Here is a 144,179-nt window from a genome sequence, read left to right as displayed (position 1 = left end):
CTTTACTTTAACTTCTGCTGTACGGATCAAACCGTCAGCTCCTAGGAATGTCTTGCAGATTCTTCCGATAGGCCATGAGGCCCTTGGCAGCTGGGGATCAACTACCATCACTACAGTTCCTGATTGAAGGGGAGAAGTGTCTTTCTGCCACTTTGAACGGGTCTGCAGGGTTGGGAGATAGTGACGTATGAACTGAGTCCAAAATCGATCAGATAGCACTTGACAGGTCTTCCAATGTCGCCGTCCAAGAAGCTCTGAGTCATGGTAGATCACTTGTGGCAGAGAAGGGTCCAGCCGCCCCATCAGCAACAGGTTTGGGGTAATGGGGTCTGGGTCAGCCAGATCCGATGAAACGTAACCCAAAGGTTTTGAGTTGAGTATTCCCTCAATCTCAATCAACACAGTCTGTAGGATTTCCTCACTTACTACTTGAGAACCCAGCGAAGAGGTTAAAGCCACTTTTATGGACCTGATCTCACGCTCCCAGGATCCTCCAAAGTGAGGAGCATTCGGGGGGTTGAAGCGAAACTTTATCTGATGCTCTGCCAGCTGAGCTTGTAATGTGGGATGTAAACCATTGAATGTTTCTCGTAGCTCTCGTTCTCCGCCACGGAAATTAGTGCCCTGGTCGCACAAGATCTCAGCTGGTTTCCCACGACGAGAGACAAATCTTCTTAAAGCCATCAGGAAGGAATCTGTGTTAATGCTTGAAAGTACTTCGATATGAACAGCTCGAGTTGTCAAACATTTGAATAGCAGGCCCCACCGTTTCTCGTTCCGTCTACCAATCTTCACCTGCATTGGCCCAAAACAGTCTACACCGGTAGAGAAAAATGGTGGCTGGTTGAGTCTGAGCCGTGACAGAGGAAGGTCAGCCATTTTCGGGGTAATTGGTTGTGCTCTCCATCTTTGGCACTCGGGGCAGGAGCGCTGTTCACGCCTTACTGCTTCACGGCCCCGGAGAATCCAATATTTTCTTCTCACCTCTGCAAATAATCTCTCTGCTCCTGGATGTTTTAAATCACTGTCAGCCTGTTGAATGAGTAGTCTGGTTACAGGATGTTTTGGGTCCATGACAACTGGATGAATCACATTTTCTTCCAAATCAGGGCAACGTCTGAGTCGGCCACCTACTCTGATGAGTTGAAGTGACTCATCAAACTCTGGAGACAATGTAACCAAACGGCTGGTGGAGCTGACTGGTTTTCCAGATGTCAGACACTGAATCTCATCAGGAAAACTGTCTCTTTGTGCAGATATCAGAAGACTAAGCTCAGCCTTTTTGTAATGCTCTGTTGTGAGGTTGTCACCAGCCGCCCCGTGAAGGCACCTGGCAGTTTCTTTCACCAGTTGATCAAAACTGGTAAACTGTTGGGCATCAGGCAGAGTTTTCAGGTCAGTAGAAACAGCTAAGCAAGTTGTGGATCTTCGCTGTTCTTCTTCTGAATCTGCGCATGGCAAAAATGGATGATCTGGCCATTGATCTGAAGGCAGCTGCAAGAATGAGGGTCCACAGGCCCACCTGGACTGACTGGTGAGGTCCTGCAACCGTTTTCCTCTTGTCAGATCATCTGCTGGGTTTTCCGAAGTCGTCACATATCTCCACGACTGGCTTTCTGTCAGTTCCTGAATTTCAGCTATCCGAGTTCCCACGAATACTTTGAAGCGACAGGAGTCAGATAGAATCCACGTTAAGACAGTTGTCGAGTCTGTCCACAAAACAACTCTGGACAATGGCATAGTGAGCTCTTTAGTCAGCAGGCTGGCAAGTTGAGCTCCAGGCAGGGCCGCACATAGTTCCAGGCGTGGCATAGACAACTGCCGCTTAGGAGCCACTCTGGAGCGAGCAGTGAGAAAGGCAACTTCAATGTTTCCAGCAACATCTTGTGTTCGGAAGTATGCCACGCTGCCATATGCCTGTTGGGAGGCATCACAGAAGATGTGAAGCTCTCGCTGACTGTCTGCTTTGTCCATCTCTCCAGGAAGATCAGCTGTTTTTGAGTGGCAGGTGGTGACGGTGGCGTGGTTCCACAGCAGCAAATCATGCATCGGTGCGCCGACAATCTTACTGCGATCGATCACGACCGCCCTCTTTCCTGTCACACCTGTTTGCCTGATCAATTCCATGCAACCGTTTGGAGTGCAGGGGATGAAGCATTCACCGAGATCCCCCCGTGACAACTTCCCTGCATTAATGCTGGTCAGTCCGTCTACGTCTTTCTCTGGAGCCACAGCGTTCGTCACCTTCTCTGTGTCAATCTTGTTGATTGAATCTAAGGGCAGCTGCACGATGAGGCCATGGATGGAGGAGTTCTCGTTCACTTCTGTGATGGCATGGAGCACCTCCTCCTCTGTCGCGGTCTTCAGGAGTCTCATATGTGTTGCATTGATTCCAATCTCTGCTGCAGCTTTCAGCTTCATGCTGATGTACAGGTTCGAATCCTCCCGATCTCCAACCTGTAAAACTACCAGACCGGGTCTGAAGTTTGGATCTTTGAGTTTCATTTGCTCCACATCCTTCTTCAGCTGACCTCTCACTTGCCTGGTGAAACATCCCCTTGATATCACTGCTAATGGCGGTGGAGTGTTCTCTGAAGCGCAGCAGGACGCCAAGAAGAGATGCCCCCAGATTTGGGCCATGTGGTGAGGGATGAACCATGACTCTTTTGATGTCCTCACTTCCTCTTCTGTTACTTCTCTGACATAGCCTGCTGTTATTAACCTTGTCATCTCCGCTTGATAGACTCGTGCCTCTTCTGGATCTCTGCTGAGGCGTTTTTCTGTACTTCGCAGACTTGGCAGGACTGCTTCAGATGATACTCTGAGTGTTGGCATGTTACTGACACGAAGAAGGGGGGTAGCATACCTGTGTATTCCTGCTACATTCACTCTTATCGTCTTCTCTTCCAGCAGATTCACAGCTTCCTTTTCTTTTCGGGATCGGGTCACTGACTTCTCACTTCGGTATGGTAGAGTGTCAAGTTGCCAAAGCTTCTCAATGTGACTGAACAGTTCTGCTTGTGGAGAAACGGTTGAAAGGAAGAGACACTGCTGCGGTTGGACAGTTTGCTGGGGTGAGGGAACTGGTCCTTGTAGTGTCCAACCCAACCTAGTTTTGACTGCAGCTGGACCTCCAGGTGGGCCCAAACATACAGGTTTTATGGGCGTGACGAGGTGAGGACAGTCAGAGCCAATCAAAAGTAATGGCTTAGCATTTGTAAATGGCTCCAAGGGGAGGTTTTTCAAATGTTTAAACCTTTTCTTTAATGCTTCCACAGGGTAAGAATGTTCCGCTAACCCCAAGTCTTCTGCTGTGAAAGCACTCTCAATAGAGAAAGTTCTGTATGGTTGGCTGGCTGAAGAGACCTTGACCTTCACAGATGCTCCATGCAACGTTCTTAGTCCTTGTCTTACTGTTCGTAGGGTGAGACTCTCTGCGGTGCCTTGTAAGTGAAGCTTTCGCTTAGCCTCTGGAAGAAGGATAATTCTTTCTGATCCATCATCCAAAATGGCAAACGTCTCCAATGTATGTTTACCATTCTTCAGCAGCACTTTGCTCATCTTCAGCAGCACTTGATTGCAGCCAGCTCGACGGTCTAGATAGAGGACATCTGTAGATGACCTCTCCATCTCATTAGCTCGTTCTGTTGGTGGTTTAGGTACAGCGGCTCTGAGGTTCACCTCATGTAAGGCCTCAAGGTGTTTCCCTTGGCATATTTTACACTGCACTTTAAGTCGACACTGAGCAGCCTGATGATGCCGCCCGCACCGCCAACATAGATTATTAGATTTAATCCAAGTGGACTTCTGTTCTTTGGTCAAGATCCTGAAATTGCTGCATTGGTCTAAGAAGTGCAGTGTGTTTTTGCAATAAGGGCAGTAGGCTTTGGGCTTTTCTTGAAGTTCTGACACAGTGGTGGTTGTAGCTGAGGGCTCTTCATGAGCGCCTTTCTGTGTTGCACCATGCAGAACAGTGGTGGTCCTCTTAGCAGCTCTCTTATCTCTTTTGATGCTGTTTCTATCTCTCAGGGACTCTTCTACTCTGTCTGAATGATCTCCACCTTCTTGGATAACCAGCTCATATTCCAGCCACTCTGCAAAGTCTCTCAGTGATGGTATTCCATCTTTCTGTGGGTAGAGGTAACGGCGGAAAGCAGCACGCAGGTCTTGGGGTAGCTTACGAGCAAGCCTTGCAACATGAGACCCACATTGTAGCTCTATGTGTCCATCATCTCCAAGTTGCTCTAACATGCCCACCAAAGCACGAACTCTTAATGCAAATTTTCGGAATCCTGATGTGTCATTTGAACGAATGTTAGGTTCATCCATCAGTTCTGCTATTCTCTGTAGTGACAGCTGGTGCGGCTGACCATAGTGTTTTGTGAGAGAAGCCATAGTGTCAGAATAGGGACGAGGTGAGTTACTGTATGAGTCAGCAACGAGTAGAGCTTCCTCAAACTTAAGATGGTCACACAGCACCTGGTACTTGAATCTCTCCGTGGCATCAGTTGGGAGAATATTGTCCAGAGCAAGTTTCAATCTAGCAAACTGTCTTGGATCACCTCTGGTGAACTCTGGGATTGAGGGTAATGGTCCCCTGTAGATTTTCTCCTTTGTAGCCGTGGCCATGATGGGAGCCAACACTGCTTCTTGTGACTGCTTGCTAGGAGCTGGACTAGGTCCAGATTGAGGTTGCAATATAGGTGTGGACTGAGCTGCATGTGATTGAAATGCAGGAGCTGCAGTCGTTGCAGTTGATTTCTGTTGTATTTGTAATCCTTGTAAGTGGTGGCTGAGCTCTTGGGTAATGATTGGTGGCTGTGGAGTTTGAAACATTTGTACCTCCATGGGGTCATACAAGTCCTTTGGCAGGAACACTGGAGGTGGAGGTAACGACCATTCTTCCTCTGCATCGGTTGTGGGGGGTAAATTGGGCTGCAGTGGTTGCAGGGAGGACAACTGTGTGGGCAGACGTGTGGAGATCCAAGTTTCCTCAGTTGAAATGCCCCCCTCTGGTCGCTGTTCAAATTGCAGGCTAGTTGGTCCATTTAAAGCAGCGTTATGATCCATCTGCCTCTTCATGTCTGAAACCACCATCTGGAGTCGCCTGTTGTCCTCCTGCAGGTTCTGCACTATGTTTAAGAACTCATGTGGGACACTGGGGGAAAATGGTGCCTGCCCCACAGCTCCAGTGGGGCTAGGAGTCTGGCTGAGGGGTGTCATCTCGGCATAACCCTCTCTAGATCGATGCTGTTCCAAACCAGCAGAAGATGGGAGTGCATATGCTTGATAATCAGTCATCCATCTTGGTGGACGCACTGTCCTCTTAGGACGTGTACCTTCTTGTTGGGGATCATAATCCATCTTCTCTCTCTGTAATCAACCTATCCGGCTCGAAGGACCAGATTTTGTATTGAAGACTTCAGTCTTTACTAAGGGTTTCGGATGTGGATGATCGCAGAGAGCACACTGGTCAAGTGTGTGTATTCTCCCAAGCAATGACAGACCAGAGGATGACTTTTTCTGTTCCTGCTTTAATCTGGGTTTGGCTTTACAGTCCAGCACATGTATATTTCTGGTTTGGGTTTATGTGTGTGTGGTTCGCTCTCATGAACGCACACACGAGCTAATTAAACTGAATTGCTCTGGAAACATCGCCATTTGCTCCTCTGTTCACCTCTGCTTACAAATTATTATTATAACTAATTATTATTTATTAACTCAAAAAACGGCCGCGCCCTCTAGTGGCGAACTTCAGAACAGCGCCTTTAAGCCACTCTTCATAACAGACATTTTTAAAATAACAAATAAAAAAAATATTAATTAGGTTAATGTTACTTTTAGTAAACATTGGTAAAACACAAGTAAATTCATCATGAATCAATCAGAATATGAACCTTATATTTTAACTCTTCTAATATTTAAACAAACAAGGCGTTTTTATGCAAATAATGTGTGTGTCAGTACAGCATAAGTATTATTCTTTGTACATTACTCTCTTCCCTTTGTAAACACAAATACCAAGCTGCTGTTACAGGTGGCAATTCTGGATCTTTAGCTTCAAAAAAAGTTTTGATGTAGCTTTTGCTCAAAAGTGTAACAACCATTTACCCATATGTTTTTTGATCTATTCATCTATTAAACATGGCTATGTGTACATTTATAGTAAGATAGTCTCAGAATATTTGAATAGTATTTTTTATTCATTCATTTATTTAACTTGTCCTGTCCAACAGCTGAGCTGACAGATGGGAGCTGAAGTCCTCTTGTTTTGGACATATTTTAGTGTCACAACAGGGGTATGAATCTTCTGACACACAAGGTGTATGTTTATATAAACCCCTTTTTGTAATTTAGGCTAAACTTTATTTATATTAATAGTATTTCTGTCCTTTTTTGTTGGAGCAGACAGAAAAGAAGAGGAGAGGGATGTTGGGTGGGGGGGGGGGGTTGCAAGGGCACAAAAGAAAGGTGAAAAAAGGGGGGTAAAGGAAATTGGAGGATCATTACAGAAAGGGAGGCAGTAGACTCATAAAGAAACGAGTTGCTGGAAATTTATAATCATAACTGTCAGGTGTAAATATTAGTCTAACTCTAAAGGGTCAGGGCATGTCCACGCACACACTCAAATGTTACACAAACATACCTGTTGGCTCCAAAAATCTTCACATACAAACATTTCAACATACACACAAAACAAGTACACAATACAAGTACAGCTCAGAATGTAAGAAAAGAGAGAGAGTGCCCTTACATCCCCACACAAAGACCTTAGCCGAAGAAGCAGCAGTGGAAGCCAGGACCCTCTGATACCTGCCCGGCATAACAGATAGAGTAAAACCACCCACTAGACAATCCTGTCCACCACCCAGACCAGGGCCAGCAGGACCCCCACAAGGGCACCCAATGAGAGAGAGCAGGAGCACAGAGAGTGCAACCAGAGAGTGCAACCAGAAGAATGGCCCCCATGCTGCGCCATGGGCCGAGCACAGGGCCCAGCCTCCAGAGAGCCCCCCCCCCAGCTCCAGACATGCAGCCCAACACCACCCAGGAGTTCTGTGCATCCCACCATTGACTGCTAGTCTTAAGGCTGGGAGGCAGAGAGGGAGAAGAGTTTGGAAGGGTGACAAATGAAAACATGTTATTTAATTTTAATGTTGATTTTAATGAAGGTTAATTTAAAGTTTTTGTTATTTTAATTGTTATTTTTGCTATGCTTAAACATGCCTGTCATGATTATTTCTTAATCATTGTAAATAATACTAATATTTTCTCAAAAGATTGGGGAAATGTGTAATCTTGGGAGATGTGATCCTCATTTTTAGCCTGATTGGGGTTCACAAATTTGGTCTGTTACAGAGATATGGTGAGCATTCACACCTAGAGAGGATCATCTGAAGACAGAAACTGACTCTGGTGTGGTTTGTATGCATTAAAATTTCTTTTTGAGTCATTGAAGAGAAGCCAAAATGAGTAGAGAAGCACACACACTTTTGTCATTTAACCATGAAAATCCATGGAGAATTAATCGACAACTGTGCAGCATTAAACAAACAAGTTTTATTGTATTCTTTTTTTAGAGAAAAATGTAAAAGGTTTGAGAGGAAACAGTTCTGTGGAATCTGAAAGTTGTAGTTACCATTTAGTCTGCATGTGAGGTAAATATGTGAGTTTCTCATGTATTAAAACATGTATGCACACATTTACAGCTCTCATCTAAATCTCCATGAGAAACCCCTTTAAATTAATGTAAAATTATTTTGGAAAAAGATGTGGAATATATATGAATATTTGTACCGTTTCTGATGTTTTTCTGTTACACTCGTTTCACTACGGGTTATAATTATTTTGCCTGTGAAAAAGGATATCAACTATTTCAAAGTCAAAGACTTCATATAACCGTATAACTAAATAAAACTACTTTGTGGTATTTGGTTTTGACACATTTGGCTTCAGAATGTTGTAAAAACGTTGCATGACATGCCAGGTTTTAGAATGTGGAGTAGTGAGTTAATTGACACCATTGGCTAATATATAGCAACCGGAGTCTTGTTTATTTTATCAGCTAGGACTTTTCTTCTGTGGGGTTTGCATGTTCTTTCTGTCCATCCATGGTTTGTTTCTGAGCTTCATCTAACAGTACAAAAACAAGGTCAGCTGGAGATTATGAAGGACTCCTTTGGAGTCTGTGAGGCTGACTGTGGCTCTGAAATGAACTGGTAACTTGTCTCAGGCATAACCTGCTTTTGCCTACTTTGGATTGGCTCCTCCGATCCTTGTTATTGTTGTTGTGATAAAGCACAAACAAAGCATAAACAATGAATGAATGATAAGCTTTTGCATATGTTTTTTTTCACAAAACATATGTATAACCATTAGCACTTTTATGCTCCAATGCTACTAGAACACTCACTTGGCCACTTTATGAAGCACACCTGTCCAACTGCTTATTAATGCACATTTCTAATCAGCCAAACACATGGCAGACTGTCAGGTCGATCTGCTAGAGTTCAACCCAAGCATCAGAATGTGGAAGAAAGGTGATTGAAGTGACTTTGTACGTGGTATGGTTGTTGGTGCCAGATGGGCTGGTCTGATTATTACTGAAACTGTTGATCTAAAGGGATTTTCATGCACAACCATCTCTAGGGTTTACAGAGAATGGGCCAAAAAAGAGAAAATATCCAGTTAGCGGCAGTTCTGTGGGTGTAAATGCCTTGCTGATGGTCAGAGCAGAATGACCAGACTGGTTCCAGCTGATAGAAAGACAACAGTAACTCGCATAACCACTGGTTACAACCAAGGTCTGCAGAAGAACATCTCTGAACGCTTAACACATCCAATCATTGAGGCAGATGGGCTACAACAGCAAAAGACCACTCCAGCCAGCTAAGAACAGGACACTGAGGCTACAATCTACACAGATTCCCCAAAATTGGACAATAGAAGATTGGAAAACAGTAGCCGCGGTTACATGGGCAAAATATCTTGATCGGATCAATGGTCGGATTAGAATTCAACCGTGCACATGGGCACAGAAAACCTTTTTCTGATTAGAACAAATGTTCACATGGGTCTCACTTTCGGTTGGAATAAATCATTTGGGCATGGAGCTTCGCTTATGGGCAGCGGCAAAGTTTCAAAAGGGGGGAAAAGGGTAGAACCAAGCAGAAATTGTACATGTTTTTGTTCACATTCTCCTCTGTTTTCTACATAGACATAGTGCTCAGGATGACAAATACTAGTAAAAACACAAACATTTTGATGGTCCAGCAAGGAATACATTTACTGTTATTTCTTGCAGTTGATGTTCTGAAGTAATATGACCAGAGAAAGAACTTGTTGGTTGTCTACTGCTTTCCAGTTGCAAACAAAGACAGTTAATCCTAAAAAAGTACGTGCTTGAGAAAATACACTGAAACAATGGTCTCACAATTAGAGAAAAGGAGACTTTCCAGGGTGTTTCAAAAGACATTTGGCTTTTGATGTGTGAGTGCTTAACATTTAATTAATACGATACAATTAGTTTTTATTGTAAGTTTTATTTTTTTAACAATGCTATTTCCACATTCACCGTCTTCCTGTCACAAAGCTGTGCTGGGAGCTGTAATGGCAGCAGTGATAGGATAAAAACAAACATGCAAACAACATTGTGGCACCATTAGAAACTCTGCAGCGGCAGAACAGCATGCAAGGCTTTAATTACGATTATTGCAGACTTGAGAATATATTCTTTTTCCTCCTGATTGGAGTGATGTTTCAGAAATGTATCCACTTTTGGCATAACGCAGCTTTGCTGAATCGAGAGGGTCATTTTTGGATCTTTTATCAGCATCGTGACCAAAGTTAAAACAATTTTGGATGAATTAGCACAGCATTCTGGCCTTCAGTTAAAAATAATTTCAATTAGTAAATAAAACATTGGTTTATTTCTTGGGCAGCAATATGTACATGTAAATAAATGTGTACATATTTTTGTTTTGTTAAAAATGGAAAGGATGCTTTGCTTAGACCAATAATCAAACACCAACTAGCATATCTTTATCTGCAGATAACAATGATTTTGTTCAGTACACAAGTCGATCAGATACAGAGTGGGCACAGGCTTCCTTTCGAAGCGTCAGACAGGGATGCTCACATTTCTTGTATTATTTGATAAACAGCTCTAAAGTGCAGTCAAGTGCGATTATTTTTAAAAGCCTATGACAAGATACAAGACAGATTATACTCAGAAAAAGAGTTATCTAAAACTGTGCTTTTTTACACATTTTTACATTCCCTTTAGTACAACAGAAACTAGTGGTCATGAGTTCTAAGGATAAATAGCAAGACAAAGTTTGACTGGGCTAACAGCAACTTCTGCAAATGCTATCGGAGAGAATTTAATCTAAAACAATGACATGTTAATACCATGAGAAAATGATCAATTAAACACATAAATAAGCTTACACAATAAGCTTTTACTTTACGAGAAACTATGTTTCAACAATAGAAAATAAAAAACAAATGTTACAAAAAAGACAGAAGAAAGCAGCAGGAGCAGCAGGTAGGAGAAACTTAAACAAAAAAATTAACTGCATATGAACAATTACTGATCAATTTGCCATCTGACACCAGACTGGAAAAAGAGAAGACTTTTATAATTGTTATTATTAATTTATTGTAGGGTGAGAAGCAATGATCCAGCTACAAAATGTCCAGGCTCTGTTCCATGTAAGGCCTTTAAACTACAACATAAGACTCCCCAACATAACTGGATCTCACTCACAAAGTCGGCTATAACAAAAAGCTGTGGCTAAACTGTTGACATCAGCCATTGTTGATTGAATTGGATTTTAGTGTCGCTTATATAAAAGACAAAAGAGGAGAACATGCAATTTACCAAAACAATATTTCCTGATTTGAAAGAGTCACAACTGAAAGGCTATGAAGAGCAGTGGCGGCTCCACCAAGGAGACCTGCAGGCCTCATTTTCCAATCACTGCAGTGATGAAGATGAATGTGTACCCAGTGTGTGCATGCAGGCTCCAATGTTAGTATTTAATGAGTCGGAGTATTTGCAAGCACTATCACAATTTAATTATGTAATCGGACAAAACCAATGTGTTTCGAAATTTGTTTGCGTTCTTTGTTTAATGCAGGGCATGCAGGGACAAATGCTTGATATTTGCTGGACTTTCACTTTTAATGTTCATAAAGAAACCTTTTAAATTTGATTCTTTAAAAATAGTTTCTTTGAAAAAGCAAAATAATACAAATAAAAACTGGAAGGTGTGACAATGACGAAAAAAGGAATTTCAATTAAATCTTCTCATGCCCTACACTCCACAGATCAGTTTACCCAGTGCAGCAGTAAAATCCAATACAAATTCATTTGACTTTGATTTTAGTTCAAATAACATTTACTTTGGGTAAAAATAATACGTTTGAGACATCTGTGGAAATCTTACATGGTACTTCCCAAATGCAGAAAACACCAACAAAGACAGCCGTCTCTTTGTTTTCTTTCTGCTGATATTGTGGTTGTGAGCGGGCTTTTGTTCAAAAGCAAGGAAAAAGAAGACACAGCTCTTGCATTAATCAGTAACTGCATGAGCCACGATTGTATACATTAAATGCTGGATGTGTGATTCCATAGGAAGCATGACTTCCTGTAAGAACATATATAGTACCAATAAAGAATGACTCAGAGTGCAATAAATACAATTAAGACGGTTAGCACACAGGAAAACTGGCGCTGCCTATAGAATATCTAACAAACATAAGTAAACTCTTCATCCAATTGATGTGTCACAAAATAAGATTTAATGAATGAATAAATAGATAAAAACTAATGTGACAGTGGCTTTAAACTCCTGCAGACAAAAATTACACAGCATGTGTGCATGCTAAGAAAAATTTGCACACATAATGAATTAATGACTTGTAAAGGCTCAAAACCCCTGCTGAAGAAAAAATAACAGCTTATTAATTTGCTAGAAGGCTTCACAATGTCTTAGTGATTGTTTATTACAGATATTATCACAACCAGTTAAAAAAAAAAAAAAAGCAAGAGTAAAGACTTAAAAAAGACATCACAAAGACAAGGGTACATCCGGGAAAGAAGATTCATTGTGCAGCCGAGTTTTATCCTTCCAGTTTTCAATACTTGGTATTCATAAAGAAAATTTATGGAAAGGCTTTTTTGTAATTTATTACTAAATTAAATACGTTTCAGATAAGTGTTATGCACATGGAAAAATAAGCTCTTTTTTTTCTTCATTGCCCTGATTATAACAAAAACACTACGACCTTGAGAAAACTCTGACTTTTTTTGTAAATGACATTGCTCTGAAAGGACACATGTGTCAGGGTTCTGACTTTTTCCTTAATAAAGAGAAGAACCACACAGGAGATGAGAACTTTTGCTAGACTTCTGCAGAAGGAGAATCGGTGACAGCGCGAACTGTCACAGAGGAGTTCTGCCTTCCTGGTGCATGGACCCTCCTTTTATTGAAAACAGAAGTTTGCAGACATGAATGTGGATCATTTAATCAGAAACAACAGGAACATCATATTCTTGTATAATCAGAACTTTTTAGGTCATTGTTTTCTTACTGAAAGATAGATGTGACACAATCATATTATGGAGATTATAGCGTGTAAGCAAATGATGATTACATAACTCTAGCAACATGAAATAAGGTTAAGTTGATGTCAATATTTTCCAATGAATGACAATTTGAGTGTCTCACACTTCCTGCTTCATTTGGGTTGGTCAACTTTATATCATTTAAAGTTTACTCTATTTTATTTCCCCATATAACAACACACATTTTCCATCTCCCAAAATGTAGGAAATTTGTTATACATACTGCACTTCCGGTTCCGATAAAATTAGGATGATCAATAGCTGAATTTGATGTACTATAACAGGTTTCTGCTTACCTTTCAGTGGCGCCTTTGTACTTGACCCAGAAGCAAACTTAGATAATGGCCTAACTCTTACTTCTCCTTGACAACCTGTACGAGTACCCAAATTGTTGAGACATGATTCAACATCCTTGAACGTCGCCTAAGTTCTTTTTTAGTCAAAGGAGAAGCATAGTCCAAGAGGTTAAACCAGGGCTGCTCGTTCCTGGTCCTATAGATCTACCACAGACTGTTTTCATGATCTCCAAGCCCTGCTAGCTGCTAATTAGCTCAAACAGATGCCTCCAGATTATGATTGAATGAACACACCTGGTCCAGGTAATCATCAGCAAGCATCCCAGCGAGAGCTGGACAGAAGGGAGGATGGTAGATCCCAAGGACCAGGAATGAGCAGCCCTGGGTTAAATTAACCCATTTTATTTGAAGATGGAGAAGATCTTACATCATGTGGGGGACAATTTCTCTTCGGCCCCTTCATGTAGTTTGAGTTACTTCAAAATACAAAAACGTGAGGGACCATTAATCATTACACGCTTTTGAAATCTAGCTGAACTAAAGCTCACCTCAGGACATGAGGAAAATAATTAACCATACGGAGACCACATGTGCAGCGCTTCTGCTGAACACGAGGTTCTAGAGACATGCTGCTCGTTTGTCAGACCAAAGAGACAACCTTCTTGGCTTTTATTGGCTTATGATCGGTGAGCCAGCAATGAGTCACAAAAGCACACAGAACCCCAACTCCCACTGCAGCTCACAAAACTCATTCAATGGAGCACAGAGCATCTGTTGCAAGAAAACTTGTGATTTTCCTCAAAATCACAAAAGTTTTACTGAAGCATAGAACCACGATCAATCAGAAGCATGAAGGTTTAGATCTTCCCACTCAAACAGACCCCCACTGGCAACTGGAATCTTGGTTACAGTAACATCCATGTCTCCAGAAACAGAGGTAGTTAGTGCAGTTTGTGTGCACAGCCGCCACCACTGAGCCGGTCGAAGATTGTTTAAATAGCGCTTCAGACAGACAACAAAAAGCATCCAGTGACTCTAAAGTTATATTTTTCTCAACAACATTTCAGATCATCTTTTACACTAATTATTCTCAATAATAATGTTTTCCATCTAAACCGCGTCATTATCAACCTGCTTAGTGTGACTTTTCCAGATTTAAAATACAAAGCATTGCATGGAAAAAAGGCAAAATAAATGAATAAAAATCTGCCAGAAAATAACAAAGACAATTGAATTTTTATGAACATAATCAACTCTTGTAACTTCTGAGATGTTCTCTTCATTACACGTCTTGTCATTTCTTCATTTAGGCTTTAACGTCATTCCACTCTGATAAGTACAGCTGTTGGGAGAAGAGGCTGGGCAAAGCAATGATTTCATCTTCTCCTCTTGTGATTGTCACAGCAGCTAAGATCAGTGAGCGGATATGAACGGCAGCTCTGTTGATGTTCAGAAGTGTGTGGCTGGTATCTGCAAACAGCAGTGCTGAAGTTGCTTGCTGATTTATTCTTACATTTTCGATAAGCAAAATAGGCTGAGGCAGAGGAAAAAAAATCTCATGTAGCAAACATGTCTAATAATAACTTATTTCAAATTATTAGATAAATGAATACAACAACCATTCAAGCCTAATTAATTGTCTTCCATTGTAGTTTCACCTTAAATCAAGACTGTTTCACTTTCATGCACAAATTGCACAGGCCCACTAAATCTGCATGAATGCTTTGGCTTCACTGAAATAAAACTTAGAATAAATTAAATTTACTATTTTTTTTTAAACTGTTTAGAGAGCAGCACTGTCCTACACAGTAGTATTTACTGTGGGAATCTCTTGGGGATGTTTCCAAAGTAATGTTTTGTCCCTCTTTTAAATGCATGAATCAGTCTAAAAAACATAGCAAAAGTCTCAAACCTGTTTGATGTGTATACACTTAAAACTTAATTACTCCTAGGGTACTAGGGTTCCGGCTGCCGCTGCTGCTGCGGCAGGGGTCTTGGTGTGGGGATGGCTGGGCACTCTCCCTCCTTCTTTTCACATTCTACCATCCATTTTAGAAGAACATAAACACTCACCTGAGCACAGGTGTTAGCTCACCTTTGCACTAATAGTTTGCATGATTGATGAATAAAATATTTCACACTAGTTGGTTTAAAGGCATGAGTATGCGTGTGTGAACACTATTTTGCGTACATGTTGACACGTGGACATTTTTGCAGCTAGCAGGTGTGTTTATAACATTTGAGTGTGTGTGTGTGTGGACAGGCCCCGCCCTTTTTGTACTACATTTGAACCTTAACGTAATGATAAACAACCAGTAAACTTGTTGCTCTATGCTGCTTCATGGTCTTATCCCCCCCTCCTATTATCACCCTCTTACTCCCCCCCCCCCTTCTCTAACAGCCCTCTCTCTTCTTCCCTTCTTTCCTTTTCCGTCCGGTCCAACACCAAAGATTTTAAAACATGATTGAAATTAAAAAATGTAATTAAAAAGTTTGGCCTCAATTACAAAAGGGGTTTTATTCAGACATACCTTTGGTTTGTCTGAAGATTAACAACCCCTGTTGTTAAAGTAAAATATGTCCAACACAAGAGGCCCTCAGTTCTCATCTGCCTGCCCAGCTGTTGGACAGGACAAGTTAAAAAAAAATAAAGTAAAAAAAAAACTTAATTACTCCTTTAATCAAAAAAAATGCACCCTCCTACAATTACCACCAAAGGAAATCAACCATCAACTAGATGATTTTGCTTTTATTCTGATTTATTGCAGACTTTTTCATTTTTGGCTGAATTTGTTATTGTGTACTTTTAAAAACACAAAAAAATATTCCCGTTAATTGCTCAATTCCAAAGTTACCTACAACTACACATACTTATAATTTACTTACAAAAATGTGGGTTTTCTCCGGCTTTCTCCTACAGTCCAAATACGTGCTTCATTGGTTAATTGGTGTCTCTAAATTGCCCTCAGGTGTGCGTGTCAGTTTGTGACGCTACAAGACTGGCGACCTGTTTAGGGCTTACCTGACCTTTGCCCGATAGCAGCTGGGTTTGCGCCAGCAGCCCCATCACCTTGAAAGAGATTCAACAGGTTTTGAAATGGATGGATGAATATCATGTAGTTTTAAGGTCAACAAGTAGTTATGTTTCTTGACATTATCATTATTGTTGTGTTAGGTTGAAATGCTCACACGCATAATGTAAACGGATCAAACTTGCTCTTCTTGTGTCTCCCATGTTAATTAAAGAGCAGCTTTTCCCACCTTGTGGTTAGGTTTTTAATGACTAATAAGACAGCAATCAAACATAACCTTACACACTGGTTGCCATTTGTTAAGCAACTGGTACAACATATCACCCACAGGATTCATAGATAATAATAAACATACAGGGAATAAATAAATTCATACATATAAAATGTACCACAATATTTCTGTTTTTAATGTCCCTGCAGATGAGGAGGGCTTGTCTTTTGGACTATTTGACACACAAACACAAAAACGAGCAAACATTATGTCTCAACAGGCTCCACCATTCCTGCATTCCTGCTAACTTTCTGCTTCTTTTTCTTGATCTAAAAGACAGCAAATTACTCTTTACTTTACTACTTACTTACTTACTTACTACTTTATGCATTACAGAGGACCACCTATGATGCCGATGCCAGTGGAAATTGTTGATTGAATGTTGGATGCACCAAAGATCTTTGAAACCCTTCTTGTTTACTGTGGTGATGGACAGACTGACAGATCGTGTTAGACAGGAATCTCTGTGGATCATTTTTGCAGAGGATATTGTGATCTGTAGTTAGAGCAGAGAGCAGGCAGAGGAACATCTTGAGAGGTGAAAGTTTGCTCTTAAGAGAGTTTAAATAAGAGGAAGTCAAGTGGAATGGGGAGGTTACAGGGAGCAGAGGTGAAGAGGCTCAAGTACTATAAGTACTCAGGGTTCAACAGTTTAGAGATACTGAGGAAGAGAGGAAGAAGCATATGCAAGCAAGTAAGAATGACTGGAGGAAGCATTCGGTGTGTGACACAAAAGTGTCAGGAAGAATAAAGGAAAAAGCCTCCAAACCTGTTCTTAGACTTGCTATTTTCTGCTGGTCTCCTGTGTGTCCAGTACAGGTTTGTTCAGTCTGCAGACAGAAGCCGTATCAAGGCAGTTGTGACCAAGGCTTTACATATTGACATATGATTTACTGTGGTAGGAAACAAAAATGACGTGATGTATGTTTTAGATGTGAATTCGCCTATTAATGGGATTCGACCTATTAATAAAAATGTATAAATAAAAATGAATACATAAATAATTAGAATTACAAGTTTCTCACAAGGAAACTTAAAACACTTAGTTCAAATGGTTAAGATAAAACAGATAAAAAATATTGCGGGGAAAATCTCTGCTGATGATGTCATTTTAATTCAGAGGAACAGGCTCTAATAATACCATATTTGTTTCTGCAAAGGCTTTAAGTACATACTTGCTTTTTTGAAGAATAAAATAAACATAAGGATAAAAAAAAGGCATCCTGAGATCTGTCATTTTTTCTGGTTGTGCTTTTTAGTGAATCAATCCTTTTTTTTTACTTTTCTGTGTTTTTATTTTTTTCCAAATCTGCTTTTATCTTTCTGCTTCTCAGAAATCAGTCTGAGACGTGAAAGCCTATTTTGCACGTGTGCCTCAGACCACATTAGATAGACCTTCCACCTTTGTGCTGCTCACCTTATATCAGAGCATGGCACATGCACACATTCAACCCTGGGAAAATTCATGAAAGAACAATCTTATTGTTCCACACTAAACAGAACAACTTCATCTGTGCTTCGATGACCTCATGGGGAACAGGGAATGACACTGAGACGGCGCCTGCTGATCCTCCACTGTGATTAATAAGCATACTGTGCATCCCAGGGTTGGGGGAGAGAGGAGAGGAAGCAGGAGGATGAGAGCAGGAAAGGACGCCAATAAAAAAAGTTGTGTTTAATTAGACCCGTGCAGAGAGCTGGCCATCCTAGAACCTGCTGGCAGCCCATGAAGTGGTGTAACACTTCATAATGAACATGCTGATGCTGATGAGACAAGAAAGAGATGTTTACACACATGAAATGAACAAAACCGCTGAAAGGACATGTAAAAAAAACAGTAGTAAGCACTGGACACTGGACTGGAGGATTTACTCATAATCAATGACAATATTTTTATGAATTACAATTTGATTTAAGATGTATATTTCTAGGAAACAGTCCAGACTGTGCCAAGTAGCCTTCAGGCAGTTAGGCTTTTGCAGATAGATGTGAGTTAAAGCTGAGGCGCAGAGATATCCATGTCTAAATCTAGATCTAGTCATTTGAGAAGAGCTCACAAGAGAAATGTTTTTCTAAATCGAACGTCTCCACCAGGTTTCACTTTTAAAACTATATGGGAACTTTGAATTGTCTTCATACATTTCTAGTAAATCATAACAGAATTTGCTCACGCAACAGAAAAAAGGAATTAAGATGGTAGAGAAGAGAAATTAGCTGCATCAACGTGGAGAAGACAGACAGTCTGGCTCATTAATGACAGATTTGCTATTTGCTGCTGCAGCAGATTGGAATCACAGTCCATCACCGGTGGAGCAAGAAGCTGCCCATTAAGACAGAAAACACAAGTATGTTGCTCTGTGCACACAAACCTCCTGTACAGACAAATGCAAATAAAAATCACACTAATACACAATTATACAAAAGCAGCTCCCAAGAAGTTGCCCTTTGGAAAGAAAAACACAAGATTAGCAGAAGAGCCGCAGCGAGTGGAGAGCTGTGGGAAGCGTAGGAGATTGGGTGGTGACAGAGGACAGTTACCTTGGCAACCAGGCCTCTGGTGATGACTGCTTAATCACTGGGCAGTCAGACACACATGGTGACTCCATTGAGACACATGCTCACTTTACTTCACTTTTTGCAGAATGACAACTTAATAGAAGTAACCAAATGTATGCATAACTTTCATCAACAAAGTTTTTTTTTTTCTTGTTTTCCTCCAACCTTCTGCAGTTCGGATGGGCAGAAAAGTGGCCAAATGCAAATCTAGGAGGCAAAGTTAATTTCATCTGAGGCTACATGGATTATTGCATGCGCATTTGTACAATTTTCAAAGCTGTCATTAAATGGACCCTCATTACTTCATGGGAGATTTGATAAATTATAATAAAATGAATACAAAACCCAGGACATATAATCAATTAAAACTGTTCCACTGAATCAGTCTGTTGTCAAATGTATATCATAGAATCTGTCAATCATTGGTTCTGTTTTATTGCACTTTGAATGCACAATACAAGCCTGAAAAACATATACACATTAAAGAACGTAACTGTGTTGTCTGTTTTAGTGGAAATGCACAACTGTTATTTATTTGGAGTTTCCAAATAAAATCTGAACCAATGAGGTTCTTTATTCAAATTTAGGCCAAAAAGCCTACAGATGGGCACCTTACAATGAAAGGCATAAATAAGATGATGTCATGATTCTTCAGGCTAAGCGAACCCAGATGCTGAAACCCAGAGTAAGACAGGTAAGTGGCAGATGAGTAATCGTTTATTGATTCTCCGTGTGAGGCTGAGGGTTAGTCCCGGCGAGGTCCGAATGTGAAGATGGCTTGTGTTGTGGCGTGGCTGGAGGTGTTAACGCGGTCAGCGTACGGCGAGGGGTCTTCCGGTTCACTGGAAGGGCTTAACTGATGACCCACACTGGTGTCACTCGTAATGTGGTTTCCTGAGGCAGGAGAATAGGAATTAGGTTGGGTACGTGAGCAAAACAAGATAGAGCATAGCAAGACCAGGCGAGTCACCGTAAGGGTTAACGATCTGGCGTCGGCTTGAGGCGTTGGAGCTCCTTAAGAGCAGAAGTGATGATGAGGAGAGTGACAGCAGCTGGTGGCAATCAGGAGAAGAGTGAAACAGTGCTGGAGGGGGAGGAGTCTGCCAGAGGCACCATGACAGTACCCCCCCCTCAACAACCGCCTCCAGGCGGGCCAGGGCGCCGATCCGGGTGGGCACGATAGAAATCCCTGATGAGGGAAGGGTCCAGGATAAGGGAGCGAGAGATCCAGGAACGTTCCTCCGGACCGTAACCCTCCCAATCCACCAGGAATTGGTGGCCACGACCCTGGCGTCGGACGTCCAGGATGCGGCTGACGGTGTAGGCAGGAGCATTGTCAATGAGCCGGGCGGGTGGAGGGGATGCGGAAGGGGGGCAAAGCGCGCTGTCCTGAACAGGTTTGACCTGGGAAATATGGAAGGACGGGTGGATCTTGAGAGCAGCGGGCAGCCGGAGGCGGACACAGGAGGGATTGATGACCTTCTCAATAGTGTAAGGACCGATGTAACGGGGAGCAAGCTTACGTGACGTGGCATGGATGGGTATGTTACGTGAGGACAACCAAACCCGTTGACCAGGCAGGTATGTGGCGGCCACCCTGTGGCGGTTAGCAGAACGGCAGTTGCTCTCCTTGGTGCGGAGGAGAGCAGCCCTGGTTTGGTGCCAGATGTCTTGGCACCGCCGAAGATGGTCCTGAACCGAGGGCACTGCCAAGTCCAGCTCCTGCGAGGGAAACAGTGGTGGTGGGTACCCGAGGGCGGCCTCAAACGGGGACAATCCTGTGGCAGAGGACGGGTGAGAGTTATGTGCGTATTCGGCCCATACCAGATATTTCGACCAGTCCATGGAATTCTGAGCGGCCAGACAGCGAAGGGAGGTTTCCAGCTCCTGATTAGCTCTCTCAGCCTCTCAGCCTGCCCATTTGATTGGGGATGGTATCCGGAGGTGAGGCTAACAGAGGCGCCCAGCGCCGAGCAGAACGCTTTCCATACTTGTGAAACGAACTGGGGACCCCGATCTGAGACGATATCAGTGGGGATGCCATGGTGTCGGAAAACTTGCTGGACCAGAATTTCAGCTGTCTCTGTGGCTGTGGGCAACTGAGGAAGTGGAATGAAGTGAACAAACTTGGAGAAACGGTCAATGACAGTGAAGATTACTGAGTTGCCTTGGGAGGGGGGAAGACCGGTAACAAAATCCACAGCTATGTGTGACCATGGTCGACTGGGAGTAGGCAATGGGTGCAGTAGTCCAGATGGTGGATTATTAGAGGATTTGGAGCGTGCACACGTGGGACAGGCGGCAACGTACTCCCTGACATCCTTACCCATAGAAGGCCAGAAAAAACGTCTGCGGAGGAGGTTGAGGGTTCTGGCGACACCCCAATGGCAGGCGATGCGGGACGAGTGAGCCCAGGTAATTGTGTCCGATCTGAGGGATTGAGGAACATAGAGCGTACCATTAGGAGGATTGGGGTGGTCCGGTTCCTCACCTTGGGCCTGAAGAACTTTGGTTTCAATGTCCCAAGTGAGACTTCCAATGATGTAGGATTGCGGGATGATGTTGGCGGGGGTGCTGTCCAGTTCATCCGAGGAGCAATATTTCCGGGAGAGGGCATCCGGCTTGACATTACGACTGCCTGGTCTGTAGGTGATAGAGAAATTGAAGCGATCAAAAAACAGGCACCAGCGGGCTTGGCGGGAGTTTAGTCTTTTTGCCGAGCGTAAGTACGAGAGGTTTTTGTGGTCCGTCCATACGATGAATGGTTGGACCGCTCCCTCCAGCCAATGACGCCACTCCTCTAAAGCCAGTTTAATTGCGAGAAGTTCCCGATTCCCAACATCATAGTTCCGCTCCGCGGGGGAGAGTTTCTTAGAGAAGAAGGCACAAGGTTTTAATTTGCCGGACTTCTCTTCTCGTTGCGATAGAACAGCTCCTACCCCAGAGTCAGAAGCGTCTACCTCGACGATGAATTGTCTGGTAGGATCGGGTTGGATAAGGATGGGGGCTGAAACGAAGAGTCCTTTAAGAGTGTCGAAAGCCTTTTGGGGTACTTGGTTCCACTGGAAAGGTCTGCTGGTGGATGTGAGTTGTGTGAGGGGCGCGGCGATAGCACTGTAGTTCCTGATGAATCGTCGGTAGAAGTTAGCAAACCCGAGAAACTGCTGCAACTTTTTACGAGATGTAGGGGGATCCCACTGGGAGACAGCTTCAATTTTGGCAGGATCAGGCCGGATACTGCCTGCCTCAAAAATGTAACCCAGGAAGGGGATGACGGAGGAGTGAAACTGACATTTCTCTGCCTTCACAAATAGGTAATTTTCAGACAACCTCTGGAGCACGAGCCGAACCTTATTCATGTGTTGAGTGGGATCTTTGGAGTAAATTAGAATATCATCGAGATATACAAAGACAAATCTATTTATGAAATCTCTGAGAACGTCGTTCACCAACCGCTGAAAAACTGCAGGAGCATTGGTCAGGCCGAAGGGCATGACCAAATACTCGTAATGCCCTAAGGGTGTGTTAAAGGCAGTTTTCCATTCATCTCCCTCCTTGACCCGAACGAGGTGGTAGGCATTACGGAGGTCAAGTTTGGAAAATATACGAGCTTCCTGTATGGAATCAAAGACTGAGCTAATAAGAGGGAGAGAATATTTGTCCTTAATAGTGATTTGGTTCAGCTCGCGGTAGTCAATACAAGGCCTGAGGGTCTTGTCCTTCTTCTCTACGAAGAAGAACCCTGCACCAACGGGAGATGACGATGGACGGATGTGTCCCGAGGAAAGTGCCTCATGGATGTACTTTTCCATAGCTGCTTTCTCAGGACCAGAAAGATTAAATAATCTCCCCTTGGGAAGAGTGGCTCCATCTAGCAAATTTATGGCGCAATCGTATGGTCTGTGGGGTGGTAGAGAACTGGCTTTGGATTTACTGAACACGGCTCTTAAGTCATGATAACAGTCAGGTACGTTAGAGAGATCAATCTCCTCTGGACTAGGAGGAGAGGGGGCTGAAATAGAAGGAACAGCAGACCGAAGACAGTTAGCTAGACAAAACTCACTCCAATTAGAGATGCGGTGATGAACCCAATCACACTGTGGATTATGACGTTGAAGCCACGAATAACCTAGCACGACGGGATTCTGAGGGGTGTGGGTGACGAAAAACTGGGTAAACTCCCTATGATTTCCAGAGGTGATAAGCAGTACAGGCTTAGTGTGGTGAGTAATTAAGGAGAGATGTTGTCCTCCTAAGCCGGCAGCTTTAATAGGGGTTTCGAGTCTTTCAGTGGGTAACGAGAGACGTGAAACCAAACTATGGTCGATTAGGCTGTGTTCAGCCCCAGAATCAATTAAAGCATGAAGGTCGGTGATCTTAGACGAATGGCAGAGCTTGACAGGAACAATAAGAAAGTCTTTATGTGTAATAATGGATACACCCCCCCGCGGCCTGTCTTCTAGCGGGGGGTTCTGGAGTTTAAACGAGCAGTGCACTGGTTTACTTGGTGTCCCTGCTGTCCGCAGTAGAAACAGGCCCCCTCATCTCGCCGTCTTTGTCGTTCTTCTGCAGACAGCTTAGAATGGCCGATTTGCATGGGCTCTTCAGAAGCACTATGAAGTGTGGCAGATGGGGGGGTTAGCGGAGAGTGGTGAGTCATACCTGGGCTTTTACGAGGTTGAGTGGGCCTTTCATGTTGTCTTTCTCGTAAACGGGTGTCAGAACGGAGAGCCGCGGTGACGAGCTCCTCGAAAGAGTGAGTTTCGGGCTGCGTACATAGGTGATCTTTGATGGATTCATTCAACGATTGGTAGAATACTCCCCGTAACGCTGGATCTGACCATCCTGCTTCTACAGCCAGGATCCTGAAATCGATAACATGGTCACTAACCGATCGATTTCGCTGCTTAAGGGCTAAAAGCCTGCGGGGGGCCTCCTCTTGTTTTTTAGGTTGATCGAATACCAGTTGGAACTCCCTGATGAAATGGTCGAAAGATAGGTGGGTGATAGGATTTACAGCCAGAAATGCTTGAGCCCATTGTAGAGCTTTATTGCGTAGGGAGTTTATAATTAATGTAATTTTACTATGATCTGACTGATAGTACCTCGGGGCTTGCTGGAACAGTAGGTGGCACTGTAGGAGGAAACCGCCGCATGCTTCGACATTACCCAGGAACGGCTCAGGTTGTAGGCGGAAGTTTTCCGGGGTCATAGCGGAAGCGGAGGTGGAAGCGTTGCTGGCAGCCGGGAGCGTAGCTGTGGGTGAAGGTGTAGACATTTGACCAGTTAGATCCGTTAAAGTTTGTGTCAAACCGTCTAGACGTCGAAACAGCTCTTGTTGGGCGGATGCAATTTGGGACAACGCGTCGGCTTGACGACCCAGAGCGATGCCTTGCAGATTCACGGCGACACGGAGTCCTTCTGGGTCAGCTGGGTCCGGAGTCTGGCCAGATCGTTCTGTCATGATTCTTCAGGCTAAGCGAACCCAGATGCTGAAACCCAGAGTAAGACAGGTAAGTGGCAGATGAGTAATCGTTTATTGATTCTCCGTGTGAGGCTGAGGGTTAGTCCCGGCGAGGTCCGAATGTGAAGATGGCTTGTGTTGTGGCGTGGCTGGAGGTGTTAACGCGGTCAGCGTACGGCGAGGAGTCTTCCGGTTCACTGGAACGGCTTAACTGATGACCCACACTGGTGTCACTCGTAACGTGGTTTCCTGAGGCAGGAGAATAGGAATTAGGTTGGGTACGTGAGCAAAACAAGATAGCGCATAGCAAGACCAGGCGAGTCACCGTAAGGGTTAACGATCTGGCGTCGGCTTGAGGCGTTGGAGCTCCTTAAGAGCAGAAGTGATGATGAGGAGAGTGACAGCAGCTGGTGGCAATCAGGAGAAGAGTGAAACAGTGCTGGAGGGGGAGGAGTCTGCCAGAGGCACCATGACAGATGATTTAGATTATACTGTGGAATTATTCAAATTTTGAATGTTTATTCGTCTTGTTTGATATCAATGAGCCCTGTTCTGAGGTAGAATTTGATGTGATTTGGGGTTAGGGGATCAGCGGACAGACTCAAAAAGTAAGGCCAAACATGTTTTTCAATGTTTGTTTTTTAAAAATAACATGGGAGTAAGTGGGAAAAAATGTAAATAAAATGATTTATTTTATTTTTATGATCATTTTCACAGACAATATTTGATAACACTGATTAAAGCACCAGAATTTGAAGTTGGAAAATACCAGAAATAGTCAATGAGGGTCAAATGTGTGCTGAACACATCTGTATACTTTAATTCGTTTACAGTACATATGAATAATTTATACACAAGAAGAGTGTTCTATCCATCTATAAAATAAATATTTTCTGTTGCACAAATATTTTTTGTGTGTATTTTATAAGCTGTTAGCTGCTGTTGGATGAAAGGTGAAATATTTAGTTCTTTCATTGTAAATCTGACTCCAGAGGAGTCAGTGCCTCACCAGCCATCAACCTCACCGCACGTCACTGGGTTACAGGGAGCAGAGGTGAAGAAGGTGGACTTGAAGTACTTTGCATTCAACAGTCCAAGGTAACAGAAAGTGTAAGACAGAGGCAAACAGGTGTGTACACGCAGGTTGAAACAGGTAGACAAAGGTTTCAGAAGTGTGACAAAAGAGTTTCAGCAAGAATGAAACAAAAGGTGTAGAAGAGTGTGGTGAGATCAGCCAAGAGACAGTAACTTTGAGAAAGAGACAGGAGGCAGAACTGGAGGAAGCAAACATCAAGATGTTTAGGATCTCTTTGGGAGTGAAAAGGATGGATAAGATCCAAACTTAATACAACAGAGGAACAGCTCATGTTAGATAATTTGGAGACAAAGGCTGGGAAACAGATTGAGGTGATTTGGACACATTTAGAGGAGGGACAGTGAATTTATTGGTAAAAGGTGATGTCAGGGTTACCAGGCAAGAGGTCTGGAAAAAGATTTAAGAAGAGGTTCATGGATGTAGAAAGGGAGGGCAAAAGAGTGATTGGTGTGAGTGAGGAGAATGCAGAAGATACGATTAGGTCAAATAATTTGCAGTGGCGAGCCCTAAAGGGAGCAGCCAAAAGGCAAAAAAGCAGATCAGAACCAGATAACTACATTACAAAACTGTAGACCATCATGTTAACCTACTAAAAGCACAACCCTTCAGTGTGCCTTGCAGCAAAAATTTGATTTCTTCTGACATGTAAAAACACTTAATTGTCATTCGTAAAAAGTAAGAATGTGACTCTTCATCTGGGAATTTAAAAAAAGTTAAAACATGTTTGTTTTAATTTCTCTCCTAATTTGTTTCACACTTTAACCATATTATAAATGCAGTGGTCCCTCACTATTCATGGTTCACCTTTTACAGCCTGATTGTTTTGCAGATTTTTTTAGTGCAATTTTGCAAACTTTTCTTTTAATAACACACTCTTTTCTGTGCCCTGATTAGCGGTTGACCTTGTCATTCAATACCCTCCATGCCATGCCTCCAGTACAGAATGCACTGAGCTTGTCAAATCAACATACATCTCCAACACATCTTTGTTTTCATTCTTTAATATTGGACCTTTTTATCTATGAAGGTTTAAACTTTGAGAGTTTAAACAAGAAATAAAAATTTGAAAATGTTAATGTCTGTTTGAGAAAAGTTTATACTGTGTTCGTGTTACGGGGAGAGGATGAGGGAGTACCCAGGCGCAGAGAGGAGAGGAGGCAGGAGGTTGCAGGGAAACAGGAGCTTTAATAACTAAACTAAGGAAACCAAAAACCACTGCAAAAGCAGGCAAACCACAACTCGAAACTCGAAACACTTAACACGCAAAACTGGGGAAGAGGAGAATATGGACCAGCACAGGAGGAAGGGAAAGACAAGACTTAAATACATACAAGGGAACAAGACACAGGTGGAAACACTCAGGACTGATGGGGAAAGGTAAAACTTGAGACAACAACAAAACAGGAAATGCTACAAAATAAAACAGGAAGTAACTCAAACAGGCCCGAACATAAAACAACTAGAAGATAAAGGCAAAGAACCTAAAACCGTGACAGTTCGAGGCGTTTTACAGCCTTAAATCATTAATAATTCTACTTTGCAGATTTCACCTTTGCGGTTAATTTGTTTTATTTTTATTTTATATACGAGGAACCACTGTTTACAAAAGAATTGATATGGTTGTGTTTACCAAAAGATTTTAGGTTGAAATGTCCTTTTCTAATTGTGTCTTCCATTTCCCCCATTGAACAGTGCTGAAATTCCATGTTTTTACTTTTTTTCCTAACTCTTCCCATATACATAGCTTATTTGTTATCCACAATAGATAGAAAGATAGATAAATAAATAAGTAAGTAAGTAAATAAATAAATAAATAAATAAATAAATAAATAAATAAATAAATAAATAAATAAATAAATAAACTTTCTTAATAAACAGAAACAAGCATATTTTTTTTTCAGGAGGAGCAGAACTAAAGGCAAAATTCTCAGGATGTAAAAAAAAAAAGTAGCTTTCAAAATGAAACAAATAAAATGACAAGATTGCAACATAATTTTAATTAAAAAAGAAGACAACAGAGAAACATAGTTTGCAACAGAAAATTGTTTTTGGCAATAGAGCACAGTTTCCTGAAAATCATCGAGTCAACAAATGACATCCCAATAAAAGCATAGAGTCATGGTGAAACTGGTGTATCAGTACGGATGTATAAGATAACTTCTACAAGGTAAAAACTCCCTATTGTCACACCTTCATTGTGATTACAATTATTAAGTCATAAACCTACCATAGTGAGGAAAGAAAAAAAAAACATTTCTACAGGGAGAAAAATTAAAAACAACTGTTCCTCTGGAGAGTTTGATTAACTCAAAATACTGTGCAAACTGGACCCTAGAGGTCTTATTATAATTGCTGTGGATGGGTTTTAAGCATGGTGAGCCTGCAGCCATGGTGACCAACTCCCCTGAAACAGGGGGATTATGGGTCAAGATTCCCAATGACAGATCACTTTAATTTCTAGCTGGTGTATGCATATATGTAGAAATAGTAAACAAGGGCCAAGAAGGCCAAGTAGCGAATTCCATTTTTGTTTATAAAACACGTATTCGATGCTACTAAACAAAGTTTTACTTCATTTATTTTTATTTTTCCGATGCTTGTTGCTCTATTACTCCCTCATATTGTCCACTTTAGAATTGGTTTATACATAGATCTAATCAACAGCTGAATGTGTACACTAAATTAAAAAGGAACTGTATTTGCTACAATTTATTTAACTGAGATTACGTGGCGTGAGCAGGCAGAACGCTGAGTTAAATGCCTTTCACCTTAATGAGGTTTTTTGTTATTTGAACGGGAAATAAAATGTATAGCAGAACTCATGATAGTAAATAAAACATGTCATGGCTCAGACGTCGCCTGACCAAACAAGATCTGCGTGTGGTGCTGGGGAACCAGTTCACCCTGATGTAAAATGGGCTACTGGAACAAGATGGAAATTGACTAGATGTGAGAAAAAGGTTATGTTGAAATGCTACTACACAAGTAATCCTACTCAGAGAGGTTACATGCAGAAAATATGAGGTGAATGGATGTTTTGTAACTCACAATCAAGGGTAACTGCCACGCAAGTAGTAGCTCAATGTTCCGATATCCACAAAGGGCAACTCCAATCACAACGTGAGACTGAAGCCTAAAAGATCCAGCCAGATGCCCACATGAAGCACTGGAAACTGCCAAACAAAGACTCCTGGCCTTGAGCTGCCGCCTAAAGAGGTACACAAGAGACAATGAAACCAGACGGATAAACAAGCTGTTCACAATTTAACCTGCAAAAGAGTACGCTCAGTGGCAGGGTCAAAAAGCAGAACAGACCCACCAAGGCTAGAAACTAAACAGTAATGAAAAAAGTATATGGGAGAAAGAGACGGCACATAACAGCAATGCCCAGTGGCTGGTCTCTCTGAGAAAAGAGCATAGCAGCCTCCCTGAACAGAATGCAGTAACCATCACAGTGGCAGAAATCCAAGAAAGAATCTCAGATATGAAGAACTGGACAGCGATGGCCCCTGTCCTGATAAATGCCTACAGGCTAAAGAAACTTACTGCACTTCAAGAGCGCCAGGGAGCACAAATGAACCAGCTCCTAAGAGATGGGACTCAACCCAAATGGCTAACGGAAGGGCAAACAATTCGGATGCAGAAGGATCCCTCAAAGGGTGCAGTACCATCCAACTACCAGCCAATAACCTGTCTCTCCACAACATGGAAGCTCATGTCAGGCATCAAGATAAACACGCACATGGATTAATAAATGAGCAACGCACAGTAGCAGGGGTGGGATTATATACAGTAGCAACAGGTGTTTGTGAGTTAAACCTGTTTCATTCCATCATATTATAAAAGAGGTGAACCTACAAAGAAAAAAAAAAGTCATGTTTTTTCAAGATTGTAGTGGTTCATGAAGAATAGAGGAAAACCGTTGTGGTGGATGTGGCAGTAGCAGGCGATGGTAACATCAAGAAGAAGAAACAAGAAAAAACTGGAGAATACCAGGAATTTGGAGAAAAACTGAAGAAAGCATTGAAGGTAAAGGTGACAGTGGTGCCTGTGGTAATTGGAGCACTCGGGGCACTAACCCCCAAGCTGGAGGTGTGGTTACAACAGATACCTGGAAAGACCTCAGACCTCTCAGTCCAGAAAAGTGTAGTGCTAGGAACAGCTAAGATACCCTCAAGGTCCCAGGCCTCTGGTAGAGGACCTGAACTTGGAGGAGAAACCGCCTGTGAAGGGTGAGAGGGTTTGTTTGTTTGTAAATCTGACTGAAATAGTCTGTGCGTCATCAACCACAACCCTCACCCCACACCACTGCACTTGATCGTCATCAGATTATAATTTGATGATAATCTGATCATTATCCAAGAACAGCTACAGCTGTTTTCATTCATTTTGGATCTGTTTTATTGTTATTTTTGGTTATCACTTTTATTGCAAAACCATTGAATTAAGTTGGGTGATTTATCGCTCACAGATTTGAAATGATAATCTGAATGAATAGAAAGCCTGCAATTAAAACTATAAATGTTTCAGTCATTTTTTAAACAAATAACAAATTTATGCTTGGATGTCTTAAAAAAACACGACATTTTTACTTTCTTTGTAGGTTCACCTCTGTTAACACATCATGGACTGAAACAGGTTTAAATCACAGACACCTGTTGCCATCTCTACATTTGATAGTGAAATCTGGTTAGTCTAGCCCAGGGGTCGGCAACCCATGGCTCCGGAGCCACATGTGGCTCTTTCATCCATCTGTTGTGGCTCCCTGTGACTTTGGAAAATAATGAGTATTTTATAATAATTAAATTTTATTAGTGTGTTCATTTTTCATGGCATTTCAAAGGCGCTGATGGCTCCGTACGAAGCACGAGCCACGTAAAAAAACAGCTTCGTAATGAGCTCGTATTTATCGGGCGAGACCTGCAGAGCTGATAGCAGGAGGAGACACGCGGGGCGGCTTCAATAAACACTCCAATCTTCTGCCGGGAACTTGACGTGCTGTGGGGCAGAGACCAACTCGCTGATTACAGACTGAGAGTTCGCACCAGCGTTGCCAGATAGAGATACAGTTTTCCAGCCGAAAAGTCATCTGAAAACCGCCAGACCCAGCCAAAAACCGCCCAACACATCTTTTGTTGATGTTTTTTTTCCGTACTGGACTGATAAAATAAACGATTTTTCTAAATAAAAGATAGTTCTGACTAATAATAAAATGTGTACAATATTGAATATTTCTTCAGCGGGCCGCCTTCTTCCATTCATTTGCTTAACCCGCTCTATCCCCGCTATAACCTGCGTCCGGCTCTTTCATCCTTGTGCTGCGCTGGAGCGCCCTGACTACTATCGTATTTTGCGCTCTCTGTGTAGGACACACTGAGGAGCGCGGGGGAAACAAATCTCAGCTGCAGAGGATATGAACAGGTGAACGGGTAGAGAGGAAAAGCAGGTAAAGAGGCGGAGGAGGGGCTTTGGCTTCAAACTCTGTCAGAGAGATGAAAACACGGGCGTCAGATTGAGACGCAGCTTTCCCTGCGGGAGTTGAAGCAGAGACTTTCCCTGGGATGATTTTATGAACTCAAACATGGAAACATGATTACCAAGTAGAACTCTTCAAAACAATAAACCTGATCTCTCCACATTCTCAGTGTCTACCATGCATTGACAAACACATCGCTCCATGCAGCGATCAGACCAGAACCAGTAGCTCCTCCCACACGCGGTATCATCCTTTAAAGAACATAATGTGCATTTGCAGCGACGTATGCTTCAGACCATGTCCGATTGGCCAATCTACATGTCAATCAAGTCCCGTACTTCTCAGTGAGGACTTTGGTGGATTTTAAAGAAGTACTTTTTTTTTTTTAATCTTTTCTGGCCCGCGACACACTCATTGAAGATCGACGTAATGAGCACCTTTGAATAATATATACATGCATAATATAAATAATGATGTCAAAACGGGTTGTGGCTCCGGGTGCTTTCTTTTTTATTAGGGGCGGTCCCAAATGGCTCTTTGGGCCCCTGGTCTAGCCTAACCAAGTGAGGCTAATGAACTAGGGTTGCCCAGCTGTCAACTATTTCTCAAATATGTCAGTAAGGGCAGTACAAGCTAACAATCCAAATATTGTCATCTCTAAAACATTTTGAGCTGTGGTTCTGTAAGATGTTATTGAAGGTGGAGCCTCTTAAGCGTCAGATGCCTTGACCTTGGGACAGCATGAAGCACAACTGAGGTCATCTGTTCACGAAAAATGATTCATGGGCTGCATGAAACATACACACACAAACATACATGCTTGCCCGCTAACACAAACACACACTACTACATGCATGCATGCTAACACAAACACAAAACTGTAAATGAATGTTCAACATCAACCCCCAACACTTAATCCAGTAAAAAAAAAAAAAACTGTTAGAAAAAAGAACAAATACCTTCTAAACCCAATCAAACAAACATGATAAGACAAGTTAATAAGAGAGCTTTGGAGCTTCTGCCAAGTGTTTGTTTTATATTTGCACAAAGCCTCGCACTCTGTTTTCAAGTCGACTTAGGAAGGGCTATTTCCAAGCTGTTTCCTTTTCTTTGTGTGTGTGTGTGTGCGTGCGTGCGATCAAGTAATGATTTACACAAAGAAAAGAAAATAGCTTTAGAAGTTTTTATAAAAATGTGAACTAAAAGACATTACTCTGTATAATATGTGACAAAAAGTCAACCAGTTTCTAAAATTTTGTTACAAGCTGATTCAATTAATCACTTTTTCTTTTTAAATGCTTTAGTTCAGTTAATTAACAAAAAATACATATATGAATACTAGTTAAACCAATAAACATAGATGAGACACATTAGATTTAAAGCAACAACAATAGAAAATAGAGATAAAAAGGAAGGAAATGCTGTGGCTAAAATTTGAGGAGGGACTGTATGGATTAAAAAATGGACAGGGTAAAAACATACAGTTGATAAACCATAAAGCCATAAAATCTGCAGTTCATATTAAAGGAAATAGATTTACAGTATGTACAGAAAACCTTAAGCTACAGAAAAATATTTTTGGGGAATTTTATGGTTATCTAAATCATAATAGACAATTCACTAAATGAGTGAGGAGAAGCAGCATGGGCTTTCAGAAAAGTATATCATAAAAAATGATAACATTTTGGAACCTTATTGGGGTTATTTACAGTTTCAGAGAAAGGCTTAAGTATGTCTAAAGAAATGGTGAGAAGCATGACTATTTGAAAAATACAAGAGGCACACATAGTTTTTTTTTCAGCACTGTGCCGTCTGTTTAGCAGCCTGTGTTCATAGCACATGTTTTTGCCAACAAGCAATTACTAAGGGAGAAGGCAGCATTAGTGCATTTCAACACTGCCCTCTACAGCCCAGAGTGGGACCTTCAATCATAAAAACCAGGAACAGGAAATTAAAATCATTGATATTAATCTTGGGAAAGACACATTGAAAAATATTGTTTCTATTCATCTATTTGTCTTTTTGCAGAGTTACATAGCAATCTTACTATGTTGCTTTTATGACCAAGCGATTGGTGGTTAACCTCAACATATGAGAAAAAAGCAATTTGCTTAGATAAGGCTGAAAACCCAGCAGTAGGGAAAGAGGAGGTCATTTTTCATTGTTCCTTAGCCGCTTTGCTTCAGTTCACTCGCTCTATCAGATATTTAAGAGCCACTGAGGACAACACAATATGATGCCACTGACCCTGCAAAGAACAGTGGAAACATGTGCCGACGACAGCTGGGACCTTGGAAGCTGCATAAGTGTGTTTGAAACATTACTACGCAAAGAAAACCTGCTCCCAAAGCTGCTGTTGTGCATAAATCTAGCCCAAAACCCACTCTTTAAGTACACCAGTGAATCTGCATGAGATGTGATGTATAATATATAAAGCAGTGTTTTTCAACCTTTTCTGAGCCACGGCACACTGTAACCTTAAAAAAAATCCAGCGGCACACCAGCATCTAAAAATTTAAAAAGAAAAAAGGAGAAACTCATAGTCTGTATTGATCTACAGCCCCTCCACAATCTCACATGAATTTTTGAGATAATTGTTGCAGAAAAGCTGTAAACTGCAGCTGTTTTTTTCTAAAAGATGCAATAAAAGTTAAGTTAGAAGATTTAAAAACAGTTTGAAGTGTGTTCGTTGGTTTCAAGACGTTTAACAACAGATCTCCTTGTGCGCTGTCACTCTCACAACCCAATGCATCATGGGAGATGTAGTACATAAAACTGCCGGAGATCGGTTTTCAGAGCTTCCTTGTTTTGTTCACTTGTTCCATGGTCTGATACCGGATTCTGTGGAAAGCTACACCGCTAAAGACAAGCTTTAGCTGGTATTTTTGTTAGAACTGAGCGACTTTACGAGCTAAATCGGGACAAGGAAGTGAAGACTTTAACCTCTTCTGATTGGTCAGACTGATGACATGTGATTAAGCCCCCCAAGAATGATTGGTGGAGACAGTTAAAGGGGCGGGACTTTTCCAAAATACAGCCGAAGGTGCAGCTGAATCGCGGTACCGTCATTCTTATCAAAATGTCTTTAATAAAATAAAATCAACGCAAAGGAAAAGTATTTTATGATCTTTTATATTCCTAACTCCTCAGTGTTTTATCAGGGCCTGTTTGGATGAACAGAGAGCTGAAATCCTGGAGATGGGAAATGTTTTTAGATCAGTTAATGAGGGCAATTTCCCACGGCACACTTGACCATCTCCCACGGCACACTAGTGTGCCGCGGCACACTGGTTGAAAAACACTGATATAAAGGACTCCTTTCTTCATTTCCTTAGCTTCACTTCAGAATCAAAGCATCATAATGTTATTAATTGCAACCCTGTTAGCTCAGAGTTCAGCGGTCAGCAGATAATATGTCTGACTGAATTTTGTGGGAAGTTTGGGGAAGTTGAAAGTGTCTGCAGCAGAGGGGACAAGATGTGACTGGACTTGCTTTATAGCTGAAATGTAATGCAGGGATGCAGAAGTGAGAACCAAAGATTTGCTGATACTTTCATTCCCACAGGGTTGAGGTGACCTTCCGCTGTGGGAAAACGTTCATGTTTAGGAGATGATAAAGACACGTTAAAAGTGTTGAAATATTTTGTTGAAAAATTTTTACATTTGGAATCAGGTTTTCCTTCTCTAGCCCTTGTGCTATCCTATGCACTTTAACATTGGGAGTTGGGTCACCTAGACCCACTAAACAGTGCGCTGAACCTTTTTTCTTCACTGATTTGTGAACCTCACTGGTGTCCATGGATGAAATTGTTCCACGTTTATCATGGTGGGGAGAACACGTCAATGTAAGGGTGGGGTCATCTAAGATAGCACAAGGGTCAAGAGACCCACTGAATTCTGAGTGAGACAGTTTAGCGTTGTGTTACACTGCAATCTAGTGGACAAAAACCTCAACAGCATATCTGAGAAACGGACTATTGGGAGACTGTTTTATATCTGGATTTACATAATTTTAACAAATAGATAAAAAAAATTGAATATATTGATGCAAAAACAATATAAAGTAATTGTATGTCTTGATTGTAAAGTCAAAGCCAGCATAATGGAGCCTAATTTCACTATTGTTTCCATTACTCTTTATCAATAACATTAATTATGGTTTTCTACAGCGAAGCTGCTCGGCCGCATCCATCATCTTCCAGTCAGGCTTAATAGAAAGAACATCCACAAAACCAAAGAGACAACTAAAGGCCCTATTCTTTTGCACACTGAAGTAAATGCATTTATTCATCGTCAGGCATCGCATTAATCCTTTTATGTAACACTAATTGATTAAGTGTAACATCTTAGTTCAAAGAGCCAGCCACACAATTTTCTCAGTTGTCTGTCAGATTCAGTGACTAATGTTGATCAGTTTAGACATCTGATTGTGGAAAATGTCCTACTGAAGCCAATGAAGATATTCAAATAGTTTCAACAGAAAATGTTTATGTTTTTGCTTTCTTTTACAATTTTCATTCAAAAATTGACAGACAGCTTTCTATTGAGAGACAAACTACCAGTAAGTTAAACTGATGCAGGAAATGGAAGCCATGATTTTCTAATTATTTAGCCCCCAAAAAAACCACAAAAACAGTGAAGCACTGAAACATTGAAAATATGAGAAAGGCTGATATACACACAGATGTATAGCTGCATGTACCAATTTACATACACATTTTAAAAAATGACTGAATTTCTGAATTACAGAGAGAGAGAGAAAAAAAAACATTAATTATTTTATGTAAAATGTTTATTCACCATGACACTGTAATTAAGATGGTTTAACTCAAATCAGGAAAGTATGAATAATTTTAAAATTGGAATCAGCTGAAAGCTCAATGTAATTAATGCATGGCTCATGGCAGTTAACAAGGAGGAAACATTGTCATGATTTTGATGGATCAAAAAAGTGTGTTTAATAAAAATTATTGATGAAAAAGCCAAACAATTAAATTCATTCTTGATCCAGTAACCATTCCTGTTGTAAATATCATGCCTTTGACATATTGTTTGCTACAAAATGTTTTTCTCATTCAGACAAAATTTGAGTGACAAAAAAACTGATGGAACAAGTGCTGCTGTGAATTATTTATGTCAGCAAATGTAAAAACGTATAATTTTCATTTTGTTCATTTACGTTGAAGGTTTTATGTAAATATGAAAGCGCTGTGTAGTCTTGGTGGACACAGCCAGCAAATTGCCAGCACAGGTATGTCATAAAATGCAACGGCTGTTGTTTTATTCATTGATATGCAGATTGATAAATTTGTGGCTGCAATTAGGTGTGTAGGGTATAAAGGAATGCAACAGTGTCTGTTGGGGAAACCTCAAGTTTCTCACCTTAATCCTAATACACGAGCCCAGAGTAATGCCTGCACAAACTGACATTTAGTGTGCGACTTTAAATTGGTTTGGGGGGGGGAGCACGTAATGGTCATTGTGGAGCTGACTAATGGCAGTATTATTAAGGGAAGGAAGCCATGCTTTAGCTCCACTTAATCACCCTCTGACCATTTGAACCACGAGGAAATAAAACCTCCAGAGGAGAAAGAGGTGAATACTTAATCAGTCCATGAATCATTAAATGTACTTAAATTACATTTTTTGACTTAATATCCCTTTTCTAAAGCTGAAACTCTCTGTTTGACCACTCTGGCTAATTTATATGTATCAAATGTAGCTCCCTGACTGCTCATTTAACAGGTAATATTAATGTATTTGTTAAAATATCAGTTAAAAGTAAGCCAACCCTTGTTCCACCTAATTTCCTAACTATATTTGAAAGTGGTGCAGTAGGTGGGTTAAGCATAAGGCATGTTAGACCTACAGGTGACAGAAATGACTCATTCCAAACTTTAAAATACACCTGGGACTCTTCATCATATCTTTTCCTCCCCATTCCTCTGAGTTGCCTCTTGCTGACTACACCTCTCCTTACCTGGAAATGTCAGCACTGTGTGAGTGATAAGAGTAACATTTCATGAGGAACAGTTAGAGAATTATACACACTTCAACACAGAATCCAAAATTTGTACTATTATTTTATGTGATGACCTCAAAGACCTGCAGTGTTTTTTTCTCTTCTTTTTTTGTCATTATATCCTGTTTTATAATTGTGATACAGTTAAACCCACACATTGTTTTTTCTGTGTTTTTAACATGTTCTTGTGGCATTTTTCTCATGATGGAGGACATATATGAAGAAAAGTAGGCTTTTCTGGGTATTTCTTCATTCAAATTGTTGTGAATCAGGAGCAGACAAAAGAACACCATTGGAAAAAGCCTGGAACTGTGACATAGAAGCTACAATTAGTAGGTCACGAGCTTCCTGCTCCGCTTCATTCCGATGCATTCACTTGTAGTCAACTAGAGCTATGTAAATCTTTGATTTCCTTGTCTGAGCCTGTATCTGTCTTTAAACTGTTCGGCTGGATGATTTTGATATTGCCATTTTTGTTGCTCTGCTATGTTAATGTTAGGTTGAGGTTGTGAAGGGCTGTAAGCTAGTGGGAGAGAGTGTAAACAAATGGATGATAGGAAGGGGAGGTAGCTTACTCTAAAAAAAATGGTCCCACCCACAACTCAGAGTTGAATTTCTGATGAACTCCTGCTGCTCTGCAGAAACTATGGCATAGAAAACAACAGTTTTTTTCTCATTTTGGCTAAAAATGACTATCATAACTAAAAGACCACTGAGAACGCTTTTAAAATAGATCAAAAGAGGATAGTAGTGTTACTTTAGAGAGAATAGCTAACAAGCAGTTATCTTAATAGGTCAACGCTTGAAGTTCACTAAACTGTCTCACATAACATATTTCCTTTACTACATATAAGGTGCATCGTTGAACAATTCTGGATAGCATTGCTGCTTGAAAGTCCACACCAAAGTACTATTCATGTTAAAACAGAATGTAATACTTTTTTTTTCATAAACACTTTATAAAAAAATAGGATCTTGAATGTTTCCTGGTGGGTTTTCAAGTGTACCATTAAGTGTTATCAACTTATTGGGTAGCCTAAATATTTGTCACATACCTTCATGCAATTTAAAGTACTGTTTACTTTAAAGGCTAACAATGACAGCTTATGTGCTTATTGACACGATGCAGTAAACTCATTGTGTATACCAAGGCTTTATTTGAATCCATTAACCTTTTGTTTGTTATGTAAGTGTCAGAATATTTTGACAGGATGTTCCTGTTAAAACTCCAGTGGGAGAACACAGCAGCCTTTGTGTCACATTGAATTATTATTTTCTCATTAACTTCAGTCACAGTGATGATAACAGTGTAACAAGAAGCTTTTCAATCAAGCGCATCAGTGGGGTGGTTTGTGTTTGCCCGTTCTTGTAGAAGCAGAAATGATTGAAAAGCTGAAAGGTGGCATTTAGCTTCCCAGGGAATCATTCAAATCACTGGGAAAAAAAAGGTCACTTCACAAAAATAGGCTTTATTGATGAGCAAAATCAATTCCACTAAGGAAACAGCAATACTGAAACTAACAGAAAGATTGAATAACTGACTCCATTATTATAGCCATATCAACAGATGCCACATGTATAGCAAAATAAGGGTAAAGAAATAAGTAAAAAAAAAAAATGCAAATCAGACATGAAACTTAGAAGTGATTGTGGCTGTCTTTGGCTGATTCACTGGCCTTTGCATCTTCTGACTTGGAACTCTGTCAAAACAAAACAGATTCATAATGTAAATGATGGATATTTTGTGTAAATGTCCTTAAAAAAAACTATTTGTTAAATATAGAAACACGTGTGAAATTTAAGTGTAATAGCTCAGAATAAATACACATGCTTAAGATAAACATTCCTTTATCAGTCCCACGACTGGGAAATTGTTTGCTTAAATAGATGTTCTTGGTGATTTTGTACAGTAACCATGAGAATGTAATACAGTCTTAAATAAACAGTAAAAATATTCAGGTACGAACTCTAGTATGAGCTTTATACAGGCCGCCCTGTTCCTCTACCTTGGATTTGAAGAGCAGGTTAATGACGCCTTTTGAGCGTCTGTCTGCTGTACGATCAGAGGTCACAAAGGCCGACATGCTTTTACTGTCCCTCTGAGCTCTGGGGGAATCTGCTTCTTCTGCCCCACCAGCCACTGACAAGGCCATCCCTGCACACAAGAAGAAGCTGAATTTACTGTTTCTCTCCAAGTCATGCAATTTACAATGATGCTACTTTTTTTTTAATTCCTGCTGTCACACATTTGTTCTGAAGAAATTCTACTCTTACAGTTTCTGCTCATAAAAGAGATGGCTGTAACCATGGGTGTCAATCTGGAGTGGTGTGTTAAAACTATAGGTAGTCTGCTGCCTTGGCTTGTCTTGTTTTACCAAGATAGTGACAAAGCATCAGCGAATTAAGTTAATGTGTTGCACAACTTATAAGATTATAGCAACAACTTTTAAAAGTTTCTTTTTCACATATTTTCTGATCAAACTCCTTCTAATTAAAGACAAACTTCTTCTGAAGAAAACAGCTTTTGGAGGTCTTCTTTTCTCTCTGAATTTTTGCCACTGCAGCTCAGAGTCAGTTTCTCTTCTGCTACAGCACAGGGTGTAACTAGGTTTGTATGTCACCTGTAATGGCTGGCAGGGATCTGGAGTTGGCATTCGTCAGCAGCACATTGACATCATTTGGCTCAGACAAGTTGGTGTCGCTACGAAACTCCTGTTTCTTTGACAGCTAGAGAGAGACAGATCACACAGCACTCAGCAGCACACTCAACATTTAGAAACCTTTGCCTGTCACTTTCTCAGTTCCCTCTTCCTTTCCTTGTTCTTAACTCTTTGCTTTTGTCTTTTTTAAATATTGTTTTATTAAAACCTACACGTTTGCTAAGCAGTGTACTTGTTCCTTCTTTCTCCTCAGAGATGAAGATCATGCTGCTTCTTTTTTTCTTCTTCTTGCTTTTCCTCATTTTGACCTCGGAATCACCCACCATCACCACCTCCTCATCCACTGTGGTCATGCTCACACTGCCACTGGAACGTGGCAAGGTGGAGCTCCAGTGGTTTGGTGATTCAGGCTCCCTGAGAACAGAGAGAATGAGTTAAAGAAATTGAAGCACCTTTTCTTCATTTTTTTTCTGTTTAATCCATATAATAGTTTCCTCTTTACTTTATAGGGTAATTATAGTTCTACCACCTGTCAGCATGGGGCTTGGTTGGAGTCCCACATTCAGATCCCTGCAGTGAGGAAATTGAGATGACGGACTGTCGAAATGAGCGAAGCATGGAACGAGGACGAGTGGATTTTCTCTCATCAAGGTCCGGCTGAAGGAAGAAAGTGAAACAAGAAGCAGTGTGTTGGAAAAGCCTGGACCAAAGCAGCATTGTTAGCAGATCGATTTAAAAAAACAAACAGAGAAATGTCTTGAAGCAAAAGAAAGCAACATTTCTTATCTGTTTATGCAGACTCTTACCAATTCCCGCACTCCATACTCTTTCTCCACTTTCTTCTTCAGCTGTTTGAAACACTCCTCCATGCGTTCATGGAAAGGTCTAAGGTCATCTGTCACCCTTTTTCCATGGAGGGCTATTCCTCCACCAAGCAATGGAATCTAATGAACAAGTGCTATGAATTAACAGAGCGGCATAAAGGAAGAGATGTGCAGTATGTGTTTGCATGCTCAGTACCTGCCATGCAATGAGGTCTGTGAGGCGCAGCAGCTTGTCTCTGTCATCTGGGTGCTGCTGAGAGTACTCCTCTGTGAAGAATGCCTGGTGCATACAGGAAATGTTTAATATCCCTTTTAAAAACCTTTAATTTTAAACTTTTTAATTGTATGACATTGATGCATACAAAATTGATCAAAAAGAAAACGGACTGTAGATATTTAGAATCACCTAAATGGTCGTTACTTTTTGAAAAACCTTTGTACAGTAATCTCTTATTTTAAAGGGTTTGCAAAGCACCAAACTCTAAAGCTGTCATAAATTCAGTTCAATTGAGACTGCAGTACTCTGTCTGAAAAATGGTCATAGATCTCATGAGATGATTCAGATTTTAGAGATCATTTATAAATCATTTCGATTTTTCTGTTTATCTACAACAAAGAGTTTTAAAAAATCTTATTTGTGAATTATTTTAACTTGATCTTTATGGTGGCCGACAGGGCTCACATTACATACAAAAGAAAAAATGCAACGGCATTACCCGCAACACAACGACATAACCCCAGCAATAGTATTGACCTCAGCACAACGGAAAGGACTTTTTTTTTTATTCCTACCGGCGGAAAAAAAACAATTCAGTTTCAAACTATTCGGTGCAACAGAGTTTTAAAATTCTGAGAAAAAAGTCAGAATTTGTTATGCCCTTTTTATTTATTTCTCCATGGCCCTAATCCTCTTCCGTAAGCAAGTGTACGGAAAAAAACTTGTAATTTTACGAGATTTAAATAGAGGTGAGCATACAGAGCAGCAAGTGAATACCGCGCAGCAGCAGAGCAGACCGACTAAACTTAGTTGAATAGGTGAGCTGAATGTTTATTGAAAAGGTTATAAATGTTTGGAAGCCCATTTGTTTGATTTACGATTTATTAATGTTTTATTTATTGATGGGTGGTTTGCAGGATCTCTGCAGCCCGATGAACCTGTCGCCGACGTTGTCGGTATCCCTGCAGCTCTCCACTTCAAGCCTTTCTTCCTCCATAAAAGACAAGATCTCTACGTCTGTGTGACGCTTCCGTCTGAGAAGGAGCAGCACTTTTAGGGATTTTTTTATAGTATTATGCTAATAACGTCTAATGCTAATATAACAGACCATTTTCATTCATCTTTATTGTTTTATGTTGAAACGGGACGTTTCATCTGGAGGAGGGGGCGTATGTAACATTGTTTACTTCCGCATTGGTGTTCGGATGACAGGTTCATGACGTAATGTGACAAATGAACTTCAGGTTGTGTGAATGAAAAGGAGAATAAAGGCTGCAGCGGTCCTCTGCACCCAAACGTGTCTCTGAGCTCCATATTTTACATATGAAACTCCACTTTACCGACAGTGAACCCTGGAAAGCCGGCTCCACTGAAAATAATCTTATTTTGAGTCGCCAAAAGGTTTAGAACTTCTTTGTTTTTTAAACCTATCCGGAAATAAAGCTTCACAAAAGGCTCCACATATTTCATCTTCTAGCTTGGCTCCGATAAACGGAAAACTTTGGTGTTTTTTCCTCGTTAATCTAGGACTTTTTTCTCGTAAATTTACGAGATTTTAAGTCGTAAATTTATGAAATATAAACTTGTAAATTTACGTGTTTTTTTCTCGTAAGTTTACGACTTAAAAGTCGTAATTTAAAAAAAAAGACAAAGAGCATTAGATGCAGATGTCACTGTGTGGAGAGCTGGGCAAATTTATATTTTTAGACAAACGTATGTTTTTAAGAAATTACTTTATCTAGTAAGAAAACATCCTAATCTTGTCCAAATATCAAGTAGCTCTCAGGAGTGTCAAATAGTTTGAAACTGAATTGTTTTTTTTTCGCCAGTAGGAAAAAAAAAAGTCCTAATTTCCGTTGTGCTGAGGTTAATGCTATTGCTGTGTTTATGTCGTAGTGTTGCGGGTAATGCCGTTGTGCTTCGGGTAATGCTGTTGCGTTTTCTCTTTTGTATGTAGTGTGAGCCCTGTCGGCCACCGTATATCTTGCATATTTTTTCACACCAAAGACTAGATGAGCACATTGCCAAGGGATTAGTTGAAGAAAGTAGGAAACAGATAATCCTACTCAATCATGCAACTTTCCGGAAATGTCAAAAGCTTTCAGATAGAGCTGCATATTAGTTTTCACCTTTTCATACTTGGCGAAGCCACCCATGACAGCTGGGTCCACAATGCCATTAAGCAGCATGGAGAGGGGGTTGATGGGAAGACTCCAGTCTGCCTGGTATTGGTTAATCATGTTGAGAATTTTCTCATTGGTTGACTCCATGGTCTCTATGGCGTTTTCCAGTGGAGACAAGGTAGTCTAAAGGTGAAGGTTGATAAGAAGAGATGAAAAACAAAATTATGTAAAGAATTTGACTTCCTTTTTTTTGACATAACCGAAAATGGATTTAAACTGTGGATGTGAATAATTTGAATAATAAAGTAAAAGAATAATAAAAAAAAGGTACAGGAAACATGAACTAAAAAAGACGTTATAAGGACTCACATGTTTCAAATCTGTAGCCTCAAACCAGCGCAGAATCCCCGGCAGTTTATACACAGTGGTGAAGGTTGTGCGCTCAATCCACATTGACTGAAACAAGAAGACAAATGAATGCTGCTTGTGCCACTTACATACATTTCCAGATGCTTTACTCAAAAGTCACATTTTTAATGTAGGCTTGGTTTAGAAAAAGAAAAAAAACATTTTAAATCCAGTAGTGTAAAAATATTGAATTTTTATAATGCAAAGTAGAAACCAACAGCAAACTCATTGTCCGGATCCACAGGTCCCTTCCTCACAGGTCTGGAGTAATGAAAACGCTGCACATAGTTGGATTTGTAGAAGCTACAAATAAGAAACAAACATGGGGGGTAAAATCACTTGTGATAAGAAACCCTTTACTCAATTGGAGCTGTCATGAATGTAAATAGTTATTTTATGTCTTTATTCAACGTGACAGTACTCAGACTGAACTTACTTGATGATCTGGTCGGGCACAGGTTTGTTCTTCAAACGAGGAGGGATTTCCAGGACAGGCTGCACAGTAAAACACTGGATGTCTTTTCAGATAAATCAGGAAAGAAAAGCAGTCCAAATCCTAAAGATCTTCCCTGCTTTCTGGTTGTGAAGCTCTGTCCAGTGTCTCATAACTGAGTTTAATGTACAGATGTAGGCCTACTGTTCAATAAAAAACAAAAAAACAAAGCTAATATGTAAAGGTCTGTGTTGTGCGCTACTTTTTTGTGTTTCATTTGTGAAAAGTTGTTTATGAATAATAATGTTTGTGGATTGAGGCCAACTTATAAAAGTGCTCTCCAAATGAATCTATAAAAGAAAGGATACATTGCAGGGGGGAGTTTTTGTATTCATCCCCCGGCATGGTTGTGGTGTTGAGGCGCACAGCACTGGGAAATTGGCTCATGAGATGATTCTGAAAGTCCTCTCTGCGCTCATACTCTTTACCACGGTGGATAAACACTTTGTTCTGGAGAAAAGTACCAGAAGTTAGCAAAGATAAAATATCAGTTTTTTCAATACAAACAAAATAGTTCATTTAGAGACTTAAAAAACTATAATTGTGTCTCAGTCCCAAAAATGCAGTAGATCAACACATAAAAAAAAAACAAACTAATAAATACTACAATAGCACTTTTTATTTCCAGATTTAATATTGATATTGATTTGTTATTGGGTATTTACTGAAAATTTCCTTTATTTATTAATGCATGAGTTACTTTTTCGTTCTTTTTATTCTGAGTTTTTTTTTTTTTTTGCTGAAAGCAGGTGAGAAGATTTAAGACACAAACTCAAAGCTCTGAACGATGCCTGTTGAGTTGCAAGGTAACAGAAAAATAACTACAGGAGTGAGTTTAACAATGAATTTCAATGACAAACTCCTGATGATTCAACATTTGCGTTTATTATAATAGTGAAAACTTTGGTAAAAAATATCAGTTTCTGAGTGCAGTTACTAAATGCATTATCCAAATAAGGTCCATATCTTCGAGTTTGGTTCATTTTCAAGATAAAATAAAGATAATAAGAAATGACAAAATCCTGAAGACAAACCCTAAGGAATGGTGGGTATCCTTGTCCATAGAATCCCACTGCAAAATAGTCTGGCTTCGGCCTCAATATCTTCATGATATTCTCATAGAACTTGGCTTGTTTTTCCTGTTAAAAAAAACAGGGAGGAGGAAAGCTTGTGTTATATATGGTCAAGAGTTTCAGATCTGTGTGCAGGAATATTTTCAGGTCATGGCTATGTCCTCTGCAGAATGCTGGGCCCAAGGAGAGATGAAGAAAACAAACAAAAACAGTGTTTACCTACAAGGGCAATACCTTACCTAACCCTACATACTCCCCTCTAAATGTAGGAAGCCATAATTTGTATTGCAGTTAAAAACAAAAAGCAGCACAACAATTACTGTTATTACAGTAAGAGCAGTTTGGTGGAGAGAAAGACTAACAATGGGCAGAAATCTGGGCTCATAAGATCCTTCTGAAACACAAAAACTTCAATAATAAGAGGGCAAATATCGGATGGAGCAGAAGGGGTATATAAAAGAATGAAAATGTATAAATCAACTTAACCATGTTTGCTAGGTGCATATTTAAACAAAGACACATTTCTTATATTGTTTGGATTTCTGTAGAGTCAGCAAGCAATGAATGCACATCTGTAAACTACAAACATGCAAAGACAGTACATAAAATCTGAACAAAAATAATACCTTCAATATATTTCCAGGTATTTATTTATTAACTAAGACGAAATGAAGAAGCAAAAAAGTAAACTTCTGTTTGTCTGTTAATGCTGTGATCTTAAAAGTCAAAAGCAGTACAGAAACATTGCGACAGTTAGCCAAGTGTCAGTTTTAAAATGACGATTCATTACCAGTCTTTTGCTGAGTAACTCGTAGTCAAAGATCTCATTTTCATATTGTTCTGCCAGTTCCTTGCAAAGAGTGATGGCTTCCTCCCACATCTGAAACACACATAAACACGCACAGTGAAAGAAGGAAAAAAAAAATCTCTCATGCAATCTGCGATAAATGCATGGCAGCTGTTTTGATAGAAACTCTAAGATTTGTTTTCAGGTGTTCACAGACTGATTGGAAGGATATTTCTGCAGATGAAGTCATGCTCAGAATTCTCATAAATGTCACACCAAAACCTTATAGATACTTCAGTAAATATACTATTGAAATGACCAACAATGGTGTTCTCCCTGCAATAGTTTAGGTTAAAAAAACATCTACCAGCTAAAGTACATTAGAAGACAAGTTAATTTCACAATTACATGTGTTTTAGAGAACAATTCCAAGTGTGCCTGTCATAAATATTCTTGCGAACTATTACATTTTTGTTCAACTTCAAGAAACTCAGATCTTGTATTTTTTAAAGCATATTTTTCCTTAGCAGCTATGCTTAGTTGATTTGAAGAATATGAAATTCTGAATATGAAATTCTGAAATGCTAAATTTGGGTATTTGCTAATTGTGCTTTTTATTCCAAAAGCTCTACTTTGTTTTGATCTGTCAATTAAATGCAGTTCTATTAAGTTCTGAAGTTTGTTCAGGTAGTGTTTTGGGAATTCCTGGTAGAATTGTGTTAAGAAGCCAGTGGATTCCAGATCAGAAACTCAAAAGACCAAAGCTTTCACACCTGCTGGTTCCCAGTTCATCAAAGCAAATGGTAAGAAACATCTGGCTGCAACTCATCCAAAATCTAGTGGAAGGTTTAAGAGGCAACATCATTTTTTTCAATTTGTTTTTTTCTACTTTTCATTACCTTTTGTTAAAACAGAAGAATCACACCAAAATAAACGGAAAGTTGTTACCTCAAGACCCTCTCAGTACTAAAATTGCGATTTTTATTTCTTGAAATATTTTAACCTAAACAGTTTGAATCCAATCAACCATATTATGGAGGCAGTAGAATAGTGTGATGTTATCGGCAAATAAAGTCCACACTGACCTTGCCCTTGTCAAAGTAGTCAATGATGGTGTCGTAGAGAGTTTCTTTGAGCTGGCGCTGCGTTTGGGAGCCATGGAACTCAAACTGAGGACTGCACATGTCATCTGACCACTAAAGGAAGGAGGAGACATAGAACAACAGACGAAGACAACAAGTGATTTATTGTTAGATGTGCTTTTTTTAATGTTCTTTCTCATTATTGCTGGAACTAACAAGGACAAGTCAGATTATGGTTCTTGTCTTGACAGATCCTGTGAATGTTAGACCGAATGTGACAGAATGTGCAAACAGAATGTGTGCAATAAGCAGCAGGACAGAGCCCAGTCATCCTATCAATTAGACAAATGCACAAAAATTAATTTGAAAGCCAAACAAGAATTTGTGTAATAATCTCCCAAAATGCCTAATCTGCTTGGAATAGAGAACAAAAAGAGGGACGCATGCTATGTGCCATAGTTTGCAGTAATGTGAATGACATGAGTGACACTGCAGACAAGGAAGATAGTAAAAAAAAAAAATGTTCAGCTTCATCAATGAAATGGTGTCACTCAGAAGGAGGAGAAAAAGGGCGTTTCTCATCAGCTCAGATGAGGCCGGGGAGGTCAAACATATTCAGAGATGCACATCTGCTCACATTTAAGTACAGTCAATGTGTTCAATCACACTAGTGGTGTACCGTAGCTGCAGAGGCTGGTGCAATGTTGTAAACTAATTTTCCATCTTAAATATTAGGGGAGCAGAGATGTTGTAACCATTCATCACCTCATAATTTTTTTTTCCTTTACTGCAGGCAGGAAGGGAATTAGAAAGAGCAAAATAGAGGTCAACTTCAGTGGCCTCTATAAACACAACATCATTTGGTTTATGTGTTTGATGCGTGTCTGCCTTGCCTTGAGCAGGCGAGAGTGGAGCAGCAGGGTATATGCTGCTTCTGTGTAGTTCTCTCCTTCCAAGTGAAGGTCTCTCAGTTTGTACAGGTACCTGAAAACACACAAAAATGAAGACGAAGGAAGTAATAAGCAGCTTACAGGTTAGTCCACTAGATGCCACTGTTGGGTAGCCTGCAGACCGACAAAAACTTGGTGCACAGTTTTTGTTCTTGTTCTTGCTTATCCCTTGTGCTATCCTAGGCACTTTAACATTGGGAGTGAGGTCATCAAGACCCCACAAGACAGTGCGCTAATCGGCTTTTCTTCAATGATTTGTGATCTTCACTGGTGTCCATGGATTACATGAAATCCTCTCCACCTTTATCCACCTTTGTCATGGTAGGCATAAGATGTCAATGGTCATCTTGACCCCATAGGATAGCACAAGGGTTAAATATTTTATCTTTATATCTCTTTAAGACACACAGAAAGCAAATTGAATATATAAAACACATGAACTTTCAAGAACTTGCACAAAAAGAAGTGCGATCTATAATGCAGCTTTTTCAAAGCCTGACATTTATTTGCAGCCTAAAAAAACTGAAAAAGGGATTTCTTTCTGCAAAAATAATCATAGCAAATTGAAAGCTGGAGACTGGGAGCTTTATAGTTTAATTGCCTAAGTTTTGGTAAAGGTTTAATGGTTCCTTAAAAATGCTTTTTTTTGGGGAAGAAAAATGTATTGCTGATTTTTATAGACATTGATCTGCAGAGCTGCCAAAGTCATGACAAAATTAAAAGAAATTAAGATTGTTGAAATAGTTTTAAAATGAAAAGGAATGCATTGAGTGTTAAAGTTAAATGAAAGGTTTAATTGAATCTGCACAGGAAACTTCAGGATGCAGTGTACTTTATTCAAAGAGAAAGCATTTTCATTAGTTTAAAACTCATTCATCAGTCGGCACTGAGAAAGTGACACAGATCACCAGTTTTTGAAAATAAATAAATAAATAGAACAAGGTGCACATTAACTGTAATTTCTTTTTTTTGCAGTACCATTTTGAGTTTTGAAAACCAATGACGAAAAAGTAAATCAACAAAAAAAAAGAGGATTGTTGGAACACTGAGGTCCTTGCAGACAAACACATCTATGTTTTGTTAGCTAACTTTTGAACTTCTTGTATTGGTTTCCTGCTGTGTGGAGAGAACATTTTGGCAGCTAGCACTGGAAAGACTGCTATTTGGGCACATGTTACCAGGCAAATGGGACTGACTCACTCTGGCATTTTAGTTTTTTTAATCTGCCATCTATAACAGCTATATCTTAAATTATATTTATTTACCTTTATGGTTTCTTACTGTAATTAAAGAGTAAAAAACAAACACACACCTCAAATAGCTCTTCTAAAATTCTTTGTCATTCTACATTTTGTATTTTCATGGTTTCCACATCTCTTTCTCTAGGGCCCCCTGCCATACCTCCGCCCTCCTTTTTTTCAGCACGGTTCACTGATTTCAGAGCTGACGTTGTTTTTAGCAGCTAAATTTAGCAAGATAAAGATTTATGTTTCAACTTTTGGGCCATGGGTGCCAAAGGTTTTAGTCAACAAATAAAATCATGTTCATGAAAATGTACAGGACAAAACATGAATAAAGCAAGGGCAATCTCCAAATCATCAAAATAAAAGATTCTTTTTAAAGAAAACCAAATCATAAAGCAAACATCAATTTTAAAACTGCTGTGACTTTTGGCTTGAAATAATAGAAGCTAATTATCTGTAAAGCCTTTCAGTCAACTCAGAATTCTGTTTGTCAGTTTTCAGAGTTTGGATGAGCAGCGAAACGTCTTGGATTAACCTTTAAAATCTAGTTTCCCTGTAAAACAGAGTCCATGGGTAAATTTCAACATAACGGCAGCAACATTTGAAAACTACCGTCCCCAAATCCAACATCACATGACAGTGTTCTACATTATTTGTTATCTTTTCAAATAAACTATTAGTATTAATTGCATGTGTGAGGCACACTCTCTGTGATAGAAGCTGCTAAACTGTATGCTGATAATAAGCCAGATGGTGTCTTTGCAGCATCCATGAATTCCAAAAGCTGTTTCAGAGTCTGCTCCATCAGGCTGCAGGTCTCTCCAGTTCATTGTAAGTTTGCTCAGACTTAACACTAAAAGTATTTTTTTTTGTCTTCTTTAAACCTGTTTTTACTATTTCTACACATTAAAGTGGCTTTTCAGCAAAATGCTGTATTTTGCACAGATAGGAAAACCAATAAATGATTATAGCCATTCTGCCCTGACTTTTTGCTCAAATATTGATAGACAATTTTCAAACATCATCAGATAACATTAATATTGAGAATCCAACAGTGCATACATGTCAAGGTTATGTCAAATCTGAACAGATTATTTGCTTTGTAATTATAATTGTATAATTAAAAAAAACATGAAAAGACTGAATTGAGTCAATGAAGTGAATTAGTTTTTGTGATGATTATTAAACATTTTTTGTAATCAATAATGATAAAAATCCTTATGTATTGTTTGAATGTGCACTTATTGTGTTTGTTTTGTAAAGACAAATGATTTGCTGTTGTGAACTACTTTAGATTCACCTTGGAAGACACTTTCTTAAACTTAATATTAAAAAAATGTGCAAACGTGCATAAGACACATTTTTACAGCACCATTCTGTCTCTTTCTCTTCAGCCCCCCCCCCTCCCCTGTGCTTCTCACATCTGACTCTGTGCTCCCCTGAGTCAGACCACCAGCTGATCCTGTGGATTTTGACATTAATTCTGTGGAACTCATATAATCCCCTGTCAGATTATACAGCCCCGCAAACACACAAGTACACACATCCAGAGATGCTTATCCATGCAGCAACGTTCGACGCAGGCATACACCAACAAAGCACATTCTGTTGCAAATGTAGTGCAAATACCTGATATACATTCCTTCCCGATTGATGTCTTTGTAGAAGTTCTGCAAGAGGAGAAAGAAAGCTTGAGTTAGCATAATTTGTGTGTGGTGTGTATTGACACTGAAATACATTCATAATCACCCAGGAAGACAGAAGCAACTTGAAGTGTGCAAATTACAATAATTTGCCTTTCTGAGTGTTTGTTAGAATATTGCTGCGACTGGAAGTATTTGTGCTGCAGCATATGCTTCTGGCTGTGTGCGTCTGCTAATGTGTGGGAGCGTATGCCTGCGCCTCTGAACAGCATTTCCATTTTAATTAGGTTTAATGACATGTACAGTGAACAGAGGAGTGGAACTAACTAATGTAACCCCACCTCTCATTAGCAAGAATAAAAGCATTCACAGTAACAAACACAAACCCCTGAACATACAGACAACTGCATGAAAACGAAATACTGCTATGAGGGAGGAGGAGTCTATCTTACAAACTCTTTTTTAAGAGCTTGGTTTTGAACATTAGCTAAGTTGATATTGGTTCAGAAGGCATTCGTTGTTGTGGATCCATCGAATTGTTTTAAAAAGACTTATTGGTAACCAAGACGAAATAAATCCACCACTGAAATGTATTTGGTTCTAACGCTGAAACATTTTTTTTATGAGCCTCCTGAAGATGTTCACAGTAATTCAAAATGACTCCTGAATACATCAGAATACATTAGTAAGAGGTTATGCTTTAAAAGTATCAAGAACATTTGTTAAAAAAATAACAACATTCCATTAAAAAATTAATATGTATTTAAAAAAAAGAAAACAAGAGGAGAACCACTGAATCAGGGTATTTAAGTGATCGCAACTTTTTTTTATTTTGTTCACTGAATACAAAATTAAAGCCAAGAGACCCACAAACAAATTTTATAAAGGTCTTAAAAGATCAGCTAAAATTAAAAAAGAAAAGACAGAAATAAAACTGGTGTTCCGATTTAATCCACTGCACAAATGATCATATGGTTGGGATTCACTACTTACTCCTTCCTGGAAAGAAAATGATTGTTTCAGGTTGTGGAAAAAAAACAAAGCTGCTGCCCATTCGAAACAACAAGAAATTAATTTTATAACCGTTTATTTAGATTATGAAGTAAAATTTACTGGTTGAAAATGAACAAAAATAACTTTACATATGGTAAAGCACAGAGTTTAACATTTGAACAGTGAGTGGAAATCTATAATAAAACCCCGGGCCCATGATTTATGTTCTTTTATGACTTTTTTTTTTTGCAGCTTGAACTTTAGTAAGTGTTTTTTTTTTCTTTTGTCTCTAACACATTGCTTCTGTTGCATCTTTTAGTAGGTTTTATGAAAGCTAAATTATTTTGTTTTTAATGTCTGCTTTCAGTCTTTTAATTTAACCCTACACATTTTTTCAAGTGCAGCAGAAAGGAGATGTTTTTATGATTTAGTGAAATAACTGAAACCGTGCAATACAGGTGAAAGAAGAAAATTTAAACCGTAGTACAAAGAAAAGTTTACCTAGTGACCCAACCTTTTGATAAAGTGAGTTGACTACATTTAAAAAAAAAAGCCCACAGGAATTAAAAGAAACAAATACAAAATTTCTTAAAGCTGTTGCCTACTTCAGTAAATGAAAAGACGAAAACAATTCATACGATTTTTATAGTTAAGTTGTGACATACCAAAAGATTGACAGTGCAGCTCATGCGATTGTTGCGACTGTCATCCCCCATGACAGTGCGGTAGTCAAGGAGACGAACGAGGAGACCCTTCACCAAGGAGACAAAGTGCTGCACCTGTGGCTTCAGCATGGGCCTTTCAGCAGAGCAGTCCAGCAAGCTGACAGGGAAACATGCTCCACTTAATCATCAGTGACGTCTCAGAAGCCTATAATTCAGCGCTTAGACTTTTATATGTTAACGACCTGCTAAGAGGAAAGGTACAAAAGGCAAAATTCTAAAAGAAATGAATTAGGTTGGACAATATTCTACATTCTGGAAAATAATGACAGCTACAGATGGGAGAAACTACACATTGGATTTAGAAACTTTTCATTTCCCTTTTCATGATAAACGGCAAATTTAATCTATTGCTTGAGACGTACATGGTCTCAAGAAGCTGCATGTATTGCTCATCTCCTCCTCCACCCTCCACCTCATGGTCCAACTTCAGAATGATCTCATTCTCAAACTGCAGAGTAAAGAGGCAGAGAAATAAAACTGTGGAGATCACATTACAAAAACAATACAATATAAATGTTATACTTGGTTATTTAAATGGGACATTATTACAAGCTCTTGTTTGTTTTTCTTTAACCATTTTTAAGATGAGTTACCTTCTGGAAGTTCCCAAATTGTGTATGTTCACAGGTGATCATGTCAAAAAAGATGGGAATAGTGGCTCTTCTCAACTCTTCATCCGGAATTAAAGTCATCTCAAGGATGGGACCCACCATTCCAGGAATAAAGCAGATTTTATGACTACCTGCAAGACACCAAACAAAGTGTTACACATGGAAAATGTTTAGGCGTGTACTTCTATTTGCTGTACAACACTTTTCATAATGGCAGTCTTGATTATATGAAAAATAAAAACTAAATCTTTTTGCATGCAAAAATACAGCAATAATAGATTATTTAAAGACAATGTGACTCAATGATTTGGAGAGTTTAGCTGAAACATCCCATAACTAAACATTTTTAACTGAAGTTTTTACTAAGGTAGCTATCAGCTCTCATCTTCTTAAGCTTTTTTTGCTTTTAATCAAGTTGTGCTTTGCTGCATCTGTTGTACGTCTGGAGAATTATGAACTACTGATGTGAGGACAAAAAAAAAAAGTTGAAATGAAATGCATTCTAATTGCTTTTTTTGGGTCCCCTCCATTGTTCAAAGAGGGATTACAAAATATGGCGGGGAGGTTGGTGTCTTTCCTACTTTTTAGTTAAAACGTTTAGTTCGTTTTCATGACAGGACAAATTATATATGTTTTTTCAATTCATCAAATACACATTTCAAATTAGCATCCTTTCCATTTCATTTTGTCCAATAAATGTGTTATTACTGAAAATGACACATCAAATAAAAAAGAAATTTGGCAATGCCTGTCATGTTGCAGTGTTCTGATAGCTATGCAACATTTTGGTTACATACTAATCTTGTTTTTGCAATATGCTGTATAGTTTGGTTAATAATTTATGATTTTCCCAAGCAATGCAAGCAAACTTTCCACTCCAGTTGCTGTCGTTGAGAAACATAATAATTCCAAAATCCTTGGTGTTGTTACTCCAGAAAAGACACATTCCAACTTTTTAAAATAAAAATCCTTTTTTTTACCTAGTTTGTACCAGATGTCACGTATTGCAAAGCCAATGAGCCTTCTCATGTCACCATATCTGAAACATAGAGAGGATGAACGGTAAAATGGTCAAAACAAGAGATAGGAAGAAAATTGTATCCCTTAGCTTGTAAGCAATTAGTTAATCAATATGATAACTTTCAGTTTTAAAGAACATATTCCCGTTGGAAAAAATAAAGCTGAACCAGCTTCCCCAGCCTAATTTTAGATGTTTTTACAGCAAACACTATATTTTAATAGGTACAGTAATGAGGTTACTGCAGTTGGAGCACATATGGTGAACAGGGAATTGGTATGGCTGCTCTCTCACTTGACCAGAATCTTGTTCCTCTTGGTTGGCGAGAAGTGCTGAAGCTGCAAAGACTCCTGTGTAATAAACGCCACAGCCAAGTGGAAGTAGTTGTTCCACAGCTGGGGAGGGCGACAGAAAGGTGAAGTGAAGCTCATGTTCAAAATAAAACCAAGTCATAAAAAAATAAACAAATTATATATATATATATATATATATATATATATATATATATATATATATATATATATATATATATATATATATATATATGTATATGTGTGTGGGTGTGGGTGTGGGTGTGGGTGTGGGTGTGTGTGTGTGTGTGTGTGTGTGTGATAAGAGCTTAGAATGACTGCAAAATATTTCTACCTGGACTTCAAAGTCATCGTTATTAAGGAACTTTTGGTTCATGGTGACAGCATAAGTGTTGATGGCTCGCAGGAACACTCTAGGCAGGAGAGACACACAAAACATGCATTAATGCCAAAAAATATACCTAATTGGTCCATTCTTCAACTTGCAGCAAGAAAGTTAGTCATAATGTTAAATAATCATTTTCATTGTTTATTATCATTAAAACTAAACAAATATCACATATCAGATATTAAAATAGGCTATTTTAAAGCAAAGATAAACAACCTGGCACTAAAAACCTAAAGTGCTATGCCATATTATCAACTTCCTCACTGCTTTTTTTGCAAACTTAAGTTTAAGCAGCAGTCAGTAACTACTAATCAAGGGCCCTTTGATCAGTGAGTGTTAACATCGTTGAAGGAGAAAATAAAAGTTGTCCATGTTCCGGTTTGGTGAAATTACAAAGTGTTAATATGATGCAAAGCAGTAACCATGTCAAGCACATCAGCACGTGTCTTAGATGTTCCCTCCTAAAAGGCTTGATTGCCAACAACAATGAAATTCAAACGATTGTCAACTATCTTTCAAGTCAACTCTTTTTATCCCACTGTGCCCCCAAAAAAGCTATATCTAAAAAGACTTCACAAGTGAGCAAAATAAATTTGAAAAACGTTAAAAGAACAAATAGAGAACACTGTTAGTACCACTCTTTTGAAAAACTTTTTCCTACAAAGATTAAGGAAACAATAGTTGGGTTTGTAAATTAACATACATAGCAATAGAGACAATTTTCATTTTATGATACACAAAATAAAATGCATGTCATATGAGCCTAGATGCTTTGCACATGATTTTGGGTAAATAAGTGGGTGCTTTTTACAGTATTTTTTCTGATGTCCATTATGACACATTGATCTTATATGTACAGTATGTCAACATTAAGTAATGTAAAACTATTTGGTTTAAAAGTTTTGTTGTTTGTTTTACAGTAGTGTATATTGTGTTTCTTCAGTTTTCAGATTACAAGTATGAGGGGCACATTGTTGTTAAGCGGTACATTTAACGTTTGAGATTAAATCAAATTGGTGGTAAAAGAGGTTTAGGTGAATGTAAATCCAGATTACAAACTCTATGTGTGAGGTGGTCTTTTACTCTGTGATTTTCCATCAGTTAAAATATGACTGTCTTAATTCCATCTTGGGAACTGACTGTAATGATTTGGAGCACCAAAAACCTGCAATGCCAGTTATCCATTTGCAAACATGTTATTAGAAAATGGTTCTGAATGTGAAGCATTTCTGAATGCATGAAGTATAAAAAAGAATAAGAGCATAGCAAATGCCTGTGCCAGATAGCTTAAAAAGTGTATGTGTATGTGTGTGAATGTGTGAGGCATGTTACCTGTTTTGTACCATAATCATGGCCATCCAGTCAGAGGGATACACGTGTTTTCCAATCAGGTCTTTGAAAAGTAGAAATGATTCCATCAAGAAGTCCTGGATTTGAAGAACACAACATCAATAAAGTTATTCAAAATAAACTACTTAGGTTTACATTTATGCAATCCAATCTGGACGTTTGATTTTCCTTCTCGTATCACTAAAGGCTACAAGCACCATTATAACAGAGGTCTGCAGAAGTGTGTGAGCACTCACCACAAGATCAGTGCTTCCAGCGAAGGTTTCTATGTACTTTGCATAATGATGATCATCCATCTGACTGAGGATCGCTGTCATGCAGGCAACAACTCTGGACTACAGATGTAAGGAGAAAAGAAAAGGAGGAAATGCAACTGTAGTTATAACTGTCCACCATCTGAAGTAAAGTTCAGAAAAAAGCATGACCATTACCACATGTAGCCCACATTGGCTAAAAGAAATAATAAATACTTCCAAAGATGCAAATGTGAGCACATTTACACCAGCAAGTTAAACAAATTTTTACAACAGATTTGTTTTATACAAAACAAATCAAAATATATTTTTGCCAAATATATAATTTTAATGATTAACAGCTTTTAAACTTTCTAATAATGTGGCAATGTTTTAAAACACTCTGAATGGGTTTAATAATCCACTAGAAAAAAAAAGGGCTTGAAGGAAATGAAAGCTATAAGTTTCCACTGGCAGCAGACTGTGAAAGGTGCAAAATAAAGTACCAGTAAACTCGTGGTTCAATATTTTATAGCTGTCTGCCTTTTTAATAGAGAAAATAAAAAGTAAAAACACAGAAGAGTAAAAAAACAACAACAGTACCTTAGAAAAAGAACAAACAAATGCTTATTGCAATGAAATAAAAAAAAGAAGTTATGATTTTTGATTCAGCTTAATGTAACCAGATATTCTTACACTGTGTTTATTAATGTTCCCTTGAAAACGTATTAATTATTTCTCAAGCCCGGAGTGAGACAATTATTTGAAATTCTAAGACAATCTAATAAGTATAAACAATCTAACAAATGTACCTGGTTGTAAAAAGAGCCTGAGGTGATATCATGAAAGCAAGCAGATTGGTGATAAAAAAAAGATTAAGTTAAGCAAAGATAAAGAAACGAAATGATGGGGAATAACAGCAAAGACTAATAAAAGAATAGTAGACATGAAAAAAGAAAGCTGAGCATGAAATTGCAATCACTTTCACAGCTTTATAAGAATATCGGAGAAGAAATGCTAAATTGTTTAAAAAAAACACAAAATTTACTGTACAGTTGCTTTTCAGAAGAAAATTTCACAAAAAGCTGAAATTTAAAAAATGACAAGATTATAAAATATGATACAGAAATTGACACCAGTTTTTAAAGTCTTGCTTGAAAAACGCTGATATTTTGTTTCAAAAATAAAAAAATATTGCTTATCCTGACCCTTTTCCTTCAGCTTGACATTTATCTGTTTGCAAAGTTTTACTAAGAAAATGATTTGTTTCAGCAAAAAGTGTGGATGAGAAGGTTGCCGCCCAGGGTCTGGGTAAAATGATCCTTTGGAGCTGGCAGAAGCAAAAGGAAGGATGATACAGAGATGATGCATGATGGATGACTAATTGAAGATGAAGGATGATTGGCATCAGATGTGGTGACAGCTTTTATTTTGTCAAAATGAGCAGGGGCTTTGCTTGTGGGTTAGGGTTGCCAACGGATAAAGATATTTGTTTGGTCACGTACATAACCGCTTTTTTTCAACCTGGGCAAAATATTAAATCACACACATCAACACATAAAATTATAATTACCAAAATAAGAGAGTTAATACTGAGAGTTTTGGGACTTCCTGTTTGGAAATTGGAAATCACTGTCTGCTTTACCTTTCCCATTTGTCGTTTAGGCTCATGTTTCCCCTTTACAAATGCAAAATTAAAGGTAAAAAACAAAGTATTTTTTTTTGGGGGGGGGGCTCCATTTTTCAGTTACTTACTACTCCCAGCTTTAGATGTGACATTAGTATTGAAACTCCATCTCTGATGGATCTCCTGTCACACAGACGTGGCAGTTTCATTATATAATTATACAAAATTCATGTGTCTACCACCCCCAAGTGGCAAATAGCGACAGACAGGGCTGAGCGGCACAATTAACTCACCCTGTCTCTCCTCTCCATCTTTGCCTCTTTAGTGTGCAAAGGCTTAACAGTAATAGGATTAAGAACCCACCCACTCAGTCGCAGGCCAAAATTACTCTAAAGCTAAGTACTTTCTGGTTTCATTCTCTCTGTGACTGAGTTTGTGTTTGGGGGAGCAGGTGACATGCCGCATCTCCCCGCTTCCAGTTTATTACAGTTCTCAAAGGACCTGTTGTCAAAATCTTCATTAACTTCAGCAAAGAAGCGCAAAAGCACAGATTGATTGTGTTTTAGCACGTCAATATGTTTTATTGAGAAGTTGCATGATACTTGACAGACTTTAAAAAGTAAACTTGCTTTATGTAAAATAGCACTAAGTTATGGCAGGGGTTTTGACAGCAGGGAGGGAGCTCTGGCCTTGATGAGGCAACAACCTTACACAACACTGAAGAGATTATGCACAAAACAGGACACAAACAGTGGGGAGGTCAAGGTTGTCCTTCCTCCTGTCTCTACCTCTGTAAAGACCCTCGCCAACCCCAACTGCACAAAAAACCTCAAAACTTGGTTAAAATCTTTTAGAATTGGCTTAAAACGACATAATGAATAAATAACATCATGCTTTTACTTTTACATCCCCCTTAAAATGTATGGTCAAACAGCAAACCCAGCTGGCATCATCTTCCATTTTACTGCTAATATGATCAATTAATAAAAAAATGTAAAATATTAACTACTAGCCATTTAATAAACACAGATAAAACAACAATTTTAGAGATGTGTTTTTAGTCTAGGAAACAAAAAAAGTGTAAAATAAATCTCTTATCCAGCCAGGGTAGAATGCCACAGAGCAGACAGCAGACCTGTGATACAGTCTGGCAGCTGCAGTGTCATTACTTCACGTGTCGCCGAGTTGCAAGATAAAAGTAGAAAAGTGAAGCATTTTGCACGGCAAAATATCACGCAAAGAAAAGTTAGAGTCTGTAATTTCTTTTTTTAGGCTAGAAGATGTTAAGTGGTTAAGAAGAAGGTCAAAGCAACAGTTCGCCCATCTTATTAAATAAAAACTACCTTCTAAAGTTTATGACTATCTTTTTGTGAAAGCAAGAAACAACCTTATTTTTCTTATAATAGTTACAACGTTAACGATAAAGATTGTTAAAGATTGTATTACATTTTACAATCCTTAAGTCATCCATGAAAAAAAAGCGCAAAAACAATCAAGTAATGGAGATTCTTCAGAAATAGAAATAAGATGGAAAATAATTAAGATATCATATATTTAAAAAAAGAAAGAACATCAATTACACCAGCCTAATTGAAATTACATTCTAGTAAAATGCTAAGTATTTGTTGGTTTGAAAAAAAAATAAAATAATAATAATAATAATTGGCTGTGCATGAATGAAACTGTAATTTACTGCCACATCTGAACCAATTTGGTTTCCTCATCTGTCTTTTTCTTTTGCAAATCTTTAACTGGGACCTGAAGGGTAAATAAAGAAATGTTGCGTTACAACACTGCTATAAAGCAGAAAAATATGATTAAATTAAATGCAATTTTTATGTGACAAAACTGAAAAATAACAAAAAAATTCTGTCATTTTACACATGAAGACTGTTATCTTGAAACCAGTATTTGTTAAAGCTGTTTTCATGCCTGCATACTCTTCACAACCTTGTACTTAATACTCCCCGTTTTTCCTCCTGCTATCTCTCCTTTAATGGCATCTCCCCAGTTGCCAAATAATTGAATTGTGATTTTTTTTTCCTTAACACCTAAAAGCACAGTCTCACTGGAAGCCTGCAGCCACAGACACATGCTCATATTTGACCCCCCTTCACTGCACAAAAACACACATTCACTCAGATGTTTTTCCATCACCTACAGCCAGAGGTGAAAAGTAGAGAGGAGGTGTAATTAGACCTACTGTGTGGTGGCGTTGCAGATGAGTCTGAGAATTTGGCAGTATCTGTGTGCACTGTTGGTATTTGCAGGAGCCGCATGAGAATGTTAAGGTTTGCTCACAAAGCAGATCAATGCGTCCCCATCCAACTATTTGGTTGACAAGTACAAAGAGGCACAATCGGGTATTACTAATAGGGAGGGAAAACGGGAACGGAGAGGTCAAGAAGGCCGAAACAGTTAGAGAGAGGAGGGGATGAAAAAGAAAAGATGCAAAAAAATTAATTTTAGGCTTACAAAAAGGGAGTTCACATCTCCTGCTCTCTAGTTTGATTCTCAGACAGTGTGGCCCTTTTCTTTTCCCCTTCCTTGCCAACAATGCCTCCTCATCTCATCCTCCACTCCAGTATGAAGGCTGCACCCATTTAAAAGCAGCTATCCCCAGCTTTATCAAAGCATGTAACTGGCAGCGCTCCCCAGTGTTGTGTAATGTGATTGTGCTTTTGCCCTGCCACATGCACATACAGGCTGCATGCATCATTTTCTCTGTCTCTCAGCAGAGGTCAATTGAAACACAACACAAGGTGAGTCGACCACTTTGCAGTGGTGCATATATCACAGGTTATTCTCGCGTGGGGGAGGGGTCAGGGGGAATGTGAAAGAGGATGCTGCATCAAATCTGGGCGTCGGTGAGACACAAACTCCTTGAAGTAACATGGAACAGCTTTAGAATCCCGTTTAAACATCAGAAAACTATGCTTGTGTGTTGGTGTGACTCGATGCAAGTCTGATCTGAAATCTCCTTAACTGGACTTTGTTTCAATCTTTAATGATTTACATATGAGAGAATCAATAAAGCAAAAAGTTTCGGCATTCCTTAGAAAACATTCATTCAAATTAAATTTTTTTTCAAAGCTTTTTACTGTTAATTCTGGTAGTTGTCTGATTTGTCACAAAAAAAATAAAAAACTGGTTTGTTTTCAGCCGGAACAAATGAGAACAGATACAGAGATCAAAGCAGGATGAGTGACAGGACAGCCAAGCACAGACGAATAGGTGAGTGTGGGTAAAGTAGATAAAAGAAAAAGACAGAATTGTGAGAGGCTAAACTGGGGCAAATAAGATGGAGGACGATGACTAAACGGGTCAGAGACGAAAAGGGAGACGAAGCTTCCAGACACCGGAAAAAAGTTAATAATCAGGTAACAGCACCCTTAGATCTGACAGGAATGCAGAGATATAAATAAGAAGAGCAGTTGGTGCAAGAGTGTGCGCTCAAAATCAAGCTTGTGTGACTGTTTGCACCCTGGCTCAACTCCCGGGAGGAGACATTTCTGAGCTGCCAAAGTTTGGCTGGGTCCACCGTCGTGCTAGGGTCAATGTAGGCACACACACACAGACCTCGCCACTGAAACCAGGACATGGTGGAGGGATAAGCCACCAACAACACAGAAGAGACAGAGTGGGAAACAGTTCTACCAAATGACTGATGCCATTTAAGAGATATGTGAGAGTTAATGAGAAAAATGCAGCAGGTATAAACTGGAATGGGAATCGATTAAGGATAGAGAGAATGGGAGAGAGGGGAGGAGGGGGGAAAGAGAGGGAGGAAAGGAAGATCAACGAGCTCTGAGAGCGGCGAGGATCAGCAGCGACAGAATGAGACGGAGGGAGATAGAGAGCGGTGAAGAGGTAGAAGAGAGCGCAGTTGAAGACTGAAGGACTAACAGACACAAGGGAGCCACACTGGGAACACAGGATAGGAGAAGAATGAGGACCAAAGAGTGCAAGAGAAGGTAAGTCATCAACATTGCAAAAAGAAAAAGCTGTATATTTTACTGAAAGGATGTGTGTGTGTCTGTGCACACAGTTGAGTGTGTGTTTGAAGGAGAGCATCCAAGCTCACAATGTTTTCCTCTTGCTCTTTAATGACCCTCTGAGGAATTCCTTCAGCCTAAAAGCCCACGGCTGGTACCTCACTCTTCAAAGCAGATCATTCAAGATTAAAGACACTGTCTGTGATAGCCAGTGAACATTTGGAAGCAACTACAAAAAAACAACTAAATCAATCCAGGGGACAGCACAGGGCATCATAACGTTTCAGGACGGACTTCTTATTTTATCCACTTGAGTTTAAACCAAGAAAGATGTTCCATTATGATCATTTAAGGCCATTTCTAGTGAAGAAGTAGTGCAATCAACGCCAAACACTGTATGTGCACATGTGACAGGTGAGAAATCCCATCCATCTGTCACATGAGGATTTGATGAATTCCAATACTCCATGACTTTAGTGTAAGCTCATTCTACATGTTGTATTATGCAACATTAATTACGTTTTTTCTAAAGTTTGCTTTAAAGCTTTTAGCCAGTGTTCCAAACGTTCCTGTGTGTGTGTGTGTGTGTGTGTGTTTGTGGCACTGCCCTAATAGCCTGTAATCCAGCTGTCATGGCAAGGGTGTCTTTAAAATTGTGTGTTTTACAATAATACTGCTCCCTTGGCTCAGTGTGGATGTGTGTGTTTTTTGTGTTGGGGGGGTATCATAGATATGGCAACTGATTCTAAAAGTTTCCCAGAAGTGCATGTTTTCAGTCATTTAAAAGACTGAAATAGTGTAAACACTCTGTTAGTTCACCACATCTTAGTAGGAGTCCTTTCAAAGCTTTTCATTTTCACTACTTTACACTACAACTTTTTCTACCGACAGGTCCAAATTTAACAGAAAAACTAAGTGGAATAAAACGGTGTATTTTATTTGCTTTTTCTGCTTCCTGACAGCACAAACATAAAAATCCCTAGTTTTGCATCTGTGCATTCAATCCTCTGCTATACAGGCCGCTGCACAATCCCCAAACTTGCCATTTCTTTTTGCTCGCTAACCAGGTGTTCATTTGTCCAGGTGTTCTTTTCATCAAATGCGGCTCCGTTTTCAGCTCCAGCATTCATTTGCTGTGCAAACAGGATAATGTGAAACTTTTATGCAGACAGCATTCACTTACTGTCAGACGTTTTCTTGCACAGCAGAGGGGTTAGCTTTTAAGTTTTTTTTTTCCTTTTTCTATGGCGCCTTTACAGCTTTTAACCATGTCAGTGCTGCACAACAAAAATGTTAGACATACATGTGTAAATGTGTATTTAGCTTTCTACAAACGTGATTTTCTTTCTGAACTTTCCTCCTTTTACTGGTCTTTCAATTTGGACCTTTTGAGGACATGATGGGCTGTTATCACGTTTATGCATTTTATTAACCTTTTTTAGTTTAATCTTTTTATTTTTTACGAAAAAAACTTATAACACAAAAAACCTAATTATATGAAGGACTTAACTTCCAAAACAAATGAATTACATGAAATAAATATCCCAAATATTTCTAAATGAGCAACCTTATAGAAAGCTGGTGAGATGGCACACAAAATGTATCTTTCATTTATTGTTATTTATTTCAAAATTAAAACTGGTTTTCACTCCTATAAAGTAACAAAATATTAAAGTCTCACTCTGATCATCTTTTGATCTATTGTCTGCAAGTGGATGCATCAGAATGGAGTGGACAGCTTGTGGCCTGCTGATTGTGGTTTGTATGTAACAAGCACAGGCTTCTTCAAATGACATATTTTTGACTGATCCTGATTCACCACAATTTAAATAAAGATATACCCAAAAATGTAATTTTAATCTTAGCTTTCTTTATGTAAATGGCATAAATGGTAAATACTTTTATAGCACTTTTCTACCTACGAGGACAAAGCGCTTTACAGTCACAGACCCATTCACCCAGTCACACACACATTCACACACTGGTGGCCGCTCCGCTGCCAAACACAGGCGCCCGCCCACTACCAGAGGCAAGGTGGGGTTCAGTGTCTTGCCCAAGGACACTTCGACACATGGGCGTGCAAGGCGGGAATCGAACCTGCAATATTACGATCATGGGTCAACCGCCCTACCGTTGCACCACATGTATATCACCCAAGAAAAAAATTCCACTGGAAGATGTGAAAAATATCAAGAACACAATTTTCATCGGATTGCGTCTTTCACTGTATCACAATTCTAAAACAGGATATAATGACAAAAATGGAAGAAAAAAAACTACCTCTTAATCACTACTCCAAATTTAGCATTAAAAAATGTTTGCTTCCAATTATTTATGTGTGGTAACCAAAATAAATGAGTAACGAAAGGAGAAATAAATAATTTGAATGAAGCTTGATGCAAATTACAGAGCAGACAAAGTTAATCAATAGGTTTTGACATTAAACTGCATTTGCTTTCAGGCCTTTCCCCAAAGTGACAATTGATGGAGAGAAAGAGCAAATAGAGGTTAAAGGAGGACGGCAAGAAAGACATGAGGAAGATTCAAAAGAAGCGTTCCCGCACTTGCATCTGAGTGTGTGAGTGTGTGGATCACTGACACTTCAGTTCCCCCTGCTCACCGCACAGACTGTGAGCAAGTGATGAGAAAGAAATGACACTCAGAAAAAAAGACAAAAGGACAAGAAAGTCGGAAGGGCACAGAGATAGATGAAAAGAAGAGACAGGGCAGCGGGGGCAGCAGAATGGAGTGATGACAGGAGGAGAAATAGATTGAGGGTTAATGCTGGAGAGACTGAATGAGATGTGCAGACATGATGTGTGATACAGCAGAAGAGACAAAGATGAGATGACAGATAAATGCAGAGAAAAGAGGAGTTATCAGAATGAGGATGTGTGGAGAGAAGAAAAGAGATGCCGTGACTGGAAAAAAACAGGAAAGAAAAAAAGAGACAAGTACAGAGTGTAAACCTGCCCATCACACCTATCCCCCACACAGATTAGCTGTTTGTGTGGCTGTGTGTCCTAAAGCTAGGGCACTGTTTTCCACTGTGAAGTCACTGGAAGAGGTTTCCACTAGATCATGTTTGCATCCTATCATTAAATATTTGCTGCAAATATGCTATAAATATTTTGTTTCACTTGGGTTTTTCTGCTCTGCTGCTCACAAAACCCACAGCCTTCAAACCAACAACAAAACAAATGAATTAAAACCAGCAGATGGATATGTCAATACCCTGCTCTCTTTCTGCGCGCCACTCTTTCCCATTAGAGACTCAGAACTAGTTGTAAATAAACCCACATCATGAAACTAAGTCACTTTTTAGAGGCCATCTGAGGAGTTTTGTAAGTTGTAAAGTCAGTTTTTACCCCATCACAAGGTTATGAGTTAAAGACCTTAAAAATTGATCTTTTAAGGCTTTTAAGGTGTCTGCAATAAAGACATTCTAAAATACTAGTGGGTAAAGAAAGTCCATTAACAAGAAAGTCACATATTTTCAGGTAATGTTGAGAAACAAGTTTAAAATAAAAAATATATAGTTTTGTAAAAAGAAAAAATGATTGAAAATAATTTATTGCAAGTAAAAATAAATTCAGAAAATGAGGATGTAAAATTTTCCCATATAAAATTTCAATTATATTCTATTTTTTCACGTCTGAATTACTTCCCATAACGTTTAAGGAAGAAATAGCAAGGATTTACTAATTTTGTTTAAATTATTCATGGATGCAAAGTGTAAGTTTCATAAGCTGCTTTATAATTTTTAAATGCCGGTATTGCTGACAGGCGGATCTCCTTTCACTTATGCTTGGAGAATTTTTCGTCCAAAGTAAACAAGCAGCACAGACAAATCTGGAGAACATTTTGTTTGCTCATAATGAGGCGTTTGCACAATTCTTTGGATTACAAAGAGTTTATGAACATAATTAGGTTTTTCTTGCTGCTTGTTTCCATATCAGTTCACAGTGTTTGTAGTAAAAGCCAACAGCCTGTGTCAGACCATTGTTCTGGACTACATTTGGATCTTGCGACATGAACGCTACGGACTTTGAAGATCTCAACCTTGAAATGGCGATTTAAGTGTGCTGCTCCTAAACGAAAATATCACTTGATTAAAACGCTCAAAAAACAGGCTACAGGACAAAAGCTAAGGCACTGCCTTGCTGCATGTTTTTTTTCTTTCAATTAGTACAGGAGGTAGTTCTGACAGTTTATGTTAAATAATATTCTATGGCACCTGACTTTTTTTTTTCTAAAAGGAAGCATCTGTGGAAACGCATGAAAAAGATGAACCATCAAGCAGGCCTCATAGCAGCCCCCAATAAACCCTACACAACATAACTTTAAAAAAAAATCATCAGTGGTGTAGAATCTGCAATACAGCACATACTGATTCTGAACATATGCTTAGTTGTTGGGAGCATCTTTTAAAAGAAATGCTCATATATATTGAAACGATGTCTTAAATGACAGAAAAGCAGATGGCTGAGGCAAAAAAGTTCTGTTTTTCCAAGGACTATCATGTTTGCTGTTACATTTTTTAGTAACACAGAAAAAATCCACAACCTGGGTTACCAGGAGGTGGTTTGTGTCGTCTGTGCTTACTGCAGAGTTCCTCCTTAATGCCCGGAAGGAGAAGCTGAGGCAAAAAGAAATGAGATACTAGCAAGTTGGTCCTTTTGCCAAAAGCTGTAACTCAAACTCCTCACTGGTCATGGATGGCGGTGAAAAAAAAAACCCTTCATGATATGAGCAAGTGTCCATGAAGCTTTGACCTTAAAATCATTGGGTCATGCATTCAATAGCCAGAAGCATTCCACTGAGAGACTTGACTTGAACATGTGTATATGGCCCTGGTTTTGAGCTGCTGCACAGCTGTTCTGCAAAATCACTTCTGGATTTTATTGTTGTGTTTTTTACGCATTTTAATTACCTCTAAATTAAATAAAAACTCTGCAATGAGAGGGTGTTAATGCTCCCAGGGCTTCTAATCTAACCCACCCAGAGTAGCAGATGTCTGTGGCCACCTGTGCCCACATCACTTCAAAGTCTGTAGAGATGCTGTGACGAGTCTTCTGATTTTCTGACTTGCTTTAAATTCCTCAGAAGAACAAAAATGTGTTGCTGTTGTCAAAACGTTTAAATCCATCAGCCTTTTCATTGATTTGGAAGACTGTTAAAACATATAACGCAAGTTCTGTGATTGGCAAAGAGACATTTTGAGAAAATGTTGCTAAAAAAGCAACGTTGAACACAAAATAAAAGCAGAAAACCACAGTAGAAAAAACTTTTCATCTCCCATACCAGGAGATGAAATGGAAAAAAGGCTGACTGCGCAATCCAAAATGCAGTGTGCCCTGTCCCAAAGGGCAGATTAAGTGCTGTGTTTGTTTTGTTTTGGCAGTGAGTGGGTGAGAAATAGTCACCGGGAGAAGCAGTGTGGTTAGAGAGCGCTAAAGCGAGTCTCAGTCACCCAAATACACACACACACAAATATGGTTTGTGTCGATCAGCCGCTGAAAAACGAGGCTCACCTTGAAACGACAAGGGACTCGATTCGATGGAGCATTCCCTGTCTGTTGCGACTGCAAAGGCGTGGGTGCACACTCACCGGCATGCTGGCACATGAGCCTGCACATACTGTTGATGATTCTTGGAAAACACAAACCCACCAACTGGTAAATTGCATTCGTTGCATGTTTGTTTGCATGCACACACGGCGACAGATGCTCAAGCATAATAGTGGTTTGCATTGATTTCCAGCAAGCAGGTTTTAGATCTTTATTTTAAATATTATTTTAATGCCATATTTCAAGCCTTGTGTGGTATTTTATCATTAAGATATCTTCTAGTAAAAAATCTAGAAACTACAGGCATCTTGTATGAACTCTGATTGCTCCCCGTGTGGGGTTTAGATATATTCGCATGATTGGGTATAATTTCAGCACAGATATTCGTCGTCCTTAAATCTGTTGTCAATACATCCTCCCTTTAATTCCTCCCTGCACCGCTGTCTCCCCAATTCACCTCTTTGGTTGCCCTGCCTTCATCCCACAGCTGACAGTGCCCTCCTCCCCTTCTCCTCCCCGTTCGTTTTTTAACAGCCAGAGGTGCAACGTGGGCAAGTAACAAAGATTAAATATAGAGACAGATGGAGGGGAAAAAGAAACGCCACATATCAAAAACAGCATGACAAAGATGGAAAAGAGGGAGGCGTGGGGAAATGTGTGACACCCAAAACAAGCAGCTGTGAAAAGATAGAGGAAGAATGGTACAACACGAGGGCTGGATTTAAAAGACTACAACAAACACAAGAGAGTCTAAAAGACAGAAATACATAAACTTATTTCTGATCATACTGATTACTATTCTACTTTGAGCTTTTAGGTCAGAGGTGGAAAGTGAGATGCACCAAAACTAAGACAAAGGCTGCAAAAAAAAAAGAAAAAAGAAGAGAAAGCGTTGGAATTTCGATCAAATATTAGTGACGGTTACGTGAATCAACTAGCTCTACAAATGACAAAGTCTGAACAAAAAGAATGAATATAAACCACAAATTTTACACCAAAATTTATAGTTTATAAAACAGCCTCAAACGAGCCGCCAAAAGCCTTTAAACACAAGAACTGTGTCTTTAAACTCAAACCCCTCAATCCAATTCTTTTTTGTTTTCTGCAACCCCAAAGTGGGCAAGAGATGAAAGAAAATGTAATGGTGTGGGCACCCTATTTTTATTAATAAAATATGTTAAACCATTAATGATACGAAAATAAAAGCCTTCCCTATGCAAAAACTGAGGTGCTTCAGATAACTGTTCACAGCTTTACTCTCATGAACAGTATCTCAAATACACAATTTGTCTGGATGTGACCAGCCCATTTATCAAATGTGCTTTGATAATGTATCACCGACATTCCTAGCCCTTTTATGCGCAACATATCCACACCCCCTCCAATGCGCAACATGGACTAAACTGACCCGCATTCATTATCTATGTAAGTTTATGATGGCTGAGTTTTTATTTTGTTGTATCTTTTAAAATATATATTTTTGACTGTTGTATATTCCAAGTATTCTTTACATATCTTGTTTTTTATTAACGCAGAATATCATTTACATTTTTCCTTTCATACTTTATGGATAAGAATGTTTTTTACAACAAATTTACTTACACATATCAAAAACAACCCAGTCATTCAAGTGTGATTTTAAACAAATTAAAACTATAATTATAACCTTTGTTTTGGAGTAATATTTTTGCAATGAGTTGGGACAAAAATGTATGTCTTTAATTGAAACATGGTTATTTTCATTTAGTAACACATACCTCTGATAGCATATCATGTCTAAAAATCTGAACTGTATCAGTATTTTAACAACTTTATACTGGTGTGGCACAACTGTTTAACCAATTGCGACCTTCGTTTTTACATGCTCACAAATTATATTGATATATATATATATATATATATATATATATATATATATATATATATATATATATATATATATATATATATATATATATATATATATATATATATGATATTTGTTCTCTGCACACAGGTCTGGTGCAGAGAGAACACCAGCTTTTGACTTTTCTGTCTTAGGAAACTTGGCAGATCGCACACCTCTTCCTCTTCCTTTGGCCTTCCTGTCTGATGCTCTCTTCAGGCTGGATGGTGGCTCTTTTTGTTTTTTAAACCTACATTTTCCCATTGCCTGAAAATAATAATAATAGATTGGATTTATCTGCTCTTTTCCAGAAGCTCGAAGTTCTTACAATGTGTCCATTATTGATTCACTCTTCATTCATTTAACCACTGTTGTAGCCACAGCTGCCATGGGGCAGACTGACAGAGGTGTAGCTGCCAGTTGGCGCCTACGGTCTCTCTGACCATCTCCGGTACATTCACACACATTCACACACCAGTGGAGCCACACTGGAGGCAGGGAGGGTGAAGTGTCTTGCCGAAGGACACAACGACAGTTAAAATGGGGGGGAGCGGTGTTTGAACCGCTGATCGTCCGATCATTGGCTGACTTGCTCAACCACCTGAGCTACTGGCGCCCAAACATGCTTTTGGAGTTGGGGTGTGCCCTCAATGTGCCTCCTAATATGGGGCATGACAAGCTCTTTGCCCAGCTCCTTGACAAAAAGCTGCCGTACATTGCTGACACCTCCCAAATAGCCAGGGTGTTGTGCAGTGAAGGCATTTAGGGTGGCAACATCCAGCATATTATACCAGAGAACCATGAGCCAACATATATTGAGGAATACTTAATTGAATGTAATTTATGTCAAAGTTACATTGTTTAAATACTGAGCCATATGAGAAATAACATAGAAAATGAATGTGGGACATTTTGTACCCATGTTGTACATTAGAGGGGTAGTGATACAAAAACAGTTTTCATTCCAAAAGTAAGAAATGAAAAAATAGGATAATCATGTGTGATGGTCTAATACAAATTAATTGAGGATTACCTTGACTGCTGAATGATAATAGTAATTTATTGCAAAGATATCAAAAAATAAAAACTCAGCCGGGTCACTTTTGACCCATGTTGCGCATCAAAGGGCTAGTCAACCTGAACTGACTGATCTAAGCAAGAAAACACAAGTCCAAAATCTTCATATTGAACTTTTCAAGCTTCTCAAGAGCAACTTGGGAAACATCAGAGACACGAGTTTGATGCCATTCTCCTCACTCGCAAGACAAAAAATATATATTTAATGTCCTTGTACTACTGCAGAAACAATATCTGATCTTTAACAAATGCTTGAAATGTTTCTGGCAGAGGAACACAAACCTCCCCCAAAAGCCTCAGTAGCAGTGTTAGGCATCACCGGTTTATTGACAGAAGGGGAAAGAAAGAAAGTAAGTCAGATCTGATTGCAGTGAAATTACCTTCAATCAGCATAGTCTAAGTCTCCAAGGAAACCCTGACAACTTTTTTTAGGACTGAATATATACTAGTGTTTGCCCACAGCTCTACAGTCCTTTGGTCTGTAAGAGTAAGAGTGGCTGTTAATTCAAACACTTTTATTTAATTCCTGATTTCTACATCAAACGTCTTTAAGCAAGGCACCAAATTCTGCACTTCCTCTGTTGAAAGAAACACTAATAAAGTTTTGCAAATGTTCAATTGAAGCATGTGGGTTGTTGAATAAGTGTTTTAAGTGACTTTGAAAAGATTATTAGCTAAATCTGTATTTTGAACTTTATTTTGGCTCCTTTTTTCCCCATTCAGTTTCACATTTCATATTCGATTTCTGCTTCTGTGATAAAAGAAAAAGGACAAAAAAAAATGCACTTATGGCTCAGGATACCAGGAGTCCATCCCAGGGCATTTATATTGTAAGGATTTCCATGGCGACCAGTCAGGAACAGTTCAGGCTGGTGACTGTGTACAATGAACTCGCTTCCTGGAAAAGCAGCAACATCTCAGACAAAAACACAACTCAACAAATTGAATTACCTACAAATAAATGTCACCACAAGATACCTAAATGTGTGTATGGAATGTTTTTATTTTATTTTCATTCTCCCTCAGACCATTACTTTATTAGTTTATTAGTTTAATTTTATTGGCGTATAGGCTAATCAATTTAAGCAACTAATCTCAAAGTAATATATTTTTAAGAGACTTGGCACTAGCAAGGTAACTGAGACAAATCCACTTTTAAAAAGATTAGATGGTAATTTTTTTTTTTGAAAACGTCAACCAAACAACAGGAAAACTACGTTCAAATTTTTTGAATAAACCATAATCTTAGTATGAAATCCATTTAGCCTTGAGTCTTATATATGTCATCTGATGATGCAATATAGAACAAAGAATCAGAAATTGTTTGATATGCGGAGCCTTCTGCGTAAACAATTACACTAAAAAGCCTCACTTTCATGGAGGTTCTTGGGCCACCGAGCACTAAGCTAGCTTTGCTGCACACAAACTATTGTTCTCCTACGTCAATCCAGAAAGCAGGATGCCAGCCATGCAGTTCTATGATGCAGACTGAGTACAGCTCACATTTTACGGTGCTGCAGCCTAAAAGGCACTACAGGCGGAGTAATAAATTGCGTTCGTTCATTGTTAATATTTAATGCCTTTAAATGAAAGTTGAAATTCTGAGGAGTCTGGAAATACTAATTTCACTTGATGCATAGGGAAATAAAAGGAAAAAGTCAGAGCTTATACAGTCATTGTTATTCTGCTCATGCGATTAAAACAGCAAGAGGACATCAGGCTTCCAAATGAGTCACTGTAAGTCATCACAGCCCATTGGTATGAGTGAACATGTGCAAGACTGATCTGAATACACATAAACTATTAGAGTAGAGGTCAGGCTCATCACAGTCAAGCTGCATTACCTGCTGTCCACTGGTGAGAACATGTTTTAATTACTACCTGCTGTCATGGTGGCTTCAAAAACATATTTAACCCTTAAGCCTTTCACTCAAAACAGACTAGCTTTTTGGTCAGTAACTGCATAGAAACTAAAATGATGTCATTGGTGTTGGCAGTTTTTTTGTTTTTCACACTTAGAAAAATGCTGCAATGCTCCACTCTTTGATCGTTTATAGTCTATATCTCTACTGGGGACCGTATACCAGCAGGCTCAATATCACCCAGTGACTAAAATGTCCCAGAAGTTATGAAGGCAAAGAAGAAAGAAAAATGTCTTATTTAAAACGGGGGTTCATCTCTGTAGCTTGCAGCAGTTGTTTTATGTAAATTATTCCGGTTGTTCGACATTATATAAGTTAAACCGACCATTTCTGAGGAATGCTAATGATTTGATCAGGTGCAAAGTCACAGAGTAAACGTAATGCACTGCCAGATTCAATCGGAAGCTGAACAGATTTGACTTCATGATTTAATTATCACAAAAGCAAGCCACTCAGGGTGCCATGGTTTGAATCACTTTTTCATGCTCAGAAAAACTAATTCTGTATTTTGAAATCACCCCTATTTAGTCTACAGTCTGTCCCCTGCTTGCCAATTTCTGCAGCCGCAATGACCCAATTCCCTAATGGGGCAGAAGTAAACATTTTCTCCTACCCAAATTGAATGCACTGATCACAGTGGATCCCAACACATCTCAAAGTCAATTCTTTATGCATGAGTATAACTAGTTCTCATCTATACATTTAATTGAAAAAAGATAATTAATTGAAAAGATTGCTGCATCGACAGGATCTATGGTTTATGAAACATACCAACAAATCCTCCATGTGTGACACCCAGTATAGCATCAAACCAAAAGCAGGTTTAAAAACTGTTCCTTCCACTAAATGAGAACTGAAAGATTGCTAATGTAACTCTTGACTACCTGCTGGTATAATAAGAGCTCTGATCGATTTGGTCAGTGTGAACTCCAGCTTTTTATGGTGCTGAATATACCCAATGAATGTGTCGTCATGCTGTGTCTTTTTGCGTTCTGCTGCTGCTGATTCACTAACTTAATATTCATTTCTTTTCTATGCAGAATAAAACAGAAAAGTCCAGAGAAGTCATCTGCTGAGGCACATCAGTGGGAAACTGGCTGCCATGTTCTGTCAGAAACTAAAATAAAGTGGATTTCGTGTGTGGATATTATCAATGGATAAAGAATAAAGGTTTATTGAAAACAGGATTACTTTGACGCCTCCACAGAAAAACAGTTTTAATCTGTGCTCAAACTCCCTGGGACAAATAGAAGAACATTCCAGCTTCCTCTTGGATATTATCCCCTTGAGGTTGGCTGATGTCACTGCTCACCTCCATCACTTTCAGCTCCTCTGGGGGCTGAGCCAACCTGCAGGGTAGCATGGGCAGAAGAGTGGCTGACCCAAACAATCCTGTGCCAGCTCTGGGGGTTCCTCTGGCAGGGGGGCAATGGGGCCCGCTGTGCAGTGTTGGGGTGCAGACATCTCCCAGACTGCGGACTCTCCCGTCCATCAAACGACACAGCACCCAAACAACCAACAGAAATCAGCTACTTGCCATGGCAACCGACAAAACAAAGGATGCGGAGACAGCAGGAGCAATCAGAAGTGACAGCACCAGCCCGGCAGTGTCCAAGGAGACATCTCAGAACGAGATCAACAGCCTAACACAGGACGACATGGGATCACAGGGGTCAGGCGGTGGAGTTTACTGCCAGATCAAAACCTCACGGACTAATCCCAAAGACACAAAAGGCAGGAAGGCACCTCGGTATGCAAATGGGAGTGTGGTAGCTTCTGATGTGGTGGGAGGTGTTTGCACTGAAGCCACAGAAAGTAAGGAGATGACCCAGGAGTGGAGAAGGGTGCAGTCTTTGAGAGGAGAAACCCATCGCTCAGTATCAAAGACAGTGAGCGCTCGTACGTCTGCACAAGCCATTACGCCTCGGCCCTGTCGAGTAATGACGAATCCTCCACATAGCCTTTGTGGGACATGTGGGAGGAGACGGTCACAGATCACACCGTGCACAGGCGCATGCAGCAGGAGGGTGGTCAGTCAAATCACAGCAAGCCAGACCTTGCCTAATCCACCACGAAAAGCATCCGTGGCCGTGACACAGTCTAGGAAAGCCTCTGCAGCTCCGAGCTCTCAGTCAGGCTCAAAAAACTCCCAGACGGTCGATACACAGCACACAACAGCAAAGGCGGCTCAAGCACCACACCTTTCACACACAATACCAAAAACCAACAGTTCCCACTCTAACCACACAACACAAGCGCAAAACAAAACAAGAGACTCAAAGATGACACGGCCGCATTCTGCCGACTTCACTTATTACAAAGACTCAGCAACGCAAACAACAGAAACACACCTGGACAATAACACAGACGCCACCAACAGCACTCACATGCAAAAGACACAATCATCAACGAAAGAGGACGCTAAACTATATGCAGCTGAAAAGGTCATCGACACTTTGTCCCAAACCCACAACGCTGAAAGACTTGTAAATGAGAATATTTCAGCCTGCATCACCTCCAAGCCTCAAGCATCTTACTTTCACAATGACACAAAATTTAGAAGCACCCCTCCTCTTCCACCACAGCATCCTTCAAGCATCCTCAACTGTAAACCAGCCACACCCACAGAGCAAACCAAAGACCAAGACACCACAAACACATCTGAACAATCCTCTGAGCTGATCAAGTTCAAGGACCACACAAAGCAGAAGAGTAAATCCTTTGATGACCACATTCTGCCTTGTAAGACTCATGTGCAAGCACAATGCAACGGAGCTCCAGGAGGACTTCCAGATGGACGTGCAGTGAATGCACCACGGGGACTGGAGAGGCAGCTCCAGACTGTGGAGGAGAGCTTGCTGTCCAACCACGAGAAGATAAAGGTGCTCCTCAACGTGATTCAAGACCTGGAGAAGAGCAAGGCCTTCAGCGAAGGGTGAGAGAAGGGACTTGGGAAGAAAAAAAAACTGCAAGAGAGAAGGTAAACTAGGGGAAGGTAAGAAGAAAAGGGAAAGAAGAAAAGGAGAAAACGTGAAATTGTATATGTTTAAAATTTCAGAAAACTAAATGAAATGAGAAAGAGATGAAGATATGGATAAAGAACAGTCTGGAGGGAAAAGTAGATCTATTTACTGTAAGACTGATAAAAAGCACATGGGGGAGGGGCTCAGGAAGTATCAAGATAAAACAGACAGCCTAAGAGACTTCATAAAACAGAAAATGTATAATAGTTTTCCAGTTTCTTAAAATATTAGTCACGCTTATATTTCTGAGACAATACTCATTCTGTCTTTCATTCTCTTACTGCTAAAAGTTTTATTCCATCTCACCATACCATCTTTCTTTAATGAACACTTCATTGGTACTTATCTTTCCACACCTCCACACAAGAGCCACATCTACGTAATTGTGACTCTCTGCTTGCCCTTAAACCACTTCATCATCTATCATATCTTGTCGCAAGTTATGCATCATGCTCTTCACATGTTAATTTATACGCTTTAGTTTTCTCTGTCTACTGCTACTTTTACTTCTTTGCTTTGCGTGTACAAGACAAGGAGAGCTTATTCTATTTTAAAATGAGAAATAAATAACATAAAAAATAAGGAAAATAACATTTATGACAGAAATATGTCTTCATTTCATGTTAAATTGCTTAAAGCATTTTGCCTGGTTGGTAAAAAAGCAACAACAAATTAATCAGTAAACTTATGTTGACACATAGAAAGCAAGTGATATGATTTAAGGGCATTTTTATTATCCTTTGCTTTCTTGGTGTTGGCAGCAGCTCTGATCAAAGTGTAGCCAAGTTACTGTAATCAGTTTAGCTTTTAAGGTAATAAAGGTTGAACGCTAACGCTTCTAAAATGCAGATTGAAGTTCACTCATTCAGAGTAGGAACTTTTCTACAACTAATCTCTCAGTTTTAAGCAACAGTTTAATGATTATGTTACTCTAGAAAATTGCTTTTTTTCATGTCCAGATCCAAGCACTTTTACAAAGATTGTTATTAGTGGCATAGCAAAGTACAGCTTATATTATATTCTTTAAAATATCAGGATCAAGCGATAAAATACTAAACAGATGACGAATTATAGAGGCGTGGATTGTAAAAATATGTTCTCTCCCAATTTGCCAATGGGTTCCATAACTTCAGAGTAAAATAGTAGCTGAAACTGGCAAAGCTCCGGTGTCTTGATCTTATTACATGTTTTTCCTGCTTCTAATTCGTCTTATTTCTGTGCAGGGCTAAAGAAAATATCTTTCTTCAGAGTAATCCCTATAAGATTAATTTGAATTAATGATTAAGCTCTACAATTAGATTCATGAAGTCAGTGTTACAGCTGTCTTGCCTCACACTAAAATTATGCAACCATGGTTTAAGCGTGTAGTCTACAGGCTTACTAAGAGTAAGAACGTAACAAATGCGGGCAAACAAACTAGGAAATAAATAAACAAATAAAAAAAATGAGGGGAACCTGACAGCAAAAGAGATTCAACAAAGAAAAAAAAAAGTTCTGAATGGGTATCTAAAGAGAAGACTTGACTGAATGAAAAGGTTGCTGCTCAGCCAAGCTTTTTGTTTCCTCATCCTTTCCCTTAAGCAGACAACTTTCTTCATCGTTTTTGTGACTTTTATCAGGGTCCTGGAGAGGAAAGAAAGACTTGATGCTGGATCAGGTTCAGCTACAAAAATGTAATCTGCAGAAACGTGTTCCCTGAAATATCTTGCTCAGACAAAAAATTGTTGGTTAAAGCACAACCTTAATGAACTTCACAAACCACCACACCTCACCTAAATATTTATTGTCTCTCTTTAAGATAATGGGGGCCTCATTCAATTAAGTTAACCAACTTTTTGGATTAATGGAAGGCAACATTTTTTATGTATCAGACAAAGTAAATTATATTTTGAAGAACACCTGCATATTCAGTAAGTGACACCAGTAATTCAGGAAGACTTATTCTTTGCTTTTTCTTTTTTTGCCATCAGAATTTAAACTTTAATAATATTCTTTGTGGAGGTTTTTGTATTCCTCTTTTAATAAACAACAATAAAAATATGTAAGCAGTGCCAACTATATTTGATATTTTTGTTGTCGTTTTGTTTCTGCAGTCGCAAATCCTACAGAACCGGTCAGGACATCAACAACTGTTCTACTTGTCAGAAGACAGCCTGCATCATCTACAGGTAACCCGAACAAATATATCAACCCAGTACAAACAACATTATCACTAATAATACAACAGACTTATGTCTGAGGGACCTTTTCCTGTTACAGCCCTAAAACTTGCCCTAAATTTCAATTTCTGCCATTTGAATTTTTCTCTCCAAAACCATACAGGCTATCATGCATTTACCAACTATTAAAACCTTAATCCATGTCACAAGTATGAAATGTGCAAAAAGATAACTGATGGCCTTCTTCAGTATTGAAATATATAAATGCTGGTATGAAAATGTGAAGATGATAGAGATGAGTGGGACTTCACCATCAACAACTTGAAACGGACAAGATGAAAAAGCATCAGCTGGCATTAAAGCTAACTGTTTTAAACTAATGTAAAATGGATTATAACTTACAGGCATGAATGATGCATGAACAAAAAAATACAGCGTCTTATTCCGTGTAATTGTCTTTTTCTCATAGATGCTCAAAATGTGTGACGTTAATAATTCAGGATCTTCATATTGTAAAAAAAAAACAGAGCTCTGGTTGTGTGTTGCTGGTTGTTAATATTAGATTTCTCATAATAAAAAAAACCCTAAAGTAGTCATTTTAGTTGTTTAACCATAGCTATAACTCTGTGGCCATTGTTAAAACTGCTTTTTTGCAGAACTTTTTTTTTAGTCTAGCCATTGCAAACTTTAAAACCCCAATTAATCTTGCATGTCTCCCCAACTTTTTATGTGTGCTATACTTCACATTTCTTCACTCTTTTCTTATGATTCGACTCTTGTTCTGTCTTAAATTCCTTGCCCTTCTTGAGAAGACAGAACTTTTTAACGGCTGAGTGATAATGAGAAAGAAGTGAGAAGGACTGCGTCTATTCTCATCTGCACACGTGAAACAAACTATCCATGATATTTTTCATATGTCATAAAGATATGACTGGAATATGTTATTACAGCTACAAAGACCTGAAACAGTTAGTTAATTAATCCCCCTGTGATAAAAAATGACTTAATTAGTGACATACTAAAATGAAAAAGAAATCCCTGCTTTCACCTTCAGTTGAATGTCTTTGTGTTTTGTGAGCATTTTCTTGACAAAACAAGATGTTCAACAAAAGACCAACAGAAAGTGACAGCTACTATTTTCTTGCTGAGATGAATCCATAAATGAAGTTATTGTGAGTAGCATGACAGACTTTTATTGCAAACCACTTCACTTTAAGTGAACGCATGCAAGACGCTTTTGTCTACAAAGTCAATCTGCACTTCCAGCAACCTTTGCACGCAAATGGAGACATTTTTGATGAATTGATGGAACACTGTTTAGGAACGAGTAAAGAAAAGGCTTTTAGAAAAAATAATAATCAGGACAGCCAAAAAAACTGAGAAAAATCATAAAATTCTATCAGGGATACTAAAAAAATTTTTTCTAGATATTACTTTGTTATGTAAATGTATTTGGAAGTTGCATAGTGGTCAGAAAAGAAAAACAAATGTATCACTTACTATCCATAAATGTGTGAGGCTAGATAATTAAGAAGGGTGATCTTAGTGCTTTTAGTCCTTTTTTTAAAATCATAACTTGTTTCTAAATGTCTTTTAAAACTGCAAATATGAATAAAAAGGCACTTTCTCTTGTGTCTTTTATTTCTCAAAAGTACTAAAAGACATATAAAGAAAGAATGACGTAGTTTATCAACACCATAAACACCTTTTAAAATCTAGTAGTGTCCCACAAGGTAAAGGCATCAAAAAAAACAAAAAACAGTTATGGTTGTCATTTTGTAGATTTACCCTCCAAAAGGAATTACAAGTGACTGCTTTTTCCACAAGGATGTGATTCAACAAGAGTGGGAAAGAGGTAGATAAATTGCTGGAGAGGTTGTTAACCAGAAATGAGACATGGGAACACTGAAGTGGAACTGTGAGGCCAAAAGAGGACGTGGCGAAGAAAAATTGCCTGATCAAAATCAAGACATACTAAGCAAATCTGGAACTGGAACAGCACTTTATCTTTTCTATTTTTTTTATTGTGTGTTTTACAAACTTGTTTTATAGACAATATTTGATGGTATGTATGAATTGTGGGTTTATCTCCTGTATCATTAATTCATGGCAGCCATCCCTCTCTCACCCAGCACAGCTTTTACTTCCAATGCACTACTCACTCGGTCCCTTGCACTTTCAATCACTGTTTTATTTCTGGAGGGCCAGGATGGACTTGATCTCGCTTTTCAACAACTGTGTTAGCACATATTCTCCTTTAGCTTTTTGTGCTCCTCCTTTATTCTTCAGAGGTCTTTTTGGCTTGGGGCATTTATCCTTTATGACATCATTTAAAGGTTGTCTTCTTGCCGTCTTTCCATAAATCCTTTAGTATTCCTGTTTCCCCATCACTCAGCTGTGGATGCATTTGTTATGCCAGAATATCATGCAGCAGTAGGTACGCACATCTGCGTGTAGTTTGGGTTTTTTGGGCTTTACGAGGAGTGAAAAGATGACTAGTCGTGTCTGCTCTCTTTGCCATATCATGTGCCTCATTACCTCCAGATGCCAGTTCCTATGTAGCTCCACCCCCTTAATCCGGCTCAACACAAACATGACCACACACACATGCGTCACAGAAACAGATTGGGAAAAGGCAGACTCCGACATTATGACCTCCAGCAATGGACACTTCAGTGAAAAAGAGCTCAAGACAGAGATGAAAGGGAGGAGGGAGAATGAGAGGATGGAGAAAAGAAAGTCAAGAGGGTCTGCTTTGAACATTGTTGAAAAAAAAAAAAGGTCATCTCTAGCTTCCGTCTTTAGCACCTCCATTGTAAAAAATACACCTCTTTTCCATTCCTGTTCTCTTCTTCATTCTCCTCCCAGCCCTCTCATCTCTCCAGCCTGTGATCTACTGGTGCATGAAGTGCAGATGAATACTCTGGACGTGAAATGAGTGCTGAGTCAAAGCCTGTGTGCAAGAGTGTGCACGTGTGTGTGCAAGTGTTGATCTCAAGTAAAACAGACAAACAGGCCACTATTATTTTATGTAATTTGTAAAGGTAAAGCCCCTATTTTGAAAATTGGAGGTGTTTAGTTACAGCATTTTAACGCACCATTTTTTTCTAAATTCCTATCCTTTTTTTCTACCTTGCCTGGTTCTTCTACCTCCAAATATAACAACTCTTTTGATGACATAGTTGACATACTAACAATGTGCTCATGCTGCATCTCCCTCATCATCACCACTGTCTTCTCCCTAAAACAGCCTTTTATTTCTCCTCCCCAGCGTGGAGCATGATTTCAGACAGCAGGAGGGACGCTTCCAGGGGGTAATGGAGGCCCTTGAGGGGGAATATGATGTACCTGCAACAACTCTGACCAAACCCACATCAGCTCCATCGTCCTCCACGCGCCCCAGTACCAAGGCACGTGTCAAGAAACTGCGCAAAAAGTGCTTCTGGTGGCTGTGAAATAAACTTTCCATTTTTCTGCAGTTAGTGCATTCTGCTGTGGATTACGTCTCAAGACACCTGAGAGGCTCTACTATAAAGGAAAAAACTAACATCTCAAGTGGCTGTGCAGTATAATTAAGTTTCCTTACTTGGATGGGACTTTTTTGTGTTCTTTTTTTAAACGGGATTCTGCTTTGCACCAACCCATCTCTAAGTCTGACAAAACACATCAGCGGTGAGGTGGAGGAGATGGAGTTGCACTTAAGAAGGAAACGAGGACCAAAGCAGCGACAGAAAGTTTCTCAGACTGTTAAACAGGCTTGAAGAGCAGGATTTACAAAGTAAAGTGAAATTAAAAACACAGTAGACCGCATCAGACCTATAACACATAGATGAAAAGGCTTTGAGACACTGGATAACAGATGTGTCTGTTGTTTCAAACTTTTACAAAGCAACTTTCTATACTCATGGATGGATGTTTATGAAGAATTTTGTTAAAGTATTACAACACCAAGCAGGAAACTTAAATTTATTTGAAAGATACAAGGACTAAACTGCTTGAAATGTTATTTTTGATGGCTTGGCTGCCAAACTCTGAATGTAGCAAAAAATGAATTCTATGGGACTTTTCAGTAGAAAAGAAGAACTGAGATGGCTCTTTGGATCATCAACAGTTTGCAAAGCAAAGTGGAGAATGTACTTTGTTATCATGTTAGCAGACATAGTGCTGGGCAGCTGATCAAAGATCGAGTACTTTGGACGCAGATTCTGTAAATGTCGGCTGCGAAAGTCTTTTTTTCTTCCTTTCTGACCAGAATAGAAGTGTTTTCTGTAACATCAATCTTGTTTAAATGATGCTCATACTCTCTCTTTCTCTCATACACACGCACCTACATACATGTGCAAAAACATGCTCAATAAAGGAACAAAGAAACTTTAGATCACAAATGTAAACATATTGAGACCTGCAAGGACGCAGCCATTTACATTACTTTTTGGGTCAAAAAGGTGTTACCATGATCCAAGACAAACTAGTGGTAGACAGCGTAACATTAGAGTAGTAAATAACAATTCATTTTAAAGTAGCTTAAATGTAACAATATTTGTGAAATTCTAATCAGATTACAATCATAATTTTGGTCTCATTTGAACAAATTGACTATGATGTGCGGATATAAAAATTCATGGCTTTTACAACAGGGATAACATAAGGGTTTGCTTAAAAAAGTCTTGATTACCTCAAAAAGAAGAAAAAGTTTAAGAATGTATTTGAAGTTGGCATCATTCTTTAAACACAGGAGTTAGACAATTGTATGCTGAAACTGACTTATTCTGGGATCATATTTCTTTAAATGAAGTGACTGGTTTGGTAGAATCCTATGAAAAATGTCCAATATTGCTGAATTAAGAACTTATACATTGAAAATAAAGACCAAAAACAGTCATCTGGCCATTGAAAAACAAAGAAAACAGTAAATGTTTACAGCAATGAATTCACTATAAATCTTTTTTCAGCATTCAGGTAGTAATTTTTAGTAGTTGCTGCATTAAGCAACGGTCATAAATACACAATATGAGTCAACAAAACCCTTCCAACTTAAAATAAAAACTAAAATATTAATAAAAAGCACACACTTAATAAAATGTTCAAACCCAATTAGAAGCAAAACAGCGAGCTGTGTTAAACTACAAAAAATGTGATTAATCAAAACTTACACAGCATACTTTCTTTGTGACCTTATTCTGTTCTATATCCAAACAGTTTTTATTTGTTTTGTTTTTTGCACAGGCACATCATTGTACAAGAATTCCTCCACAGCACTTTAGAGCATAACTACTAATCTCATATGAGCCTTTCAGTATCCCCTGCTGATATTTCGCCCCCTATTAGAGTCCATGATGGCACTACAATTAGTAATTACCCAATCTATATTCAAAACGTCTTAGCATTTTCAGAAGCTGTCCCTTGAAAATGTGTGACCCTCCTAGAAGGCCTTCTCCTGATCTTCCACATGTATGTGCAATAAAAGTGTATTTTAAACAAAGAAAAAAAAAGTCTTAAACTAGTCCTTTTTGTGTCAAATCCACAATGAGAAGCAAACAGTCTACATTTCTTCTAATGGCAAACAAAACATTATTTTCTGGGTTGTAAGCATTTGTTTTAGAAGACAGGGTTAGGAAGTACGTGAAAAAAAACACTCACAATCAGCGCATGCTCTCGACCCATCGTGATAACTGTCCGGTTTATGATCCTCAGCAAAGACACCACAATGTCCTGAATGTGTTGGAATGTTTCACCCTGAAAAAAAAGATATAGAAAAAAGCAGAAAAAGAGGGAAAAATGTCAACAGATGAGCAACAAGCAATTACATTTTTGCAATGTAATTACACAGAAACCCGGAACAATGTAGATTTTCTCTGTGTATATTCAGTCCAACAGTTTCTGTTTTAAGAAACAGCCAAACTTTTTGACTGAAAAGGTCAGACTTGTCAGGTTCTATTTGTGTTATCCTCCTATGAACCTTCAGTGATGAATCAACTAAGTTTGCACAGACCACAGTTTGACTCAGACCTTTGGAGAAAAAATGGATCAAATGAAAAATGAAAGAAAATCCACATGTGACGCTCCAAGTCATTTCACTCCTCGAAAATGAGCCTTAAAACAGAAAATTCCCTTTAGTGTGGACACGTGAAACACAAAAAGGCTTGAGACATGCATGGATTTTCTGCACAGACCTGCTTTCCTTCCCTTACATCTCAATTCTCTTTGAGGCCAGTTTCAGACAGAGTTTATATTTCCTTTTTTTCCTTCCATTCAGAAAGAAGCATAAAGGCATGAGATCTTTTTTTTCCCCTTTGACAATCCAAATCATTGCAAATTGATTTGGGTAGAAAAAATAAATAAATAAAAAAACAGAACATTGTTAATGCATTATTTTAATCAGAGTCAAACCGATTTAACTCCTCTCACTGTTCAAAAATGTCTTTGGCATGTTGCCATGAGAGTCCCGAGAAAGTGTGAGCTGATTTGAGGCAAATGTTAGAGTGACAATATGGAGAAACGTGCTGAGATGCCAAAAAATGAAGTGTGTTTGTCAGCTATTGAGCTGCATTAACAGCAAAGCTTTCCATTTACAGCTACGTCATTACCACAGCAACCGTTTTGAGACAGCTTGTGATGTCTGGACACATTTATCTGAGTCAACCTCTTGCAAATAGCTTTGTAACAAAGATCTGACTTGGGAGGCAAAAAGAAAGCCTCACAATTGTTGATGAGCCTTGCTATCCTAATTGGATAAAAGTGAAAGTATACTCATAGAGAAAAACTGTTTCATAAACTAAGTTTTTTCTTTGCAAAATAATGTTTATGGAGGTGAAAAAAATAATCCCAACACCATTGTATATGTTTTTTTTTTTGCAGAATGTGAGAGCAAGAAAAAGTCATCAAAGTGTAACTTAAAGTGTAACAGAAAAGATAAGAGTGCAAATTCCTTTTCTTTACTTTTTTATTTTATCAATTGAAAACGTGCTAAGTTTCTTTCTTTTTGCTTAAGTTACACCAACATTCATGCCAGCCAGGTGACTGTAGTCTGAGAAGAATAAAACAAACACCTATCAAGCCTAAAAGTGGGTAAAAGTAATACCCATTGAATACTTAGTGGTGTAGTGGTCAGCACCATTGCCTCAGAGCAACAAGACCATGGTGTGAATCCCAGCTGGGACCTTTCTGTGTGGAGTTTGCATGTTCTCCCAGTGGATGTGTTGGTTATCTCCGGGAACTCGGACTTTCCCCCATTAAGTTGCTTTGTAGTGTGATTGGTGGTTCCAAAATGTTCCTAAGTGTGAATATGTGTGCCTTCACGCAACAGTAGTTTTGGTGCTAGGAACCCTGTGACCCCAAAAAGAATTTAGCAGGCCCACATAATGGAATTTTGAACGGATTTTCACACTAGCACAAAATCACTTTGATTAATTAAAACAAAATACATACACAAACTATTGTAAATAATGGTCACCACACTTTCTTTAAAATTTAAGTCAAAAGCATTCTGTCAAACACAAGGCAGATGTGGATACTAAAAGCTTGTTTTGATCTGCAACCTATTTGATATTGAACAGTGACAGATTTAACATAAACACATTTTTGGAAGAGAATTACCAGGTAAAACCTCTCTCAAAGGTTTGTGTACACACACATTCAGGCAGGGCAGGCAGACATGAACACAATAAATCCAGGGCAACAAAAGGTGACTTCCCTGGGGGTTTTAACTTATTAGCGAAGCATCTGCATATCCAAATATACCTTACCACAAATGCAGTACACCACATCCCCTCTTTATTGTAATAACCTGACCCAGATATGCATCTGGAATTGAATTTGAGGGTAAAATAAACCATGGCTCATTGTACTTTTAGGATCTAGCAGCTTTCAGGGGACTGACAGTGGAACTGGCATGGATTCGATTGCTAACAGTTTAGATTATTTTTATTTAAGTCTCAAACAAGTTTATAACTGGGCAAGTTTACATTAACAGTCATAATAGATGACCAGACAGTGAGGAGAAAAAAATGTCCCGATTTATAAACCGTTTCAAATACACTGTGCTTTCCTTTTTTGTATCTTTACAGATGAGTGGGTACTGGCTTGAGGACAGATGATTTGATGGACCTGATGGAAATCATGCAGATATGATTAAACCATATTAAAAAGCCCTCACTCACTACCCAGGGGCACGGGCAACACAAACAAGTGAGTGGGTGTTTGTGTGTGCTATCAAGCGTACAGCTCCTACCTCTGAGTGTCTCACACATAGGCTGAGGCACAGCTGTTGAAACTAAATAAGGCGGCTGTGAATTTTCTCTGGATCGCTGTAGGTATTTTGGAGTTGTGAAAAGCAGTTCTCTGATCAACATATCAAGGAAGAGACTGATGATTCTCTCGGCTTAAACTTTATTTTTGTACTCTTACTTTGTTCAGAACTCCATCCATGTAGGATATCTTCATTACAAAAATTATTTGCAAAGAACAAAAGTGTGATTATTAATTTTATTTATGAGGAGTCATGTTAATTTGATTTGGAGTTCTCAATGTTTTGTCTAGTTAAACAAATGTTCAATTCATCTAAAACTTCATTTAGTGTCATGCAAACAAATCCTGGCTGTGGGTTTTGTTTAAGGTCATTGGAGCTGGTTTCAACTGACTGGATAAGCAGAGGCTTAGGACCATTACTCCATTCCTGAATATGGCCATCTGCTGCATGACAAATATACTGCTCTTTAGAAACATTATACTTTTATTTTATTTTATCATCTGCTAACAGTAAACAAGCTCTGGCTGTGGTGTGGTTGATTCATTGATTCCTTTTATTTGTGAGAGTTGGTACAAACGTTTTATGTAAAGGAATAAACTGGAAGATAGTGTTTGATAATATTTTGTGAGTTTAGTTTTTTATTATTTTGTATGAGCTTCATATGAAGCTTTCAGTGGTTTATTTTACTCATTATTTAAGGGCAACTAGAGAACCTGTCCAGTTTGAAGCAGTGTTCTCATTAGACCTGCCAGCCAGCTCCTGTTCATTTTGCAGTTGAGATAAGAGTTCTTTTCAAACTACCTTACTGTCCTGAGACAGTGCTGTACAGTTAAGATACTGCTGTAACCAAAAAAGACTTAAAACTGTATTTTCAAAAGGATAAAACAAAGCAAGTACAATATTCATTCAACTAAAACATAAAAAAATGATCTGCTTAAAAGCACCTTTCTCTTTTGATTTACTATTTACAATTAATTTAATCTGCGTTTATTTCTCCTTTGCCTTGTAAACAAAATTAGATGAAAAATTACAAGAACAAGGGAATGAAAAGAGCAAAAAAAAGGTGCAAAAAGGAGAAGGGAATGGGAAAATGTGTGGATTTCTGTCTTCTGCCACACTTCTTTTATTTGCACTTCTTCCCACTTTTCTTTCCTGTTTTAGTTCAACACATTCTAACCTGCAAAAAGCTTTTGTTGCTGTATGTGTGCTTCTTTTTCATTCTTGTTTTTACTAAATTACCTCGCTGGGACTTTAAAATGAGTTCAGCATAGCTTGCCTATTATTTCTACTAGCTATATCTATGCAAGCCTAAATGTTGATTTCTGTAAAGAATAAATTACTTATATGTCTGAGGCCTCTTCGCTGTCGTACAGCAGACTGTTAAGCTCTCTCAGGTTTCGCATCACTAATTTTGTTTTTGCTATGCATTGCGTCCGTCTTTTACTTGTCATTCTCTTTCTCCATCAGCTATAATGTATGTGTTTCAGCGACTGCAAATTTCACCTCATCCTTTTTGCTCTGCATTGCTTTTGAGTGCACTCTCGTGTCTTAGAGCCACGGTTCATTCTTCATTATCAGATTTGCATAAACAGAGCACAAAAACCAGAATCCTTCACCGGAGAGAATACAGAGTGTCAACAACTTGCAAAGGCAATTAAGAAGCTGTGAGCTGGATGCTGTTGGTGTAAAAGTTGGAATGTGTGTGTAAACAATGCCTTGCTTATTAGGTTTCTGGACCAATTCATGGAAATGGAATCTAACCATAAGGACATGGACTATCATCTCACTGAGAGGGATGTTATTAAGCTTGTGCCGAAGTCTGAGCAGAACCGTCTACAGATAATCAGACTTTTTCCTCCAAGCACAGTTTAGACTCTGAAGCCCAGATCTTTAAATGAGGTTGGACTCTCTTCCACTCCATGGTGAGAGGCGGCAGGCTGGTGTGTGTTTGTTTAAAGCCCCACATCTCAACTGTCAGATGTTGAGCCATATGTGGATGTTCTCACTCAGCATATCTGTCATAAAGTCTGCAATTTACTTTCTTATAGAAATGTATACAGGTCCTTTGCTATGACCTCAAAAGTTACATAAGGATTTAGACTCCTATGATAGACGGTGATATATTATTTATGTTTTTCATAACTTATGTGTGTTCCATTTATTTGTTTGTTTTACTTATTACTAATGTTACAAATGATTAGTATTTATAAATAATGCTAACAGATTAAAGTTAAAGGAATAAACTTGTTTTGGTGCTTAATCCCTTAGCATCTAATAATGCAAATATTAATCGAACCACATCGGCTCCAGAATTATCTTAATTTAGCATCTACCTATAACCCAAAAAAACATATTCAGTGTTTTATTGTTTTTTTTAAACGTGGAAATAAATGCAGCCGTCAAGGGGTTAAAAATCTTATCATTGGTTGGACACTGTAGAAAAAAACATTTTACAGGCATTCATTCTCCTGTAATCGATAACAAAAACAAAAAAAATTGATGTCTATATCATTTGTGGACAAAAATGCCAAAGATGAAGGCTGTTGAAGGCTAAAAAAAACTGTCAGTTAGAACCTTTTTTTTGAGAAGTTGCATTAAAATTCATTTCACTGGGTGAATGGATCACAGTGTACTGCTACGGTAACTATCTTTTTTCTTTTGACTTATTTTCTAAATGCAGGAGCTTACACAAACAACCTTCTTGTTGCTGCTTGTAAAGGAGATTTAGTCAAATTCTCATTGAAAACATCATGGGGGTTGCAGCATTAAATTTCTATATCTTAAGAGTTTAAAACTTCTCATTGTCCATGGTGCAACACTCACCAAAGTTCTTAAGTCAGCTTGTACCCTGTTTATTCAGGAAACCGTTTCCTATGTTTTGTTGGCTTTGGTTTAAACCCAAAGACATGGGAAAAACAAAACTCCAACATAATATGAATGCTGCGTCATGGCAAGAAGGATGGCGTGAATAGTCAGATTGTTGAAACAAACAAAAAAAATGTAACCCATGTGTGACATGATGCTGCTGCTTCGGTGTGAATTAGGGTGACGAGTTTTTTGTGAGCATCTCAAGTGACTAATGGCTCCAATTATTTTGCCTTTGACATTTTATCACTGGCTTACCAGAAGATTATAAATGCAAATTACATGTATTTCAAGAGTTAAGAGACTTAAGAGCACCCAGATGTTTGCAAATAACTATTTAGTGCAAAAATTACACAGAAAGATAAAAGGTAAGAAAGAATGCAAGGACCTTGGGCTATTGGCACTGACATGGAAAAAGCTGTACAGATTTAACACTACACTTGATGAATCAATACTTCTTTATCCACAAATGTGTCGAGAGGGCAGATAACAATCCTGTTAGTGTGCATCTGCAGTGCACTCGCGTCATTTCCTACTCTAGGGTCCCTGTTCATCTTACCACGTTGTTTCTGCTGAGGACCTCCAGAATGTTGTTAAGCAGCTCCAAACTATTTCTCCTCTCATCATGGGGCCCATCCGCCATGCTGGCCAGAGCCTTGCCTAACTCCCGAAGCATCATGGGTAGCAGCACATCTCGGCACTCTGTACAAAGAAAAGCACAGCTGCTCAAAAACTGAACCCGGGACAGTATAAAAACTGGTACAATTAAGGAGGAAAAACATTGAAATGCAGAATTTTTGCTTTGCTGAATACAACCATAACATAAAACCGAACCATGAATATTTTATTATTGATATCAAAATATGAACTTTAAAATGTCTCTGTCTATGCAATAATGACGTTAACCCAAAGTAGTAACAGTTTTTTTAGAAAAATTGTCAAAACAATAATTAGTGGTTTCTTTATTTCTCTGTCCAGAGGAGAATGCTAAAACACATGATAAACCAACTGGCAGGTGTTGAAGAAGAGAGATAACCAAAAGCACAAAAAGATCAGAGTCACAGGATGCACATTGGATAAATGCTACAATGAAGCTGAGGTAAAATGCTTTTTTAACCTTGGCAAGACTTCCCAGCAGTAAGTAAATATCATCTTTGTCTGAAAAATGTACCCAAACTAATCACTGTGTTGGAGCTTGCTTCATTTAATGACATTGTTATAACATTCATGATAGATTTCAGACATGCAACAAAAAAGGCAAAAAAGAAAAAAATGCTACTATAATAACACCATTCTAGCCCTGCAACAGACTGGCGTACAGACTGGTGGATGGGTGGATGGATGGATGGATGGATGGATGGGTAATATAATTATTAAGATTTCAGACCTTTATAAATTTCACATTTAATTTTCAAAAATTTGAGAAGCCACAATAAATCGAAAATAAACAGCCTGAAAGTAAGAAACATTTCAGTAAAAGAATCCATGATGTAATAGAAAAATGTCAGAAATGGATTCTGTGGTAAACTGGGTTTGTGGTAATACACAATTTTATTTTTAAGAAAAAATGGGTCTGGGTTCCTATAGGTTAAAACCCCAATGTGTTCAATGGTTGAGTTGATTATTCTTATTCTCTTTGTAACCTCAGTCTTCCTTATTTTCTTCTGTCTTCATCCTTCCTGCTCTTCCACATCATCCACTCCATCCTTGTCTTTGTAGCCTCAGGTAAACAGAGCCCATTAAAAGCTCATTTGGGCTGACACTCGTTATGTCCATTATTAACTGAACCAAGTCTGTATCCCCGCTGTGTGGACTCTCAGCACAACTTTTGCTGCAACACACAAAGAGAAGAAAAGGAAACTGACAGTCTGGAGAAGGCAGGAGTCAACGGATGCCCTCAAAGAAACATGGAAGGAGCTTAAATAAGACATTGAAAAATACCAGAAGAAATGACACACAAATGCATGTCATTGCCATAAAAAAAAAACTCCTCCCGACACAGTTCCAAAGTCCCCTTCTTTGTGTTGTTTACATTCAGGTTGATGACACTGCTACAAGCAGAGTATTTATGTAGAAACTCTATTAAATCAGTTTGATCTATCAAAACAGAAAGTCTTAATCTTTTGCCCTTCCAGAAAAAGAAGACAATGCATTGCATTCACAGCAGAATTGTTTTAAGAAACAATGCATTTGGCCTCTGGGCAGAAAGAACCATTGAACGTCGGACCCATGTTCTTAGTTCCCTGGTAAGAATCAGCTCAGGGCACAATTTATTTATTGCTTTATTGATCTAACAAGCACACCTGGTTGCTATTTTTTATTGCAACATGTTCAAAGAAGCAGAAGGGAAATGGCAAGATGTGCAACCTCTGATGTGACACGCTTCATGCTTCTACTCTGCTGAGTCATGCTGGGCATTAACAATGAAAAAAAAGACAATGGAAAATTAAACCTGTTTCTATTTTTAACTCCTTCAGATAAGGTCTTGCTGCAGCACTGTGAGAGAAAAGGGCTAATTTTAAATTATGACCTTAATTTCACAGGCCAAAAATCTGATCAACTTTGGCAGACTTTCTACAGTATCCGATGACACTGTAAAAGAAAACAGTTTAATCAGCCTGAGTAGCAGTAATGGACAACCAACTGCTGACTAAAAGCCAAAGCATTGATATTACAAAAACTGTGCAGAGTCCTACCTTTGATTTGGTTAACACTGTCATCTTATCTAAAATAAATCAAATTAGTTTTTTTTTTTTTAATTCACTTTGATGGTTTTATCAAAGTATGTATTTTTACTGTAATATTCAGCCATTTTTTCTAGCAAACCAAATTAAAAACTTATAAATAGGACCATATAAATTGTAAATGGTGTATTTTATGAAGCATTTCTTTTTTCTTTTTTTACCTTGCTTCAAAATACAAAGCGCTTTCATGGACACACACATTAACACACTGCCGAACCCTGGTGCCAATCTAAAACCACCAGAAGCTATGTGGGGTTCAGTGTTTTGTCCAAGGATACTTGGGCAGGCATTGTGGGAACCGAACCTACGATCCTCCAGAGGTCTATCTCTGCAGCGCCTTAACAATTCTCGGCAAACCTTAGCACGAGATGCTCAACCAAGTGCTTACTTTTGCAGTTGCTTGTTATTACCACCATTAACCTGGAAGCATCAGGGCCGTTCAAATCTAGATTGTCAGGAGTCTTAATAAGTTTGCTGTCATAAGCATGGCCATTTTCAGGAGCAACAGAGTGCAGCACCCATATTAAGGACATTCTGGAGGAGGAAATTTGTACTTGAAGACCAGTTTCTGGCTCATCTTCCATTTGCATCTCACTAAAGTTGTAAAATGGACACAATTAAAAAGATATTACAGTGACAAACAGATTGTTCAAATACTTGAGGAGAAAGATGTTTATGTCCTAAAATAAACAGTGGGTCCTTCCAGAATCCACAGTAACTTTATTTCTCTGCTCTGATTATACTCATATTTCACTGTTTCCCCATCCTTTAAAAACCTAATATATTTAAACTATTTCATCTTTGTCAGACTTTTCACAAATACTTTCACTCCTAATTTTCCTGTCCTTTTTCTCTTTAGCAATTATCTTTTGATATATTTTAAAAACATTCCCAGTGGTCTTTTATTTATGATTGTGCCAACTTTTGGCCAAAACAAAACAACTGTCGTTTATAAGACCTGTAGCCTGCCGATTGTAGTTTGGACGCAACTACAAGATTTTTAAAACAACATTTTTTTTCATCTGCTCCCGATTCATCCTGATTTGAATAAAAAAATGATCTGAAAATGTCCTTATATATACCTTCCATCATGAAAAAATTGTTACAAGAACATCTTAAAAACACCAAAAACACCTTTTTCATTTAGGAGGGTCTTTAAGTATAAGAATTCACAATATAATATAAATAAGGATAGATGCTTTAACTCAAAATGTGCCGAAACATAACATCATTACAGCATCTCCAGTCTAGTCAAGGGCTTCTGCTGTTTGCCAGACATCTTGAGTGCTGTCCAATGACAGTGTTATTACTGTTACTACAATTACAGAGTCCCAACGGAGGTCATTAAAGTTTAAACGGTGACACAAACCATCCAGTATCTTCCTCCAAACTGAGACATTGGCCCATTTCAGAGCAGAATGGAAATAATTACCTGTTCACACACTGTCTCTGTTCTACTTGTCTGCATTCTGTCAATCAGCATTGCCTTCTCCATGCAACTGCTGCGTTTGCATCTTCTGTCAGATCAAACGTAGATTGCCATCTTGTACTGCTGTGTCAGCATTACCTGGCCTAAATAACCATTTCTGTGTGAAATCACGTGCAGAGGATTGTTTTTAAGACCTTCTTCTCCATCAAAAGGCTGTCAGATCTCCCCCAAATGAATTCCACAGCTTGATAACAGCTTTACAAGTAAAGCTGTAGTTTTAAGGAACTTCACTAAGACAAGGAGAACAAAGACCGCTGAAGCAGATAGTGTGGACCCCGCAGTCAGGAATTCAGTATCAATAAATCAGTTTGGGATTAATATTGAACAAAGAGAATTTTTTAATTCTCAGAAGGACATCAAACAGTCTATAAGTATCTTCTTCTAACTGTATTTAGAGCAGAGAAAGCCTAAGATAAATAATATTGGTATATATTTTGAAGGTTACTTCTTTAAGAGCTGACACTACATCAGTGGCTGCAGATTTTTTTTAAGCACTAAAGCATATGGCATTGGTTTACATCTGCTTCAGCTTGACTCTAACGGACAAAGTTGCCTTTCGGGCTGCTGTGCATCCTTCGTTTGGATTGGAAGAGTTTAACCCCTAATCTTATAAAGTTAAACCCTTTTAACAGAAGCCTGCTGGCAAACACCTAAAAAAAAGCAGGCTAAAAGAGATGCTGGCTTAAAGGCTCAACGGAGGAGGGAAAATGGGGAGTGGTAGGGAAAAGTTAAGGGGTGGAGAGACTGAGTAGAATGCTGCAAAAACTGTTTTTTTTCCAATCTCAAAAAATTGGACATTAAATATAAATAATGTGGAAGAAAAGCCCATCTTTGACCGAAACAGTTAATTTACTAATGGTTTTACTGCCCCTGCATTTCTATGTTCTACTTGCCTGCTTGATTTAGTTGCACGTTATGTGGTATTGGCTGTGGTGCAACAGTGCAATGAATCAATTTAGTCCTGCTGTGGAAGACAGCTTAGCCAAAAGGCACTGACAGACAAATGGAAATCAAGCCCTCACACCCGACACTGGAATTATTTTAACCTTTTCTAGCTCTCACTAAAATATGTGCCTGAACAGATCCACTGATGTGCGCACACATATTGCATAAAAATGACCAAAACGTGCAATCCAGAGCACATTATACAAGAGCCTCATCTACATTCAAATCAAAATGTTTTTTTTTCTCAAAAGTCCATCTACATATATCTTTTCTTTTAATCCCAGCTGGGGATAATTATTATTTCTGTGTGCTCATGGTTGAATTTCCCTCATTGTGTCTAATTTTGTGCTTTGATGTTATCTAAATCTTCCAGTGCTCTGCGTGAAAATATGGGTATGTGTTTGGGCTGCTAAGAGAGTGAATGCAGCCAGCAATGGCATGGCACCACATGGGGAGGAACTTTGATGGCTCAGCAGCTAGCTCATCCCTTCTCCGGTCCATTCTCTTTTTTTATTTGACAACCAAACACAATAAACTACAGAGGATGATTATGAGATGCAATCTTGATTTCTAAGAGGTATGTAAATCAGAGTTTCCCTATCTTCTTCCTCTCCTGGTTGTCGCCTTCTGCTGTCGAAAAGATTGAATGATCTAAAAGATGAAAATGAGGAGGTTCAGATGCCAAACTAAATCTTCTGAGTTGAAAGGAAGTTGGGTCGATGCCACCTATCCACTTATTTAGTGACTAAATGTCTTTCCCATTTCATGATAGATGTTTACTGTCATCTATGTTCTCTCTATTTACTATATGTTTTCTGTCTTGTTTCACCTACCCCACATTTAACTCCAATTTAAATTAGTCTATATGAACTATTCTCTTTTGTCCACACAAATTTAGTAGGCATAATTTAACTGCTTTAGACCATATTTGTTTGAAATTTTGATAAAACCAGACAACATGATAGCAAACAGTAAAATCAAACTGTCACATGTAAGCTTCCTTCACTGAGCCGGTATCCATGCACCCCAATAATCCGATCATTATCGGATTTTTTAGGGAATCGGACTTTTCATGTAACGTTTAGATAGGATAATCGGATGCCTTCAATCCCATAATGGGCGTTATCTGAGAATGAGATATCGGATTAACACATGTATTTCTTCCCGAAAGGCCAACACTTCCCAGTATGTATTCACTTTCATCCAAACTATTTTGTGGATTTGCATCTGCCCATGTTGGGAAAAAAGCGGGATATGAAATGCTAGAATGTTTATGTAACCAAGGCAACCAACGTCTGTTGAGTACAGAGAACAGCAGCAATCATTATTTAATTCCCACATCAAATAAAGTGAATGCCACAACCCTCAGTGGCACAATGTGGCAGACATGGGTCCTAAAGTAATAGGAAATTTGAAATTTACACATACGTACACAGTTCCCAACAAAATAACTGACTCCCACGTAGACCAGAATTTTTGGCTGATGGAATTTTGACAATCAATTTGAAAAATCTGACAAATGCAACTTTTATAGGCTCATTGCTTTTACTGTATCTTCTGTATGTTTTTTTTTTAAATTACCATTTATGAGCACATAAACAAAAATAAACGACAAATGTTACAGGGTTTAATCACGTTTGTTTTTTTTTTTAATTTATATCTTTAATGGCAGAAATGATTTGCATGTTTTTTACACAAATAAAGGCAACAAAAAAAGAACAAAGCACTAACTTTTAGTCCCGCTCTTCAACTAATCCTATGGCAGTAGGAAGCATTTTATTTCTATTCTTTCTGAGTTTTGAACAGTACATTTCCTGTTCTTTACTTGCCTTTAATAACATCTTAGTCTCCAAGGATGAGTCATCGTCTAATTGGCATCCCTCATCTCTGCCTCCCCCCTCCTTAGATCCATCTTCTTTCCAACTATTAAAAAGGCCAACCAATTACTTTGCAGGTAGCATTGTTTTCAACAACATTTAGACCAATTTAACCAAAGCGGATTAATGGTAAATGCATGCCTTGCTGTCCACCAACTCACTTCTTTGACTGATGAGCAGACTTATTCCCAGTGTCCTGTAACTGGGAGGTAATACATCTCGAGGCTCCCTGCTCCATTAAAGCCTGTATCTGGTCTCTGTTTTTAGATCCAGCTTTCTGAGAAATAACAAGGCCAAAAAGTCTCTGTTCACATTACCTAATCATGGTGTCTCTAGCCCATTTAATAAAACTTCCAACTTTGATCATTCTGCTTTAAGGCAACCCACATAGTTTAATTTTTTGTAGCTGTCAATTTGCTTTTGTTTATACAGCTGACCAACAGCAGATAACACAAGCAAGATGCTCCCATTTCTGTTTAACCGTGGCACACCCCTCAAAAGTGTGCCAAATTAATTTTGGGTAAGAGTGTTCATCCACTCTGTGCCTCTGCCATCCTGTTCTGCAGAGATCCCCTCACAGGTACAGGCATCAGAATATAAATTAGATAGAGGAGGAGTGTGAGACTGAGGCAGTTTCCAAAATGATTTAACTGCTTTCACTTTAGCCCATGACTCGCATCCATCGCTCGTTTTGTCCAAACGCAAAGCTGCAAGCCTCTACAGAGATTTGATGGAAGTCTCTACCTTTTTCCCTTTCATTAACCTTCAAGAAAATCATTGGACAGAAGCTTAGCAGTAACTGCAGCTATTTAAGGTCAGTTTGAGCAGCAGAGTTTAGAAATGACTCCCAACAGCTATTTCTCTTTTTCGTTAATACAACAGCAGAAATGTGTGAATGCTCTTTTCCTACTTCTCTTTGGCTGTCAGAGACTTTCCCTTTGTGATTTCAATAAAGCGTGGTGTAAACTCTACTGTGGCATAACAAAGGGCACTGCAATGTGGTCTGGAGCAAAATAAAATAAGAGAAAAAGGGGAAAATAGAGATCCAACAAACAAAGATGTGGGAAATAATAAGCAGGAAAATAGAGCAGAGCAGTGAGCAGCACTGAGAGACAGCCTTAGGGGACAGAAATGCTCCCATGTCTACCTCTTAATATGTTTTTACAACTTCAGACACAGCACAGGTAACATGGGAGCTCATTTGACCAAAACAGCCCAATTTTACACACACAAACACGTGTACCCACACACTGAGTAGCCTTCTGCAGTAAAAGCTGACGGATTTGAAATTCTAAAGCATTTGCTCAGGCTGGGAATGTACCACCACAAGAGCATGCTCCTTGTGATAAATGATTGCACTTGCTTACGTTTGGGGCCCTTTTGCTACCAACACATTTTACAGATGTTGCCTCACTTCAATCAAAATCATTAAAATCCTGTCTGCTTCTATCTTAAGTTTCTATCTGCTTTTTTCTTTCCCTTAGAAGCCAAATGTGGAAAAGTACCATCAGCCTCTGGTGACATATCACTAATGCTGATTGGTTATGAGCGTAGGCACAACTCTGATCACTCAGCAGTGATTAAAGCCTGACAATAATGATTGTACACAGCGCCCGTCATCCGTATTCATCAAGCATGGCCCTCTATTAAGTAATTACATTAGGAAAATACACACAAGGCTGTGATATAAATTTGAAAAATATATGTTCCATTAAGATGTGACAGAAAAGTAATAAGGTTACTGTAATTGCTACATTATTCAAAAAAACAAAATCATCATGGAGGGGCTTCTGATTTCGTGCAAGAGTAATTGCTGAAGCTTATGGTTTCTATTTAATTTTACACTTAAATATTGAACCAGCTTTATTCTCTTTACTTTTCTACTACAAGTAAATACAACGTTAAAGGACATGAGAGGGTTCGCATTCACTTTTCCCCTATCAAAGCGCATGCTTTCAATCTGTCACAGTGATTGCCTGATGGAATAATAATTTGCCTGAATTAAGCCAGAACGCGCCTAGTAAATTGAATTTACTCTCAAAACCAGATTAACCCATATGACAGGATGCACATGTCTGGCAGAGCGTGTGTGCCAGCATAGGCAGAGTGCTTGCCAAGAACCTTAATCCCAGGACCGTATGCTGAGTAAGTCCGGCAGGCGTTTTTTCATGTGTAGGGGGGTGGAGGAATGTCACAAAATGTCCCATTCCTTCTAAACATCGTCCAAAGATTCAGTCAGTAATGAGTGAGAAAGACAAGCACATGAAGCGACAAACCTGGCAAGACGGACACAAGTCTTTTGAAATTAGATAAAAACTTTTAGATTTGAGCATAAAAAGTGTTAAGAAATGACCAGAAAGCAATGCAAATAAAAGCAGGCAGACAGGTGATCTGGCAGACAGGGCTATTAAATGTGCATTACAGCATCTTGATAGGACACCAGATGCATTAACCATCTTAAATATGTAATTTAGCTCAGTGAATATATTCAGCCTCCTGAGGAAATAGCAGCGCATCATACAAGCCTTCTGATTAGCATCTTAATACAGAAATGCATCTCAATTAGACTGAATGTCAGCCTTCAACTGGTATAGGATGAATTGAAATGGAAAGAGCCAATGTCCACTTGGGGAAAAAAAGAAAAAAGGCATGCACAGTAAAGAAGACAAGGAAGACACAAGCATAAGGAGGCCCAGGAGAATCTAAGCAAAACAAGGGGGGATTTAAAGATAAATTAATCTTGGGTAACTTTATATCTTCAAAAGTTATAAATTAACAAGAAAGACAAGTTTATCTGCCTCACAAGGTAAACACTTTTGAACTTGTATTTTCTTTTATAACATTTTCTCATTTCCTAATTCAGCAAGGCTTTGCACGTCTGTGCAGTTCCATCAACCACATCCATCTTTTACTTTTTTTTTTTTTTACCATTTTCCTGCTTCAGATTTAAACAGAAGCCATTTCCCTTTTTTATTTGAGCAGGTAATATGAGTTTCAAACACAAATATTTGTGAGTTTCTACTTGTTTAGGGGTTTGTTTTGATTGTAGATTTGTCCTTTTGTTTTGATTTCTGTCTGCGTCTGGGGGTTGTTTTACTACTCCTTCCTGGAAACACAGTGCGACTGTGAGCATGCTGACAACAGGCAGGGAAAGCTGAGCCCCAGAGGAATGGGTAATCTGAGAGGCAATCGATAGCGCAGGTGTGTTTGGGACTAATACCCTCAGATATAAACTTCTCTTGCAGCAACTGTTCTGACAAAATGAATGAAAAGAAATTTAAAGGCTGCGCTCAAACTCATGCTTAAAGCAACATTTCGCAAATGCCGAGATTTCAAGATTTACAGTAAATGCTCACAATAAAAAAGGTTGAAGGTAGTTGGATAAACTTCCAGATTGTTTTGAGGTTACCTTTTTTTTTTTATTTGCATGTTAAGTAGTTGACCTTTTTTATTATAACATGCTTGAAATTGAGTTTGGCCTTCTGTTTGACATGTTTCTTACATGGTTTCATTTATATGATTGATTGAGCAACTGTGTACTGTTGGTTAAGAAAGATGTTTAGTTGTTTTTAGGTTTTCTCTGCACTGATTTTTTTTATGGAAAACAAATGCATTTAACTCATATTCCAACCTTTTGCATATTGTTTTTACATACATACATTCTTTTCATTTGTCATCTTCCTGCTGTTAGGATCCAAACCTTATTGCCCATGACAGAATCTGCCTTGCAGACAGGAGTCAGGGAGTGAGGGTGGTGCTGAGAAGTTGCTATTAAAATAGCTAAAGCTATATCTATTTTCTATATTTACCACTAACTCATAATAAGTCCTTAATGGTGTACTTAAGTTCACGCACAATTTCAGCCTAAATGGAAAATGTTAGGAAAACAAGGACCAGAAAAGCCCCAGGGTCAGATCTTACAGATAAAAACCAAAAATCCTTTTAGGTTAAGGTTATTTTAGCTTCAAGGCAGCTTAATCTCTGCTTGAATAACCTAAAATGACCTTTACTGTCAGGCAAAGGGGAACATTATTCATTGCAACTTGGACTGATTGTAATAACACCATATCTAAGCGTGCCCCATTGCACTGATTGTAATCTAAGTGTGGGTGAACAATAATGGTTCTAAAGTAGCATATTATGACATTAGCATGTCATATTTATAGGCCTGATATATAAAACATCCCAAGGAAATATTCAGATAACACTTGTTTCAACTGAAGTAGTTGAAATGAACATAAAACAAGCTTCTACATACATGCGTGCACCATTCACGTTAAACTTTTACCAACAAACTTCATGCGAGACCTTCAAGAACATTTCAGGAAACAAAACCCACACAGAATGGAGTGTACCATAATGGTCACAAAGCTGCAAAGTCCCCCAAGATTTTGTGTTGTTTCCACGAAAAAAAATAAAAATAAATAAAAAATGTTGATTTGTTGTTGACACTCTGTAGCTCTTCTTAACCGTGTTTTTGGTTTTCAGTTCACTGCTCTGGCCTGTAGCTGGAGGAAAAAGAGAGAACAAACCTTTTTTCTGGAAAAGCTGGCTGCTGACAATCTCTGTCATGGAGGCCACTTTCTGCTTCTGGAGTTTCTCCGGTGGGATGCAGGAGTAAAAGTCATGAAGGAGCTGACTGAAAGGAGAAAGTTGGATGAATAACAATTTGCTCATTACTTTCAGCAACAGCAGCTAGGTTTTGGTTTTTTGAGAATAAGCCCAGTAAACAGTAAAGAAAAACATCAAGATTACATCAAACCCTTAAGGCCATTTCTGAATTTTAAATAAGCCATTTCCATGGTAATTTACACCATATAATTGATGCACCAATCAAAAACCCTAGCATCCAGCTCTGAAATGACTGAAAACGGATCTTTTATGGCACCAAGACAAATAAAAGGATGGAAACAGATACAAGCGCTGTATGAAGCACAAAATCAAACTGAATCTAAAGCCTGCACAGACTTTAATGAATAGACAGGTCTGCCTTTTCCCCCAAACTCAAATTAAATCTAAGGAAAATTAAACCGGCTGGGTCCAAGCCCCGATTTCACTTAGACAGTCCGAATGCATGCAGAATTAGTAGCCCTCCGTTTCCATTTTTCTCTCGGTTATTTAAATTATGGCCACTTGCACTTTCATTAACGTCATTAAATGATGAAAAGGATGCCCTCTGCTCTCAAACTGCAGCATAACAAGCCAGCTTGTGTGAATTTTGATGTGAGTAGGCTGACATTGGGACACACTGGGACACAGAGGATCACTGCAGAGTCATCAGGCCCTCTAATCATCTGAGCTGCCTCTAATTAAAACGCAAAATGTCAGCCTGTAATTTATGGCTACTGGTCCAATAAAATGCAAGCACAGATGACAAGAATCTTAGCTGAGATCACAGTTAAGACTAAAGGTAAGTTTATGAAGCGCACAGGAACTATAGGGGAAGATCCAGCTTTGATATCAATCTCCTGCGCCGTGGTTGTAATTCACACGGTTAGCTGGTGGAGAGCGCTTAGGGCAATTCTTATCAAGAAAACAGTAGGGACCTTACTTTCAAGTTCAGATGGTTCAGATAGGTTTGTGAACCTATCTGAACCAAGGGGGTGAATATTTGTGCAAGAAAAAAGGGAGAAAGGAAATGAATGTCAAAGACAGAAAAGGAGAATACGATTTGACATTTCAGGGTGTGCCTCAGTGTCTCTATACTTACACGGATGTATGTATTTCTTTGTGTGTCCATAAGACAAGTGAGACAGGTAATAAAGAGAGCGACTTAAACAGATCCAGATAATCCACAAACACATACATGGGCAAAGAAATAAGCCACAGAAAAGAGAAATTTAAGAAATAAAACACAGCTGAACAAAACTGAAATTGAACACAGCAAGTCATAATACGGGCAATGATTAATGTCGGTTTTGATAAAGTACTGTTACTGCTGGATATAAATGGCTGTGAGACTGCCTAAAGACAAATGAAAGGGTGAAAAAACAGAAAAGGTTGTGTGTACTGTGTCATTTCTTGAGCTAAAAAGAAAATTGCAGGTTTGATTCTGGGTCAAGGTGAGGCTAAATGGGCTATTTCAAGCAATTTTGCTCTTTTTAAGTCTGCGAAAAGCAGTCAAGAGTCAAAGGGCTGTTTGGTGGCTTTGGTGGAATTGTAATATCTCTCAGGAGGCACCCATAAGAGCTGCATGGTGGGTACAAGTGCTTGTCCTTGTCTTGATGCCAATTAGATGGCATTGTTACCCTGGGTATAGACAGGGAAGTTTACTTGCAGTGGAATGTGTGGGAGAAAAAACAACAGGGGTCACTGAACAAAAGTAAAAGGAAAACTTGGCTCATAAATTTCCTCTCTGAATGACACCAAAGGCATTTATCTGTATGTATTCGTTTTTTGAAGAAAAAGCTTACCTGAGGAGTTTGGCATCAAATACTTTCTCAACATCGTGCAGAACTGTTGGCAGGTACTTCAGAGCTGCAACCTGATGACATACAAGTGTGCACAAACACACACGCACACACACAAGTAAATGCTGTTAAAACTGATGCCATAAACCCTTGTGGAAGGTGACTTTTCTATCAAACAAGTTTTTGCCACACGTGGGAAAAAAGTGCTTTTTTCATATTTTTCAGTTGGTTGCTTCCAATTTTTTGTGACTTGGTCTGTGTGAGTGCTTGCCTGGTGTAAGTACAGACACAGAAAGGAAGAAATTAAGCATCAGAATACTGATGCAGTCAGAATAGGAAAAAAGAAGAGAATACTAAAAAAGTTAGGGAAAACAAATGTAGGGGGTGATGTAGGGGTTAAGAGGGAAGAAATGAAAAGAAATGCTATAAGAAAGTATAAGTTCTTGTTGGGAAACATTTACAAAATAAGCGCATGGCTTACCCTGAGCAAAAGCGTGGTGGTGTAATCTGTTCTCATCAAGTTGTTAATTGACTCAAAAAGCCTTTTCAGTGACTCCTCAAAATCGGTCTGCTCTTTTCCCTCGTAGAGTCTGGGAGAGGAGACGGAAATGAATAAAAATGCAATGGGGAAATGGAAGAATGCTGGACTGCACAATGTGTCTCGATCAGCCAGGTGGGTGGAACGACAAGAATCCCTCAGGAAAATAAAATGAAACCAAGCAACAAGTGTGGTAAATAATCACTGATGGCGAATGTGGAAAAGCAGTAGAAATATAATTGTTTAGGGGCTTTAATTAAGTTTTGTGACCTTTTTTTACTTGTAATATTTCATTTATGATATAAATGGTTTGGATCATCAGTTGTGAAATATTCCCTAATCTACGTTTTTTTTTAAACTGTAAAGCTATGTTTTTATAACTTTCTTTTAACAACACATATGTAATTACAGAAGTCGATTGTTAGCCCTTTACATAACATCATTACTGGCTTTAAACATCCAGCCTACCTTAAGAACAGAAAAGTCTATCCCATCTTGACATTAATCTTTTTCCTGACAGTTTCCTTTTTTTATTCCATGCAGAAAAAAATGAGTCCTTGAACTAGGAATAACTCTTTCACACTGTCTCTGTTCCCTAACAACACTTAAAATCTTGTCTTCAAATGGAAGTGTGACATTATCCCTTAAAAAGGATGCTGCAAACTTGGAATCGGAGGAGGAAATATCATTACAGAGTGGCACTGAGCAAGCACAGTATTATGTTGACATGACATCTATATTAAATAGAACTGCATTCTTTAATCACAGCATCCTGTAATTTAACAAAAACTAGGTTATGGTTGTTTTTGCTATTCGCTTCACATTAAAGCTGCTGCACATCCTACCACCAGCCATTAAATCCCCCCAGCAAATGTTTTGCATCCATCTCTTGATTCCTTCCCCTCCCTATCTTGTGCTGTGCATTTGTTAATTACAATTGCAAGTGCTAGCTAGACAAATGGATTAGTGTGTACCATACAGCAAATACTGTCTGTGGAGAGATTAAGCAGCAACAGAGGTATTATCACTGCAAAGTCTAGTTATGATTACAGAGGCATTGTCCTACTTCATCCATTGAAGTTCAAGGGTGGAGAGACATTTGGATGTATCAGAATTAATGACAATGGTCAGTTGTGCATTTGAGTAAAAGTGTTGTAACTTGTGACTGATGAAGATTAAATATATGTTTAAAAAGAATGCAGAAAGGAAAGAACTTTTCATAAGACTTTCAAAACATTTGCATGCATATTGCAGTGCAGAGTAGAACAAATAAAACATGCAGATCTCCACTCAGAAACCTGTTTCAGAAAATACCGTCAATGCAAAAAAAAGGAGGAACAAATACGTGTGACAGTGACAGTCTGTTGGGAAGTGGTCGCCTTGGGAAATAAAGCACAGAAAAACCTTTGTCACGTGTGCCCTTTTATTTCAATAAAATCACGTTTTTAAACAACCATTGCAGAAATTGGCCCCTGTGGATAAAATGCAGTCAAACAAAAAATGCAGATTTTGCTTTAGCAAAGACTAGCAAACAGTTATATTTTTTTAAAATACAATATATTTAAAAATATATGATATTTTTTTTAATCAAATCCATTACAATTACGGACTTCATCTTGTATATTTAAACAAAGTTTAAATCCATTTCAAGTTATTTTTGAAAGTATTTGGCAACTGTTCCCCCTTTCTTCAATAATGAAGAGTGCGACAGGCTACAATACTTCATACACTGTTTCTTTAAGCCTGCAAAGCAGATTAGAAACATCTGCTTTAAAGTGAGTAAACAACAACAATATGCTTTATTTGATTTTTTATGGTTGTGGTTGTGTGTAATGGTAGTGCATCTTACAAAAAATGATGCCTTTTTTTCTCTCCCAAATCATTTATAGCAATCAAAACATCTTAGCATAAAATTTCACATAAAAAATATTGTCTAGCTACTAGAATATTTGATTATTCTCTATTTAAATGTAAAAAAGATAAGGTTTTTTTTTTTTTACATTTGGGAGAAGCAGCTACTATTTTAATAAAAAATAAAATTATATTTTTGTTTTTTTTGACACAACATTTGGAGTTTCTGTCCATAGTGATAGGTCTAGATTATATAGAGTGAATATAGAATATAGAGTGAAACTAACACTGAAAGGTTGAGGCTGGATTAAAGGTTAGAATGCAAGGCTTGCATGTATTTGAAGAAAACATTATCCACTCCTAACCTTTGCATGAGCATGCAGGGCATTTCCAGAGGCTAATAAATCTTCAATAGCACCTACTTAACTATTAATTCTTGCCAGTTCTGATGGTGATGAAGATGAAGGCTTCTCGTTGCCAATGAAATTGTTTTTAACATTTTCTTGTTGACTTTTTTTTAATGATGGAGGACATAAAAAAAGAAAATGCATCTTTACTTTCCTTTTTTTTGTATTTCTTTATTCAAATTGTGGGGAATCAGGAGCAGATGAAAAAATGCAGTTGGAAATAACATGCTGTGACACAGCTGATTCTGTAAACGATCCACAAGCTCCTTGCTCCGTTCCATTCTGTTGTATCAACTCTTGAGACAACTAGATTCTATGTGCGACTTTGTTTTCCTCATCCGAGCTGCATCTGACTTAAAACTGTAGAGCTAGATAGCTCAATTAATGCTTTCCATTTTGTTGCACTGGTAATGTTGGGTTAGGGGTGTGAGGGGCTGTAAGCTAGCAGGAGAGAACAACAAAGGTATCAAGGGAAACGAGGTAAGGCTTACTCCAGACTAATGCTCCCTTGCACAATTCAGGCAAATTTCTAATGAACTACTGCCGCTTTGCAGAAACTGTCCAAGAAAACACTTTTTTTGTTGGCCAAAAATGGCATAATCATAATTAAAAGACCCTTGGGAACATTTTTTATAATAGATCAAAAGACGATCAGAGTGGGACTATTGCAGGAAAACGAAGTTTAAAATTCAAAAACGGCTCGCGACTCAAAATATGTTATTGGTCAATGGAAGCTCTGTCTGTTAGAGATTAAAGCTCATGCAAGGAACTGATATGTACATTTATATTTAGCAGTGTTGACAAATATATGGAGCCATTGCAAGTGTCTACATATGTACAAATGATAAAATTAAACCGATAAGAAATAATTTATTATTCGCTGAATAGAGAAACAACTAATAGATTGATTTATATAACCTGAACATGACGTGAAATAAAAATCCACCTATAAAATATTCAGTTTGTAAAAAGGGTATAATGATATCCTAAGCCAAAATTAGTGGTTTTTAGCAGTATTATAAAGCAACAATGCATTTACTTTGGGAAATCTTTCAGTCTGTTTTTGTTACAAAATTGTTTTCCAGTCTTTCCACATCTCCTCTGAAATTAGAATCCATTTAGACCATTTATCTCCTTTATAACACAGTTGACATTTCTCAGTAATATATTGAAGTATTAAAAACAGGTCGGATTATTGAGCTAAATTACAGAAAATAAGATTATTAGAGCATCTGACATAAATAAACAAGACATCCCCAACAGTCTAGACATCATTGTGACCAAGTGATAGCACCTAACACTGTGTCAGATGTGTTAGTACCAATTTCAGGACAGAAATGATTCCATGAAGTGCCGCCATCTCAACCTTGTGGTCATCTCTCCTGTTGGAACATTGACTTTTTGTGCTGGCTGCCAATTCAGCAGTCTTCCCCTGTAATTTGCTCTCATTTAGCGGCTGCACATCATCATCAACATCTGTTTCTAATGTCAGTGCTGTCATCAGCAGCCTCTTCTCAGATTGCTGCCAAAACTAACATTTAGCCATTCAAAGTCACTGGATTTTGGACACATCTGCTTTTTGCAACAAGACAATCTAAAAACTAAAATGGGAAGTGCTTACTATCGCAAAGAATTGTCAACAAAAATCACACTTACTGGGAATAAAGCATGCGTGAGCGAACAATGAACTTGAAGATGTACTCGAGGGCTTTGAGGGTTCGGAGGATAGGCTCACACTGTTCTCCTCGACTGGACACGTCCAGATATCTCTTCAGAACGGACATCAGTTTCCTGGAAGAGAGTGATGCGAAGCAAAAAGGGAGTAAGCCATAGAGAGAAAAGAAAGCATTCCAGAAGTTAATCAAAATCACTCAGACAGAATTGTATTCCTTTCCTGACGTCCCACAGGTTGTAAAGTTAATCACAGACTCCATTTTTCACTTCCGTAGAGCAGAAAGATTAAATGCAGCCAAGTGGGAGCAAAAGAACAAGAGAACTAGATGGACAGGAGGAGATCTTGCACTGGAATTACAGCCCAGCATTTTTATACCCTGACAAATGTACCTGTAAGACATTTTTGTTTGCATTCATATCTATAAGGGGGTAAAAAGATGTTTAGACAGGAAATATTAGTCATCTACAATACAACTTGGATGGGAGGCAAAGAGTTACAATGTCCAGACTAATTTGCAAAAATACAAAAAAATAGCCAATTATCCTAAAAAAACTCAAACATGAGCTGTAATTGCTCTTTCTGGCAAGGGGTTGCGTGAAAGCCTTGCCAAAGTTTTTTCTCCACTTTTCTCTGAAGTTTTTCTATTCTTTGTAGAGCAGCTTAGAATCTGAGAAGTAGTTTAGGGTTTTTATCGTAACAGCCACCTAAGCTGATGGAGGATAAGCTCTTGTGACCCTCTAAAAAGGGTGAAAACCAGAACAAGCACAAGAAGGATTGATGATACAGGGAGAGATAAATAATGTAAAAGAGGAAAAGAGGAAACCTAGAAAGAAGGTAGGGTGCGGTATGCATGGAAACACATTTACTAAGCATAAAATCGCAGTAAGCGTGCAGGAAGAGGTCACTTCTGTTTACTCCTCTTATTTTAAATCAGAATCACCAAGAATAGAAATACACTTTTTATTGGTGCCAAATAGAAGAAAAATGATGATAGACACAAAGCAATACTTAGAGGTTTTGCGCAGTGGCAACTATGGAGACTCAAGCAGAAGTTTCCTTCACACTGATAACAAATACAATTTCTTTAGGAAAAGGGGGAGAAATAATAAGCCAGTCTGTTTGGGTTTTGTTAAATCAACCACAAAAAATGTATTTGATAATTTGTCTCAGGTCCTGTAAATCTCTCCACATCTCCTATAGAAAACTAAGGAATCCAGCACAACTCATAATAAGATACTTTAACAAGATATAGGTCTACAAGCACAGAACACAGCCAGAAATAATCCAATAGGTCTGATTTATTCCACAAAGGAGAGATTAAGCACAGGTTAAAACCTGAAAGCAGGGAGTAAGCAAAGGAGCAGTGTTTAGAAAAAAGCATGATATACGAGGAGCATAAACAGCAGGGTGTAAAAAGGAATAAAACAAGAGCAAACTGAACACAGTCAGGGTTCAAACATGGCTGGAGATCATAGCAGACTGCAGAAAATCCTTTCTACAAGAGTTCCAAATGCAAAGACCATAACCAGAATAGAAAACTCTCAAGTGAAGGAAGATTTGATCAAAGTGCAGCTGTCAGGAAACAACAAAAAAAACTAGGGTAAAATAAAACTAACACACCAATGAAAACTAGCTAAAATGTTTGCAGGAAAAGGTCTAAGCCACAATAAGAAGCTACGAAAAAAAGAAAGTGTTTTTCTCACACGCACCTGACTGTAGTTATCATGTTAAATACTATTGAAACATCTAAGAAATAACTGTAACTTACACTTTTTTGATGAAAGTAAGTATTGAGGTTGTATAACAGAAGGTACTGCAAGAGTGGATCAAATATGTGATCATCATCAATGTCCACTTTCAGCTTGGCAAACTTTCAAAAACAAATGGAGAGGATGATTAAACTGCTTTTACAGCTGGATAGACTGCAGATTTCACACCATTTCTCCTCCCACTCAACAAAAAGGTTAGGCTCCTTTACCAACTGTCTACAAGTGAAAATGCTTGATGAGGTGTGCCTAAAAAGTGATTTTTCATAGAACAACTGACAGTAATACCTAAATGCACAAAAACAAAAAGTTGTGTGTCTGACTTCCTTTGTTCGGGTGAAGCAAAGGGGAAGTACGGTATAATGCTTTCGCAGATGTGTCACATGTCTCTCAGAGCACATTTTTATGCTTTACTTTCGCTTTTCCTTTAAACTGTTTAAAACATCGCAAATGTATGGTGTAACTATGTTTTTTCCACAAAAACATGCCAAGAGTTTGGAGAACTATCCTACCACATGAAAGACCATTTTAGTGTAGACATAAGGGGTATCAGTAAACACTTTTTCAATTCACTAAATCATTTGAACAAAACAAAACCAGACGGTTTTCAGTACGACTGTTCTACAACAAAGATGTTCTACCCACTTTTTATATATAATACACATGAGACACTAAGACACTAACAAGATTGTCAAGTCCTTGTTTTCAAGCCATCAGGTCTGATTAAACTGACCTTGAAAAATGCTGTTTACTATTTTCTCAATGGCAATTTAGTCTGCATAATTGGAAAACAAAGAATTAATGATCCTGATAGAGGCTTTGTGTTACTTGGTGATTTTCTCTGAACTTTTTTTTTTTATCAAAAACATACGACAGAATTTTGTAGACTGCCTGATTTATTTTATAATGAGATGCCTGTATGTGACATAAATCAAAATTTCTGAGCTGTTTGACTCTAGAGTAATTTAATCTCCTGAGTCGCTGTGTGCACACTAGGGGATGTGACATTTTACCAATTTTAAAGAAACAAACTGTCTTTGCTAAAATTTCCTTTTGCATTAATTGTGAAAGTTGCAAATTGCATGTTTTCAGTCACTCAAAGGAAATTGGAAGTATTTTTATGTCCCACTGTCATTAAAATACCTTATCTTAGAGACCAGTAGTGTTAAAAATAGTTATTAAAGCGTACATAGTTACATTTCCATGATTCTCACATTTCAGGTGCACTGCAGATGCAGTAGTCACTGTAAAAGCAGGGTTGAAAAGTTCTTAAATGACCTCTGGAGCCAGAGGTTACCTACTTGTATGCCAGAGTGGCGCTGAAATGCTGCTTGATGTAGGCCTCCAGCACAGTGTTGAAATGCTGGAATTTTCTGTCAGCAATCAACCCGATGATATATATCTGTCAGACAGGAGGGAGAGTGGATGGACAGAGTCTGTGACATATTTACAACACAAAAAAGAAAAAACATTTACAAGGCAGATGAAAGTTCTGTGCAGTCATTTAACAGACATGCTTGTTTGGGAAAAATATGAGCTGGCTACATTTGCATGTCTCGAGACAGCTTATCAAGAAATTGGCTGTGTGTGTTGACAAGGCACACATGCAGAGTCAGATCCCCCTCAAATACAATTTCCTCAGTAAACCGGCACCCCACGCACTCACCAAGGCATCAAACACAAGGATGTCATAGTCGTCTGTCTGGGAGTGTTCCATCATGATGTTGAACAAAGCATCAAGCGTGTCCTGCAGAAACTTTACACAATAGAGAATAGGCAAAGGTCACCATATGAGATTGGACAATCACACAAAGGCAACCTTAAATACATGACCTCTCACCTTGACCACCTCTTCTCCATCAATAATTTTGAGTTTCTCCAAATTTTCTTTGAGGAACTCGGGTTTAGTCCTCCATTTGAGCAGCCCCAACAGGCCCACTGAATAGAAGAAAAGAGAATATCTCTGGTTTAACTGCCACAGACAGTACTTTGGTCAGACAAATGCTTCATGACAATCAAGGTTGATTAATAACATGACTGAAATGTGTTTACTCATCCATAAACACTGATTAATCCTTAGCTGATCTACTTTAAAATAAATTGGCCACAGTTTAGAATGAAGTTGAGGTCTATTGATTTTGTTCAATTTCATTTTAGTTGGATGTCATGCTTTGTGCTTCAGCCTTGTCACTGCATTTGGGTATTTGTTTTTCTGTTTTTGGTTGCTAATTTTGTTTTGTTTTGTTAGCATTTTAGCTTTACTTTATGACTGTTAGTTCTTAGGATGTCCTGCTATGGCAGTGTTTTTTTTTTGGTCTAATTTTGTAAATGAAGGATGGTTCACTTTTTCATGCTTGTAATCTTGTCCAACATTTACCGTTTCACCTCATAACATCCAACATGAAACGTTCAGCTGTGGTCGCTTTTTTTTTTACCAGTTTATTTCACAATAAAAGACTTTACTTTAGATTTCTTAATTTATTGACTTGAAACAAAGTATATCATATAAAGACCAAATCCAATGAAAATTGTGTTTTTTGTGTGTTTAACATGTTATTGTGTCAATTACTTCATGATGGAGGGTGTTTGTAAAGCAAATTAAGCTTAAAATTGCATTTCTGACCATTTCTTTATCTAAATTGTTATAAATCAGAATCAGATGATAAAAGCCCATAGGTGTGTCGTAGAGGCTACAATGGCAAGTCACAAGCTCCCTGCTTCACTCCAGTCGGATGCATCCATCTGTATTCAAATAGATCCACTTGTTTTCCTTGTCTGAGCTGGCATCTGTCTCAAAACTGTACGACTGAATACTTCCAGTATTGCTCGCCATTTTTCTTGCACCAGTATTGTAGGTTGTTATTGTGAGGGGCTGTAAGCTAGCAGGTTAGGGTATAAACAAAGGAATCATGGGAAATGAATGGAGGCTTGCCCCCCCACCAGCAGTTCTATTCACAACTCTGAGGAAAATTTCTGATGAACTACTGCCACTCTGCAGAAATTATGTTCTAGAAAATGACACAGGTTTTGTAAACATACTGTAAGCTAGTGGGAACGAGTTTAAACAGATGGATGATGGGAATTAGGGGAGGGCCTACTCCACACCAGTGGGTGTGCCCACAACTCGCAAATTTCTAATGAACTACTGCCACACAGATTTTTTTTAATCTTGCTAAAAACTGTAGAATCATAATTAAAAGACCACTGGGAACACTTTTAAAATAGATCAAAGAAGTAGCACATGTATAAAGGGATAAAAATGGGAAGATAAAATCATTAATCGTTCAAAAAGGAAATAAAATAAATAAAGGGTCTTACTGGAATTACACTGAAAGGGGTTTAAGATGACATTACTACATTTTTCTTTGGAGGAAACCAAAATGCTGGCTGCCAGACACATTTATAACGCCTAGTGGAAATAAAAAAACAAAAATAAAAAACCCTCACTGAAAGATGTTAAGTGTTTCCCCTTTTATCTGGACACTTTATCAAAATGAGCCTTTAAGTTTGTATCTTTAGTCATTAATTCTGCTGCAGCTGGACATGAGACAGATTTCTCTGTGCCAGCGGGGTTGCCCTGTGCTGCCAGCTCATTGGTCTCCCTGTCCAGTAAGTTCTAACACAGCGTGCCATGTTGCACATCTGGTAGATGGCCCTAACGTACCCTGGGAGGAAGTATGCCCAGGAGTCATTTCATCTGAGTGTGTGGGGCTGTTTGTGCAGGAGGTAAAGGTGATTAATATTGCAGGATAATGTTCATTATACTGATGGACTGGCTTCTTCACAAACAGCTGTCGTGCTGCACCTGTGTCTCATGCACTTTTACTGTCTGGAGTGAATCTGCACGAGTCCATTTACCTTGTGTTATATAGACAAGATCCCTGAGGGTGTATTCTGACTGGAAAAAAAAGTTAGTCCAGACAGAGTCCACTTAATTTGGTCCAGATCCAGTTCTGAACCTTTTCATTGGTCTGTATTCAGACTGCTTTCAACCGGACATTTCTGTTTCAAGCCAAAGTTTGTAAAAAACAAACAAACACATAAGTAAAGATCTCTTCAGTCATTGACCAGAAATTATGCGGGTGAGACATATCAACAAGTGGCAGAAACTATGGAAGTCCTGTGCTATGCAATCCCTGTTGGGATAGTTCACTTATTCAAACTTTGTATTTCGTTGACCAATTTTGAATGTTTGTGTCAACGTCAGGTATAATACTTTCTACTTACAACTTTGGTAAGGCGGAGGGATGCTTTAAGGCGGTTACTGAGGAGACGACGGCTATAAAGGTATGCTGATAACTGTTTATGACATATAGATTGTCGGGAAAACAGTGTGAGAAATAATGTCTATCACATTAATAGTTGTTTCAATGAGCTTGCATTCATCTAACTACATTTCAAGGAGTTGCTGTGTCTCATTGTTGCTCCTTGTTTGTCCAAAGCTTATGGTTGCTTCCTTTCTGTTCTGTTTACCTCTCATAATACATGCAATAGTGGCCTATTTGGTCCAGTTGTTCCACTCCCTCCTAGACTGGAGCCTATTCAGACTGAGAAAAACTCAGAGCAAACCGCAGCTCAGTCCGATTGGAAACGCACTAAGACCACCTTGAAAGATGGTCCAACAGTGGTTCCTGGTCCCGGACCAAAGTTCGCTTGGCTGTAATCTAAGACCAACCAAAAAAAAATAAAAAGATTTGTATTTCTAGAATGTCACTAACAATCTTGGTTGATTAGTAAATAATAAGAACTTGAATTATTGTAATTTTTAGCTGTGGAGAATTTTCTGATTAGAAACTTTATTAATATATTTTTCTTTTTTATGCAAAAATTAGACACTCCAAGTAGTTTGAACTCATATTTGCAGACTTTTAAATAAACTGCAACCCTGTTGAACTAAAACAGTTACACAGCCAACATCTAATCCACCACCTCACTCTGGCCTTATTTCTTTTCCACAAAAAGATGTTAATTAAGAGCTTTTGATGTGACAGGTTTAATTTCAGACATCCTCCCTTCAATTATAGTTCTGTGTGTGTGTGTGTGTGTGTGTGGGTGTGTGTGTGTGTGTGTGTGTGTGCGTGTGCGTGTGTTCAAGTGTGCACTTTTGAGAAAGAGCCGTTATGCAGCAAGCTGACAGAGGTGAATATCTATCCCCCTTGTCTTTTTCACTGTATAATGCACCATCGGCTGCAGAGCCAGCCTGTGATTTTTCTCATTCGGGTAGGTCGGGGAGAAATATCACTCTTGACTGACTGTTCTGCATAGTGAATGGGAGCATGAGAAAGGAGGTGGCAGTTAATGACAGAAAGCAAACAAATCAATCAGTTTGACACTACATTTCTTTCTCATTTGTCATTTTCATCTTTAAAAAATGGGAATACTTTTTATAAGAAAGTGCCCAGGTCCATAAATGAAACCTCCACCTATGAATATGAGCAATAATAGGAGCTCTAGATAAACTTTAAAATAGAATTTAAAATATGGACATCTGTTTTTCCTTCACGATTTAGGTTTAGACCTGAAACGCAGTTTATCTTTTCACTCATGTGTTGGTTCATTAACCAAAAAACACAACAGAGTTCTCCAAAGCATTACAGACTTCCAACTTTTCTCAGCACATTTCAAACTTTTCATGCTTTTTTTCCCTTAGATTTCCTTACTATGGAAACAATGTCTTCCAACTTATTAGTATCACACTTGCTCCATTATGATATAGATTCATTATGCAGAGAATGTTGGAATGAAAATGTAATAAATCATACAAAAAAACTTTCGTTAAAACAAAAAAAAACACCCACAGGCTGAATGCCTGACTGGTGTTTAATCCCCTGACACCATGGAGATGTACATAAACTGTAAGTGTTGGCAGCAGGCTGGCTTCCTACAAGAAACCGTGGAGGTCTTTGAAGCCTCAAGCTGCAAAGCTTTTAACCTCTCCACTTCACAGCACGCCACATCCTGAACTGGCATCTGGAGGTAAACCTGGACTCAGCTTGGCAGTTTCAAGTCAGCCTCGGGCAAAGTCGGCCCGAGTCACCTGACAAGCCAAGTGAATAAAGTTTAATTTCAAAATCCATCCAATATCCATTCACTTATCATTGATGTAATGGAACTGGAACAGTTCACTGTGAGAAGATTGCTGTATCGTAAGTGAAGCACTAACTTTCTTAGTAGGTTAGACTTGTAAAATGCAGGTGCTTTTCCCCCCCAATAATTTTCATTACTTTATTACACCAGCAAAAATCGTTCATATTTTTTTTTTTCGTGTTTTGTCCCATTTTTTAAAAAATAATGTAAAAGTGTCAAAAAGTTCTGAAAACACTGTGGCATTTCAGCTCTTTGAGATCTTTTGAAAATATAAATAAAATGTGTTTCTTTAAGACCAAGATTGCTCCAGTAAATGTAGGGCTGGTAAACCTTTGGGAACACTGTATTTTGGGTAAGGAAGGCAACCCTCTAATGGCTGGAGCTGAAGGTTTGAAAGACCCAGGAAACCTAAATCATGTGTTTCAGTACAGGGTAACAATCCCGACAAGGACTGTAAAGTGCAGGACTTCCATATTTCTGCCTGTAGTTGCTTTCTCCTACCCTCATAATTCCTGACCGATGAGTGAAGAGATCTTTTTTTGGGGAGTTTTTCCTTACTGAGGAGGGTCTAAGGGCAGGGATGCCCAGTTTAGCTTAGTCTGTTTAGTTTAGTTAAGCAATTACATGTTATGACCGATTTCATGTTCTCATACAATTAATTACCTGCATGAAACCCATTGAGATGACTATTGTTTTAATATTGGACTATATAAATAAAATTGAATTGAATTGAATTGAACTTAGTCATGTGATTTTGTTTACAGGCTTTAGTCCGGAACAGGAATGTCCGCTTGACAGCAGTCTGACTACAGATCAAATGTAAGGTTCAGGACTCGATCCGGACCTAATTAAGCAGACTGGGTCCAGACCAATGGATTTTTCTAGTCTGAATAAACCCTCGGTGTATGTGAGCATCATCCCGCACACACACAGTTTGAGCTAGTACACACACATTCAGTAAGTTGCCACACTTCATACCGTTTTGGGTGAGTTTTGTAGAACAGACCAGGGTAGAGATAGTGAAGCTGTCTCTGGAGCTGACAGAAAGACCTCCGCCCACTGACATACTGCTGCTGCGGTTCAGCCCCACCCCTTTGTGCTGGTCACTGTGATGGTTACGAGTCGATGGTAAGGATAAGTAGGAGTTCACGTCTTCCATGCGCTTGCTGTCACCCTAAAAAAAATAAAACCCTTAATTTCTAAAGCATTGATACTTTCACAACTGGAAAATTGTGCAAATTTTACATGCAAAAAAAGAAAATAATAATAGTAATAATAATAATTAAAATAATAAATAATATAAATAATAAAAAAGAAGAAAGCAACAAAAACAAAGTATTGGAATTTATTAGACAGCGATTCTTAAGCAATTAAAAATCAGAGAAAAAGGTGCATTTAATTTAAATACCTTTACTATTTCTTAAGAATCCTAAAAAGTAGGCAACCAACACAATATTTAAAGTATTTTCTTTTTATGCAAGTATTAATTGGAGTATTTCTTACTTTAATGGCATTTTATGGCAGCATTTTGATGAATTTATTAATCTAAAAAGGTGACACTTCAAACCCAACATCTCCCATTAAAATACTGGTAAATAATGAGACAGCGGCTGGGAAAATTGAGAGTTAAGAGACTGAAGCATGAGTGGCAAAGACATCAAGAGGAGTGCAGGGGTAACGAGAGATAATAAAGAGGGCACAGGGGAACCATCCATTTGGTATTTGAGTGAATCATGAGTAATTAATCTTCACTGCCTTTGACAACTAATCAATAAGAGGATTCAATCTTAGCTCTGGCTCATTTAACAGGAAGTCTATTTGGCTTCACTCAACCTGTCTAGGTGGCCATAATCTCCTGTCTAAAATCAGTGTCTCTTCAGCTTTGATGCCTGTTACCACTTTACTAACATTATAAAGCAATCTTTATTTTAGCCTTTAAATTAGCCCTTCTCTGCGCCTAAAACCATGTTTCTGAATCAAAGTAGGCAACTTTGCACACCTCCAACATTTTAAAGTCCAACCTTGACTCCAGTTCAAATGCTTGGTAAAGCAAAAGCCATATAACTGACAGTACATTTTGAAATAAATGAAAATGTATTTATAATGGATTGCTTATGGATTGCTTAGTTGGTTATCAATGGTATTTGCAATCTGCAGCTGATTTTTAGGTTATTTTATGTAAACTAAAGATGCAAAATGAAGAAACTTTTCACTTTTTTTTATAATTTACTTTAGTTAATTTTTAGGAGGACACTATTAGTGCATGTGCCATCCCTGGTTCTCACCTTAAAAACTACAAGATCGTGAAGGCCGTCCTGTAAAACTGTCCCATCCTCCTTCATCAGACGAACAAATGCCATTGCAAAGTTCTTCTCGCTCTTATCCTTGGCTGGAAGGAAGGAAACAGATCAAGAAAAACAATGTATAAAGGCTAAAGTGAAAATTAAGAGCAAAAATGAGAAGGTGTTAGATCCACAAGGAAATAAAATGTACTAATTAGATTACGGTAATCAAATGTGAGTCTTGATAAAAAATTATGGTGAAAGAATGATGATCTTTGGAAGAAAAACACATGGGGAACTGAAGAGTCGTAAGGGTTTTACTCACACTCCTGGGAAGATCTGTGTCTGAACATGAAGCGCAAATGAATTCTATGCATTTCTTCCAGAGGGACCGCCACCTGGAATATAAGTCATGGTGTTCAGAACCCAAGTGCAACACATATTCGAAATTCATCCCAGCATGTTGTGCAGAAAATGACCGCAGAGTAAAAAAAAAAGTATTTTCAAACAAAATGAGAAATATACAAAGTAGAGGAGGAAGCACTCTACTCAGACCTTAAATGTCTCCATCCAGCGAGGTTGTTTGATTTGGTAGTAGATGACAGATCTGTACTCACTGACCGGCTTATCCCCGGCTCCCAGACAGATGGAATTCTAGGAAAAGAAAAACAGGAGCAAAAAATTTGTGTCACGGAAACCTGTCAGATTTGTTCATTCATAAGTGCATCCATGTATGCAAAGATGGATTTTCCTTCTGGGATAAAGCTGACTGTGTAGGATTCTGACAGGGTGACTAACTGTTTGATCACTGCTGAGCGTCTACACTGGCCCTCACCATTCCAATCTTTCTAAATGTAACTACCCAAAATCCCATGCCTGTTTGCAGAAAAGCCACTGCCTATTTTCCCTTTGTGCCTCATTTCTCTGAGCTGCTCACCTGTATGACCTTGCCCTCTTCATCACAGACCCACATGATGACTTCTACATTTTTCTGCGTTGTTTTGTTGTACTTGTCAAAGTCTCCGCTCTGTATGGTGAGGTAAATGTCATTTCGAACATCTCCTGGCATAATAATCTCTGGAAAACCCAGTTTACGGGCAACCACAGTGCTCCGGTCCACCAGGTGAGGGTATTCCTTCCGGATCTGAACTATGTCCCCAACCAGAGGCTTCATGGTGACCCACAAACCTGGTGAAAGAGAGAAAAAGGCTGTTCAAAGAGCACATAAAATGACATGACTCTTTTAAACCAATTTTGACTCCAGGAAATATCTAATATCAAATAGAAGCAAGCCCTGGAATCCTCATTGTTTCTATAACAACAATTTACTTGTTTGCATAAATTCAATCAATCATTCAATCAGTCTCTGAAAACACATTATACACATGTTTCCCAGGGTGCAAACCTTTAAATGCCTCCACTCCAGTGAGTTAACAGAAGCTAAAAACTGAGTGCACCAAGCTGTCGTTTCTGTTTGAGACCAAGTAATGTTTACTGACGTGTTAAGGTTTAACAGAAAACTATGTGAAAATACATCTACAAAAGTTTCACCTCAGTAAACACAGGTAGGTGCTGCTTCAATGTTGTGTTGTCTTTAAATAAGGAGCCCCAAAAACTTTCCATTTCCCTCATTCAAATAATTTAATGTTAATTCCCAGCAGTGCAGAAACAATTGTCATCTAAACTTACTCAAGACAAATAAAAGGGTTAAAACTTTTTCTCCTGACAAGCATATAATTAAAAAACTTTGAGAAATACATAAAGGCCAAAAAAAACACAAATCATTAGCTACCTGGCCACAAAGAAATTGGTGCAATTGTGTGTTTAAGATGGCAAATGTATTTCCTCTGAGAGAAGGAAGGATCTGAGAGAGTAATTCTAATATGGGGCATCAGGTGGCCACATTTCTGCTTGTGTGGTTGCTGTTTTTTTATATCAAAGCAATAATCTGGGCCTTCTGGAGTAGGAGGAGGGTGAAAATGATTGATAGGACTCTAAAGCAGACTTAGTATTCATGTAACATGATACTGTCTCCAGCAGGGGAGGTCAGATCCAGATTTAAAGAAAAAGCAGTGAGCAAGAGAGGCAGAAGTCTGGTCGGAGCGAAACAAAAGGAATAACTAAGTGAACGTTAGTTCTAGGGCGAATGCAAGTCATAAAGACACCCCCACAATCTGAGTTTGTAAGAGGAAATAGAAACCTAAAAAAATAGTTGATCCTTTGTAAAATTGTTCCCAGTGTTTTTTTAATATGATTATGCTGTTTTAAACCAAAATAATTTTAAAGAGTGTTGTTTTCAAGGACATAATTTCTACAGAGCAGCAGGGGAAATTTGCCTCTCTAGTTGTGAGCAGGACTGTTAGCACGGAGTGAGCATGTCCTATCATCTATTTGTTTACACTCTCTGTAGCTCACAGCCCCTACAACTCCAAACTAACATTACCGGAGCAACAAAAATATCCCATCACTTAAAAACCAAATTCAAGGCCTCCCTTTACTAAAACAGTACCTTGACCTCCACTGTCTCCTCTGGATGCAGTGACTTTGTTCAGCAAAGAGTGGAGAAAGTCATTCTCGGCAACCACTCTGCAGATAAACAAATGCTTCCTCAGTGATCAAACATTTTGTCTGTAATGTGCATTCAAGACAGAGTTCTTTCTATTCAAGTTAGATTTTAAAATGACTGCAAGAAGGGGGGTAAAAGTGGAGGGTTGAAGGACATACGGGAAGAAGGGAATGAAAAACTGCTTCTCCTCATCACACTCGAGCTTCCCTTTGATGATGTCTGTTATGTCCATCACTGCAGAGAGCAGAAAGAAAATATGTCTGTGAGGACAAAAAAAAATAAAAGGCAGTGTTGTGCATTGATGTAATTTTGTGTCATTTCCATGAAACAGGCAGAACACTGGCAAACACATTCTCATTATGTTCCTGACGGCTGGTTTGAAGTTATGTGTGTATATATATATATTTATATATATATATATATATATATATATATATATATATATATATATATATATATATATATATATATATATATATATATATATATATATATATATATATGCTTTGTTTGAGAGACGCAACAAATGACAGAAATAAAAAAGGAATTCAAGACACTTTTTATAAATACATGAATCAGCTGGTATTAACACTAAAACATTTCTAAGGCAATTGTTGACCTAACAAACTTTGACAGACTATTCTATAATAAATCAGGATTGATGGAATGTATTTAAGGCAACATGAGCACAACCTTTTATTTATTTAGTTAAATAAAAGCTTACATGCCTCATTTTTTACGCTAGTTTTTGGATTGAATAATTTTCCTAGTGCAAAACCTACAAAGAAGATGGACAAAGAACTTTAAGCTTTGGTAGCTTTAAAAATAAAAAAAGGGTTTAAAAATTAATTCCACAAGGCTTATTGGGGTCTTTGCAGCTTGTGGATTTTCAATGAAGTAACCATGTAAGGGACCAAACTTCCCAACCTCTGACCAAGAGGTTTTGTAATGCCACACCACTTTAGAACCAAATAAATGAAATTGACTTTTCTTTTAATACCTGCCACCCCAAAAGGCCTCCTCAGACCCAGAGTGCACTTCTTGTTGTTGATTTCTTTCAAGTCCATCCTGCCCACTCTCACTATCTGACAAATCAGATAAATTTTCTCCCTGTTCAGGTCTTTGTTCCCCAAATCCTGGTGGACAAAGACAGAAAGAAAACAAGAAAACAATGAGTCAGGTTCACTCATCCCAGCCTGGTGTGCTTTGAGATGAAGAGACAGTGTGACAGCGCCCTGGTGTGGTCACTTACTGTAAAGACAACCTTCAAGTTGTTCAGCATGTCAATCTCTTTGGGGAAACCTTTGCTGCCCCAACGAACCAAGTAGTTCTCACTGAGCAGAAAAATAGTGAGTCCATAAATAACACACATGCATCATCGATTTAAAAAAAAAAAACAGTTTGCGTGGATGCTTTAACACACAAACTACACATATTCTTGGCATAAAAGTTTAGCTATGTTTGTTTCTGTCAGTGACAGGAGTTTGACTGTTGTCTTGTGCTCAATAAAAGCAGAGGAAAAAAGCACAACCTCTCTGTTACCTGAACATCCACTCAACCACAGACAGTTTTGACAGAAAGACAGATAATAATACTGTTGCAACAAGAGTTCAGTGGTTTTGATTTTTTTTGTCCCCTGAGAGTTTGGTTTAGGGAGATATGAGGACAGACAAAAAGTACAGAGCACAGACAGTGGAACGCAAAAATTGTTCAACTGTTAAAAAAGTACAACACCTATTCATGTGGTGGGTGAAAATTTCAGAAGAAAGTGGTTTGACAGTGAAGAGGAAAATCTTCTAATCATATATATCTGGAAAATGAAGATTGATTCAGGTCTATCTTAATACTACCAGCCGCTCTGGATGAAACATAGATATACCCGGCGTGACAGTGAGTGACGGGGCTTAACATCAGCCCTGTCAGGCGCCATACAGTGCTGCCACTCACCATCTTTTGCCCTATAATTTTAACTCTCTTTAGGTCTATTTTTGGTGAACTGTCATAGTTTAGTGTAGCTCAACAATGCAGCAAAGGACAAGACGAGGTATACAGACAAGGAACGGAGGGAAAAAAGCGAGGAGATGTGTGGGAAGATGTATGAAAAAGTATGTATGTGCAAAAGAAGTTAGAGACAAGTCATAGTCTAAGCAGAAAGTGTATGATTTTTAGGAGAGGGGATTTTTTTGTGATACCTGATGATTTTCTGTTTGATAGGATCATACAGAGACATAAAGAGCTCTGAGTCTTCCCCGATCCGGCAGACAAAGTTTCTGACAAAGACGTAAAGGCTGTGAGTGGGGGAGGACTGGATTCGAGCTGAAATCCCGCTGTGGTCTGTCTGAACGTTGGACTGCAGGAAAGGACAATTCTTTCAGAGAAATGACCCACATTAAAGACCTATTATATTAATGTGATGATATCATTACGTTTTTATATTGATAATTGGTCGATTGAAGTACAGATTTTATCAATAAATAAATGCTGCAAATAATAAAAAGCTGCACGGAGATTTGCTGATTTTTATAAGTGCTGATTTATATTTGCTTGATTCCGTTTTGTTTTTTTCGTATCCTCTGCATTCTGCAATGTACCTGTTCCTCCTTTATGCGGTCATTGATCTTGACTGTGGCCTCCTCGTGCGCCCTGAAGAGGCTAATAACATTTGCTCGCTCTGGGTCCAAGATGTTACCATCTTCATCACGAACAACAAGGTCCAGCTCCAGGATCCTGCAAAAGAAAGATGGATGGAAAGTGAACAAATAAAAGAAGCAGTTAGAGCAACTGGAAGACAGCAGACTCAGAAGAAAATAAAAATGTGTCAGTAAATAAGGAGTTGGTTGATAGATTCTGCTTTAAGCATTGAGGATGTTTCCCTTCAAACATACTTGTTGCCATAATCAATCTTGGAAGTGACTTTCTGCTTGAGCTCCTTGAATTCATCACTAGGCAGGGTTCCTGACAGGAGCTGAGAACGCCACTCCATCAGCTCCCACATCAGCCTCTCCACCTGCTTCACAAGCGCCCGTTTGTTGGTCTAGACATGAAAATGTTGTTAAAGTCACACACACAAGAAAAAAATGTTTCCCCTCCAAGATTCTATAGTGTGGGTTATACCACAAATAGCTGCTTCCATATGGTCCCCCATTCCCTTAATGTGGTGGTGACCTCCTTCACCAAGGGCATCTCTGCAACTGTCACCACTTCTTCATTTCTGAAAGGCATGCAGTTTTACTCAAGCTGCAGAATCTCTCTATAGTATTTACTTTTTCTTGGACTTACTCTCGTTTTTCAATGTAAACTTCCTTGAGATGGACAAAACTGACAGGAAAGACTCCCTAGAAGAAAAAAAAGGAACATTTGTGACCTCAAATGTACAATTCATTTTGCACCTGACCTCAAAATGTTTAGATTACAACTGAAAATAACCACAAAGAGTTTTTCTTTGTGAGTGCTCAGGTTCACCCTGAAAAGAGAGGGTTTTTTTCTGTTTCTTTCATGGACATTGAGCATGGTCTGAAGGTTAAAATCTGAGCTTATCCCATTTCTTAGAATGACACATTTGCTGCAATAAAGGGTGACCAGTATATGAATCATTATCCAACAACAAAAAACCAAGATGAGTGGAGGCTAGGCATTGCTTGAAGCAGCTTGTTTTTTACAGGGAGAGATGTCAGAAGAGTAAATAAAATCCATTTCAATTAAATGCTAGCGTAAAGGTGTATATCATTTAGATTAGATAGAGCTGGAACAGCATAACACGGTCACTTCAAAGATTCAGAAAATTAAAGTTTTAAGGGTGTTGTCATAAACATTTATAGGGCTGTTGCTGATCAGTGCATTAACTAGAGCCAGCTGAGGGAGGTCAGCACGCCCTACAGGGACCTCACAGAGGAGCTTTTTTTCTGTCTTGGGGACGCATTAGTGCTTCTCAGGCTGAGCTGGTAAAGGGTAGTTGAGGTTAAGATGATCAGGGTTTCTATTCAAATGATTGGCTGAAGCTCAATCTCTGATAAGTCTAAAAATAGATTTGTGCAATGAGCACAAGGCTGGCTTTAAAAAAAAAGTTAATTTTTATTCATGGGACATATGAATAATTCATGTAATGAGCACGAGGCTGGCTTTTTATTAAGTTCATTTTTATTCATGGGACATAAACCATGATAATGTCAATAAAGTGCACAGATTAAAAACATTTAAACAAAAAACATTTACACAACACAATTACAAAATGGGTTATCTGACAACAGATAAACTTACCTTTTGGGCTTTACTTTTTGCCAAGTGGCCTCTGTACCAGCCTGAGACAAAAAAAAAAAAAAGATCATCACCTTCATATCATAAACCTACATCCAGTATTTGCAGAGAAAGAAAGAAACTCCGGAATTTATTTTTGAATAAATATTTCAAGGATCTGAGTGACATTTTTAAATGAAAGAAAATGAGATGTCCCATATCTTAAACCGTGTCTAAAAGAGCTGTTCACTCTGTTTATATCATGTTATTGTTGGTACACTTAGTGTTGAAGTAATTTTTTTCTCATTTGTTGAAAATAAGAAAGTTTTGCTGACAGGCAAATGATGTTACAATATTTCATCAAATGGTAAATGGCGTATACTCATATAGCGCTTTTCTACCTTCTTCGAGGGTCCAAAGCGATTTACAGTCACACACACATTCACACATTGGTGGCGGCTCATCAGCAGTGCCCAGTCCTGCTATCCTGCAGATTCTGACTGACCAACTTAACTCAACTTATCTCTGTAATCAGCTGCAAGCAGGGCCAAGAAAGATGGTAAACTAGCAGGAATATAGCTCTCAGGAACCATGATCAAGCAGTTCTACTGTAGTTTCAAAATAATGGCACTACTCAGCTTTTACTCTTGAAGACCCACTTCAATGAAATGGTGTTTATAGTGGCATTTTTCTCATGACGGAAATGTAATCTTAAAATTGCATTTCTGAGCATCTCTTTATTCAAATTGTCAGGTGCACACAAAAAAATGCAGTTGGAAAAAACTTGTAGGTGTGAAATACAAGTTACTACAAGCCACAAGCTCCCTGCTCCACTCCATTCTGATGCATTCACTTGTAGACGACTAGATACATGTAGGTCTTTGTTTTCCTAGTCTGACCAACTGTATGGCTGGACAGCTTCAATATTGCTCGCCATTTTTGTTACACCAGTAATGTTAGGTTGGGGTTGTGAGGGGCTGTAAGCTTGAGGGAGAGCGCGTAAACTAATGGATGACAGGAAGGGGGAATGCTTACTCCGAACCAACAGTCCCACCCGCAATGTCCTAGAGAACACAACAATTTTTTAAAATTTGGCTAAAAACGGCATCATCATAATTAAAAGACCACTGGGAACACTTTTAGAAAAAAAAATACGATGATCTGTGTAGGACTTTAAGAAACAGCAAAAACTTGGTTAAGCTAAAGTACAACACAAGTACATTATGTTTAAAATGGTTACATAATTAAACATCCTTACCATTACAGACCTCCTGGATGTATACCAAATCCCCTACCTCCAGAGAAAGTTGCTTCTCTCCAGATCCCACAAAATTCCATTTTACTGAAAGAGGAAAAGCGGTGAAGGAAAAGAAGTGTAGATCTGGTTCACACAAAATGAGCATAGCTAACTCAAAAATCTTTTCTACGACTATCTCAAGGAAATTCAGCTGTTGTTTCCATAACCTTAAACGCTGCTTCCCACTGCAGGATGAAGTTTTGACTTGTTAAGAAACGATTAGATCAGAAAAAAAGTTGAAACCAAGTTGATACAGAGCAGCTTAGGCAGCACTGAAGGAGCATGTTAAAGGCTTGTGTTATTTGAGGTGCAGATAGATATATTTAGCAATATGCTTCTATTATATTATCAAGCTATCTGTATGCACTTTAAAATGGATGGCTAAGATACTATGCATGAAGCTGCAAAGCAAAACTTGTGACCAAGAATTTCTAGACACCTTTCTGTGATGATATGATCAGTCATCTCAAGCTCCATATAGGCCACTCATTGATGACTATAGATTGAATTTACACAAAATACCGAATCAACTTGTTTTATGTTATGGTTTTATGGTTGCAGTTTAAAACTGGTAGAAACTTTCTTCCTTCTTCCTCCACTTCCTGTGTTGCTGTCTTTCATTAAGTAGGAAGACATTATACGATGATTACTGCCTAAGTAAATACTGTAGTAAATCTGTTTCAACTATATTTAAATTACATTCTCTTTTTCCCTGTGCAACTTTTATTGTCAATCTTAATTTAGAAATGATTGACAGAGTGTAATAAAACAGTTGTCTCTTAATTTTACCGTAGTCTATTGCGTATTTCAAGTGAATAAACAAATGTTAGTAGGCCGATCTAGTTACAGTATGTTACTGCATAATTAACGAGAAGTTACAGAAGTGACTACAAGAAGATGGCAAATCTGTGCCTTTGCAGTTCTGACAGCTCTGCATATCTAATGGAAACATGCTGCTCAGCTCCGCCATGTTAGACCACATGATAGATAAACTAAACTCTGTTCTGAGAGTTTCCAACAACCACTTTGTAGGATTTGTAATCAACCTTATTGAGAATATTCCTTTATTTTATTTAGTAATAATTTATTCAGTATGTGGACGTTTTTACTCTATTTTTGCAGCACATCTTTTATTCAGTCAGAACTGAACTATGTTTTTAAAATGGCTTTTTTCTTGATCAGAATGCAAATATGCTTGTTACTGACAAATGAAAGTGATTGCATCAGATAGATTTTCTTCTGAGTTGGTATCATAAAGTTCTCTGAGGCCTTTTGCAACTGCATGTAAGCTTCAGGCAGGAAGTGATGGAAGCCTTTAGATGTTTTTATATGGTTTACCCTTGACAGTTACATTGTTACACAAAGAATTTACAGCGGCATGAACGTACATTAACACCCACAAAATTAACTCACAAGTATGCACGCATTGACTTACCAACACCAAATCGCTCTATGGTGGTCTTTCTCCATGGAGTCATGGTTTGTTTTAGTCTTTTACCTTCTTTTCAAAGCGTGTGTTTCTGTTTGTCCTCGGATTTTTACCTCTCAGCCTAGACTTCTCGCTTCTCCATTTTTTTCTATTTTAAATGAAAGCAACAAGCCCGTGCCCCTTGCATTTCTTCCTCTTCTGTCTCTTACTTCCTGACAGTTAAGAGGAAGTGGTTCAACAAGGTGGAGTCCTGTCAAACACAGTGGCCTAAGAAGTGCAGAATGACTGCAACACACGCATCTAGACTGTCTGTAACACCAGTTGCTACTTAAAGAAGTTGTCTAAACTATTAAAAGCAGTTCACCAACTCAAAGCGCGGACAACATTTCTGCTTTTACATTTCAACCTGTTCATCTTAAAACGATGTAAAGAAAATGAGAGTTGTCATCTAGAACAATCTTCCATTTCTCAAGTTTTGTCAGTTGCAGATACTTTTTCCCACAGACAGACTTTGCACTTTATTTTCTGATAGTCTAAGCAGCATTTTGCCTACAGAACACAGTTGGGTGCAGTAAATTGGTTGTTGCAGTGTTACATACCACAACTTCTGTTCGTTCAGGATCTGCAGTTAAGCCCCAGGTGGTGGTTAGTGAAGAATCCCTTTTTCTTTGTTTTTTGGCAGTATTATCCAAGTACATGAACTATACCTTTATTCAAAAAAGAAAAACTAACTTTACAACAACATCTGAGCACTGTGTTTAACATTAGAATAGAACCTTACAGAAAATACTTATTTTGAATAAATTCCAGTTGATTTTTTTTAAAGTGTCAGTCTGTCCTAAGATGCTTTTTGCCTATACATAGGTCAATAATTTATACACATCTTTAAAAAAAATGCAGATTCACGACTTGGCAAAGAACTGATTCAAAAATGAAAGAATACTTGCCTTGTCTTTGGAGTGCTTCTGTAAATGTTGTCTGTATATGTAGGATTTTAACTGTTCGGCATGGAGGTCCTCTGACATGCAGTCCCGATGACCGTTTGAATTTACCCGGGAATTTCAAAAAAGTAGGGCACTTGAAATCTTGAACTCAAAATCAACAAAAATTATGTTGTCATCCTACGTTAATTAAGTTACCACAACTCAAATTTATTTTAAAGTCAATTGATTCATAAATTTAAGTTTGAATGACACAGAATATGATGTTGATATAAATAACCGAATTTTTGAGTCAACACACCCTATCAAAGCAAAGTTTATAATTTAAAATAAGGATCCAAATCAATAGATTAGCTTTTTTATGTTGGAATCACATATTAAGGTAAGTAGGCGGAAAAGGCTCAGTGAATTCTTTTTTAGAGTGCATGAAGTGTGGACAAAAAAAAAAGCAAAGCTTGGGTCAGCAGCATGACATCCTGAACAAACAAGTCCAGATAAACAAACACATGAGGAGTAACAATGCAACACTATGGCAGAAGCAAAAGCAGGGATAAGTAGTGAGGCAGGAGACAGAGCACAGGTGAAAGGAATCAAACAAATGTCCCAAGCTGACTAAAACTACATCAGAATAGTACAGGAAGCACGTCAAAATAAAACACCATTGTCTGAAGTCAAGCTGACAAACATAACCTGTGCACATTAATATGATAGATTGCTGTTAATTTCCATACAAATAGTCAGAAGTGTTGGATTAAAGTACAAGGAAATTATTGATTTGAAAGTAAGTGTTGGAGCCAACTTTTTGTGTGTGAATGTGTTTTGCAAGACTTTTTTGAAGTTAATTATAATTTGTGGTTTAAGTTTTTAAGTTGTGGTTTCGTCCTTGATAACCAATACTAAGTGACATTTAAACTGTGTTTTAAAACTGCTGGCCTGATTTAGGCAAACTGGATAAATGTTTTAAGTCAAACCTTCTTCTGAACTTTTTCTACCTGTGACATTCAAGAAATTGTCTCAAATATGGTAATTCAGAGCCGGGGAACGAAATGAGAAGTTATTACTGGAAGTATTAAAAAAAGCCCTTACATTTTTGGATCAAGCTCTTGAGCGTAGATTGGGAAATTTGAGATGTCTGGTTTTTGTTTTGTTTTTTTAACTCTGAGGGCCTTACAAAAGGACAGGCAGAAGATAGGATGAAGAGCTAAACAGTGGAAACTTGTCAGTGGAAGTCACAAGATGATGTAAAGCTGGCGACTGGAGATGTGTGCAAATAGAGAAGCCTGAGGAAGAAAATGAAAAAAATCTAACAGATATGCAGGATTGGCAGAGATGAACTGATGTAAAGATGAAGAAATGAAATGAGGCAACAGACAATAACAAAGCAGAATGAATAATTGCAGCCCCTACTGAGATATGAACAAGCCCATAAATACAGAGACAGAGCCAAACACACAGAGACAAAAGAATAAAAGGTAAATAGAGGGAAAACGGGGGGAAAATATGACTAGAGGAGTGAGAATGACAAAGAAAGCAGCCATAAAATAGCAGCAACAATGAAAACAAAGGCATGCTCAACAGAACCAAAAACCGATTTAAAAAATAAATGTAAAAACTATCTTAATAATTTTATACCGTTATGAATTAAAAAATCAGACTTTGGAATCAAGAAAAAAAATTTCTAACAGATTTCACTAGAGGAAAAAATGAAATGTGGATCTTACTAAGAAAGAGCTCCTTTGCAATTGTTAAGTTTCATTACAGCAATACAATACACAGACATACTATTTATGTTTGCTGGACGATATACTCTGACATAACCCATTGGTTGCTGAGTGTGACATAGAAGCCTCAATGCACACATTGACCACAGTTTACTTTGCCAACCTTAACAAAATGACCCCGGCCTCCTGTGGTCTTTTAAGGAACTGCAACATTTTGCGTTTCCTGGTTTGCATGAAATTCAGAATGAGGATTTATATCAAGGATATTAATCATAGTCTTATTCTTTCATCCTTATCTAAAACACAGCCCAAGCTGAGCTCAAACAATACTAGATTTTTTATTTATTTTTGTAATTTAACCATATTTCTGGAGAAGTTTGTTCCTAACAGTTTATTTTCAAGCTGTGCATTCTTTTGAAGTGTATTTTTAAAGTCATGCCTAGAAAACTACATGACTCTTAAGCCTGTGAGATTGCAAAAGCATTCACACATTTGCATCTAAAGCATGCGCTCTATTTATAATAAAATTAGAATCAAAACAGAAAATAGGAGTCTCCAGAGCAGGGGAGGATAATAAAGTCACCCGCTTTGTCTGCTTTAGCTCGACTTTCTCATGCCTTTTGTTGCACTCTGAACATTTCATCATTGTAAACCAAGGCTCTAAATTTACAATAATTATAGTGTTATAAATAACTTTGCAGTTAGCTGCAATACCTGGAAGGGGATAGTGCTTTGCAAAGGCTTAAAGGGTATGGTGTTGAATGTAACAGTTTAGTTCAATAAAAATAGCTCAAAATTATGTCTTTGCCCACATTTTATCACATTACAAAAGATATATATATTTCTAATATATTTAAGCTAAAAACTAAATGAATCTAAATGTTTAACATTTGTCTGTGTGACAGAACAGAAGAAGAAATACGCTGTTAGGTTTCATCAAAGAAATAAAACATTTGGTATTATGAGATTAACTTTATTTGTCCTCATCAGAATTTCTTCATCAATAGAATATCTTGCAACCCATTCACCTGCTTCACTTACATGCACTTGAAAAGTTTCAGGACAGAAAAAATTTTTAGTTGGGTCTCTACAAGCAGAAGTGGCTGTATTCTATCCTGGATTTTGCAATGTTACAGTAGCACCAACTCCTGCTATACTTTTAATAACTCCATCAAATTAAACCAATTTACACACTTTGTTCATGAAACAGCAACTTTGCCGCATTTTATACCAGTTCCACCATCAAACTATCCTCGCCAAACAGGTTTAGAAGCTATTACTCTCTAAGCTCTATTAGTCTAACTTATCAATTGTTCCCTTACACTGTAACTCTAATTTCCCTTTTCCTTGTGATGGTAAGGTTGAAATAGGTGATAAAGTCTCCAAGTTACAAACAAAAATCACTCAGCTGTTTGAAAAGTTTCTTCATGAAAGTGGAGGTAAACAGTTTTGTTCTTACAAAGTAGAATTGAAGCACAAACAGAAGTCGACAGACAAATGGCGCTTTTTAACTGTCAAACATAGGTGGAGAATGTCTAACAGTTGTGTACAAAGTATGCTGGCATGTGTGTGAAATTACGATGTGTGAGCTTGAAAAATATCTCTTTATGCTATATATTAATGTCACCCTAAGTCAACTTGATATAACCCTTAATGATCTGTTGGTAAAGATTTGAAACAAAAGCACAAAATGTACAATCTATACATGTATGATATATAAAAATGGTGGTGTTAACAGGCAGAGATGCAAATGATTGTCTAAATGATCTTTCTGATTTAAAAAGCTTTTTCCCATCAGGGGTCGCCACAGCGAAACAACCTCTCCTTCGAGGATGAGTTGCATGGTTAACTTGGCAATGTTTTACGCTGGATGCCCTTCCTGATGCAACCCTCTCAATTTATCCGGGCTTGGGACCGGCACAGAAGCAGAGAAGGGAACAGGGAGCAGCCCAGATCCGAACCCTGGTTACATGGACGGAAGGCGCCGAAAACCAGCACGAGCTAAACCGGCTTCCAAGATTAAGTAACTGAATTACCGTAGTACAATGAAAGAAACAAAATAAAGGCTGAGTGACAACAAGCCACATTCTATTAAAGCAAGACAAAATTAAACAGAAATAATTTTCATTTTATGTATGAAATAAACTAAAATAAATGTTTCAATTAAAATATTTCTCTTTTTTGATTGTACCATGAGAAAACATTTTTTTCTTGTTAAAATACAAGTTTTTAACAGAATATAATCCCAGGTAAATGTTGTGAAAAATTCACTAAGCACGTTGCTAACACATGAATATTTAGTTTCTACAGTATTTCTAGCACAAACATGAAAATAATTATCTTCTTTTAAAAATGTTTCCCTGTTCAACAAGAAATGTCATCAATGTTTTTCGATAAACATAGATGCCGGTACATGGACAACAAGAAGAGGAGTTTTACATCCTCTAGCCGCCTTTAGTTTAAAATTGCTATTGACAGATTTCCCTTTTTTTTTTTTTTTACTTTATACTAAAAAAAATGCAATTTTTAGGCCTTTTGTGCCACAGAAATCACAAAGAAAACCTGGAAGATTCTTTTTTTTTAAGATTTAGCTTTACAAATTATATTTATATTATAGATTTGCAAATTAACATTTAGTTTTGTTTTTAGATTAAATGGTCTAAAACAATTTTGTTTTAGACTCAATATTTAACTTTTACAGCTTTTTTAGATTGATGATTTAAATATTCATCAAGATTTAATATTTATGTTTACAATAAGATTTTGTTTTTAGAGAGATTTAGATTTATCAGTTAGATTATACATTTAACCACTACATGTTATAAAGTAGAAATTAAGGTTATGTATGGAATTCATATTTAAAATATAAGTTTACTTTTATATATTCGATTTAAATTAGAAGGCCTTAAAAAGAATATGTGACACTTTTATCTGTAAAAATGTCTGATGTGGTGAAGTTGTGGTAAATCTAAGAAAAGTTGGCTAAACTTGATGAAACCGTAATTCTAACTGGCTAAACTTTTACATCCAGTGCCCCTTAACAGCAAGCATCATGTTCTAATCAACAATGTATACCATGATAGTTCAAATTTTATAACACCAAAAAAACAGATGAATAAAAAATAAATATATTAATCAGCGAAAACTGTTTCCTCTTATGCCTGACGGCAGGGCTCAATGTTAACAGAGACGTGCGCTGAAAACTCTGCTATAGGCCCACAGAAAAGGCTTCTTTTTTAAGCCTTTTTTTCTCTTCTTTTAACTTGTTCTGTCCAACAACTGAGCAAACAGATGACAGCTGAAGGCCTTTTGTATTGGACAGGTTTCACTATTACAAAAAGAGGTTATATATCTTATTATTTTTTATGTATTTGTTACATTTAGTGTGTGTGGGGAAAAGTGTGAAGGGGGTAGAAGAGAAAAAAAAGGAAAAGAAGTGGAGAAAGTGGGGGATAAAAGCGCTGATTTGAATAAGTTATTATTTTTAGCTGTGTAACAATTACACCAGATCTGCTGAGATGACAAATATTACATCCAAAGGTGATATTCTGACACGAAAATGAGCGGAGGGTCTCTGTCCATCAATACAATACCATGGTGTGGGTGTACTGTGTGTGTGCTGCAGGTAAAATAGGAGGTCTCCAGTGTGGCGGGTCCCACCGCTGCCAAGCAGTGGAGTCCCCCCACTCCGGGGCCCTCTGTGATTTGTGTGTATTTTCTGTGTGTGTGCTGCTAACATGCAGTGTTTGTGTGTCTAAAGTGGAAGTTAAAATTGTGGGGCGGACAGGTGAAAGATGAGAATGGATGTTTCACCGTGCCCCCCTCCACCACACCATCCTCGTCTCTCTCTGACGGGACTCCAGAGAGAGACGCCCCCAGTGATCCCCGCCAGCATGTCCCCACCCATCCAGTTCCCGGAGCCCTATGTGCCTGTGTGCCACATTTGTTTGGGTGGGAGTGGGGAGGAGCGGGTGGATGGGTACAACCTGGGGAGGAAGGCTCCCCCCGGGCGACCACCCCCCCAGCCGGCCAAAGTAGGCACCGCCCCTACCAGGGCGGCCAGGCAGCCAGGAGGCGGCAAGCCAGCTGCAGACAGAGCCCAGAGCCGCGCCAGTGCCGAGAGACAGTCGGCAAGGAAGGGGTGCGGTGCCAACCCCGAGGGGCAGGAGGTCCAGCCCCACCATTCATGCCCTGACTCCATAAGGGACTAGCACCCCTACCTCCCCTACCCCCAGTGCAACCCTGTCCCTCCTAAAAATAAATAAATAAATATATATATATATATATTAAATAAAGAAATAAAGAACGAATTTTAAAAGAATATCATAATAATTAATAGAAAATAATACTACTAATAATAATAATAATAAAAAAAACAAAAACAAGGGTACCCCTTAGCCCCGCATTGCCGACCCCCGGGGAGCCAGGCCAAGCGTCAAACCACCGGCCACCTGCGAAACACCGGCCGCCAACCCCAGGCCCCAGAACCCCAAGCCCAGCCCCCCCCCCTGGGCTTGGGGGGGGGCTGGGCTCGGGAAAAAAGGTTTAGCGCACTGTCTAGTGGGTCTAGATGACCCAACTCCCAACGTTAAAGTGCCTAGGATAGCACAAGGGTTACACCATATTGATAGTTCTTCACAGACCTTACGCCAGAATGATTGGACAGGTGAACAGAACCAGAGGGCGTGCATATGGTCGTCAATGTTGTTATCTGTGCACTGTGTGCATACAGCAGACTGATAGAGACCCATTTTAAATAGCCTCCGTCCGGTGTAGTGAATTCTGTGGAGAATCTTGTATGGGATAAGTTGTAGATTAAAACCTTTGGTCATATTAAAGGCATTCAAACAGATCTATAGCCAAAATTGATCACTAGAATTCAAGGATAGCTCAGACTCCCATTTTGCCATGGGTAAGTAAATTGTATCCTCTATGTTAGATATCAACTTGTACATTTTTGGAAGTGAGCTTTCGATTTTTAAGGTCAATGAAATGTGTTACTGTAAGGGGAAGGTCTAGGTCTATTTGGGTCAAGCAGTATTGAGTCCTTACAGCTGATTTAAGTTGCTGATATTCTAGAAATTTGTTTTTACTAATCCCATAGATTGAGGATAACGTGGGAGGGACATAAATGTTCTATTCTGAATTACATTCTGAAACTGATGGATTCCTTTGTTCTTCCATGAAGAAAACTGAATCATGTTTTTGTTAATTAGAATGTCAGGGTTGTTCAAAATGTGGGTGAGTTTGTATGGAAATATTGTGAGATTGTTTTTTTTTTAAGAAAATACCACCAGGCTGTTAGAGATGAGCTGATGTTTGAACTTCTGAAGCATGTGTGTTGTTTAATTTTAAACTGAAAAAAGGTAAATTTGAAATATCTAGGTTATCGCAGAGATTGTGCTCTATATCTAGCCTAGATTCATCTAACACAGTGTTTTTCAACCAGTGTGCCGCGGCACACTAGTGTGCCGTGGGAGATGGTCAAGTGTGCCGTGGAAAATTGCCCTCATTAACTGATCTAAAAACATTTCCCATCTCCAGGATTTCAGCTCTGTGTTCATCCAAACAGGCCCTGATAAAACACTGAGGAGTTAGGAATATAAAAGATCGTAAAATACTTTTTCTTTGCGTTTATTTTATTTTATTAAAGACATTTTGATAAGAATGACCGTACCGCGATTCAGCTGCAGCTCCGGCTGTATTTGGGAAAAGTCCCGTCCCTTTGACTGTCTCCACCAATCATTCTTGAGGGGCTTAATCACATGTCATCAGTCTGACCAATCAGAAGTGGTTAAAGTCTTCACTTCCTTGTCCCGATTTAGCTCGTAAAGTCGCTCAGTTCTAACAAAAATACCAGCTAAAGCTCGTCTTTTGCGCTGTAGCTTTCCACAGAATCCGGTATCAGACCGTGGAACAAGTGAACAAAACAATGAAGCTCCGAAAACCGATCTCCGGCCGTTTTATGCACTACATCTCCCATGATGCATTGGGTTGTGAGAGTGACAGGGCACAAGGAGATCTGTCGTTAGACGTCTTGAAACCAACGAACACGCATCAAACTATTTTTAAATCTTCTAACTTAACTTTTATTGAATCTTTTAGAAAAAAACAGCTGCAGTTTCCAGCTTTTTCTGCAACAATTATCTCAAAAATGCATGTGAGATTGTGGAGGGAGGGGCTGTAGATCAATACAGACTATGAGTTTATCCTTCTTTTTTTTAATTTTTGGATGCTGGTGTGCCGCGGGATTTTTTTTAAGGTTAAAGTGTGCCGTGGCTCAGAAAAGGTTGAAAAACACTGATCTAACACACCAGGATTAAGCCATTTTTGGACATAAAACAATCTGTTCACGGAGTAGTATTCCTGGAAGTTTTGTAGGCCTAGTCCTCCTCTATCTTTAGGTTTTTGAAAAGTTTTCAAACTGATCCTTGGTGGTTTACCTTCCCAAAGGAATTTGGAAATGAATGAGCCTAATGATTTGAACCAAGTGGTTGGAGGTTTGGAAGGAATCATTGAAAACAGGTAGTTAATTTTTATGGTTGCAACTCTCCCTATTACGGAAAAGGGTAGACTTTTCAATCTAGTGAGATCAGCCTCAAATGTTTTGAGGAGTTCGGTGTGGTTTAGCTTCAATAGATCAGAAAAGACTAAAGGAAATATTTATACCTAAGTACTTTATGTGGCCTGTTTGTAGTTTAATGCAGTGTTTTTCAACCTTTTTTGAGCCACGGCACACTTCAACCTCGACAAAAATCCCGCGGCACACCGGCATTCAAAAAAAAAGAAAAAAGGAGAAACTCGGTCTGTATTGATCCACAGTCCCTTCATGATCTCACATGCATTTTTGTGATAATTGTGGCAGAAAAAATTGTGGCAGCTGTTTTTTAAAGATGTAATAAAAGTTAAGTTAAAAGATTTAAAAACTGTTTGATTTGTGGTCGTTGTGGTTTCACGACGTTAAGAGGAGATAGTCGTGCACCCAGACGCTCACACTGTCACTTTAATAACCAAATGCATCATGGGAGATGTAGTTCAATAATCCGCCGAACGCAGACAGACTAGCGTCTCTGAGCTTCATTGTTTTGTTCACTTTTTCCACGGTTCGACACCGGATTCTGTGGAAAGCTACACCGCTAAAGACAAGCTTTAGCTGGTATTTTTCTTAGAACTGAGAGACTTTTTCAGCAGAATTCAGAACAAGGAAGTGAAGACTTTAACCACTTCTGATTGGTCAGACTGATGACATGTGATTAAGATCCCAAGAATGATTGGTGGAGACAGTTGAAGGGGCGGAACATTTCCTAACATAGCCAAAGCTGCGGCTAAATCGCGGTATCGTCATCCTTATCAAAATGTATTTAATAGAATCAAATAAACACAAAGAAAAAAGTATTTTATGATCTTTCATATTCCCAATTTCTTAGTGTTTTATCGGGGCCTGTTGGGATGAACAAAGAACTGAAATCCTGGAGATGGGAAATGTTTTTAGATCAGTTAATGAGGGCAATTTCCCAAGGCACACTTGACCATCTCCCACGGCACACTAGTGTGCCGCGGCACACTGGTTGAAAAACACTGGTTTAATGGATGATGTATTTAGATAATTGCAATTAATTGGCAGAATTGTGCTTTTAGACCAGTTTATGGAGTATTCCGAAACTGAGGAAAATGTATTAATTAAGGAGATAATTTGGCAGATGGAAGATTGTGAATTGGTAGTAAATAATAAAAACATAATCTGCATAAAGACTTATTTTATGTTCTAGATTTCTGGTTTGAATGCCTTCAATGTCTTACTAGAGGTTCAATAAATAGTGCAAATAAAGACGGAGATAGTGGACAGCCTTGTCTGGACCCTCTTTGTAAGTTAAAGCTTGGAGATGTTTGATCATTTGTTCTGACACGAGCGTTAGGAGAGGCACATAATATTTTAATCCAGTTGATGAACGATTTTCCAAAGCCAAATTTATTCAAGATGGCTATTAAAAATTTCCAGTTGACCCGATCAAATGCCTTTTCTGCATCCAGGACAAATATGTTCGTGTGTGTATTTTATAAGCTGTTAGCTGCCGTTGGATGAATGGTGAAATATGTAGGTCTTTCATTGTAAATCTGACTCCAGAGGAGTCAATGCCTCACCAGCCATCCACCTCACCGCACATCACTGGTCTTGAAGCACATGTCAACACATAAGAAACACGTTCCACTATGGTAAATGGTAAAAGGCCTATTCTTGTATAGTGCTTTACTAAGGTCCTAGAAGACCCAAAGCGCTTCACAGTCATAGTCCCTTTCACCCATGCACACACAAATGCACACACTGATGGCAGCTCCACTGCCGAACACGGGTGCCAACCTATAACCAATAAAAAGGGATGCTTTGGTGGGAGACCCAGCTGAAAACAACTGCCACACAAAGATATCAAAAAGCAAGGCGAAAGTTTATCAAGACTTAACAAAACCACACAGGAAGAATGTGCCTTGAACAAATGGGACAAAAGTAAAAATTGCCCTGTGGAGTTGTGGTTCATGCCCTCACCTTACAGTGAGAACACTCTGGTTTGAATCCCAACTAGGACCTTCCAGTGTGGAGTTTGCATGTTGTCCCCATGCATGAGTGGGATTTCTCCTGATACTCTGGCTTCCTCCCACAGTCCAAATGAATGCTTAATTAGTATCTCCACATCGCCCTTAAGTTTGCAAGTGAGTGTGTAGTTGTGTGGCCCTGCGACTAACTAAAGTACCATTAGCTGTCACACACCAAGGTGTGTGAAATTTGTTCTCCGCATTAGACCCATCCCCTGGGAGAGCGGTGAGCTGCAGACACACCCGGACTCGGGAACCATTTGGTGGATTAACCCCCTAATCCAACCCCTTCATGCTGAGTGTCAAGCAGGGATGCATTGGGTCCCATTTTTAGAGCCTTTGGTATGACTCACGTATGATTTGAACTCACGACCTTCCAGTCACAGGGCAGACACTCTACCACAAGGCCACTGAGCCAGCAACCTGTTCAGGGGCCACCCTAGCTTCACAGTAGCTGGTCTGGCTCCAGCAGCCTGTAACCCTAAAAGGGATTGAGCAGGTTCTGAGGATGGCATGGCAATTCAGTGAATTTTTGGTGAGAAACGTGCAACATTAGGCATGTTTATCTGTTAACATCAGAAGATTAAACGTATTTTCCTCATTTCATTTTTATAATCAGCAAAAACCCTGAGATGAGATAGAATCGTTTCCTGTTACTAAAGAAGTTTTACTGAGCTTTGCTGTGCTTTTTGGAAAAACAGTAAAGCAGGTAAAAGATTAAGGTCAATAATCATTATTAATGAGCGCTTTTACATAAAAAAATAGTGTTTTTTCAGTATTTGAAAAGCAATCAGTATAAAAACAAAAGAAACATAAAAAATATAACAATAAATATAAAATACGTTTAAAAAATGAAATAAAAAGACGCATCTATTGTGTGTACCACTTTATGATTATTTGTACCAAATTATCTCTTTAAGAAATGACAAATCAAGTTACATATTGCCTTAATTATGATGACATCCTTTATCATCAACATGACTGGAGGGGGAAAATTAAGAAGATTAGAACAAAACAAATAAAAATGTAATGTCCGCACTGATAAATGTGAGGGGCGTGTTTGATGGAAAAGACACAAAAAAGGAACAACCCTGTTTGTCAGAGTTTGACCTGACACTTGTGACATATATTGAGACTTTTCTTTCAAAAAAATACTCATGGTGCCCACATCTCGAGGCTCTGCATTTGAAAGCATGAAACAAGAAAAGTGGGTGAAAACACTCAATACATGTCTCCACTACTACGTGGACTTACTTGTCAACAAGCCCTGTCATTAGAGCTGAAACTAGCACAGTGCTTGGATTACTTAAGTTCTTTCAATAGAGAGACTAATTGTTGACAATAACCGGCTTTTTAGCAGCAGCTGGTACGTGCACACTTAAGCACAGCAAGACAATATAGGAGCTATTAAGATAATTTCACAAGCAATTACTCTAAGACGAAAAAAAAAGAGCAAGAGAGTGAGGGATAGGTAGCTTTGACGAAACTGGCTTCCACTCGCTCTTCCTCTCTTGTCTTCCTGCACTCTCTCACAAGCTCATTACCCACCCTCTCTTTAGAAGAGACTTGGGAGCAGATCAGAAAAGCAGAAACATTCCTGACAGAGCGGGAAAAGCAACCTGCAGGTGAGTTAATGCATTCCTACTTTATAATAACATGTTGGATGTTGTGAAATTAGAATTGAAACAACCTGCATGGACAAAACAGGGATTTTTTTTTTTTAGTTCACTCGGAAATGGTCATGTTTAAGTCAGCTTGTCTTCTGTCTACATTCCAGCAGCAACACAAACATGACATGTCTTTAATTTGTAAGCTTTATGTTGTTTTTGCTGTTTGCTCAAATCCATAGTTACAGAAAAAATGAGTTTTGGGCTCTTTGTGTATAGAAATATAAATTCTCCGTCTGATGTCTAGAAACTTGAAAAGTCCTTTGTTGCTCAAGGCACAAAGCAGCAGAGGGGAGTTTAAATTATCAGAAAGGCAGACGTTGTGGTGAGCAGTGCGTGACTTTCATCACAAATCTACAGCCAGGCTTTAAAGCATGCTCTCGTGATATAAGTCAGCCACAGATTAAGATCTTGAGGGCTTTTTTTCTCATAAATGCTTTAAAATTTTTCTGACCAATGAAGAAATATCGTTTTTTAGAATTTTATAACCTTGATTCCATGTTTTAATTATGTCAGATAGAAGTGAGCAAAAGGGTGCATTTAACCATATATATAATTTGAGGGAATGAACTCAAGTCTTTTGCTGTTGCTCTTGACGATAAGAAAAGTTCAAGATAATTTGTGTAGTTCCCTAAGGAAAAATTTTAGGGGTGCCATCTTTACTTAAATAATCATGATTAAAAAGCAATAAGATCATCAAAGCAGAAATTAAAAAACTTTTTCAAATGTCGTATTAGGCTGTTAATATGAAATGTTGAATCCTTCATTGAAATGTAAATATAGCTGTTTAATGAATGATGGAAAACTCTGTAAGACCTCAGGAAAAAAAATGGGTTTGAATTAAACATGATCACTACATTTAAGATGATAGATTAAAAATTGAGCTATTGGAATTCCTGGAAACTCTGCTTTTACAATACAAGAACCTAATCTTTTAATCTTCTTCATTGTGATTTTGTGATTCAGTAAAACTTTAGTTTTTAGACCTCTTTCATCCACATATATGTTTTAGATCAGACAGTGATTTGAAGATGGTTTGTGTTAGTACAACCATGTTAGAGCTCCTACCCGTTACAACAATCTGACAGAGATATCACACCAAAGGACACTTGACTGCACTTTCTTATAGCATCTTTTGGATGCCGACTGAACACTGTTGAAGTCTAATCTGTTATGCTCCTTGGAAGTGACACAACGGTCTTTGCATGAAAAGTGATGCCAGAGCTCGTGACTTTGCATCTATACGCACCAAGCAGGGAGTGAAAATAAGTAATCTATATCAGCCTTATGTAAACTTTATGAAATATTCAGCCCTGCAACACCCTTTTACTTGATTTAGATCATGTGATATTCTTTTGGCTGACAATAATCATGTTTTTAACATCCTTTTGTTTTGAAATGCTGAATCGTTTCTTAGATTTAATCTGGGCCAAGACCCATTTTCCTGCAACTTTTAATCAGAGCAAGAAAAAAGCAAAGTCTGCCGTGCTTAACAGGTCATAAGGAAAGTTTCCTGTAATTTTTGGGTGCACAGTTACATTGAAGATAAAACAGGAAAGCAAAAAATGTAGGCTAAGTAGTTTTTGTCTTTATTTTACTATAAATCCAAGTGTCCTGTTTTTCTTAAACCTTTTGTAAAGCTGCATTGTTCACATTATAAAAGTGTAATAAGAGCAATCAATTATCCCCATCCATCCGGAGCTTGTTAGTGTATCTGGGTCGGTTTGTGTGAGCGTGTGTCTGTGTGCAGCAATACCTGCTGTTACTGTCCATCCATATTTGATGTGGTAGATCCTCCTGTTGGTCTCTGGTTATGTTAGTTGGGTGTTTCAATTTCACACTTCCAGGGCTTCCATCTACTGGTCAGAATACGCAACTGTTACCTAGCAACCCACCATTCTGATCGCTTCCCTCAATCCTCCATATCTGTCTTGGTCTCTGGGTAAAGAGAACAAAAAGACAAGACATGAAAACAAATGTGAGCTCACAAGCACAGACGTCCATTTTCAACTGGAAATCTGAGCACTGCTATATACTAAAGTTGTTTTACATCATTGAAACATCGATTTGACCCTGCAAAGGTCAATGAGGACACATAAGATGGATGGATGAATAGGACATTCAATGCTTGTTTATATTCTGATGCTTTCACAAATGTTGCTTTTAGCATCTTTAGAGCTTCATAAAATGGTGATTAAACTAGCAAAAGATCATTTGTTTTGGCATCAAATCAAGATTCATAGTTTTTATTTTGATTTTTTGGGTTAAAATCTATACACAGAGGCATATCTTAAAAATGAATCTAGTGAGAGTTTTCATTGATTGATTTTCTGACAACACTTAGTCAAGTAAAACTAGGTATTTTGAGCATGAAGAGACAAACTCCAACCAGGTGTGAGAACCACAAAAAGCATTAGTAAACAACAAAAGAAGAACTGAAAAAATACAGATAATTAAACCAACAAGAGGATTCAAAGGAAAACAGGATTAACATCTTTTTTTGGGAGATTTTCACTCTAAAGGCAGATGGTTCCATCGAAGAGATTAAATCCTTTTTTTTCCATTTTTGAGCTCCAACCCTGCTGTGTCTGCCTTTCATCATAATGATCTAAATAGGACTCTTTTCAGCAGATCACTGGCAGGATGACGCTTTTCCATCTCATTTGCATCTCTCATAGGAGAGAAGACATGTAACACCAAGGATGCTTCCAAAAAGCCACCAAATATCATGATTTAACATGTAATCTTGTCTTCATGATGTTAGGTGCCGACTCGGTAATTAGTAATGCGGCTCTGATAATTATGCCATTGTATTCTACCACAATGGGCTGAAAATTGAACAAACAAAATGTGAATGTTGTGTTTTAAATTGCTTTTTTCTTTCAGCATTTAAAACTCCACTAACTATACAGGAAAGGGATTGATCCAATCCTCAGAGAGTCCCTTCATACCTATCCAATTTTATTTTGTGAAGACAAAAACACAAATGTATATCTAAAAGACTGAACAAATTTGAAACTAATCTTGAAACAAAAACAGACCTGTTTATTTTTTAGTGAAAATGTCACTGTCTTGTTATGTGTGCAAAACTGTAAGCATGTTTCTCCATGAATCTGATCTAGCAAAACATGAAACTTCTTTTATTTTAGAGCAATCTCAAAATCATTCACGAATGTACTGTACTAATTTGAAAAAAATATTTACGATAAGATGTGTTGTTACAATGATATAAATGTCCGTTTCCAAAAGTCATCACTTTCAGAGATCTGTTGCTCATTCAAGAATGGAAATTTAATCTATCACACTTCTCATTTTTGTAATCTAAGAAAAATGCATTTCCTTTAACCCATATGGCTTAAACAACCACAAACTATCCTCGTGTACCACTGAGGTGCCGCTGGCCTATCAACCAATTAAAAAATATCCGGAAGGGAAGTCATCTTCCTTTTGGAAGTGAACCATAATGTTTGAATACAGTACAGATAAACAAGCAGCATCAGTTGGACAAATGGAAAGTCCAGAACCTTTATTCCAAATGTAACATTATTTTATAATATTTTACCAACCCTATTCATGGACCTCATTTCAAAACTCCCAGATGAGATCTTGGAGTGTTTTAAGGATCCCATCCAAACCCAGCTGTCAATTCAAAAACACTTTTTTTGGGCAGAAACTCAAGCATCTTGTGCAAAACATGGCACTTAGCAGTCTTCTGATGTTCATTACAGTCCTCAAAATCCATTATGAAAGCATGTCACAGAGAAATAGCACATGTTTATCTATGTGAGCATGAAGTGGAAACAGATAGTTGACAGCAGATAGTTGATAACAGACTAAATGTATTTATTCCCTCCTGTTTTTGGAACTAAAGTAAAGCTAGATTATCATTACTGCTTTTAACTATTCTGTCATTAATGCTATTAATATTTTAGTCTTAGGTCATCTGTCCGGTCTCACCCAAAGCTTCATGTATTGTTTTCTGCTTTTCAGTTCTTGTTCAGTCAAACGTTGGTTGTGATCGTATCATCCATCCATCCATCTGCCAATTTTCTGAACCCAATGAATCCCTTTTAAGGTCACTGGACTGCTGGAACCTCTCTGAGCTAAGTTGGGCGAAGTCAGGGTACACCCTGGATAGGTCGCCAGTCTGTCACAGACATTGGTATAAATTTTTTCACAACTGATAAGTTGCTTATTCTAATGCTTCAGATAATAAAAAACGAATAAATTTATTTTGATATATCTTTCAGGATTTATTAATTTTGTTTTCGCTATGGTTTGTATTTTAGTCTTGAGATCTGTCTGGTCTTGCCGAAAGCTTTATCTATTTTCCTCTGATTTTCTGTTCTTGTTAAAACACTGATCCGTCCATCCATCCGTCCGTCCGTCCTTCCATCCATCCATCCATCCATCCATCCATCCATCCATCCATCCATCCATCCATCCATTCACCTGTTGCCCCCATGAAAATAGACAGGACTTCGTCTTCTTTTTGGGAACTTTATTCACCCCGGACTTTGTATATTGTTATATTTAGTGCTTTCTTCTGAGGCAGCCAGAGCAAGAAAACAAAAAGTGATGGCATACACATCAAAGCGCATCTCAATTCTGCACATGCGCACATTGCAAACATGGAGACACCGCTGTCTTTTCAAAATAAAAGAGTATAGTAAATAACTAAAAAAAGAAATGTTTCTCACATTTTTCATGGATCATGCCTTAATTAAAGTAAATGAACATAGAATTTTCTGGCTGCAATACACCAATCCAGCCATCTATCCATCCATCCATTCACCCACCTATCCGTCCATCCATTTTCTGGACCCATTGATTCTCTTTCGGTGTCATGAGGCTGCTGGAACCTGTCCTAGCTACCTTTGGGCAAAGGTGGGGGACAGGCCAAACAGGTTGCCAGTCTGTCGCAGGTCTTGGTCTCAATTATTTCAAAACTGATATGTTTCTCATTGGATCATTTAAAGTAAAGAGCATAAAAAGTAGGGTATTACATCCCTTTTGTACGAAGCCCGTGTCCTGACATTAAGATATAAAAATATATCTTGTTCCCACAGATTAATATCTTGTTCCCACAGGTTATTATGTCGTTCGCACAAAATACTATTCCGTTCCCACAAGATACTATTGCGTTCTCTCAAAATACTATTCCGTTCCCTCGAAATGATTAACTCGTGCAAACTCAATAATTATGTCGTTCGAACGCAATAATTAATCACGTCATAAGTCATACACGCAGATATGCTCTCTGTACGCCGGCAAAACTCAGCCGCTTTCAGCAGTAACTTCCGTGTCTCTGTGACCC

General features: G+C 38.5%; 3 protein-coding genes across 3 annotated transcripts in view; 2 read left to right on the top strand and 1 right to left on the bottom strand.

The window, feature by feature from the left end:
• Positions 1-38,292: 38,292 nt before the first annotated feature.
• On the bottom strand, positions 38,293-126,143 carry dock2 (dedicator of cytokinesis 2). Its single transcript, XM_023959129.1, has 51 exons — positions 125,951-126,143; positions 124,477-124,560; positions 123,243-123,283; positions 122,265-122,320; positions 122,100-122,196; positions 121,871-122,019; positions 121,577-121,712; positions 121,178-121,335; positions 120,238-120,319; positions 119,986-120,121; positions 119,144-119,219; positions 118,929-119,005; positions 117,357-117,607; positions 116,975-117,073; positions 116,745-116,817; positions 116,423-116,526; positions 115,116-115,311; positions 109,891-109,988; positions 109,717-109,806; positions 109,352-109,452; positions 106,266-106,400; positions 102,295-102,403; positions 101,817-101,887; positions 99,936-100,042; positions 88,908-89,050; positions 82,876-82,971; positions 55,981-56,079; positions 55,727-55,821; positions 54,341-54,419; positions 53,990-54,090; positions 53,658-53,716; positions 52,660-52,808; positions 52,429-52,514; positions 52,007-52,163; positions 50,335-50,375; positions 47,405-47,495; positions 46,515-46,625; positions 45,433-45,522; positions 44,604-44,708; positions 43,878-44,019; positions 43,513-43,594; positions 43,295-43,379; positions 43,038-43,124; positions 42,675-42,851; positions 40,525-40,608; positions 40,311-40,448; positions 40,034-40,161; positions 39,717-39,918; positions 39,466-39,571; positions 38,851-38,999; positions 38,293-38,544 (listed from the first exon to the last, which is right to left on the bottom strand). Exons 1-51 carry the CDS (start codon positions 125,991-125,993, stop codon positions 38,482-38,484), a joined length of 5,514 nt encoding a protein of 1,837 aa, XP_023814897.1. The 5' UTR covers positions 125,994-126,143; the 3' UTR covers positions 38,293-38,481.
• fam196b (family with sequence similarity 196 member B) lies at positions 61,165-82,727 on the top strand. Its single transcript, XM_011480125.3, has 4 exons — positions 61,165-61,578; positions 73,094-74,988; positions 77,170-77,244; positions 80,507-82,727. The coding sequence occupies exons 2-4, from the start codon at positions 73,415-73,417 to the stop codon at positions 80,688-80,690; spliced, it is 1,833 nt and encodes a 610-aa protein (XP_011478427.1). The 5' UTR covers positions 61,165-61,578; positions 73,094-73,414; the 3' UTR covers positions 80,691-82,727.
• A 12,423-nt stretch (positions 126,144-138,566) lies between the features above and the next one.
• The window catches only part of LOC101168628 (histamine H2 receptor-like), a 14,183-nt gene continuing 8,570 nt past the window's right edge, over positions 138,567-144,179 (top strand). The window contains exon 1 of the mRNA XM_020706557.2: positions 138,567-138,820. The gene's annotated coding sequence lies outside the window, so the exon portion shown is untranslated. The remainder of the gene's footprint in view (positions 138,821-144,179) is intronic.

The sequence above is a fragment of the Oryzias latipes genome, chromosome 10 (assembly GCF_002234675.1).
Source record: "Oryzias latipes chromosome 10, ASM223467v1".
Lineage (NCBI taxonomy): Eukaryota > Metazoa > Chordata > Actinopteri > Beloniformes > Adrianichthyidae > Oryzias > Oryzias latipes.
The sequence above is the reverse complement of the archived record's forward strand: the minus strand, read 5'-3'. Positions and strand labels throughout refer to the sequence as shown.

Coding starts and splice junctions, on each gene's coding strand:
- fam196b (XM_011480125.3), top strand. CDS start 73,415: ATGGGCAGAAGAGTGGCTGACCCAAACAATCCTGTGCCAGCTCTGGGG. Junction 74,989..77,169: donor AGCAAGGCCTTCAGCGAAGG/GTGAGAGAAGGG, acceptor TTGTTTCTGCAG/TCGCAAATCCTACAGAACCG. Junction 77,245..80,506: donor ACAGCCTGCATCATCTACAG/GTAACCCGAACA, acceptor TCTCCTCCCCAG/CGTGGAGCATGATTTCAGAC.
- dock2 (XM_023959129.1), bottom strand. CDS start 125,993: ATGACTCCATGGAGAAAGACCACCATAGAGCGATTTGGTGTTG. Junction 115,312..116,422: donor ACGATCTTGTAGTTTTTAAG/GTGAGAACCAGG, acceptor TATTTTTTTTAG/GGTGACAGCAAGCGCATGGA. Junction 102,404..106,265: donor TCACGCATGCTTTATTCCCA/GTAAGTGTGATT, acceptor CTCCTCTCCCAG/ACTCTACGAGGGAAAAGAGC.